General features: G+C 34.3%; 1 protein-coding gene and 2 pseudogenes across 2 annotated transcripts; 1 reads left to right on the top strand and 2 right to left on the bottom strand.

Annotated features, from left to right (window-relative positions):
* Positions 1-45,057: 45,057 nt before the first annotated feature.
* On the bottom strand, positions 45,058-45,364 carry LOC130847897 (10 kDa heat shock protein, mitochondrial-like; annotated as a pseudogene).
* A 5,311-nt stretch (positions 45,365-50,675) lies between these two features.
* Positions 50,676-52,013, bottom strand: LOC130850418 (phosphoglycerate mutase 1-like). 2 transcript variants are annotated; one of them, XM_057729955.1, is made up of 2 exons: positions 51,917-52,013; positions 50,676-51,851 (listed from the first exon to the last, which is right to left on the bottom strand). In XM_057729955.1, exons 1-2 carry the CDS (start codon positions 51,957-51,959, stop codon positions 51,226-51,228), a joined length of 669 nt encoding a protein of 222 aa, XP_057585938.1. In that variant the 5' UTR covers positions 51,960-52,013; the 3' UTR covers positions 50,676-51,225. The 2 variants fall into 2 exon arrangements, with proteins under 2 accessions (XP_057585938.1, XP_057585937.1); XM_057729954.1 differs by having other exon boundaries at positions 50,676-52,013.
* On the top strand, positions 51,989-104,980 carry LOC130848400 (40S ribosomal protein S26-like; annotated as a pseudogene).
* The last annotated feature ends 39,199 nt before the right edge of the window (positions 104,981-144,179 follow it).

Below are 144,179 nucleotides of genomic sequence, written 5' to 3'. Positions count from 1 at the left end.
TGATCCCCCAATATTTGCTTTCCTTCTATTTTCTCTGAAATTGCAATACATAAAGCAGACATCCAAAAGAAAGAAAAGGATATATTATGATACACAAACAGCTCATGCAGTTCAATATCAAAAAAACCTAAACAACCTAATCAAAAAATGGGTGGAAGACCTAAATAGACTTTCTCCAAAGAAGACATACGGACAGCCAAGAGGTGCATGAAAAGATGTTCAACAACACTAATTATTAGAGAAATGCAGATCAAAGCTACAATGAAGTATCACCTCACACTGGTCGGAATGGCCATCATCAAAAAATCTACAAACGGTAAATGTCACAGAGAATTTGGAAGAAAGGAAACCCTCTTGCACTGTTGGTGGGAATGTAAATTGATACAGCCACTATGGAGAACAGTATGGAGATGCCTTAAAAAACTAAAAATAGAACTACCATATGACCCAGCAATCCCACTACTGGGCATATACACAGAGAACACCAAAATTCGAAATGATACCTGTACCACAATGTTCATTTCACTATTTACAATAGCCAAGACAGTGAAGCAATCTAAATGTCCATCAACAGATGAATGGATAAAAAAGATGTGGTACATATATACAATGGACTATAACTCAGCCATAAAAAGGAATGAAATGGGGTCATTTGTAGAGATGTGGATGGACCTAGAGTCTGTCATACAGAGTGAAGTAAGTCAGAAAGAGAAAAACAAATATTAAATATTAACACATATATGTGGAATCCAGAAAAATGATACAGATGAACCTATTTGCAGCTCAGGAATAGAGACACAGATGTAGAGAACAAATGTGTGGACGTGGGCAGGGAAGAGAGGGTGGGATAAATTGGGAGACTGGGATTGACACATATACACTATCTTGTGTAAAACAGGTAGCTAGTGGGAACTTGCTGTATAGTGCAGGGAGCTCAGCTTGATGCTCCATGGTGATCTAGATGGGTGGGATGAGGATAGAGTGGGAGAGAGGTCCAAGAGGGAGGGGATATATTTATATATATAGTTGATTCACTTCGTTGTGCAGCAGAAACTAACATAACATTGTAAAGAAACTATACCCCAATTAAAAAAAAAAAAAGAATCAAGGAATACACCAGCACAGGCCAAATGAAAGAACTGACACTACCTTAAGCATTGCCCTAAGAAACATTCAGGAGGCCTCCAAAGACTAGGTATCAAGGAAAGATTTCCTTATGGATTCTTTTCTGGCCTCTCATATTATCCTATCCCAGATCTTTCTAGGTGAGGCCAGCAGCAAAGACAGCCCTCCAAATTAACAAGGTGCTTATTCTTTGGAGAAAGAACAGCCCTACAAGCAGTGCTTCCTCTTTCTTTTTCTTTTTCTCCATTTGGGAATGGTAAGACAAATAGTATTTCATTCCAAATGATGAATCTGCATCATCTTACCTGTTGGGTGTGCAAAGGAGATATATGGCAATGATTAGTGATATAATAACAAGCATGCTTCACCCCTGCTTTGTTACAAACCCATCAATAACATTTTTACAAATTTTTTTCTTGTAATGAGAACTTTAAAATTTACTTTCTTAGCAACTTTCAAAAAGGCAATACAGTATCATTACTTATAATCACCATGCTGTACATCACATCCCCATGACTTATTTATTTTATAACTGGAAATTTGTACCTTTTGACCCCTTCATTTCTTTCACTCACCCCCTACCTCTAGCAGTCACCAATCTGTTCTTTATATCTATAAACTCTTTTTGGTTTGTTTGTTTGTCTTTGTTTTAGATTTCAGGTATAAGTGAGATCATAACAATATTCGTATTTCTCTGTCTGGTTTCTTTCACTTAGTGTCGTGCCCTCAAGATCCATCCATGTTGTTGCAAATGGCAAAATTGCATTCTTTTTTATGGGTGAATAATATTCCATTCCATTTGTATAGAACATCTTCTTTATGCCTTCAGCCATTGATGGACACAGTTTCTTTCTATATCTTGGCTGTTATAAATAATGCTGTAATGAACATGGGGGGGTGCATTTTTCCAGTTATTATTTTTGTTTTATTCATATAAATACCCATGAGTGGAATTGCTGGGTCATATGGTAGTCCAATTTTTAATTTTTTGAGGAATCTTGATACTGTTTTCCATAGTTGCTGCATCAATTTACATTCCCATCAATAGTGCACAGTGTTCCCTTTTCTCCACATCCTCTCCAACACTCTTTATTTCTTGTCTTTTGATAATAGCCATTCTAACAGATATGATGTGACATCTCATTGTGGTTTTGATTTGCATTTCCCTGGTTATTAGTAAAGCTGAGAACATTTTCAGGTACCTGTTGGGCATCTTCTTTGTCTATCCAAGTCCTCTGCCCATTTTTAAAATCAGATTTTTTGTTGTTGTTGTTGTTATTGAGTTGTGTGAATTCTTTATATATTTTGGATATTAACCCCTTATCAGATATATTATATGCAAAAATTTTCTACCATTTCATAGGTTGCCTTTTTACTTTGTTGATGATTTCTCTTGCTAAGCAGAAACTTTTAAATTTGATGTAGTTCCACTTGTTGATTTTTGCTTTCTTTCCTTTGCCTGGAGATAACAATTCCTAAAAATCAGTGCCAAGACCAATGTCAATGTTAGGGAGCTTACCACGTATGTTTTTCCAGGAATTTTATACTTTCAGGTCTTACATTCAAGTCTTTAATCCATTTTGAGTGAATTTCTGTATATGGTATAAGGTAGAGGTCCAGTTTCATTCTTTTGCATGACTGTCCAGTTTTTCTAGCACCATTTATTGAAGATAATTACCTCTCTCCTTTTTTGTTAAAGTGGGAAAATGGTATTAGCTAATAATGGATACAAAGAGGGGAGGAGGAGTATGTTGCTCATTGCAGAAGAAAGGGATCTGTCTCTTGAGGGATGGGAAGAAAACAGCAGGAGATGGAAAGCAGGGATGCCACATTATCTCTACCTTGGAATAAGATAATCCTTCAAAGAACATGACTGAGCACATATCTCTATTCATGTATTTGGGGAAATGGATTGGTGAGAGAGTAAAGTACACATATGATAGAAAGAACCAGAAACTCAAATCACGAAGATGACTGAGCTGATGAGCTGACTATGCTATCAAGTCAATGGAATATTATCAGCCATAAAAAGAATGAAATCTTGCCATGTGTGACAACATGGATGGACTGAGTGGGTGTTATGCCAAGTGAAATAAGTCAGACAAAGGCAAATACCATATGATTTCACTTAAATGTGGAATCTAAAAACAAACAAATAAGAAAACTGAGGCTGAGAAAATTAAAGTAGAACACTGGGTTGGTTTCAAATATAGGGCTACTAGAGGCCAAAGTTTTGCTTTTTCCACTATTACCATTCCCTCTCTCATAAGAATACCTGAATTTTACTATATATATGATATTTTCCCATTTAATTACAATCCAAACATTATTTAGGTAAAATAACTGAAGTTTATTGTTTTCACTTTTTTCTTTAAGCATATTTTTCCAAGGAAAATGAGAGAATTTACCTGCATATAGTAGGAAAAATATTTTGTAAGAATTAATATGATTTTTTAAGAATAAGAAAGCCTAAAAAATAAATGTTATTCTGAGTCATAAATTTTCCAAATCAATTCTTTAATTTGCCACCAAGTAGTTGTATAACTTTGGGAAAGTCACTTAACTCTTTGGTCCAAAGCTTTCTTATCATCAGAAGGATAAGGACAAATAAAAAATATCACACTGTTTTTGTAGTTCTTAGTGTCTATCAATCTCTAATTTTTATCTTTTAGTGTCCTCTGCCCAATAACTATTAAAATTATCACATGATCACGTACATTTATGGAAGGTTAATTAAATTACAATGTCTTGTCTGTATTACGTCATCCTAAAATTTCTTCTGAACCTCCAACAGACAAGCAAAACATTATCTGTATATAGTATTTTAACTTTTTGATCATCTGGGACATATTTAGAAATCCCAAATAAATGACCTTTCAATTATATATATTTTTTCTTTACCTAGTCTTCATAAAAAGATGTGAGGTGTATAAGGAAAAAAGTCTTTACCCACAAACTGAACTTTATAAAAGGGAATTTTATTTTGTTCATTTGTCAGACCAGCAAGAGGAATTTAATTTTTTTTTTTTTTACTTTTTTTTTTAAGCTCTTTATTGGAATATTATTGCTTTACACTTTTGTACCAGCTTTTGAGGTACACCAAAATGAATCAGCTGTATTTATACATATATCCCCGTATCCCCTCCCTCCCATGACTCCTTCCCACCTTCCCTGTCCTGGCCTTCCAAGGCATCACCCATCATCCAGTTGATCTCCCTGTGTTATACAGTAACATCCCCCTAGCTATCTATTTTACAGTTGGTAGTGTATACATGTCTATGCTACTCTCTCACTTCATCCCAGCTTCCCCTTTGACCCCCACCCCCTCCCACCCTGTGTCCTCCAGTCCATTCTCTGCATCTGCACCCTTATTTTTGCCCTGTCACTGGGTTCATCAGTACCATTTTTTTTGTTTGTTTTTTTTTAGATTCCATATATATGAGTTAGCATACAGTATTTGTTTTTCTCTTTCTGGCTTACTTCACTCTGTATGACAGACTCTAGGTCTGTCCACCTCATTACATACAGCTCAATTTCATTCCTTTTTATAGCTAAGTAATATTCCATAGTATATATGTGCCACACCTTCTTTATCCATTCATCTGTTGATGGGCATTTAGGTTGCTTCCATTTCCTAAATCAATACATCAACCCTAAGTTGATGTTTGTTAGAAATAGATTTTTTAAATGTACATAATATAAAATTTTGAATTAAAGATGGTGTACTATGTCGAGGTTTGGCGGGGGCAGGGGTGAGGGGGAAGCTGAGACGAAGTGAGAGAGTAGCACAGACATATATATAGTACGAACTGTTTCAATAGATAGCCAGTGGGAAGTTGTCGCATAACAAAGGGAGTCCAACTCAAGGATGGAAGATGCCTTAGAGGACTGGGACTGGGAGGGTGGGGGGGACTCAAGGGAGGGTGGGGGTGGAGTTGAGGGAGGGAGGGAATATGGGGATAGTATATAAAAACAGATGATTGAACTTGGTGTACCCCCTAAAAAATAATAAATAAAAAAAAATAAAAATAAAAAATAAAAATAAAAAAAGATAGTGTACTATTTAGATTTTGCAAATTTACTAACAGTTAAAACCATTCAATAAACAAGATACAAAAAACCATACATCTTAAAAAAAGTGGAAGCATTTATTCAAAATTTTAACTGAGTATATGTAACTGGACTGAGATATATCCCAAGTTAACTATCCTTATAATCCTCATTAAAATGTTATTGCATTATTTTTTGCTTTTTAACCATATCATTCACACATACACAGGAAAGATGTTTTCACCTTTTAAAATCTGGAATATTACGAGGGTGAGTCAAAAATTATCCACACTCCAGTTTTATTAAAACTTCTGTTGGCCACACTATCTTATCAGCACTTTCTGTTCAAGGCTACTGTCTCCCCAGTCACTGTTGTGCAGGTGTGAATGTGTTACATCAGTTCATTTGTAACTGTGGTACAAGCAAATATGGATGCTCCACTTGTGATTTGCATGCAAGAAGAGCAGCATGCAGCGATTCGATTTTTGTGGTCTGGGTGTGCACGTCCACACACTTCTGCCCACACTGTCGACACTCACAAAAACTTCATTTTGAGGTGTTAAAGCATCCTCCCTATAGTCTTGATCTTGCTCCATTGGACCTCTACCTGTTTGGTCCCCTGAAAGCAGCCCCATGAGGATAAAGATTCACTTCTGATGAAGTAAAGACAGTGGTGCATTCATGGCTCACAGCTCAGCCTAAAATCTTTCTTAATGAGGGAATACAAAAGCTTGTTGACAGATGGACAAAGTGTATTGAAAAGCAACATGATGTATTTGTCTTTTGTAAAAGTTAATTAAAATAAGTTCTACAGCCAGAGTGCGGGTGATTTTTACTCACCCTCATACTATGATATGACAGCAACAAACTGTCATGCATTTTTTTTTTTTTCAATTTATTTTTTTTTTATTTTATTTTATTTTTTTGGGGGTACACCAGGTTCAATCAACTGTTTTTATACACATATCCCCATATTCCCTCCCTTCCTTGACGCCCCCCCCCTCGAGTCCCCCCCACCCTCCCTGCCCCAGTCCTCTAAGGCATCTTCCATCCTCGAGTTGGACTCCCTTTGTTATACAACAACTTCCCACTGACTGTTTTACAGTTGGTAGTATATATATGTCTGTGCTACTCTCTCGCTTCTTCTCAGTTTCCCCTTCACCCCCCGCCCCCTCCCATACCTCGAGTTCTCCAGTCCATTCTCTGTATCTGCTTCCCTGTTCTTGTCACTGAGTTCATCAGTACCATTTTTAGATTCCGTATATGTGAGTTAGCATACAATATTTGTCTTTCTCTTTCTGACTTACTTCACTCTGTATGACAGATTGTAGTTCTATCCACCTCATGACATATAGCTCCATCTCACCCCTTTTTATAGCTGCGTAATATTCCATTGTATATATATGCCACATCTTCTGTATCCATTCATTTGTTGATGGGCATTTAGGTTGCTTCCATGTCCTGGCTATTGTAAAGAGTGCTGCAATAAACATTATGGTACAAGTTTCTTTTGGGATTATGGTTTTCTTTGGGTATATGCCCAGGAGTGGGATTACTGGATCATAGGGTAGTTCTATTTGTAGTTTTTTAAGGAACCTCCAAATTGTTTTCCATAGTGGCTGTACCAACTTACAGTCCCACCAACAGTGCAGGAGAGTTCCCTTTACTCCACACCCTCTCCAACATTTGTTGTTTCCAGACTTTGTGATGATGGCCATTCTGATTGGTGTGAGGTGATACCTCATTGTGGCTTTGACTTGCATTTCTCTGATGATGAGTGATGTTGAGCATCTTTTCATGTGTTTGTTGGCCATCTGTATGTCTTCTTTGGAGAAATGTCTATTTAGGTCTTCTGCCCATTTGTGGATTGGGTTATTTGCTTTTTTGGTATGAAGCTTCATGAGCTGCTTGTATATTTTGGAGGTTAATCCTTTGTCCGTTGTTTCATAGGCAATTATTTTTTCCCATTCTGAGGGTTGCCTTTTAGTCTTGTTTATGGTTTCTTTTGCTGTGCAAAAGCTTTTAAGTTTCATGAGGTCCCATTTGTTTATTCTTGATTTTATTTCCATGATTCTAGGAGGTGGGTCAAAAAGGATGTTGCTTTGATGTATGTCAAAGAGTGTTCTGCCTATGTTTTCCTCTAGGAGTTTTATAGTGTCTGGCCTTACATGTAGGTCTTTAATCCATTTGGAGTTTATTTTTGTGCATGGTGTTAGGAAGTGTTCTAATTTCATTCTTTTACATGTTGCTGTCCAATTTTCCCAGCACCACTTATTGAAGAGGCTGTCTTTTTTCCATTGTATACTCGTGCCTCCTTTGTCAAAGATAAGGTGCCCATATGTGTTTGGGCTGACTTCTGAGTTCTCTATTCTGTTCCATTGATCTTCCTTTCTATTTTTGTGCCAGTACCATACTGGCTTGATCACTATGGCCTTGTAGTATAGTTTGAAGTCAGGAAGCCTGATTCCACCAACTGCATTTTTCCTTCTCAAGATTGCTTTGGCTATTCGGGGTCTTTTGCGTTTCCATACAAATCGTAAGATTTCTTGCTCTAGTTCTGTGAAAAATGCCATTGGTAATCTGATCGGGATTGCATTGAATCTGTAAATTGCTTTGGGTAGTACAGTCATTTTCACGATGTTGATTCTTCCAATCCAGGAACATGGTATGTCCCTCCATCTGTTTATGTCATCTTTGATTTCTTTCATCAATGTCTTAAAGTTTTCTGCATACAGATCTTTTGCCTCCTTAGGCAGGTTTATTCCTAGGTATTTTATTCTTTTGGTTGCAATGGTGAATGGGAGAGTTTCCTTCATTTCTCTTTCTGCTCTTCCATTGTTAGTGTATAGGAATGCAGGAGATTTCTGTGCATTAATTTTGTATCCTGCTACTTTACTAAACTCATCAATGAGTGCTAGCAGTTTTCTGGTAGAGTCTTTCGGGTTTTCTATATATAGTATCATGTCATCTGCAAAGAGTGATAATTTTACTTCTTCTTTTCCAATTTGGATTCCTTTAAATTCTTTTTCTTCTCTGATTGCTGTGGCTAACACTTCCAAAACTATGTTGAATAACAGTGGTGAGAGTGGACACCCTTGTCTTGTTCCTGTTCTTAGAGGGAATTCTTCCAGTTTTTCTCCATTGAGAACAATGTTGGCTTTTGGTTTTTCATATATGGCTTTTATGATGTTGAGGTAATTTCCTTCTATGCCCATTTTCTGGAGAGCTTTTATCATAAATGGATGTTGAACTTTGTCAAAAGCTTTTTCTGCATCTATTGAAATGATCATATGGTTTTTATCCTTCAATTTGTTGATATGATGTATCACGTTGATTGATTTGCGTATATTGAAGAATCCTTGCATCCCAGGGATAAACCCCACTTGATCGTGGTGTATGATTTTTTTAATGTGCTGTTGCAGTCTGTTAGCTAGTATTTTGTTGAGGATTTTTGCATCTATATTCATCAGTGATATTGGTCTGTAGTTTTCTTTTTTTGTGACATCTTTGCCTGGTTTTGGTATCAGGGTGATGGTAGCCTCATAGAATGAGTTTGGGAGTGCTCTGCCTTCTGCACTATTTTGGAAGAGTTTGAGAAGGATAGGTGTTAACTCTTCTCGAAATGTTTGATAGAATTCGCCTGTGAATCCATCTGGTCCTGGGCTTTTGTGTGTTGGGAGATTTTTAATCCCTGCCTCAATTTCTGTACTTGTGATTGGTCTGTTCATGGTTTCTATTTCTTCCTGGTTCAGTCTTGGAAGATTGCATTTTTCTAAGAATGTATCCATTTCTTCCAGGTTATCCAATTGATTGGCATAGAGTTGCTTGTAGTAGTCTCTCATGATGTTTTGTATTTCTGAGGTGTCCGTTGTGACTTCTCCTTTTTCATTTCTAATTCTGTTGATTTGCATCTTCTCCCTTTTTTTCTTGATGAGTCTGGCTAATGGTTTATCAATTTTGTTAATCTTCTCAAAGAACCAGCTTTTAGTTTTATTTATTTTTCTTATGGTTTCTTTCATTTCTTTTTCATTTATTTCTGCTCTGATCTTTACGATTTCTTTCCTTCTGCTCCCTTTGGGGTTTCTTTGTTCTTCTTTCTCTAGTTGTTTGAGGTGTAAGGTTAGGTTGTTTATTCGATCATTTTCTTGTTTCTTAAGGTAGGACTGTATTGCTATAAACTTCCCTCTTAGAACTGCTTTTGCTGCGTCCCATAGGTTTTGGGTTGTTGTGTTTTCATTGTCATTTGTTTCTAGATACTTTTTGATTTCCTCTTTGATTTCTGTAGTGATTCCTTGGTTGTTTAATAGTGAATTGTTTAGCCTCCATGTGTTTGTATTTTTTGCAGTTTTTTTCCTGTAATTGATATCTAGTCTCATGGCGTTGTGGTCTGAGAAGATGCTTGATATGATTTCAATTTTCTTGAATTTGCTGAGGTTTGATTTGTGACCCAAGATGTGATCTATCCTGGAAAATGTTCCGTGTGCACTTGAGAAGAAAGTGTAGTCTGTCGTTTTTGGATGGAATGTCCTATAATGTCATGCATTTTTGAAGGGTGTTTGTAAAAATAGCTATTGAAGTATGCACACACACGTGCACACACACACACAAATTGATTTGCTACGTGGAAGGAAATATTTTCTTGACCTTTTTGATACCTGACTCCACAGACATTTCTTTAAGCATATCTCATATATGATTATATCATAACCGTTTATTCATATGTACTTAAGTGAATCTTCCATTCATTGTCTGAGGTTCTGTTTTATGGGATTTTAGACTATAAAATTGCAATGATGAACAGCAAGGTGAACCGCAAATGAGATTATAACTATGAAAAAAGTCTTGTGAGTCAATTGGGCATGTTGCTTTCTTGCTCTTCACAATCATTTTAAAGCCTTTTTAGAGCTCTTTTGTCACTTGAAAATAAAAAAGGTTTTGCTTAGTAAAACAAAACTTTGAAAGAAAAAAACCCAGCAAAGTATCTTCTCACATTCTTTAGTTTCATGAAAATAACCTTTAAATCAGCATTTATTTTAAAATTTCATTTTGATTATCAAATAACAGAAATCTTGCGAACAGATCCATATTGGTTACATCCTTTAAAGGAGAATGAAACTTCCACTATTATAAATTTCTTAATTTTCCTTCATAGTGATCTTGATGAATATTCATTGGGTTATTTTTGCCAGGGAAGTATTCTTGACCAATAATATCTTACTTTATTATATAAATGCCCCACAAACTTCCATGCCTCAATATCTACATGCATTAAAATTGTGGGGGCTAGTCATTATATCAATGCTGTGTTACAAGGATTACATGAATACGTCATGGAAAGAACTAGAATGGTGGGCTCCTTAATAACAGTGAGAATAGTAGAGCCCTAAAAGATTAGTAAGCATGCAACAGTTCTTAACCATCAGAAGCAAGTGTTTAAAATTGTCATAATGAGTAGATGGATTGGAGTGGCAGTCAAGAAGATTTGCCACTGAAAGGTTTGGAGATTGTTCACAAAAAATGGCATCCTTAAGGTCAGCTAAAAATGGTATTACTCCATGTATGCAATAAAAGTAAATCATGGATGTAACTTCAAAATCAATTGACTGAAAGGGAGGCCGGATCCCCAGGACAGCAATGTCATAGCAAAACTATATGACAATGATTCTCTAAGACCTTCCCCAAATGGTTATACAGCCATTAATTAGTTAACCACATGGTATAGAGAGAGGAACACCTACAGATTTATTTTTGTTTTGTATTTAAAATACTTGTTTATTGTGGTAAAGTATACATCACATAAAACTTACTATTTTCACCATTTTTAGGTACTCAGGTTAGTGGCAATAAGTACATTCATCTTGTTGTGCAACCATCACCACCATCCATCTCAAGAACATTGTCATCTTCTCAAATTGAAACTCTGTACCCATTAAACAATAATTCCCCATTATCACTTCTTCCCATTCCCTGAAAACCATCATCCTACACTCTGTATCTATGACTGATTACTGTAGATACCTCATGTAAGTGGAATCATACTACATTTGTCTTTGTGACTGGCTTATTTAGCTTAGCATAATGTCTTCAAGATTCAACCATATTGTAGCACGTGTCAACATTTAACTCCCTTTTAAAGCTGAAAATTTTTTCAGTGTTTATGTATGCCAGAGAATTATATAAAGTTAGAAGACATACTCCTGTCATGATATTGGGCTCTGGTAGAGGTGGAGTATTTGTCCTCTTGACAAAAAGCAACTATGTGACAGAAACTAAGGTACCAGAAGTAATTCATCAGAACATGGAAGCAGTACTTTCAAATTTAGGCATGAATAGTCCAAAGGGCACAAGTAAGCTGCATAAAAAAGCATCCCAACTCTAATGTCATCAACCCTGTTACAACTCTGCTCAAATCTATGGTTTCATGAAATTGTTTATAGCCAGTTGAAGGAGGAGAAAGTTAATGTTGGTCCACATGTGAATAAATCTGGTAATTTGGGAAGGTCAAAAATGAATTCCTTTTTTAAACCGAAGAATAGTTGATTTACAGTATTGTGTTAATTTCTGGTGTACAACAAAGTGATTCAGTTATATACATATATTTTTTTTCAGATTATTTTCCATTAAGGTTATTACAAGGTGTTGAATATAGTTCCTTGTGCTATAGAGTAAATCCTTGGTGATTATCTATTATATTTAGTAGTGTGTACCTGTTAATCCCATATCCTTAATTTATCCCTTCCCCTCTGGTAACCATAAGTTTGTTTCCTATATCTGTGAGTCTGTTTCTGTTTTGTATACAGATTCATTTGTATTATTTTTTTAGATTCCACATATAAGTGATATCGTATTTGTCTTTTTCTGTGTGACCTACTTCACTTAGTATGATATTCTCTAATTACATACATGTTGCTGCAATTTGGCATTATTTCATTATTTTTATGGCTGAGTAACAGTCCACTGTGTATATATACCATATATATATTTTTATATATTTATATATATATAGACTGGAAGGTCAATGGAAAAGGAGTCTAGGGAAAGAGGCAGGCGGATACTCTATGGAAAATGATACAATATGTGTAGATTGTTAACATACATCTTGTATGTTAACACCAGCCGCAGAGGCACTAAACAGAGAACAAATAGGCTAATGAGTTGACAGTTATTAGATTATGTCATTGGCCACCCAATGCTGGCACAAAGTTAATATGAAGAAGTAGCTGTGGTGTTGTATGTGTCTAGGGTCATGTAGGTATTCATGACCCTAGAAACATACATATCAGCATAGACAGATTTAGGTACTGCCCCAGCCTAATGTTTAAACTCACAGCAGCATAGGTATATTAAGCCCTCTTGGAGACCAGCCAGCCACTTAGTTGCATACTAACTCTGTATGTCCTAGAAGAGGCAGCAATCTGTCTTGATAATACTCAATATATGTTTTAGGTATGGGTTTTATTACCTGTCTGCAGGACATCAGCCATTACTTTTACCTAGAGACTTATGGAATACTTGATCCACTGATATGACATTGCATTTAACCAAATGACCCCAATTTGTAAAGGAGGTATATTGGGAGACACATAACCATGAGATCTATTGATTATATTACTTCCTGTACTACCCAGAAACTTTCAACATAAAAGGATGATGGAATGACATTTTAAAGGAGTAGCAGAGGTAATAACTTGGAGATGTTATTATGTGAGTATAGAGTGCTATCCTTATGGACAAACTAAATTGATAACCAATATATGGTGTTGTGTTCCCAGAAGGTAGAATACATAGGTCCTGGGGCTAAGTGGTAGGTGTAGGAATAACCCTGTCTACCCTTACTCCCTGTGACTCTCTTGGAAAAGTTGTACTTCCTATCTCTAAAACGCTAGGTAATAAAGATGTAAATATTCAGTTTCCCAGAGAAGATAAGCTCTCACCAGAGGACCAGCTGCCACTTTGTCATTTTGTGCTCTTTATTGGCAAGAGACCAGCATGGCAGTGGTAATTGATCCTGATCGGCAGGATGAGGTAGGTCCACTGTTGTACACTGCTGACAAGACATGATTCCTTTGCACCCTGATGATTATTGGGGCATGTCTTTGTCTTCCCTTGATTAATTTTGATGGTAAATCAACAAATGTATCAGCTATGATCTGAAAAATGTGTGATGAGCAATGGTTCAAACCACTCAGGGATGTGGGTGTGGCTCACCATACAGGCGACCCACTTAGTCGAACTGAGGTGTTTGTTGAGTGTGAGGAATAACTTGCAATGGTTAACAGAGAAGCAACATGACAGGTTCTATCTGTGGCCCTACCAGCTGCAAAGGTAGTGGTTGTAGTTCAGTCTGTTTATCAATAGATGAATTAAGTTAGCCTAGGAAAAAACACAAGAAGCTGGATGGAGTTGTGCTCAGATAGGATAAAATTATCATAGAACGAAGTTGATCCAAGTGATGCCAGGAGTTGCCTTTGCAAGCTGCAGATATCCCTTCAGTAAAGAGGGTTGAGGCAACACTCTCAGCATTCCCCACCTGTTGAGAGTGTTGCCTGCTGACTACTCAATGAATTCCTTCCCAGATTTGTTCCTCAGCCAAAAGGAGATATAGTGCCCAAAATAATAACTTCTCCTCAGGGGCAGCCCACATCAGGAGACTTGTCCTTCCTTTTATAGCACAGAATCCAAACTACTTGTCTCAATCTGGATCTTCCTTGAAAGGCATCCCAGTTCAGAGCTTCTGCATGGGATCAGTTTAGGACTTGGTTGCCAGTGCTAGAGCAGTTTAACTTCTCCTACACTACTCTACTTCCCTCACTTTCTTAGGTGTTTCTTATTTACTTATTTGTTTTTGTCTTGTTTTTTTCTCTGCAAACACTCTCCAGTAAAATTCCTGCTTGTAAATCTCAGTCTCTGAGACTATTTCCTGGGGAATCTGTCTCAGGACATCTGCTACTAAATGACTCAACATTTATTGGAGAAGGTAGACAAGCAAAGATATCACCAAAATACAAAGTGGAAGAATACAGAGTAAGGAGCTCTAGAGAAGTGATCTGAGCATGTTACTAAAAGCCCAAAGCATCCCGAGAAGCAAGTACATTACCTCTTCTGCCTGGGAGTTTGGGGTGAGAGGTCATAAAAAGCTTTATTCTTTACAGTTGGTGTTACTACTCTAGCTCCTATATATAAAACTGATGTCAGTAGTTGGAGGTCCAAAAAATTCACTGTTGTGGGACTCCATACCTAGAGTCATACATAGACTGGTTGGTTCTTTGGGAGGAGGGCTGAATATACTTCTAATCCTCATTCCTCTCATACACATCACCACCAAGACCAAAGACCCAAATCTCCTCCACCTTTCACAATTCTAGGGATTGAAAACATTGGCAGGGTCAATCTTCTGGATTTCTTTGGAACTGGAATGAGGATGGAATACCATGTCCCTTATCTCTTGGTTTTGAAAAGGAGAACTCTCTTTACTTCAACACACATTTAAAACAGCAAATGTACATCTTTTTCCATTAGGCCTCACAGAGCCTGAACTCTAGATTTATATTCCCATTATAATGCTAAACACACCTCAGCATTTACATTTTAAAGTTATTTTTACAGTGCTGTTTTCTTATAGCTTAACTCTGGGGAAAAGATAAATGTGTGTGGTTTTGGAGATAATTTATTTGCATGTCAATCTTAAATAATGGATGGAAGAGAAGTTAGAAAACCCTGCCACACATCTTTAAGATTTCTTAGGTACCATTAACTCTGACCCTAAGGGCCAGGACATAATCCTTTGGGTTAGAAGCTGATGTGAAACAGAAGCAAAGAAATTAGGTTTGAGGAGGTCAAAGAAATTTGTGGAAGTGAAAAATAGATGTGCATTGTCCCATAATGTAACCACTAGCTCCATTGCTTACTTAATTTAAAAATGAGTAAAATTAATTAAATTTAAAAATTCAGACTCTTAGTCATACTAACCACCTCATAAATATTTAATAGCCACAGGTGGCCCATGGCTACTGTATTGGAAAGTATGAATTTAAAACATTTTCATTATCACAGAATATTCTATTGAACAACATGAAATAAGCTGTTTATGAAATAATTCCATAATTTAAGGTGGAAAGGTAATAAGCTATGTACTATCTTCAACAAATGAATAAAAATGAGAGGGATACTTATTTTTTTTCCAGAGAGGGCTGGTCTCTTTCAGAACAGGAATGTTTGGGAAAAAAATGTGCTTCATGGAAACAGTTAAGTTTGGGTGCTTAAGGCCATCAATCTTGGTAGACATCTGAGATGACAAATCAGAACTTGAAGTCATTGGTCCACTACTTTAAACAGCTGCAAATATATACACATCACACACGCACTTGTGTGTACACACACACACATACACCCCTTTGATTTATTTTTTTCCCTTTGGTATAGCAAGAATTGAGCATAAATGAATAACACAACTCAATTTTCCATTGATTTCAGTAAGTAACGCTTCATTTGGGCTATTGAGAGAGATACATTTCATAAGATTATTGGATATAATGACTAACTAGCTAAGGCATGTAGTTTTTCGAAGTCCTTTGGATTACATTCTTAGTGTAGTATAGTTTTAATTACTAATTCAAATGGAACATAATTGTTTTCTAAACTAAAAGTATTGGATAATACTCATAAGTAAATGCAATTTATGTTTTGTAGTACTACGAGGTTGTATTTTCAACATGTATCTCAAAACAATATCTGTCATTAACTAATAAACTGATTTCAGGGGAAAATTGATTGTTAAGATGTTTTCAGATAACACATTTTTATTTTAAGTGTATGACAAAATTTTGATATTGAGAATATAGCATGAAATCTGAGCATTTTTTACCCTATTGAGCATTTATTAAAAATAATCCTAGAATTATCTTTTATTGTGTCTCCCTTCTCCCAAAACTCTCCAGAATATATGTAAGTAAAAAAAAAAAAAAAAACAGGCAGGAAAAATTATCTTCACTAAATATGTTTTGGAATAAATGCCTGTCTTACAATGGGGCTCCTTCTCCGGAAAAGTCCCTAAAATGAAGAAGCAAGCCCTCTGTGGCCATTTCTATATGACAGAGAATGATTCTGACATGAACAGCTGACACAGAGTGGACAGATAAAATTCTTCTGAGAAGAGACAACGTTTTCACTACATTATTCTTACCACCTATGCAATGAAGGACTTTGCTTTCTTAGACTATCTTTGAGAATAAACTTTCTGGAACTTAAAAGGGCCACACTTTTTGCACTCTTCTTGGGGCTGCCTCTTGCATACATGGTTAAGCCATAAAAAGACTTCTTGGTTTGTGTCACTATTAAGAAGATCTTATTCATCAATGGCCAGGCAATGGATCCTTTGAATTGAAAAATCTTCTAAATTGAAACATTTTTAGAAATTTTATCTTAAAAAGTTGTGTTATTGGCATCTTTGGGAATGTAAATCTGAAAAGAGAACACAAGGAAATATAGCACTAGCCTTAGGGACTTAAGAAGAAGAAAGAACAGAAATTAAACATAAAAAAATTAAAAACCAAATCTAATATAAATTTCCCTTCTGTTTCCTCTTATATACCCCCTGATGTAAATTCCCATTATCCTTCCTCTCATACACCCCTTGTACCCAACTCCCTGTTCCTGAACCAGCAGAAGATCTTTTGGATCTTTGGGCCCCTGGTCTAATCTCCTTCTCAAAACCCAAGACCATCTCCTCAGCCAATTCTCTTAAATCCTAAGTGTCCTCCACTTCCCCAGAAAATCCCTTAAACATCAAGCTACTTATTTTAACTCTCTTTCTTTACAAGACTTACAGAGGACACTCCAGCTTGACCTCCAAACCAGGAGTATATATAGGTTACTTGTATAAATATTAAATGTCAGAAAATGAACTTAGCAGAGGCACCTGGGACAGATGATTAGCTTTTTCTTGCAGTTCTTTATAACTCCTTCTCCTTTTTAGGGTTTGATAAACATGCCCTGCCAATTTCAGGCATTCCTAGACAATGTCATTTGTGCCTACCACAAAGAATTCACGTTCTTTGGACAGTAGCAAATCTTTTAAATTATAAAGCTCTTTTAAATCCACTTTCAAAAGATCCTACCAAACTTAAAGAGAAATTAAAAATATTAGTGGCCATTCATAAACCCATTCATAGGGACTTTGAATGCTAAGGAATGTTCTTTCCACTCAAGATCATACTGTAGTTATCAGAGAAGCAGATAACCTCCTGGAAAACACAAACCCCATCCCCCTCCTTTTCCACAGATGGCTAGAACCTGTCCCAGGATCTGCTACAAATGACCAAGAAATGGCTAAACTAGAGGCTAATAATCAAGGTTTGATAGGAATAATTTTATAAGTTTCTCCACATAAAGTTAATTGGTCTAAAGTTGAATAATGCACTCAGAAAGCAGGAAAACATGCAAAGATCTTTGTTGAACACTTTATACAGATGTTTCAAAGGTATATTGCATTAAATCCAGAACCTCCAGAACATGAGAATCTTTTAATTTTTGCCTTTGTAGAAAATTTTCTCCCTGATATAAAATGGCAAATTCAAAATAATGTGGTTAGACGGGCTAATCAATCCCTAAACATTATAATGGGAAAGTCTATCCTATTCTTTGAAGATGGCTTACGGAAATGCAAGCAAAAAAGGAGTTAGAATTAGCAATTCCTAATTTACAACCTGACTCATTAGAAAAACAGAAGCATAACTCTGAAAGCAACTCAAAATCCACTCAGAATCTTTCCTATTTCCCTTCAGACGTTTGCAGATATTGTTTAAAAAAAAATCAGGACACTTCAAGAAAAATAAGGAAAAATTTAAATAGTAATTATGCTAGACTTCTGCTAATAGACAAATATACTCCAAAACTTTTCAGAGAAAATTTGCATACTTTCCCTTGAAGATGTAAATCTTACCTTGTTTTTAAAATGTAAACTGCTGAGGAGAAAATTAAAACTCTGCCTAGACTAGAAAATAAAGAGTAAAGAACTATTTGGAAGCTGGGCAAATAAAAAACCTTAAGTATCTTTCTCACAATTACCCATATCATGATTAAAATTTTAAAATAAAATTATAAGGTCTCTATGTCTGTCTGTATTTCTATGTGTGTCTATATATGCATTTTGTAGATGTGCAGCATTTTCTACCTCTGGGTAGTATTACTAAAGTTAATTCTTAAAAGAGCTCTATTTAACTGGGTTAAAAACAAATAAGCACTTATAAATTAAGGACTGAATCTTTTTTAATTTAAATTTTATTCATTTTTTAAGCTCTTTATTGGAATATAACTGCTTTACACTCTTGTACCAGCTTAAGGGGTACACCAAAGTGAATCAGCTGTATTTATACACATATCCCCATATCCCCTCCCTCCCATGACTTCCTCCCACCTTCCCTGTCCTGGCCCTCCAAGGCATCACCCATAAATGAGTTGATCTCCCTTTGTTATACAGCAACTTCCACTGGCTATTTTACTGTTGGTAGCATATATATGTCTATGCTACTCTCTCACTTCATCCCAGCTTCCCCTTCGCCCCCCATCCCCCCAACCCCATGTCCTCCAGCCCATTCTCTGCATCTGCATCCTTATTCTTGTCCTGTCACTGGGTTCATCAGTACCATTTTTGTTTTTTTTAAATTCAAAATATATGAGTTAGCATACAGTATTTGTTTTTCTCTTTCTGGCTTATTTCACTCTGTATGACAGACTCTAGGTATATCCACCTCATTACATATAGCTCCATTTCATTCCTTTTTATAGCTGAGTAATATTCCATAGTATATATGTGCCACATCTTCTTTATCCATTCATTTGTTGATGGGCATTTAGGTTGCTTCCATGTCCTGGCTACTGTAAATAGTGCTGCAATGAACATTACAGTATATGTGGTACAAGGATTGAGTATACTTTACAGGCTCACATGATCTGGGAAAATATTTGGTATTAAAGCTAGTTTAAGTTTGTTGACAATTAAAATAGACATGTATTTAGAATTATCAACATTGAATATAACATACAACTTTTATTCTACCTAGGTTTACTAAAAGTCAAAAATCTCATGTTATCTCTTTTTTATAAACAAATAAATTTACTTATTTATTTACTTACTTATTGGCTGCATTTGGTCTCCATTGCTGGGCACAGACTTTCTGTAGCTGCAGCAAATGGGGGTTACTCTTTGTTGTGCACAGGCTTCTCATTGTGGTGGCTTCTCTTGTTGCAGAGCACAGGCTCTAGGCATGTGGGCTTCAGTAGCTGTGGCACGTGGGCTCAATAGTTGTGGCTCACAGGCTCTAGAGTTCAGGCTCAGTAGTTGTGGCACACAGGCTTAGTTGCTCCGTGGCATGTGGGATCTTCTGGCACAAGGGATCGAGCCAGTGTCCCCTGCATTGGCAGGCAGATTCTTAACCACTGTGCAACCAGAGAAATCCTCATGTTATCTCTTTTACAAAATGTGTCAATGAGAAAAATAACTTATTATGACTTTGTCTAATATCTAATGAAGTTTTTATAGGTAATCTAAACATAATCATTTGTTAAGAACATATTATTTAAATATGTGAAAATGGGATAAGAGTTTTGGGGGAAACTTTTTTTTTGTAATGATTGTTTTATGATATATCTACTAAAAACAGTTTCCTAAATCTTTGGTAACTTCCATTCTTAGAATTTTGTGAGATTAAATTAAATGATGGGAGCTTGTTGAATGTCTAAATCATTCTGGATAAGACTAAATACTGAACTGTTTATTGCTAAATAAGTCTAAGTTTACCTACTTTTTAATCTATAAAATACAGAGGAACCAAAGATATTTTGGTCTATAGGTAACCATGGTTGTACCACACCAAGAAAGTGTGCTTCAAGGAAATATGTTTCTAGAAGTTATGAAGTGTATTTATAAATTTGCCAGTCTAAAGAATGCTGATATAACAGCAGTTCACAATTGCCTGCTTCATAGTTTTTGCTGAAAAGCAAAGATTGCCAGTAGTTTCTTTAATAAGTTGAAAGAAGGGCTGAGAATACAAAATGAATCAATAAGAAAGTGTCAGAACACTAAGAGTGATAAGCATAAATTAACTCTGCTCAAACTATGTGCATTGGTGCTGAGAGAATCCAGGCAAAACAGCAGGAATCCCTTTGGAAGGTGAGAAGCAATGCAACTCCTATGAGGTCTTTGTCCTGCTGTGGAATGATCCAAGATGTCTGAAAACCACTGCTCTTAAACCACAGTAAATAGAGCAATAAAAGGGTTTGTGCAGCCAAATGAAAAGACAAATACAAGAACAACTACCCTTTTATCTTATCCTATACACACACAGTGATAATTTTCAAGGCCAGGCTATAATCACTTTTAAATAGGCTCATGTTTTGTTGCCTTGTCTTTTAAGATTTGTGGCCAAGCAGCATTTTTATGTCTTAAAAACAAAAGCAAAAACTTATCCCATTTCTTATAACTACTTGCAAAGCTGAAAATTCTAGTGGTGGCTTCCCAGATATTTATATCTCTGATATTAGTTTAGAAGTTGTTCCATCTTTCAAATCTTTATTCTGCCTAGTCAATTTAGAGCAACACTCTGCAGCAAAAATGTAGAAATTGTATTGGCTCTGCCCATTCTATCATTCCTGGTCTAGCAGAGCAATGTCAGGATGAACCTATGCACATGAGTGAATCTCACACTGTAATTTCCAAAAAGATGTGGTATATTTTAACTGTCTTATTAGAAGGAGTAGAGGACATAGACATTTAATGTAGAGCATAGACAGGTATGCTATGTACTAAATCTGTAATTATTCTGTAACAACTGCCTTACATCATTTCTTTTCTAGGTAAATTTTGTAAGTTTTTGAAATTTAGAAAATAATATTTGCACTAATAAAGTTGAACTTGTCAGCAAAAAAGGAGTTTTCTTTTTAAATACAAAATTTTCCCTTACCAAGACTGATTTTTTAAAAAGCTAAGTGTTAATGTGTTTTGTTTGTTTTTTTGTTTGTTTGTTTTACTATAACACTCCTGGAAATAATAAGGATGAAAGAAAATAACTGTAAACAAAAAGTAGGATGTATGTTTTTAGTAATGGAAATACTGTTTTTGTAAGGGAAAGAAAAGTGTTCTAAAGTAGAATGATTGTTCCAGAATAAGAAAGGAAAAAGATAAAACAAAACCTAAATGGATAAAGAAAGTTATAGGTTTGTGGAAAAGAAATCTTGAAGAAAATTTTATGTGTGATCAAGTTGGATAAGGCTGTATTAATTCATTATAAGAGTTTTTAAGTTAAGCTTTAATATCAATAGTGTACTTATGTAAAACTGGTACTAAAATTTTCTTTCATTTGTCAAAAAGATAAAGTTTACTTGGACTATTGGTCTGCTCCTGGAAAGAGGTCGTGAAAGGGGTTTCCTTACCTTTTAAGTAATCTGCTTGAAAGCAAAGATTTTGTGCTTGACCAGCTGTGCTTCATACTATATACACAGTCTTTAATTACTTAACTAAACCTAGTCCTCTCAATGTTAAAAGAGCTAGAATTTGCTCAGAACTATGTAGCCTTCTCTATTATCCTGTGAAATCTTTAATTGTTACCTTGGTTAAACAGATAACTATGTATTGTTCACAGTGACCTATGATCTTATTTGGTCAGTGTTTCAAAACTTTTTGATATTTTTGACAGACTTCCCCCAAGTCAAATTTTAAACAACGTTATTTTGACCTCAAATTAACTTTGGAATTTTCCAGAGAACCCGTGAACATCTCAAAAGATTGTTCTTTCTCCTTATAAAAAGAGATAGTTTACACTAACTAGGCTTATTTGATATGTTAAATAATGTGAGCAGCATTGTAAAATATGTAATCTGAAACTTCCTAGTTTATATTTGTGTGACTACATTATTAATAAATATAACAGAAATTGTATGAAATTCCTAGAAATCTAATTTGTCTTGGCATGTTATCACTTTTAATTCTAGTTATTATCTTGAAGTGTTATGTGTCACAGAATTAACCAAATTTCTTTGTCAGTTGCAACTCCCAACAGATCTTTGACCATGGACATTTTAAATTTTTTTATAATTTAAGTTATTGTTTTACTCTGATGCTTTTACAAAAGTGTTCCTGCAAAGTGTTTAAACTTCAGAGACATTCATGGAAAAGACTCTAACAAGTATTTTAGAATACAGGTTTCTGATAACTTTTCAGATCATACCATTTGAATTAGGTAAGAATTTAAAGAACTCTAATGAAGAAGTTGATGGTTTCATAAAACTTCTAATACAAGATCAAAATCAACAAGAATTAATTACACAGGACTAAATGAACTGAGGAGGATGATTATTATTTTTTATCACTTTTTTATTTGAAACATTGCTAAAGTTATTTAAAAACTTAGTTTTGATTTTCCAGACTTAAGAAAACTTTTTCTCTTAAGCTATCAGTGACTTAAAGCAATTTAATAAAATCTATCTTTGTAAACAAAGATGAAACATTTACTTTTTATCTTTGCCTGACCCCTCCAAAATTCAGAAACTCTCAGTGAATATTCTTATTTTCATTAGAATGATATACTTGTTTTCATGAGTTCAGTGAGTCTGTTCTCCTTGTAATGGACACAGTTGGAAACACGGGTCATCTTACCAAGGCTTTGGCTGGAATGTCATTCTTGAGAAAGATATGTATAGACTCAGATATGACCAGACAAGAATTAAGATTGAGTTTATGGAAATAATATTTAAAACCCCTTGGAAAAACAGCCTAGTACCTTGTTTACAGGGGTCCTGGCAGCCTTAAGAGATGAGTAAGAAAGGTCACTTCCTGGCAGGTACAGGAATCTCAGGATATTTTAAGAAACTTAGAAAGAGAAAAATTTACCCAACTATATAGGTATTGAAAATGAAGTCTGTTGAGAAGTCCTTGGCTCAGTTTCTTAGCCTCAAGAGGCTTTTAAAAGTCCAATTTATCATTCTTTATGAAAAGTTCCAGCAAAGAGATTAGAAGATTCTACATGGTCAGTCACTGTGCTTGCTGCTCTTTTGTTTATTGAAACTAGATTTTATTTGCAAACAAATTAGTCTTACTATTGTTATCTTTCTAGAAATGGGGGTGGTTATAGAGAGAAAATTAATTTCAGTAATATACACTTATGGATATCAGATTCTAGTGCTGTTAATTATTTTTGAAGTTTTTTTTTTTTTCTATTTGTAAACTGGACTAGATTCTGAATTCTTTTAGTTTTCTCAAATATTTAGTTACAACTCTCCAACTAACATTTCCAATTTTTCTCCCACCCTTCTGACTAAAAGTGCCTTTTTCTAAAGCAATGCAGACTACAGTTGGACAACTTGATATAAACTTCAGAAAAATTGCCACTATAGCTCATAAATAGACAATCTAGAAAATCTTCATGGCTGTTGCTTTGTGAGCCACTCAGCGAGACCACCAGAGACAAACTGCAAACCAGGAAAATCTGTCAAATTACCACTATCTGTTCTCACTCTATCTGTAGAATGCTTTAAATCTGATATCTGGAAATATCTTGGACTGGCCACCCTCAGAACTCAGAAGCTGGATTATAATTTGCTCTAATCACTAACCATTATTTTTGTTTTATTGTCACAGAAATGCCTTATTAAAGACCTGATTTCTTTACAATATAGTCTTAACTTTGGGAGCCCTACTGCATCACCACCTCCTAAAGCGAGATACAACTCTTTGACTGAATTGACCTATATTCAAGATTAAGATTAGTGCAGTGAAATATTGGAGTGATATACCAGCTTATCTTTCAACATATGAAACTTCCAGGGAAGTGTCAGAGGAGGGAGTGGATGGGGTTCAGGGCAGGCCACCCCCAAATATGCCACATTTGCATATTGATTATTTTGAATTAAAGTTACTTAGAAACAGTTGGTTCAAGAATGCTGTGTCTCTCCTTTGTCATGCTGAAAGCAGGAAATAAATCTCCCATGTAAAGATACCCTTCCTAAACCAGGAGGATAGGAGGCATCCTTAACACTAGAGAGAGGGAATTCAAGGCCAAGAATGCTGCATAAACAAACTTTGTTAATTCTTAATCCATTTGCTACCCCCAAGCAAAAACCTCTTTGTTTTATCAAATATTTACAAATAATTGCTTCTTTGTCTTAAAGGCATAAAAGCTGCCTACTTTGGTCACTTCTTTGAACCTTATATCTTTGGGGTTCCTGTATATAAGAAATTTGTTTTCTCCTGTTGATCTATCTTATATTAACTTAATTATTCACCAGCCAAAAAGAACCTAAAAGGGGAGAGGAAAAATTTTCCTTTCCTACAACATACATACCAGAGCAAGTCAGTTTTGTAGTACCATATATGCAATATTCCAAACTGTAGAAGAGTATGAATCTGTGTTTTAGGCTTTAAATATACTCCCTTCTGTTTTTAAAGCTTTTTGTCTCTATATTTCCATGTTAGCAGACCACATCATACCAGAATATATTGTCACTGAGACCATCAGAGTCATCCTTAGCTGTCAGACAATACAGATCCACTGACTAAGACACTCTATATTAAGCTGCTAGGATATTCTGATTTTAAGTTTTGAAGTCCTTGTGCTACATTATTACAAATTTGGCAGCTTTATCAGAATCAGGTTCAAAAATAGGAAGCATGTCTGATCTCATTTAACAATATTTCTGACATTGAAATATGATGAACTGACAGTACAGGAAACAGAAATCATATTTTGGCATTGAATAAAAACAACAGTTGAGGAAAAGTCACTCTGGTTGCATGTAACATTTTTAGTTTTTATTAATTCTTTGAGTATTTTGAATGGTACATAATCTTATGAGATAAAAGTAATGAAAATTCTAAGAAAAGTTTGAATTTATTTCAAATTGTAGGGACTAAATAGTGTAATGAAATGAAAAGAAAGTGACTAATTATTCCAGAATTACATTTTCAGTGCTGTATTTAATACTCCTTAAAATAGCAGGCAGACATCTGATTGAGAAGAAAAGAAATTTTTCCTTGTAAACTTCAGCATTTGATGTCCAGTGAAAAGACAAAGTAGGTTAACATCTCAGTCTTCTTTAAATGACTAATGACAATGTCAGATCTATTTTAGAAGGAGATATCATTGTTGCTAAAGTATCTTGAGGCTCATGAGCCCTTTTATTGGAAATAAAGAAAGCAGTGATCAAGGTCACCATTTACTGTGAACACCAAACAACATAATGACATGGACTATTGGAAACTTCAAACATTTTATCAAGCAGGAAAAATTAAATTACTGAGAACAAGAATACCGTGAAGTAACAAAAACCAAGAAGAATAATTTTAAAATGCTACAATATCATATTTTGAACATCAAAATCTTTACCCTTTTGGCCAAGCAGATGTGTGGGAATAGTAAATTAATTACGAATACACTGTGCATTAGTCACTTTTAGAACTGGTTAGTGTTTGATACTGGAAGTGTACATTTTTCCTGGTTAGACTCCTAAAATGTGCACAAAGTAGCCTGCTATCCACATTATTTGTTCATTGGACAATGAAGTCTCAGGCTATTGACGATAATCTAATACACTGAAGAGGGAAAATAACAAATAGAAATTTAAGGGAAAGAAAATATATTATATTAATGAGCATAAACACCAGATATGGTAAAATGAGAGAATCTTTGCAAAGAATTAATAGAAAAAGGGAAGGACAAACCTTCTTATTATATTGGTTTTTTTTGAGATATAGATAATTTTCACATTAAAATATATTTGATATTATTCTACTTTTAGACCTATGCTTACAAACAATCAACTGTTTTAGGGATTAACAATTTTGAGAAGTTTGTTTAAAAATGCTTTACTGAAATTTAATTAGCTATTTATTTTACATATATTTTGTTTAAGATATTGATAAATAATAAATCCAGAAATATTAACAAATTAAATAAGAAGTTTCTCCTTCCATTTCTATATATTAATTTTAGTATTTTCATCTCATTTAATTATTTGGCATTCATTTTATGCAGAGATACTATTTGAATTTATATAATAAATAAATTACTATAGGTTAAGGTTTTCTACTCCTTTAGTTTTACTGTATCTCAGCTTATAATTTCTTTATAGAGGAATACTATATTCTGTCTTTCATTTCTTTTCATTTTTCACACTATTCCTTTAAAAACATTTTTTATAATATCAAAATGTAGGGTGTACTTTTTTGAAATCTAATTTGATATTTAGCTTACATTCATCTGTTATGTTTTATTTAATCTATTTTAATCTTTATTTCTTATTTATAGCTTTAGATAAATCCACAATGAATATAAGCACATACTTCATAATCCTTCAACAATCTAACTTTTTTATCCAGTATTTAAATTACCCCTTTAAGATTTTTATCATTAAAAAAAATCCTTCAGAAAGATGCATCTAGTTTTAAACTGTAAAAATTGAGGTCTCAAATATTTTTAAATGGATGGATTTGACCAGTAAGGCACATAAAAATCTAACACATACACATAGATGAAAACAATTTTTTCATGTTATTGTTGTCTCTATTTCTTTGCAACATAACAAACCTTTAAAAACTATGCATTAATTATATTTTAGTATTTTCAATATTATATGTCCTTGAGATTTTCCTCATCAAAATTGTACATGTATCAACAATTATTTATCCCATAATGCAAATTATTTTAATTGACAAACATGATAAATAATCATATATCTTTTTTAAAAATGTTATCATTAATTTCTATGCAGTGGGGACCCTTGAGTTTCTCTTGGTTAGAATAAGCTAGGCTAGCTATGCTAACAAACATAAATACAGTTTAACAAAGTAAATGGTTATTTTTCTCTGTTATAAATTCTTCTCAGGATCCAGCAGTTCTCTAGGGCAATTTCTCCAATCAAAGATTCAGCAATCCAAATTAAGAAACTCCATCATTTCCTCCTTGGTTATCCTTCACAATATCTTTGGTAGGAGAAGGAAAAACCTGGATAATTGAGCTTTTTACTTCCTCAGCTCACAGTGATGTACATTTCTGCTCACATTTTATTGGTCAGTATTTCCCATAATTTTGTACAACTTATAGTAGGGCTGCAAATATAGCTTTTTTGTATTTTCATCTATCCTTAAAAACTTTATTTTTCTATGAAAATGTGCAGTCTAATAACACTAATGTAATTATAGAAATTGCTAGATTTATATCTACAAGTTCATTTGTTTCCTTTTTTTTGTTTGCTTCTGCTTTGCTTCTTTTTTTTTTTTTTTCAATTATTGGAATATTTTTTGAAAGTATACCTCCTTTATTGGCTTTATAGCTGAAACTTTTAAAATTATTTTTCAGTAGTTTATCTACAAATTAACAATCTTAGAATTCAACGTTTTAGGCTCATTTAGCATCCCCACTCCCACCCCATTTCATCCTTTATGCTTTAGACATAATGTAAATAAACTCAATAAGAAGGTTTTGTTTTACACAATCATAGGTGTAATAACGAAATCAAGAGAAAATTTCCCAGATTTTTTTTTAGAGCTGATACTTATTCATGAATATCAAAATTTCTCATTGATATAATTACCTTTCAACATGAAAAACTGTCTTTAGTATTTCTTGTATTGCAGGGCTTCTGGCCACAAATCCTCTTATTTTTGTTTACCTAAAAATATATTTATTTATTTGTCCATTCTTGACTTTTTTTTTCTTTTTCTTTTTTTTTTTTTGCTGGATATAAAATTTTGAATTTACAGGCTTTTTTTCTCTTAATATTTTAAATATGTTTATTTTCTAGCTTTTACTGTTACCAATAAGAAATTAATGGTCATTAGGATTGTGGTTCCTCAGTATATAAGGTTATTTTCCTTGACTAATTTATTTTTGATTTCCAGTATTTTGACTATGATGGGCCTAGGCATGGTTTTCTCTACATTTACCTTTCTTAGGATATGCTGAGCTTCTTCACTATAGATTTATGTCTTTCACAAAATTGTGCCAATTTGGGATCATCATTTCTGACATTCTCTGTTTTCTTCTTTCTCTCTATAGAGCTCCAATACACACATGTTGGATTTTACTGATATTGTCCCAAAGATTGCTATGGCTCTTCATTTTTTTTCAGTATTCTATAGTCTCTATTTTCACATAGGATAATTTATATTGAACTATTTTCAAGTTTGCTGATTCTTCTCACTGTCAACTTCATTCTGCTATTAGGTATATCTAATAATGTTTAAATTTCAGGCATTATGTTCTAGAATTCCTTTCTTGTTCATTTTTTAAAGTGTCATTTCTGTGCTGATATTTCCTATCCTCTTCTTCACTGCAAGCACATTTTCCTTCATCTCATTGAGCATAGTTATAACAGCTGCTTTTAAATGTCTTTCTCTGATAATTCCAACATATCAGGATTGATTTTCATTGATTTTACTTTCTCTTAAGAATTGGCTACATTTACCTAGTTCTTCATATGTCAAGTAATTTTGGATTGTATACAAAATGGTATGTTGTGTAAACTTTAGAGCCTACTCAGTTTCTCCCATGAGTGTTGATATTATGGTTTTATCTGGCTATTAACTTGGTTGTATAGAACTGAAAATTCTGTCTTGATGACAAGACAGGAACTCATATCTCAGTTAAGTCTCTTTTCTTCCCCTTAGCTGGATTGTTTTTAGTTTGCCCATGTATAATGGCACTGGGGTCAGTCAGAGATTTATACAGCATTTATATATAAAAGTTTGGATCCTCTCTTTGACTCTCCATTTTCTACTATTTTCACCCTACATACTAGTAGCCATAGTTGTCCTAATACCTGTCCTCTTGCCTTTAAATCCCCAAAGATCATTAGTCATCAAAGCTGTAACCAGCCAATAAAGGATGACTGTAGCATGCCCACAGACAGAGCAAAAAAAAAAAAAAAGGAGGGAGTGGTGCTGGTGGTGGAGTATGCCACATGCTGGTCATCCAAGTTTCTCCTTCCTTCTAGAATCTGCTTAGTTTTGTTCACATTTCGGAGCCTTTGGGTAGTTTGTTGTATGTTGTACAGAGTTTATAGTTGTTATCTGCAACAGTGTTGGTCTCTTAGGAACTTATCAGCCATGCTGAAAGTGGAAACCAGTGTATACTTCTTTGTGCATAGAAAGGAAGATAAACTGAATATTAGTGTATATTGGTGACACTGTCTTCCAAAACTTGGTTCAGTTTACACCAAAATCTTTTAGTAGAAAAATTGCAGAATAAGTTCCTGTTTAAGATAAATTGCATGATAAAGTAGTTTTTTCCACTTAACTAACATTTGGTGAAGTGCAGAGAAATAGATATTAAATAAACCCTTGTTACATTAGTACTCCATAAAGACTGAATAAAGCACAATAACTTTTATCTAAAAACTGACAGATATTTCTTGAATTTCCTAATTGAATTCACTAAGTATAAGTATCTAAAATATTAGATCAATACCACATTTTAATGTGGCAATTAGTGTACTAAAATATGAGATAACTTTACTATATAATTGCTTGAGAGCTCATTTTTGACATCTTTTACTACAAATTTAGAAGTGAAAGGATATGAATAGATTCTTTCTGGTAGTAAGCCAGAAGCTCAAAGCAAGCATGCTGGAATTCCATTGTTGGAATGGAATAGTAAGAATGATTTCCTGAAGACATGATAATTCTCAGAGACAAGGGATTTTATTCAGTCAAATATAGCTGATTAAATGGATACCCACAATTATATTCTAGTTTTCAAACATGTAAAGAATTTGTTTTGTGAAAATTAATGAAGTTGTTCATGAAGTAATATTCCATGTGGTGATATTAAAAGGAGTAATAATTTGTTATTAAAAATGAATTGCACATGGTTTAATGTAACAAATACCTTCAAAGTTTCCTCCATTTGTTTCTTCTGACTATATGTACTAACAACTGAATAGAATACCTTTAATCTGGAATACAATTCACTAAAAAGAACTAAAGTAAATAAAATTGGAAAACAAAATAGAATATGTTTGTAATATATAATTAATTGTTGAATCTAAGTTAGGTTTTAAAGGACGTTAAACATGTTTATAGGGCAAGGAACACTTTATTACAAAGATCAAATTTGCATTTAAGAAATCAACTTATGCTTTCTTATATTTTATATACACTTTCTTTCTCCCCCCAAGGTTTCCCAAGGCCATGTATATTGATTATTACTTTGAAGTATAATTTTATTGTAGCTATAAACTATTCACAAAAGAGAGTTTTATAGTAAATAGTTACAACCTAAGAACTAAAAGTAGCCATGAAGAGAGAGCTGTACAGTTCAGAGTTTAACATCTACTAATACTTTTTTTCTGAAAGTGGCTTAATATATCTGATAGTCTTTATGTGCTTGCTACTTGGTCTCAATTTATATCTTTAGTTCTTGGGATACTAAGTCAGTCAGTCATCCTAAGAAATTTATCCTAACAAATTTGTGAAACCCACCAAAGACAACTAGAACAGTGTATAACTAACACTTATACATATTATATACACATATACACAGTGGCAGAAAAATTCTAATGTGGTTCTCAACGATCCCTACCTTCTTGTATTCCACAACAGGAGCAATGGCAGCCCAGGTCACAACAAATAATTGCTTATAATGCTCATATCCTAACAGTCTTCAAAAACTTAGCATTCCTATTTATCTTTTCTTTATCATTGTGATTAGCAGAATAATGTCCAAGTCCTAATCTTCAGAACCTTTGATATGTTATCATATTGCAAATAGGAGTTTGCAGATGTGATTAAGTTAAGGGCTTAATCTGGGTAGGGCCAATGTCACCCCAAATGTTCTTATATGCGGAAGGCTGGGGCAGGTCAAAGTTAGTAGTAGACTACAATGTGATGGGTATAAGAAGTTAGAATTATATGAAGAAGGGACCATGATTCAAGGAATGCAGGCAGCCTCTAGAAGTTGAAAAGACCAGAACATAATTCTTCCTTGAAACCTGAAGAAGTAATGCAGCCTTACAACACCTTGATTTTAGAGTTTTAACCTGCAGAATTCTAGAAGAACCATTTTGTATTCCCTTACACACTAAGTTTGAAGTAATTTGTTACCACAACAATAGGAAACTAATATAAGCAGTAACTACTCTGGCTAAATATGTATATGTAACCTATGAACTAGAAATTCTACTCCCATTTATATATCCACCAGACCATTTACCAAATAACATGTGTTAGAATTTTTATAATGGTAATATGTAAATATTAAAACTATAGATAAATTGTAAGTCCATCAAGAAATCACACATTAACTCAGGGATATCCATGAAATGCAATGTTATAAATCAAAGAGAAAAATATACCGTTGATATACCCAACAACATGGATGATTCTTACAAACAAAATTTTAAGAGGAAGATGTCAGGTCAAAACACATGAATAATGTATGATTTTGTTTATTAAAAAATAACTTTAGAAACAGAAAAATAATCTATAATGTTAGAGGTAAGGATGGTGGTTTCCTCAGTGAGTTGTTAGTGACTGGGAAAGATCATAGGGAATGCCTTGGGTGTTGAGAATATTCCATTTTATAATTTTGGTGGTGGTAACATATGTTGGTTTACTCTATGCAAATTTAACAAGCTGCAAACATATGATTCATGTAATTTTCTGTATAAGTTACACTTCAATAGGAAGTTTACTTTAAAAAAAAGTAAGAGTACTTATACAAAACAGCACTCTCTAATCCCTAATTAAAAGAGTGGAAGAAGAAAGCAATTAAACAAGATTGTCTCAGTCTGGGTGCAGCATTATGTAGCAGGCTGTTCCATAGCTATAGGCTAGCCTATGTATCTCGGTGCTTGGTTCAGTTCAACTATAAACTAGGTGGAGGACACAGTGCAATCACAGGAAGAAATGTAGATAGGAAAATTTCCCTTAAAAAGGAACTACAGGATGTCTGATTGGAAATGTTATTATCATGTTTCACTACCTGAAACTTATCATAATATATTAGGGCAATCAAACTTGATGATCTGAGCTTTTGAAAGGAACTTTTTAAAGCCTTCACAAGCCTAATTAAGGTGAGTTGGAAGCAATAACTTTAATGTTGATCATTAAGCATGACAGTAGATGGTAAACAAGAGATGCTGAGAAGCCCAGAAGTCCCTGCTGTTATTTCAAAAGCAGTCTGTTCAAAATAAAGTCATTGGGACTAAGGTTCTTCTGACAGGACAAGGTGATCTGAGAGGTAGGTAATACTGCCTGTCAGAATAAATTGTTTTTTCCCCCAGTGTATCTTAATTATTAATTAGGGCTCAACAGTTAATGTCTATGATACAATTTCATAGATCTCAGTAATCATGATGTATAAAGTTTACTAGAGTAAAATAGAATTTATTGGAAAAACAAAGAAAGCGATCAATGTCAAATAATATGATTAAATCCATTCATCAAAAAATCATTGAATTATGTCGTATTTACCAAAAAAATTTTTTAAATTAGTTGAACTGCAGTTATTATGGCCTAAGGTGATAAACTAAAAGCTTGATATCTTTAAAAAACTGAATACAAAATTAAATTTTTTCATGCTGTTTTATTTAAAGAAATTTGAAACTTTTAAAATGACTGGAAAGTGTAATTGCTATTGTTTACTTTCAATACATTTCTTATGAGAAAAACTGGAAGGAGTTGAATAGGCTTTGTTTTGTTTTGTTTTGTTCTCAAATAATATTTTAAAACCAAAGTCCTTTTTGTATTAGGTTTTTAAGATAGAATTAAAGTTTGGAAATTGTACTTTTTGACTGACAGTTGTTATATAGCTACCAAATTACAATAACTTATTTTGGAGATAAGTTTGACTCTGTGAACTCTTTGGAAAGGAAGATTCCATAGGAAAAAGAGCCAAGTTGTGGACTGGAATTCCATTAAACTAATTGTTTTAGGACCTTTGTACACTTTTTTAACAGTAGATTGTGCATATATATATATATATATATATATGTGATATGTTCATTCAGTCAACAAATATACATTGACATTATATTACATTCATTTGTAAATCCTAATTAATTTTCATTAATTTATTCATTTGAAAAGGAATATTTTGAGTATCATTTAGACCATGGCAAGATAACTGATATTGGATCAGTCCTTCACCATAAACAGTTGTAAAACTGATAAAAATATAAAAGGCAATTATTTTCAAATGTTTTCAGGTATTAAGCAAAAGACAGTGAAGAGCTATACTCCTTGACAGAAGGGAAACATATAATGTGAGTTCTACATTTTCCTTGGCTTCCTTCCTGTGGTCATACTCTTGACTGTAACACATGAAAGTGGGGAGCAAGTGGAGCAAGGTAGTCTGAGTAGGGAAAGTAGAAATCAGAATTCTGTTCTGCTTATGTAAAAGAAAGAGCTAATCAGAAGGGAGGACTGTGCATAGGCAAAGTGAATTTTCATAAAACCTAGCAGAGAGTAGCTGCTGTGGCACTGAGAGCAGAACAGAGATACTACACAGTAAGCAGGACTGGGAAATGTTGGTATTCTGGCTCAATCAGGGTGGGCATCCTGGGGAATTCAGTCACTTAGTTGAGAATTCAAAACAAACAGTAAGAACTATTACTCTATACTAAATAATGTACTCTGGGACTAAGGTAAAATTGAAAATATATCAGCTGTAACAAATAATAAATCAAGTCCAAAAGGATCAAGATGATTTGCCATAAATTTAGCTGTTTGCCAGAATGAAATTCAAAACTATTGAATGTAATTACAAATCTCTTCAGTGTATCATGCAAATGTGCAGCATAAAACAAGTATAAGTCATGTGAAGAAGCAGAAAAATGTGAAATAAAAATGAGGGCTTTTTTTTTGCAAATTTAATTGATGCAGAAAGTACAATGACTTAGGTGCTGGAATTAGTGGTCAAGAACTTTAAAATTGGTATTTTAAATATGTTCAAAATTCTTAAGGAAAAGATGGATATAATGATTGAACAGATATAGAATTACAGGAAAGAAAATGAAAAATATAAATAAATGAGAAACATGTAAATTCAAGAAGTGAGCACAATATCTGAAAAGGAATCTATTTGGTTAGATTTAATAGAAGAATGTAAACTGAAGAAAAAAGTAAGTGTAGAACATCATATACTAACTTTTGTAAACATGATAGCTGAACATTTCCTAAATTGAATAATAACATCAGTGCATTTTTATGAAGCTCAGTGAAATCCAAATAGGATACAAATAAAATCATACTTTATAAAATATGGATGAAGAGAAAAGCTTAAAAGTAGAAGGAAAAAAGTCACATAGAGAGAAACATGCAAATGATAACTGAACTCTACTCAGAAATGACAGAGACCAGAACACATAGCATTTTTTTATATTACTATCTTTGATAATATTTATTTAAATTCTTATTTTAAGAACTTTTATTGACATACAATAAACTGCATATAAAGCGTACAATTTGATGTTTCTTTCTAATTAGTAACGTATATATGGCAATCCCAATTTCCCAGTTTATCCCACCTCAAGTCCTACCCGCCCGTGTTCCCCACTTGGAGTCCACATGTTTGTTCTCTACATCTGTGTCTCTATTTCCACCTTGCAAACAGGTTGATTTGTCCCATTTTTCTATATTCCACATATATGTGTTAATATATGATATTTGGGGCTTCCTAGGTGGCGCAGTGGTTAAGAATCCACCTGCCAATGCAGGGGACATGGGTTTGATCCCTGCTCCAAGAAGATCCCACATGCTGCAGAGCAACTAAGCCTGTGCACCAAAACTATTGAGCACTTGTGCCACAACTACTGAAGCCCACATGCCTAGAGCCCATGCTCCACAACAAGAGAAGCCACAGCAATGAGGAGCCTGCATACCACAATGAATAGCCCTGCTCACTGTAACTTGAGAAAGCCCATGTGCAGCAATGAAAGCATAACACAGCCAATAAATAAATAAATTAAATAAATAAAAAAATAAATTTATAAAAAATATGATATCTGTTTTTCTTTTTCTGACTCACTTCACTCTGTATGAGACTCTAGGTCCATCTATGTCTCTGCAAATGTCCCAATTTTGTTCCTTTTTATGGCTAAGTAATACTCCATTGTATATATGTACCACATCCTCTTTATCCATTTTTCTGTTGATGCACATTTAGGTTGCTTCCATGACCTGGCTATTGTAAATAGTGCTTAAATGAACATTGGGGTGCATGTGTCTTTTTGAATTATGGTGTTCTCTGGGTATATGTCCAGTAGTGGGATTGCTGGGTCATATAGTAACTCTATTTTTAGTTTTATAAGGAACATCCATACTGTTCTCCATAGTGGCTATATCAATTGACATTCCCAGCAACAGTGCAAGAGTGTTCCCTTTTCCCCACACCCTCTTCAGTATTTACTGTTTGTAGATTTTCTGATGATGCCTATTCTAATCAGTGTGAGGTGATAACTTATGGTAGTTTTAATTTGCATTTTTCTAATAGTTAATGATGTTGAGCAGCTTTTCATGTGCCTCTTGGCCATCCATATGTCTTCTTTGGAGAAATGCCTATTTAGGTCTTCTGCCCATTGTTTGATTGGGTTGTTTGTTTTTTAGATATTGAGCTGGATGTATTTTTTATATATTTTGGAGATTAATCCTTTGTCTGTTGATTCATTTGCAAATGTTTTCTCCTACTCTGAGGGTTGTCTTTTCATCTTGCTTATAGTTTCCTTTGCTGTGCAGAAGCTTGGAAGTTTCATTAGGTCCCACTTATTTATTTTTGTTTTTATTTCCATTACTCTAAAAGGTGGATCAAAAAAGATCTTGCTGTGATTTATGTCAAAGAGTGTTCTTCCTATGTTTTCCTCTAAGAGTTTTATAGTGCCTGGCTTTACATTTAAGTCTTTAATTCATTTTAAGGCTTTTTTTGTGTATGGTGTTAGGGAGTATTCTAATTTCATTCTTATACATGTAGCTGTCCAGTTTTCCCAGCACCACTTATTGAAGAGGCTGTCTTTTCTCCATTGTGTATCCTTGCCTCCTTTGTCATAGATTAGTTGACCGTAGTTTATCTCTGGGCTTTTTATACTGTTCCATTGGTCTATATTTCTGTTTTTGTGACAGTACTATATTGTCTTGATTACTGTAGCTTTGTAGTATAGTCTGAAGTCAGGGAGTCTGATTCTTCCAGCTCCATTTTTTCCCCTCAAGATTGCTTTGGCTATTCAGAGTCTTTTGTGTCTCCATACAAATTTTAGGATCTTTTGTTCTAGTTCTGTAAAAAATGCCATTAGTAATTTGATAGGGATTCCATTAAATCTGTAGATTGCTTTGGGTAGTATAGTCATTTTCACGATGTTGATTCTTCCAATCCAAAAACATGATATATCTCTCCATCTGTTTGTGTCACCTTTGTTTTCTTTCATTAGTGGAAGGCATGGCATTTTTAAAGTGACAATATGAAAACAAAAATGATAAAAATCACTGTCAATCTAGAAAGCAATATCCAGCAAGACTATTCTTTTAAGAGCAGGAAAAAGAAGCATATTTTTTTCTGATAATTCAGAAATGAATTTGTTTCCACTAAATCTGTACTTAAAATCTCAAATGAAATCTTAAACCTGAAGGAAAATATAATGTTCTTACAATTTACCAGTATACATGAAGTAGAGAAATATTAATATTAAGCATATGATATTAAGTTAAAGATGCCCATTGTATTCCAGGATTAATCTGTGTGAACAATAGGGTATGGTGGAAATGATGTATGTCACCTCCAAGAATGGATTATGAAACTCTGCAGATTATATCTTTTTGGATATCCTCCTCCTACAACTTCTAGCTTCTGCAAGAGACCAATTACCACACTTGGGCTGCTTTTGGAAAGACCCCAAAAGAGACATAGGCTTCTGACTGACAGAAATTGCTGGCCAGTGAGAAACTAAAGTCTGCTAACTTTTATAAATGAACTTGTAAAAAGATTCTTCAATCCATTTGAGCCTTGAGATGATTGCAGTCCCATTTGACAGCTTGATTGCAATCTCATGAAAGACCTTGAGAAACAACTGCCCAGTTAAGCTGCTCTTGGATTCCTGATCCTCAGAAACTCTTGAGAGATAATGAATGCTGTTTTTAAGTTGCTAAGTTTAAAAGGAATTTGCTACACAGTGATAGTAGCTATTATATGACAATACATTTTCAACATAGATAAAATAGATAATTTCCTTGAAAGCTACAAATGACCAAAGGCCGCTCAACAGAACTAAACTGCATAATTCTGTCTATTAAAGAATTTAAAACATCAAAAGTGACACTAAAACGTACTGCATTTTAAACTGAGTGAAAAAAATTTCAGCACTGAAACCCAGAAAGACCCTGTGGGACTCCTGGGCACAGAAGCCTTCTGTGTCCCCCATTCCTTGTTTTTTGTAGGGAACAGACTCCACACTCCATCACCTTCCCTGAGTTCCAAAGGGCAGATTTGAACAACTGCTAATAAGGGAAAGGAGGGGACCAGAGACAGGGGAGGAGCAACCAAGAAACCATCTGAGGCAAGATTAAAGGAACCAGAGAAGCTCATCAAGATTAAGAGACCACCTGAGGTGAGATTAAAGGAGTGGAGAACCTGCACCCACTCTAATCTTATTAGCAATCCCACCCTTGAACCATTGCTATAAAAATTCCTCACCAATTTCTCCCTGGTTGGGACACATAGTTTCCGAGGGCAGGAGCCCACTGTGTTCCACGTTGCCTGGCAAACCAATAAAGCTATTCTTTTCTACTTCACCCAAAACTCTGTCTCCAAGTTTCAGCACCAGAGCACAGAGGCCGAGATTTTGGCATCAGCATGAGACATCCAAATTTATGGGTTACTATTAAAGCAATGTTAAAAGGGAATTTCATAGCTTACCCTTACGTTAGAAAGAAGAAAGGTCTTAAATCAATGACTAATGCTTCCATCCTAAAAAATGAAAAAAAAAAAAAGCGCAAATTAAACCTAAAATAAAGAGAAGAAAGGAAAAAAATAAAGACTAGAGATTATCAAATAGAAAACAAAAAACAAAAAAAAAAACCAGTGAAATTAGAAATTGTTACCTTAAGATCAATAAAATTGATAAAGATCTTGCCTGACCAGGAAAAAAAGGATAATTTTAAACATCGGGGATGACATCACTAAAGATTCTATAGACTTTAAAATGAACAATTTGTTAGTATCAAATTATTTTCTATGGGTTTATAAATTTTTCAAATTATCTAATTCAACAGAATACACTTGTTGAATTACTGTTACTTCCTTAATAACTGTGGCTAGTCACTTAGATTATTTCAGTAACATTTCTTATATGAAAAACAGTCCAATGATTCTTCATTTTTACTGATCTTTGTATGTTAGAAAAAATGTAAAGAATTTGTTTTCAATCAATTAATAAAATATAAAAAATTCACTATCAAGAAACTAATTAATCATGATAATTACAAGAACAAAATGTGCATTTTTTTATATCACTGGACCAGTCTAAGAAAAAACTGGTTCATTCAATTCAGTATCTGTAGAGCTTATCATATTGCTGATATGATATATAGGAGATCAATAATTTGTGCTGCATGAATAAAGATTTCTAGTGAGCAGGTTTAAATATTGCTAATAGTCAATTTTTATAGGGAACATTTCTAACTTATTCAAAGGAAAATATTTCTTGTGACGGTGCTCTAGAGTTTTAGAGAACAATGTTAAATTTCAGCTAAAAATATAGAACAAAAACTATGTGTACACTAAAATTATATGAGACCACTGTCATATTTTATAAGAATAGCAGTGCCATTAGCTTTATGAAATCACATTTGTTTGGGACATGCATTCTTCCTTCTAAGCACTCTTGAGTACCCCCAAGCAACTTTATGACCAAATATATAAATAGTGTTTTTATTTCTCTTTCCTTGACATGGCAACATGCTTTTAAATATTGATATTTCAGTGCCGACTGGAAAGGTGTACTCTCCAAATGGAATCTGGAGGACATACCTGGACACTTCTGTTTTGTAGAACAGCTAGCTTGACTCCTATAGGCTGAAATCAATGGCTTTTTGTGATCTTAACAAATAGATGGTAATTTGTTAACTCTAGTCCTTTATTTTTGAATAGACCCTTTGACATCAAGGCATAACTGGCACTTTCATCTTTCTATGAGCTACATTCTTTTCCTTCCAATCATTAGACATCTTTCCTTAGAGTACTACTACTAACCTCACCAGCACTTTGTATATTAGTAGTTTGTATTTTGCAGTTGGGGAATAGTATTTAATCTGCAACTGTGACAATAACACATTTATGTCAAAGGTGATGACTCCTAATTACTTGCTGTTATATGTCAAGAGGGGTATTTCAAAAGTTTTAACAACAATTTTGTTTTATTTTTTAGTCATACAAAAATAAAATATTAATTCTTATGTTGGTTAAACATATTGGAAATTCAACACTGAATGGTTTATACTAAAACAAAAATAAATATTTTTGTGACTTGAGTGTTAGGTAAATTTGTGAAGTAACAATATAAAAAACTGAGGAATATAAGCAGGACATCAGTAATCATGCTTAATTAGTTATTAAAGGCCTATCAAATTAAAAACACTTATATAATGTTGTAAATTATCACAATACCATACATGTTGGGGATAAATTTTTGCCAAGTTTCAGAGTTATGAGGCAGAATCAAGGGAATATTTTGGTCCCTATCATAAGAGACTTGGGAGACTAAGGAAATGATTTAAGCAGAAAAGTGGCATTTATTGAATTTATATTTTAAAAATGATCTCTCTGGCTTTTCAAAGGAGAATGGATTATAGGAATGCAAGAGTGAAAAATCAGTTCCTTAGTTTTCCTAGTAGTCCACCAATAAGATATTGGTAGATTTGACCTGTGACGGTGGTCCTTAATGTGTTATCCAGAAGCTTTGGGGGAGTTGGTTTGCTAGATCAAAACTTTTTTTCAAAATAATAGCAAGATAGGATTTACTTTTACTCACTTTCATTATCTCACGAGTGTGCAGTAGAGTTTACCAGAGGCTGCATAACATGATAGTCTAAGAGACTGAATGCAGAAGCAGAAACAAGAATGCAGTTGTCTGTTAAGTCAGGCCAAAGAGATTTGTTAAAGTTTAAAACAATGCCTTTCTCCCCACTTAATTTTTGTTTTGGTAAGAGCAGTTATTTTTTCATAAATTATACTAACAACCAATGGGTTTACTACTGCTGTATATAAATTAATATTTTTAATTCTCACTTTTGCAGTTCAATATAATAAATGTCAATTGATATAACCAAATAAACAAAAGCTTTTTGAGATCCTTAATAATTTTTAAGAATGTATAGAGATCTTGTGACCTGAATATTTGAGAATCAGTGTACTAGACTCTGCCAGTTAGAGCACAGCTCTCATAATTTTAACCTGTTAGTTCATATAGACTTTATTTCTTGAGCTCCCTCAGCCTCTACATACAATCACTCTATAATTCCTGTTGGTTCTAGGTCTAAACTTCCTCTCATAACTATGTAATTTTCATTGTTCCCACTCTCATAGAATGACAGGTCATATACTTTGTTTGGACACTCTCAAATTCCATTTCCTTCCTCCTCTAAGGGAACATTGGAAGGCTAAATTCTAAATCCCTCAATACGGTGGAGATTAATTTGCCCAACCAAATCCATTTTCCCTCTTATCACAGGAATATATGTCAATTGTAAATGAGAATAATCACCTTTGGCAGCTAAGTCTTGTAAGTGGCAGAACAGTCTACTATACTGACCAGAGACCAATGACTCATCAGGGACTGTAACATGCAAAGGAAATAAACTTCTATATTCTTTAGCATTGCATTTCTGGGTTTTATTCTTTCATCAGTTCTACTTTTATTTTACTACAATAAATGTGCTTGAGGAGTAAAGTTTCTTCAAATAAATACTTAAAGTGAATCTCAAAATATAAATAGAAGTAACAAAAGTGTGCAAACATGCTGAAACTAAAAGGGCTTTTCAAAATTATTTTAATGTGAAGAAGAAAAGTGAATGGAACCAAGTCTAATATTAAAAGGATATATTAAAGATTGTATTAGCTGATTCAGTTGGAATGGAACTCTTATTTAAGATTGTCTGAATTAAAAAAAAAAGCTGGAGATACTAGTTAAGCACATGGGTCCTTTTGTCAAAAAAATTCTCTAACAACCTGACTTCTTAGCTGTCTCACTCTGCCTTTTTTCCTCTGTATCATTCACCAACATCTACATAATATATATTTTTTCTTATTTGTGTATTGTCTTTCCAGCACTGCAACACAAACTCCATGAGGACAGAGAATTTGTCTTTTGTTAACTGCTAATTACTAGTGATTAACTTAGTAAGTGTCATGTAGAAATGCTCAATAAGTATTTTATTACATGAATAAATATTATAATTTCTCATAGCATAGTGTACCTTTCTTTTTGTGTCACTGCCACACTTCTATTTGTCATTTTTGCACATGTTAGTGTGATTTTCTTTTTTTTGTTTTAAATTTATTTTTATTTATTTATTGGCTGCTTTGGGTCTTTGTTGCTGTGTGTGGGCTTTCTCTAGTTGTGGAGAATGGGGGCTACTCTTCATTTTGGTGCATGAGCTTTTCATTGCAGTAGCTTCTCTTGTTGAGGAGCACAGGCTCTAGGCATGTGGGCTTCAGTAGGTGTGGCACATGGGCTCAGTAGTTGTGGCTTGTGGGCTCTTAGAGCACAGGCTCAATTGTTGTGGTGCATGGGCTTAGTTGCTCTGTGGCATGTGGGATCTTCCCCGACCAGGGATCAAATCTGTGTCCCCTGCATTGGCAGGCAGATTCCTAACCACTGTGCCACCAGGGAAGTCCTAGTGTGATTATCTTAATAAGGCATAATACACTCTAATATATGGGGAAGCTCCAAGGGGGGCATGAATCATGCTTATTTTGTTCAAATATCTATATCTAACATCTACCTATATTACATTATACAGTAACTGGTATATATGAGAAGCTCCACTCAGATTTGTTGAGTTAATGAAAGAACTCTCTGGACAATTTGAGGTGGGAATAAGTGGATGCTTTCCTTCTTACAGATTCTAGAGGAGTGTGACTTGGTTGATATTAAATTTAAAGGCATCTCTTTAATAAAATAAAGCCTCTGGGGTAGAGAGAAGGTGAAAATATATAAATATATTTTTTGTTTGTTTATTTAATTTTTCCTTCTAAAATATGAGTTACTGAGTAGATCAATTATGCACTGACTTTGAATGGTGTAAATTGAGACATAGACAGTTGTTTACTGTCAAGTATATTCAGTGACTGATTTTTAACTGACATAATTTAACATTAATCATTAACTGATCTATAATGAGAAAAATTGAAAATCCTTGAGATTGTTATTTTTGCAATCTTGGTAGATTAAAAAATTGTTATGTAGTTTCTTGAGATTATAAGAACATTAGAGACTTTCTCCTCTGCTTTCTTATTAAAAAGTACTTAAAATTTGTTCAGAGCAGCAAAGTTTTTGGTTGAAATTTACAGATAGCAGGAGAGATCTCCAAAGACAGAAAAACAACAAATAATTTTATATATTTATTTATTTTGATATGCAGGGAAAAGTTGCTTCCAAAATATTCTGACTTTTATGGTTGATGTTATCTGGAAATTTCTACATCATTATGTAAAACTATTAACATTAACATTAATAGATAACATTTAAAAATATTTAATATATTTAGTTTGAAAGCACATAAAATTCATTATTACTGGGATTCCTAAATAGTTGATTAAGGACAAGTTATTTATAAAGTCATTAAAGTAATACTTTGATAAAAAATGTTATTTAATGTAACTTATTATATATGTATTTGTGAGATAATAATTAAGATACTGAAGACTATGTAAAGATTCTAGCATCTCAAATTCAATATGTTCAAAGCAATTCCCAGTTCCCAAATTTTGTGCCTACAATGCTCCAATATTAAAGTAAAGCCCCATACCCTTACATTCTCAGTAAATTGTACCCCCATCTGTCCAGTTCAAGTTAGAATCCTGGGATTCATTCTTTTTTCCTTGTCTCTCTTTGTTGCTCTCTCTCACTCTCTCAATGTACTCATCTATCAAACTTAATTATTAATATTTCTTCACATTGAGGACATATACTATTTATTCATCTTTTAATTAATTCATTAAACCAATCCTTTAACAAATGTTTATGACTGTAGTCTTGTTGATTGCCACCATGCTAGGCCCTTAGTGAAATAGTGGTGAAGGATAAAGTCCAGTACTTCTGGACTCTCACATCCCAGAAAAGAATAAAATCAGCAGTGACAAAAATAAGTTACATAATGACACATAATAAAATGAGCAGTGAAAAAAGTTGTTATGTTAAATCTTATCTCAACAACAGATTTGCATCTGAATTTATAATTTTAAAAATTCTTTTCAATTCTCTACACTGAGAAAGTGCACATTTTATAATATATGCATTTTACTTTGATGATAAGTATAATACATAATTATACACATCTCAAATAATTAAATATACATAACTAGGAAATTGAAAGTAGTCAGAAAAAATTAAGTATAACTTAGAAAATTACTGTTACCTTCCCACAAAAAGCCTTCTACTGATTTGAGATTTTGTTATTTGTGATACATTGACACTAATAAAGCCACAAAGAAACATAAACTCATAATTCACAAGAAAACTGCCTACTTAGAAAGAGGAAGAGAGACAGCTCTCTGAAGTGCTCTGATCTTATTACATGAGATAGTTTCATTAGGCATTTCCATAGCGGCTCTAAAACAGCACAATTAAAGCAAAGCAAATCTTAATTCATTTTATGAAAAAGTATATTTCCTGGGAGGCATTCAATTTAAGTCCACTGGAATAAAGAAAAACTTAGAGCTAAAATCTTTTATTTTATTTGTATTTACTTATTTTTTATTGAAGTATAGTTGATTTACAAAGTTGTGTTAGTTTCTGGCATATAGCAGTGATTCAGATACATATATATGTGTATACATATACAATTTTTTTCCAATTATCAGTGGTGAAAAATATACAACTTGTTTCTGAACCAAAACTACAATTTCTGCTGTTCAAAAGGGTTCACTGTTAATAAGGCCCTGGTGGAAACTATGAGGTTTTATTTTCTTAAAAATTAAAAAAAAAAAAAAATATATATATATATATATATATATATTCTTTTTCATATTCTTTTCCATTATGGTTTATCATAGGATACTGAATACAGTTCTCTGTGATATTCAGTGGGACCTTGTTGTTTATCCATTCTATATATAATAGTTGGCACCTGCTAACCCCAAACTCCCAATCCAACCCCCCCACCCCCCTCCCCCTTGGCAACCACAAGTCTGTTCTCTGCCTGTGAATCTGTTTCTGTTTTGTAGGTAAATTCATTTGTGTCATATTTTAGATTCCACATATAAGTGATATATGGTATTTGTCTGTCTCTTTCTGACTTACTTCACTTAGTATGATAATCTCTAGGATCATCCATGTTGCTGCAAGTGACATTATTTCATTCTTTTTTTATGGCTAATATTCCATTGCATGTATGTACCACATCTTTATCCATTCATCTGTCAATGGACCTTTAGGTTGCTTCCATGTCCTGGCTATTGTAAACAGTGCTGCAATGAACATTGCGGTGCATGTGTCTTTTCAAACTAGGCTTTTCTCAGGATATATGCCCAGAAGTGGGATTGCTGGATCATACAGTAGTTCTGTTTTTAGTGTTTTTTTGATATCATTTATTATAAAAGAGAAACATGGAAATTATTTACATGATGAAAGATTTCAGAACTTCGGTGGAATGGGCATCTTCATGTGATGCCATTTCAGTAGCAACATATTTCAGTCAACATGTTTTCCAGGAATGTCACTATGTCTAAATAAGAAATGATCCTTGTCATCTAGAACTACTTTGGTGCCTCCATATCCTGGGAGAAGAACTTTATCCCAACTTTCACCCTAACTGGTTGAATCTCTCCACAATTTCCTTTACAGTCGAATCTGACAGCTACTACCATTGCTTGCAATACTTTTCCTTGTGATTTTCTGAAAGCATAATGCCCCCTTTGGTTACAGTTTTGGCTACACTTCTTTCAACTAACGCTCAGTCAAAGAGGAGAAGAAACTTTCTAAATGCCTGTCGGGCCATGACTCTGGCTGTTGTGTTTCGTACTCCCTATTTTTAGTTTTTTAAGGAACAGCCATACTGCAAGTTGGCTGTACCAACTTACATTTCCACCAACAGTGTAGGGGGGTTTCCTTTTCTCCACACCCTCTCTAGCATTTACTGTTTGTAAACATTTTGATAATGGCCATTCTGACCAATGTGAGGTGATATCTCTTTGTAGTTTTGATTTGAATTTCTCTAATAATTAGCTATGTTAAGCAAAATATTTTTATGTTTCATATGAATGTATAATTATTTCTATCACAAATTTATGCAATATGTATGTTTCATCCTTTTTCCCATTGCAAAGAAAAATATTCTGAATTATATATTTTCTGTAAAACAAGCAAGAAAACTTTATATTGAATAAAATGTGGTATCTCTCAATGTCATCTGAGTTTGAAATCAAAATATTATAAGTGTAACTGAAATGTAAATGGATCCTGTTTCCTGCTGCTTGTAATACATACCTGAAAGCAATGTTGTGTTGGTTTCCTCCCTGGGGAACAAGTTGGGAGACCAAGAGTTGCCTCCAAGTGGATTATTGAGAATATTTTAGGAATAACATTCTTCAGTGAGTGAGGGAAGCAGGATTTGGCAGAAGTAAAAGTTAAGCTATGATGCAGTTACAACAAAATCTTCTATCCAGCTCTATAAGAATCCTTGAAGGTGGAATGACTGTTCCAAGATGTCTTAAATGTAGACAAGAGAGACAGGCCTTTATACTCCCATGTTGACCAATCATTGAATGTAGGCTGTTTTCAGGAAGGAGAATAATACTTGGTGAGTTGCCTCTCTTCAGCTGAGGACATTGCTTAGAAGAAGGACTCTTTAGCAAACCATCAACAGCTGATACTCTCAGCATTAAGGGGAATGAAAATTTGTACCTACAGGGGTTCTGGGTAGCACACCACAGTATCCACTTCAAGAGAAATCAGTAAGATATAAAAGGAACACTTCAATGTTTACTGATTTCAACCTATGCCATTAAATTTATCTAACCACATTCATTAAGAACAAATGTTAAAAAAATTTTATTCAACATGATAAACATTTGAGCTTGATTTTAAAAAAAATGGTGTATATTAATTATTGTGAAATCTTCCTCTTGAGTCACGCTTTCGCAGTTTTTTTTTTTTTTAAGATGTTTGGTTACAGTGCAAACTCATTTAAAGAATTATATTGAGGATGACTGCAGCCTCTTTACACATTTTTAAATTGCTAAATTTAAACTCAATAGTAGTTCCTTAACATACTGTCAAATGCCCTGACATCTACTATATGAGCACACCCAAGTCTTGGAGCTAAGCAGTTTGCCAAGACCATGAGAAGGGCCAGTGGGCCCATCACTAAAGTGAGGGAACTAGGATAGTTACTCATATCAGCGAAGAGTAGGGAAAACCAAATGAGGGAATCCTAGCATTATCCTTATAGAACACTGAAGGTTTCTACTACTATAGATTAAAGGAAAAAAAATCAATTGCTTAAATTCAGGTTAGTAAGGGGCCTGAGATATAAGACCAGCCCAAATAGGGAGGGTATTTCGATGTGACAAAAGACTCTATCACCAACCCAAGTTAAGAATTGTCTAGGAAACTGGTGAAAATAGGCTTGAAGTGACTACTGGTAATTTTATTTTGCCTCTCATTGACTTTCATTGATTTCTTATCTCTCAGCAGAGGCTCAAGACAAACATATAGGTGGGGTGTGGTGACTGCTGTATGTGAGGGGATTATAAAATCATCTTAATTTTTAGGTCACATATGTGACAATGCCCTTCTACTAGATTTGGACTTTTAGAGATACTACCCTATGTCCTCCCACATATCTGAAACAAAAGACATTTAGGAGAGAAAATAACCAAACAGAAAAATCATCTCATAATCTGCATGAAGGTTAGTATAGTGTGGATAAGGAAGAAACTAGGAAATCATTGCTAATATTAACAATACTGAAATATTTTGTAAGAGGCAGATTTTGAGTCATGACGTGAAGCAAAATATATTGTTTTCATCAAGGCATATCTCTTATAGCATGGGCCAAAAAACTGAGAAACCTAAATGTGGTTAATTATGTTTAAATGCCAGAATAAATGTCACTCATTCAAAGCAAAGTCAAGCATGCATCAATGACCTAATATTAACCAAAATTTTCAGCTTATTGCTTTTTGTAGCACTAATGACTGATTTCTGTATAATTAAATGAAATCATTATAAATGTTTTAGGTTTAATGTATAACTTTTGGCACAGTTGTTATAAATAATATTTTAATTTTTGATACACTTCAATTGAAATACTTGTAAAATATATGTCCATTTGTTTGTCTTGTAGACAACGCAATGAGATTTCCTCACAGAGATTACATGTGTATTTTCAGGATAATTTGTATGCATTAATTTAGTACCATATGTTCATCCTCAAAGGAAAATCATATAGAGGCAGGTCTTTATTTTTAGTGGGCTTATGTTTTTTGTTTTGTTTTATTTGTTCCTCAGCCCATATGATTTAATATGATTCTGACTTGAATTGTCATGGAACTAAAGTGTGTCCAATGAAAGCAGTCTGTCTCTTTGGCTACAGTTCTCAGTCTGAGGTTGGGCATTTGACCCAATCTAATGATGAGGTTCATATCAAGAGTTCTATTAGTATTAACATGAGAAGGCCCCCTGTTATTACTGGGAATGTTTAACTGGGAGTACATAAACCTGGCACATCTGCCCAAGGAAAGCCATGTTGGAAGCTTCCTGGAAATGTTTGACTAGCTGAGCCTAAAATCTCTTCTTTTAAAATTCCCATTTGCTGAGCTAACACATTCCTTCTTGATTTGGTTGGGTTGTTTGCACTTGAAAAATTCAACAAAATGAGTCTGTTAATCCTGTAATATACTAAGGGCAATAGAGAGAAAACAAGAAACATGTGATTTTTTAACAGTTTATATATGACATGGAATCCAGTTGTACACAGAGGAGATAGTGATGGATCCCAGTAATCATATACAATCTCACACAGATAATTGAATATTGATTTTACTTTGATTAATCTCTTTTTTCATAGCTCATAGGGCCTGTACAACCAATATGATAGTCATACATTTTGTATTTTCTTTGGAGTCTCAAAGTCCTACAGGTTTTTAATTTTATGGTGAAATTAGTTTATATTTAAAATTATTAGCAAAATATGTGTATATATATATATATATATATATTGCTGTGTGCTTAGAACTAAGTGGTAATTAACACTGAAAGTATGTTTGAAACCATACTATATTTAATAATATATACTGTAAAAGCAGTAAGGTATTAAAAATTCTGAATATTTTAGCATTTAGACTTTTAACATTAAACATATACATTTCACTCTGCATATGTTATATATACTCAAATAGAAAAAATGGTCAAATGTGTCTACTTTATTCAAAGGGATGTGTAACAAGGTAAATAAAAGTGTTTTCTATTACTGTTTCCATTTAACACAGGAAAATAGTTTTCATCTTTGAATTCTAAAAAAAATCTTCAGGGAAAAATATATTTCTTTTTCTAGGAAACTTTATTGTTTGGTGTACACCCTGAAAACTTATTTCAGATAGTGTTCTTATATACATGAACATGTCTTCATTTAACTTTTATAGAGCTATTATATTTTGGCTGCCTACTGAAATGCACATTTTAAATTATTTTCCTCATGATTACTGTTGAACTGTCTTCTAATACTGCATTCAGTTTTGTTATAATAGATAGATGGATATATCTCACTTTTATTATTGTCTCTCTGTAGATTAACTATAATCATCCCCCTTTGAAGATATACAGGATTTTGTCTTTTCCTAATTGTACAAAATTATCAAGAAAATATATAGGGGTCTAGTTTTTTGCTGCATTTCTGAGCCAGCCTCATATTATCTTGAGCATTGACTTCACACCCTTCTCTCGTCTCTTTTTTCTATTAGGCAAATATTGAACTCCTGAGTTCTTTTCTGATTTATAATTTATTTTTCATAAATTCCATATCCATGTGACTATGTGATATGCTCTCAAAATATGCAGACTTATCTTCAAGCTCACTAATGTGTTCCTTAACTGTCTCTATTATATATTCACCCTATCTGTTCAGTTATGTTCCCATAATCATTTTTTATTTTTATGGTATTTTAATGAATCCAGTATACTTTTGAATCACTCTGTTGATATTAGCTTTACTTGCTATAACTTCCTGTTCGACTTACCTAAACTCTATTTCCTGAAAATTTTTTGTTTTCACTCTTTTATGATTCTGGTTTTCTTCCAATATCTGGTAATTCTTAGTTATATGTTTACTTTGTAATTCAGTTTTCCTGGTTAATTTTTCTATTGAACCTGCACAGCCAGTCTGAGGTTGTGCAGGATCCATGCAACTGCTAGCTGCCTGCTATTTAAATGGGGGAGAGTCATGACATGTAGCTGGATGGGATACTTCCATCTATGTATGCTTACTGCCAGTAGCTCAGCAATTTTGGCCCTCTAACCCAAGGTGCTATGTCATCTGTTCCAGTTGGAAGAAAACTTGCCTCTCATCCCTTTCCTGCTGCCTGTCTCAAGGAGAGTATGGAAGGATAAGCATAAATCATCAAAAAAACAAACAAACAAACAAAAACAAAGGCTAGAAACCACTCCCTGGATTTTCAATCTGGAGATTCATAGTGACTACTTCCACTAATTAGTGTGGTGGCAGGGAAGTCCGATTGGAGTAGTTTATACAGATAATAATATTACTGAGGACATCAAGTAAGCAAGTGTACATGGTGTTTTCAAGAGGTTGACTGAATGAGAAAAGAGTGACTTAAGTATAGAACTAGAGATTATAGGGGATATTGTTTGTTCTTTATCCAGTATCCATTCTCACTTTCTTATAACAAAGCCCTGATTTTGCTCAAGGCAGTCATGGTATGAAAATTTTTTTTTTTTTTTTTTTTATTGCACATCACTCCTTTATTATACTGATCTGGAAAAAAACTTAGTACAGTTATGCTCAAATGAGTACTGGGCCTAAATGGTGGGCCAAGCAACTGGAACATGATTCAGAAATCAGGCACAGTGAAAGACACACTTGGACGTGATCAAGAGGCATTCCGCTGCCGTAAAACACTAATGTAGGGGAGGGATTCTAACGCACACACAGCAGGATGAACTCCTACACCTCAGAAGTCAAGGAGCTCATCCCATGATGGTGTAAGGAATGGCTCATTTTCTGATGACCACATGTGGGAATATTTCAACCGCCACTAGAAACCCCAGAAGGGTTTTTTTTTAATTGATATATATATAAATTTTTTTTTGCAAAAGTAAATGTAACACATAAACATTCAGGATTGATCCCAATCTTTTGGAGTCAGGGAGGAAATGTTTGATTGAATCACCATGCAGGTTACATTCATCTTCCATTGGAATGACTAGAGCCCCCAGTCACCTGAACAGAACAGTGCCCAGCTGGCCTCTGGGAACACAAACAGCCTCTCTTGCTTCTCCTCACTGGTCACGCCTTAGCATGATTCCCTCCATCCCCTACTCAAGCAGGTCCTTAGTGATAAACCCCCCAGTTACTACCTGTCAGCGCTCTTGGATAAGTCTTCCCTTGGCTTGGACTGAGGACCATGCCCCAGAGGTGCCATTCTGACTAGACTGTATGAAGGGAGTGGGTGCAAGAGATAAATGGGTAAAATGAAATTGGGAGCCGCTGGTTCCCATCTGCAGCTACAACTTAAAGAAGCCTACAGATGTCAGTGTGACATGTGCAGGGGAGAGGTGCAAAGGAATGGGATGGACTTGGCGGGAAGGGTAATCCTTGGGAAAGTAATCTGCTGCTTGCCCTCACTTCTTCGCCTTGCCCTGGGCAGCCACAGCCTCCATGGCTTTACGCACGGTCTCTTCATCCCCCAGGAACTGCATGGGCTTGATGGGCTTCAAGTTCTTGTCCAATTCATAGACAATGGGAATGCCAGTTGGCAGGTTCAGCTCCATGATAGCCTCTTCGGAAAGACCCTCCAGATGCTTCACGATGCCCCGAAGGCTGTTGCCATGGGCTGCAATCAGTACTCGTTTCCCCTCCTTGATCTGGGGAACTATTTCTTCATTCCAAAAGGGCAGAGCTCTGGCAATAGTGTCTTTCAGACTCTCACAGGAGGGCAGCTGATCTTCAGTGAGGTCTGCATACCTACGATCCTTACTGATGTTGCTGTAGAAGGGATGGTCAGGCTCCATTGGAGGTGGTGGGACATCATAGGAGCGCCTCCAGATCTTTACCTGGGCCTCACCATGCTTGGCAGCAGTTTCTGCCTTATTGAGGCCAGTCAGGCCCCCATAGTGTCGCTCATTAAGGCGCCAAGTCCTCACCACTGGCAGCCACATTTGGTCAATGGAATCCAGCACTGTCCAGAGGGTCCGAATTGCTCTCTTCTGCACTGAGGTGAAGCAGATGTCAAACTCATAGCCAGCATCTCGCAGCGCCTGCCCGCCGCGCTTCGCCTCCACGTGCCCGGCCGGACTCAGGTCGGCGTCGTACCAGCCGCTGAAGCGGTTCTCCAGGTTCCACGCGCTCTCGCCATGCCGAATCAGCACCAGCTTGTAGGCGGCCATGGCGGCGGCTCGGGATGCGGCGCAGACTGCGAAAAATTTTAAGAATAACCTCACGCCCTCAAACTTGTATGATTCCTTTTCCTCTCAATGAGGATAGAACCTGTGAATATGAGAGACACCCCTCCCTTGATTGTGATTATGTTATATGGAGTAGTCAACCTTAAAATAGAGATTATTCAGATGGGCCTAAAGTAATCATCTGAGCCACGTAATAGCAGAGGATAATCTCTAGCTGGTAGCAGTAAAATTAGTCAGAGATCCCAAGTGTGATAAGGACTTGATGGTCTATTGCTGGTTTTAGATAGAGGGAGCCTTGTGAGAAGGAAAGTGTGCTGTCCTGTGGAGCTGAGAGACATTACTAGTGGAAAGAGAAAGAAATTGGGGACCATAATTACGATTGTGAGGAACTGTATTCTGCCAAAAACCTGAATGAGCTTAGAAGCAATTCTTCATAGAATCTTGAAATATGAGCCCAGCCTGGCTGATACACTAAAAACTCTATCCTTCCCAGAGTATTTACTGAGAGGTGGTCAGGGGAAAATATTCTGAATATTCTTGCTATGTACATAAATGTCTTCATCAGAGTTCTGGAGATGTTCCTTATTACCTAATGTAGGTTTAATCACGTTCCTCTTGTATTTTTATCCTTTTTTTTTCTTTTTTTGCTGCATCATATATGGCATGTGGGATGCGGGATCTTAGTTTCCAGCCCAGGAATTGAACCCGTGCCCCTTGCAGTGGAAGTGAGACGTCTTAACCACTGGACTGCCAGGGAAGTCCCATTGTCTTTTCATCTTTGGTGCAAAAAGGGAGAAACCAATTGTATGGGAGCCATCTTGAGACAATGAGGCAACAAACATGAGGATAAGATCCAACATAATAGAGATGATGGAATTTTAAAAGTTCTTAGAAACTGTGCAGCTAATAGCTGAATGAGATGAATGAAACACAATGTTAATCATAGAATGACTACCTCCAGTCTCCCAAACGTGTGAGAAAAATCTACCATTCTGTGTTTAAGCTACTAGAAGTTATGTCCATGACTAACATCAAACATGATCATCCCTAATAGAAGAGTAAAAGGACATTTTAAATTGTATATTGGTTGTTTTTTCTTTATTTTGGGGGGCCAATAGATGGAGGGGTATAAGCACCTTTAATGGCTAACATTGGAAAAATTTATATGATTGTATGTCAAGAGAATGGGGATGGAAAAGTTAACTTAAAAAGGAATATGTGAGAGAATATCATAAGGTTAAATAAAAAACAGAGGACAGAAGGTCCATAGCCATCCTACTGGTATGAAGTGCTATCTTATTGTTGTTTTGATTTTCATTTCCCTCAGGGCTAATGATGTTGAACACCTTTACATGTCTATATTTTCTTTAGGGAAATGTCTACTCAGAGACTTGTCTTACTTTTTATTTGGTTTACCTTTTTTTTTAACTGACTTATAAGAGTTATTTGTACATTTTGAATAAAATTTCTTATTAAATATATAAAATGCAATATTTCCCCCCTATTCTGCAGATTGTGTTTTTACTTTCTTGATGGTAACATTTTCAATACAAATATTTTTAATTTTGATGAAGTCCAATTGACTCATTTTTTAAAAAATTGTCATTTCTGCTTTGGGTGTTATATCAAAGAAAACATCAAAGATTCGCTTCTATGTTTTTTTTTTTCCTAAGAGATTTTATAGTTTCAGCTTTTACATTTAGATTTATGATCCATTTTGAGTTACTTTTTGTGTAGTATAAGCAGAGTACAACTTCATTCTTTTGCATGTGGATATCTATTTGTTCTTTGGGGTATTTACATGTAGTTTTGAGTTATCAATACAGACCACATGACAGTAAATCCCTAAGAGGAGTGAGAAATTCATATTTATTTAACAAATTCCCCAAATGGCTTGTATGCACACTGGAGTTTAAGAATGACTTAATTAGAAGTGTTCATGAGTAAAAAGCAAGTGAAATGGAAGTGAGGATATGAGGGAGGTGGGAAGATAGACATTTGAGGTGAGAATGAGTTGTCAAATTTCCATGTCTTAACATATTAACTTTTTATTCATCTACCATTAATAGTGATGTTTTAGCAACTTCATGACAAGATCCATTAGCAATGACATTGGACAAGATTCAAGATGTGGCCAGAGAAGAGGTTGCCTAAAGTTAAAAATAAGTCACTGGAATTGAGATGTAATGGGAAACTGTTTTGATTTTTCCATTAACATGGGCATTACATGAAAGTGATAGAAAATGAAATTGTGAAGAAAGGCAATCAGGTACCAAAACCTTAGTAAATGTAGTTAGGGGATGAGGTGGTCAAATAACCAGTACTTCTTATACTTTCCTGAGTTTTGGACCTATTGAAGAATAAGGAAAAAGAGTATGTTCAATATAATTCAACTGTTACTTTATTACTAGTAAAGAGAATATTGTAGAATCTGGCCTATCTCTGCAGGAAACCAGAAACATGAAATAGATTTACCTGGTCTATTTTAGTCTTCTTGGGCTGCTATAATAAAATATCATAGACTGGGTGGCTTAAACCACAGAAACTTGTCTCTCACAATTTTGGAGGCTGGGAAGTCTGAAATCAAGGTGCTGGCAGTTTCTATGTCTAGGGAGGGCTCACATCCTGGCTTGTGGACAGCCACCTTCTCTCGGTGTGCCCATGGCCTTTCCTCTCCCTCTTCTTCTTCCTCTTATAAGGGCACTAATTCCATCATGAATATTCTACACTCATTGCCTAATTTCAACCTATTTACTTTCCAAATGCTATTACCTCCTAATAGCATCACAACAGGGCCTAGAGCTTCAACATATGAATTTTAGGGGGACATAAGCGTATAGCCCATAACACAGTCCCTGGCAGTAATGGGGCACTACAGGTTTCCTGTGTGGTGACTTTACTGCTAAGTTAACTATATAGAGAGCTACGCGTACTTAGTTGCTCTTCCAAATTCATCTTTCTGACACGTAATGAAGGGTGCAAAATGAGGCAAAAAATGGACCATTAGAGATTCTTCCTCATAGAAAAAATAATCAGGAGTGAAAAGAATCACACCAGCTCATACTCCAGGGAGTTTAGATATCTTAAATCATTGGCTTTAATCATTAATCTTATGTGAATCAAGGTTGTGGGTAAACTTTTGGGTAAAATATTAACAGCCTATTTAAGACATTTTCTGTAGGAATTTAAGGCTATATCCTCAATACCAACTACTATGTCTTTGTATATCCACCAAAGATGGCTTAAGGCCAATATATTTTACTCAAAATAATATTCAGAACACTATCACATTTAAATCAACTTCAAAAGTAACTTTCTATCTGTAGTAAGTAGACCATCAGTTGGCTCTCCAAAGATGTTTATGTAGTCCTATAAATTTGTGAATATGCATTCATTTCTTTTGGTTCTGGTAACAAAATACTACAAGCTTGATGGTTTAAAACAATATAAATTTATTCTGTCACAGTTTTGGAGGCTAAACATCCAAAATCGTGGTATAAGCACAGCCACGCTACCTTGGAGACTCTGGATAGAATCCTTCCTTTTCTTTTCCTAGGTCTGGTTGGCATTTCTTGATTGCAGCTTCATCACTCCAATCTCTGCCATTTTTATTATATGTTGTTCCCTGTATACACCTGTGTCCAAATTTCCCTCTTCATATAAGAACACCAGTCATATTGGATTAGGGAACACTCTAATGATCTCAATATAATTACATCTGCAAAGACCCTATTTCCAAATAAGGTCACATTAGAAGATACCAGTGGTTAGGACTTGAACATATCTTTTGGAGGAACAAAATTCAATTCATGATCCATGTCAAAGGGGAATTAAAGTTGCAAATGGAATTAAGGTTGCTAACCAGCCATCCTTAAAATAGGGAGATAATCCTGGATTATCCAATTGGGTCCAATGTAATCAACTAGGGATTAAAAGTAGAAGAGTGAGGCAGAATGGAGTCAGAGTTGGAGAAGGAGATGTGATAACTGAAGCAGAGAACCTGGGCGACAGCAGCATAGGAAGGACTCAGGCCAATTTTGCTGGCTTCCCAGATAGAGGAATGGGGCCAGAGCCAACAAAATGAGGGAGGCCTCTAGAGGCTGGAAAAGGCAAAGAAACAGCTTCTCCCCTAGAGTCTCCAAAAGGAATTTATTCCTTCCAGCACCTTGGATTTAGCCCATTTCAGATTTCTGATCCATAGAACCTACAGATAATAATTTAATGTTATCTTAAGGCAAAAAATCTGTGGTAATTTGTTACAGCAACAATAGGAAAATAACAATTTGCTGTGAGAGTTTTAATAAATTGTTTAACAACTTCCTTCCCCAAATTTATAATTCATGAATTTGGCATAGTACCATAAGCTAAAAGCTAATATGCATGAAGAAAATAACAAAGTACCTAGAATCCTGCAATTCAAAGAGTGGTCCACAAACCATCCATGTGAATATCACTTGGATGTTGTTAGATGCAGAATTCCAGGCCTCACTTGACAGCTGCTGAATCAGAATCTACATATTAACAGAATCCCTAGGTGATTCACAAACACATTAAAATTTGAGAAGCACTGCCTTAGTGCATGGCATTCAGAGTTAGAGGTCCTTTGTTTCTTTTTGACTCTCTAAGACACTCTGTAATTAGTCTTCATGTAAATTTCATTTTTTAGTACATCTCCTCTTCAAGATGTCTTCAATGTTTATATACAATTTCTTGGCTCCTATTAATGTGATCAACCTCAGCTGATTTCTGTCATACTGAATCTGAAGCTGGCAAATTACTTTAAACCTTGCTTTTCAATTTCTTTTATTTAAAAAGGTATTTATTGAAACCCTTTTAGAAACAACTTCTAAATGCTCTACCTAAATCATTTGTCTTTTTAAAATAACTTTTATTCTCTAAAATGTTCAATTCAAAATAATTCATCCTATGTTTTATGATATTACTAAATTTTATCTTCTTAAATATCATAATGTTTAGTTTTTCTAATTATAAAAGTATTGTATGTTGACCACAACAAATTTGGCAAATGAAAAAATGTATGAGGCAGGAAATAAAAATTATGAATTTTCCTAGGCATATTTCATTTACATGTAATGTTTTAAACTAATATTCTAGCTTGGTATTACAAACTGCAAATTTTCCATATCACAAGCACCAAAATCAAAGAAACCTGGAAGATATTTTGTTAAAACATCTAATATAAAATATTAGTAAAACAAATAATAGCAGAGATTAATATTCTCCATCTGTCTTTTATACTTAGGCTGGTAAGTAATATTTCTCAGTTTTAGCAAAGCTTAAGTTTTTATTTCATAAGATGAAATCATTATTAACTATGCTTTTCTACAAAAATTTTTCACACAGAAGACTTTTATCATATGATGATATGTGAAACTGGTGTCATAGAAATAAATACACTACATGTTTACACACACTCACAAACACACTTAACACACAATCTTATATGCTTTTATAGACAAAATAAAGATGTCAATAATTATCACTGAATTAATAAATTGAAGGTTATTTTTGTCTTCTTTATATATTTTTTTATATTTTTCAAGCTGAACATAAATTACTACTATGGCCAGAAATGAAAAGTTAAATTATCTTGTTTTAATTCATCTTTATTTATGTGGAAAGGCAAAACTTATAAATAGATATAAATATTATTCAAAAAGAGTTTTTTTCCTTTATACTTGCAGCAATTTTTTATTATAGAAAATAACATAAAAGAAACGTTCCTGTCTTTTTAATCCAGTTGCATTTATTGTAATGTTTCACTGAAGTAAAATTCAAATGTGTATGAAAAACAAAAATCAAACAGAATAATTAACTATAGGTTCATTATGTAATGGGATATGACTATATTTGTACTTAAAACAGCAAGAAAAGAATACATGGACTTCTGTTTTTTAAGTGGAGTCATATAAAGCTGATTTCATTGAAATAAAAAATTAAATGTTAATGTTTCTACTGCAAAATATCTTCAAAGTATGTTTCTGAAATATATTATTCTTAACTTTATTATTATTAGAATCCTACAAATTTCCTTCTCAGATTTTCAAGATACATATTTTCATTTTTATATGAAAAAACATAGATTGATCTATCTATCATCTATCTATCTACCTATCCACCTATTTCTGTACACATTTATACAATATTTATAGAGGTAATTAAGTGCTGAACCAGGAGTGAGAGATCAGGAGAGTCAGAGGTCCAAATTCACTGAACTGCTAAGCTCTGTTGAGGAAGGCAAATCTCTTTCTGAATTTCAGCTGACTTATTTGAAAAAGAAAATGAAATTAGGATACTCTCTACATCAGTCAAATGAAGATATTACTACTATACTTACCATGCATTGTGAAAATTGCAACTAAATAATAAAGTATTTAGCACAATGCTTGACACATAGAAATTGTCCCAATCTTATCTAACATCACTTCCAATTCTAAAATTCAGCAACCAAGTTCCTCTTCATTTTTTCTGTCTGTGTTTATTGAGAATAAAATACAACATTTCTATGAATTATTCATTTGTGCTCTCTCCCTTGCCATTTCAGGTCACTGAAGGTACAGTACTTAATCCATCTGTTAACCATTTTAACCTGAGGGGTTGTTGAAAATAAATCCTCTTTAGAAGGCTTTCTAAAGTCCACTGATGATTTCAAAATAGCTTGAAAATCAATCAGATTAACTAAAAACGTTTTCTACTCAGGCACCTATTAGAAAACTGATGTCTGTATAATGCTTCTTTGACATTGTGAACCTCTATCATCTCAACTCTACAAAATGCATACTGAAAATTAATACTTGAAGGCAGATTTTTCCCAAACTGTGTTTTTTCCTGAAAATTCTCATTTCTAATTAGTGTTAGGTTAATATGAGCAGTAACTTTTTCTTTGAAAATTATTAGGTCATCTTTTGAGGGTATCTCTCTCTCCCTCTCTCTCTGTATCCACATGCACACACACACACAATATTTTTAGACAAAAAAGAAAAAAACTTCAAAGTAAGGAAAAAATTATGTCAGTCCTTTTCCTTTATCTTAACTATAGTAGTGCATAATAACTGGAAATTTAACATATGGGTAAAATTATGCCACATTGGGTACAATTAGACTTGTCTTAGATCAATCTGAAAGTAATTAGCTCATTAACATTGACAAGCCATTCAACTTCTCTGGACTGGAGCTTCTTCATTGAACAATCAATGATTAGGATCTTATTACCTTTATAATACTATAAAATATATTTCTGAAATATGTGACTTTGTATAATCAATTAGGTAGACTTTTTATAAAGCAGGTATTGTGTTTCACTCCTATATTAAGCAATACCTAAAAACCCATCATCAAAAGTAGTTTTCCAATAAATATTAATATAAAAATGACTCAATTTTCTTATATTAGTTTGATGTAATATTGAGTAGAAATTTTCAAAATCAAGTGATGCAACAATATATAGGCATGTCTCATTTTATTGTGCTTTGTTTTATTGTACTTTGCAAACATTGCATTTTTTTGCAAATTGAATGTTGGTGGTAACCCTGAATAAAGCAAGCCTGTCAGGCCCATTTTTCCCAATAATATTTGTGTCTCTGTGCCACATTCTGGTAATTCACACATACTTCAACCTTTTTCATCACTATTATATTTGTTATGATGATCTGTGATCAGTGATCTTTGATGTCACTATTGTGATTGTTTGGGGGCATCATGTAAGATGGCAAACAATTGATAAATGTTGTGTGTTTTCTGTATTGCTCCACTGGCCTGCCTTTCCCCAACTCTCTCCATCTCCTTGGGCCTCCCTTATTCCCTAAGACACAAGAATATTAAAATTAGGCCAGTTAATAACCCTACAATGGCCCCTAAGTGTACAAGTTGAAAGAAGAGTTGAACATCTCTCACTTTAAATCAAAAGCTAGAAATTAAGCTTAGTGAGGAAGGCATGTTGAAAGCTGAGAAAAGCCAAAAGCTGGGCCTCTTGTGCCAGATAGCCAAGTTGTAAATGCAAAGGGAAAGTTCTTGATGGAAATTAAAAGTGCTACTCCATTGAACACATGAATGATTAAAGAAAATTGAGACAGGCTTATTGCTGATATGGAGAAAGTTTTAGTGGTCTGGATAAAATATCAAACCATCCACAATATTCCCTTAATCCAAAGCCTAGTCCAGAGAAAGGCCCTAACTCCTTTCAATTCTGTGAAGGCTGAGTGAGGTGAGGACGCTGTCAAAGAAAAGTTGGAAGCTATCAGAGGTTGGCTCATGAGATTTAAGGAAAGAAAATGTCTCCATAGTAAAAAAGTGCAAGGTGAAGCAGCAAATACTGATGTAGAAACTGCAGCAAGTTATCCAGAAGATCTATCTGAGATAATTAATGAAGGTGGTTACATTAAACAATAGAATTTCAATGTAGATGAAACCGCCTTATATTGGAAAAAGACAACATCTAGAATTTTCATAGCTAGAGAGGAGAAGTCAGCGCCTAGCCTCAAAACTTAAAGACAGGCTGACTTTCTTGCTAGAGCCTAATGCAGCTTGTGACTTTAAGTTGAGGCCAATGCTCATTTACCATTCTGAAAACGCTAGGGCCCTCAGGAATTATGCTAAATCCACTCAGCCTGTGCTCTCTCAATGGAAGAACAAAGCCTGGATGACAGCCCATCTGTTTACCACTTGCTTTACTGAATATTTGAAGTCCACTGTTGAGGCCTATTACTCAGAAAACAAGTTTTCTTTCAAAGTATTATGGTTCCTTGACAATGATTCTGATCACTCAAGAGCTCTGATAGAGATATACAATGAGATTAATGTTGTTTTCATGTCTGCTGACACATCATCCATTTTGCAGTCCATGCAGCAAGGAGTCATTTCTCCTTTCAAATCTTACTATTTCAGAAGAACATTTCATAAGGCTACAGCTGCCATAGATAGTGATTTCTCTGATGGATTTGGGGAAAGTAAATTGAAAACCTTCTGAAAAGGATTCACCGTGCTAGATGCCATTAAGAACATTTGTGGCTCATGAGAAGAGGTCAACATTAACAGAAGTTGGGAAGAAGTTGATTCTGACCTTCTTGGATGACACTTTGAGGGGTTCAAGACTTCAGTGGAGGGAAGAACTGCAGATGTGATGGAAATAGCAAGACACATAGAATTAGAAGTGGAGCCTGAAGACATGACTGAATTGCTGCAATCCCATGATAACACTTCAACAAATGAGAAGCTGCTTCTTATGGATGAGCAATGTGAATTTTTTTCTTGCAATGGAATTTATTCCTGGTGAAGATAATGTGAATATGGTTGAAATGACAACAAATTGCTTAAAATATTATGTAAACTCAGTCAATAAAGCAGTAGCAGGGTTTGAAAAGATTGACACCAATTTGGAAAGAATTTCTACTGTGGGTAAAATGCTATCAAAGAGCATTACAAAAAAAAAAAAAAGAGCATTACATGCTACAAATAAATAGCTCACAAAAGGAAGGGTCAGTCGATGCAGCAAAGTTCACTGTTGACTTGCCATAGCCACCCAAACCTTCAGCAACCACCACCCTGATCAGTCAGTGGCCATTAACATCCAGGTAAAACTCTCCACCAGCAAAAAGATTAGGTCTCACTGAAGGCTTAGATGATGGTTAGCATTTTTAGCAATAAAGTATTTTTTAATTAAGATATATACTTTGTTTTTATAGATATAATGCTATGGCACATGTAATAGACTTCAGTATACTGTAAACATATCTTTCATATACATTGGGAAACCAAAAAAATTGTATGACTGGCTTTATTGTGATATTTTGTTTATTGCAGTGGTCTGCAATGAAACTTGCAATATCTCTGATATAGGCCTATATTCCTTATAATGCACAAAGTGCATGTAACCAAACTCTACAGTAAGATATTTTTAAAATTAAGATTTTCAAAATTTAATACAGTTAGCCTCCCATGAGCTTATTCTCATCATGGAGGGATATGTGCTCTGATGTAAGCCAAGAGAGAACTGAGTTGCCAGAACAAAATAAACCCTTAAATTGTCCACAGTATCTATCAATATCCATTCCAAATAACTTGTTTATACTTAGACTCCCAATAAACATCCATTTGGTTAAAGCAAAAAATAAAATTTTAATCTCCAGAGTCAAGTACCACAGACATTCCATATGTCATTTTCTGAAGGTTCTGGGCATTGCATAATTTGCAAAACATATAAGGGGACCAAATTTGCTAGACAATTTGAAGCTAATAGAATCTCTTGTTACCAGTGGCAGTGGTGAGAGTACAGCTGACTTCATTTCAAGAGGTACTATCCTGCTCTGAAGTAGTCCTTATAATAGAAAATTGAGAACATCCCTGAGATGGTTTCAAAATAAGAATTTTAGAGAAAACTATCACCTGGTCCATTCCAGCATAAAAGAATATTCCAATAACATAAATGTCAAATGCCAACTCTCATAAAATATGTCCCAAATCCTAATTGGTATTAAGTAACATCATTTCTAACACATAAGTTATATCTTATGTTTATGTGTAACACTTTGCATATATTGTGTATACTTAATATTACAATTGCCCTATGATGCTAACATTAAAATAGTCTTTTTATTTCCTTCAAGAAAAAAAAATGAACCTCAGTCTGAAAGTTGAATTGTCTGATCAAGATTTAAGTACTGCTGTTAAATTACATTGTCAGCCTTGTAATAAATTCTGATTAAGAATTTACACCTTTGTGAACAGATTAGCAGCCCTAATTGATTTTGATCTGTTAACTTCAATTTGCAGCTTTAAAAAGGTGTAACCTCACCCAGATTTATGGTTTGAAGCTCCTGTGTTTGAATTAATGAATTTTACATTTCATCTCATATTAAGAAGAATTTTGGTAAAGTACATATATTTCTGAGTGGAAACTTGCCTTAACTCTTGGGCATTGAATATATTTTCATAAATGTCCCCATTTATGAATCTCCAAACATTTGAAGCAATGATTTTACATCTCATTATCTGTCAACCATCAATTTCTACTTTCATGTAATTATGAGGAGAACTTATCCTGTGTTTTTATCTTCACATCATCCTCTTATATAATTCAACATTCATTCCTAATACTGTATCTTGAAGCACTCTAATTAAAAAATTAAAAATGACAAAATAGCTTTCTTAAAAAATGCCAGTGAAGCACTTAATAGCAAACCATTAAATCTGTATACTCTTTGAAAAATTCCAGCTACACAGAAATAAATATATGACTCTTAGGAACCAGGATATAAATTATTATTATTTAACTAGAAACCACTTTTTAACTGTGTGACTTTAGAGAACTTCAGAATCCTTACCTGTATAATTTTACAAAACACAGTTATTTGAAAAAATCTCACGTGATGTGACAGATTTAAACTGCAAGATGTAGTACAAATATTTATGTTTATATAATTATTACATGCAAGGTGATTTTTTAGTCTGAAAGAATATTTGGAGCTTATAAAATTTACTATAGCAAAGAATGTGCCTAATATTGCAATTAGGCAATCATTGTTAAAACTGAAATCACTAATCTAAGTATCTTGACATATTTTTAGCATTTGTCTTTCAGGAAATTATTCTCTTTTTTCCTTTAAAGAATTAGCTTGTCTTTTGGTAAGTAAGGGGGCGTGGTTTTCTGTCCCCAGAGATTACAACATGCTACAGAAAGTCCATCAAAATTCAGCTCAGGTGTCTGCAATCCAGTATAGGCTTCTCATCTTTAGTCATGATGTCATGCTTCAAAGGACAGTACGATAAGAGCATACTTACTCTATGACAGCTAACAGCACTGCTTAGAAAATCTTAGCTCTAAAAAAACATTAAAACCTTAACTTAAAGATGTGATCAAGTTAAGCTCTGTTCATACCCACCTGAAACATAAAAAGCAGAGTCTGAGGTTATTCAGCTGTGAAGTAACAATGCTGTTGTGCAGTGATCACTGAGCTGTCTTCTTGTTTTCCCATGAAATGCATTTTGCCAAATCTAATGGATTTGATAACAAAGAGGTGATATCTTGGACAAAGTGTTCACATATGAAATTAATGATAACATTTGGGGTTGTTCATGGTGAAGATGACAATAATTAACTATATTTTATAAACCTAAGATTAATAAAGTCATCATAAGAAGTGTTAATACAAAATACAAATCTCCTAAAATTAATTTTATAAGTATTCATGAATATGGAGTTTTGATCCATATACAAATATAGTTTATAGAGATTAGATAATGTTATGAATTTTACTCTTCATATAAATGAATGATTTCCCAAAATAATCTTTCCATAAATCCAAAATGCAGCTTAATCTATAAAAACACTGCAATGTATAAATCTGTATTTTCATTAATTTTGCATACTATATTTACTCATGTTTATGGAAAAAGTGGTGTTCTAGTTTTTTGCTGTGTGCTTTAAGAGCCTGGTAAACTCAAATGCTGACAGTCTTATTTACATTCAAAACAACATTTGTAGAAATAGTAAAATTAAATGAAATTTTACTCTAAGTATTCAGACACCCAAGTTGTTTAGTTAAATCAAAGAGTTTTGGAGTCACAATCAATCATAAAAGGGACTTAGTCAACCACATTTTTCATGGATGAGTATACTAGCAACAGAACAGTTTGGGGATCCACAAAGGACCACCCTACTTGTTACTGATATATCAATATCTGAAGACCATAACTCTGAATGCCAGTATCCTACACAAATACGAATTTTACTACAAAGTTGTCTTGAAACCTGCCTAAACCTAAGATAATAGATTTAATATAGATAAATTCTTGAAAGGTTAATTATTATTAGGAAGATATTTTATTACTATAAATTTATGTTTACTCATACATTAATGTATGATAGCCATTCCCTTAGCCTAGAATGGGAGATTTATTTTTGTGATAGAAAAAGGAAACTCTCAATATTAATCTAGATTATTCTACTTAAATATTTGCTTTGTTATATGTGAAGCAATTACCGAGAAATACTTATTTCTATGCAACATGCAATTGATGTCATACACTTCTTATGCAATTGTATGTAACATATTCAATTCCACATTAATTTTTGTTTTAATTTGCCTTTCAATAATCACAATGCATAAAAAACAAACAAATATAAGAATATGTTTATAGTTCAAAGAAAAAAATCATGACTCATGAGCTTAAAATACAATTTTAACTTGTTAAACCATTCATAGTTATTATAAAATAAATGTAAAACCAAGCCTTAGAAAAGCTGTATTCATAAAAATGAAAGTTCTGTTCTGAATGTAAATTTAAATATATAGGTGGGAATTCATATCTTCATATTCTAGACTTCACTTGCTCATTTTGACCCCAAATATTAATCTGCCATAATGTATACTTCGGCTTGCTTTTTATCATTGGTTGGATCAAATAAGGAAAAAAGTATGCTGAATCCCAGTTACCGCTGTCATGTAGTCTTGCCACTTGTGAGTATCTATACTGAGAGCTTCAGTTTACTGAGCAGAATGTAGCTGAATACAATGTGATCCTTTCCTTTGTTATAAAATATTCAAATTATTTTAAATTACAGACACTGAGATTAAAAAAAGGCCTATTTTCTAAACACACGTGAATTAGATGAGAAGATAATATTAAATAACTTTAATACTCAAGATCATTTTAATAGTTTAAAACTTTTGAATCAAACTCTCTAAATAAAATTTAACACATTTAAAGTTCTATAATCATTATTTTACTGAATTTTGGTACAGCATAGTTGATATTGGCATTTTTGCAGTTCTATCTATCTATCGTTTATCTAGTTAAAGATGAATGAATATGTCCTCCTATCAAAAGTAGCTACCTTTTTGAATGTTACATTGTAAGAAACAGAATTTTTCTGGAGTAATTTGTTTCATCTCTGGAATATTAGGTTGAGTCTAGGGTAGCAAATTTTAGGAATGAACACCAACTATAAAACATTCTGTGATGAGAGAGGAATCCAATTGTTAATTTTTTTATTGTTCATATATGTTGATAAAATGAACTATTTACAATAGTTCAGTTATCTTGAAAATATATTTGTTTTATATCACTTCAGAGAGGAAAAAGGGAACAATTTTTGAATAAAATGCATGAATGATCTGACAGACAAGGAGGTTTTGATACATATGCCGCAGGACTTGCCTAACAACTCATGCTGTCCAACTTTGAGCAGATGGCTCCTAGTGATAATGGCATTCCACTTATAGATATGAATGCTGAGAGGTTGAGTGACAGTGTGTTCAGTGATGATGAAGAAGGGATTCATGCAATTGAAAGTATTTTGTGCTAATGTGATTTTATGATCATGGGGAAGTTTATTATACAGTTTTAATATTTAATATCCATTATCATGTAAAATACAGGTTGTATATAAATAAAATATTTTATATGATTCTAAACAGCAATTACAAAGACCATGAGAGGATTTGGGGATTGGGAAATGAGATAATTAAACAAATAATTATCTTTGAGAGTTATAAAGCATATGATAAAAGAAACACCTGTGAATAAACTACACAGTTTATGAAGTAGAACTTTATCAATTGCTATAGATTGAATGTTTCCCCCCAAAATTTGCATGTTGAAGTTTAATCCCCAATGTGATAGTATTTGGAGGTGGGGCCTTTGGAAGATGACTAGGATATGAGGATGGAACCCTCATGAATGGGATTAGTGCCTTTAAAAAGTAAGGACCCCAGAGGACCCCGTCTGTGATGTGAGGTTATAGTAAGAAAACAGTTACCAGACACCTTGATCTTGGACCTCCCAGACTCCAGAACTGTAAGAAACTGTAAGAAATAAATTTCTGTTTTTATAAGCTGCCTAGTCCACAGTATTCTGTTGTAGCAGTCTGAGTGACCTGAGGCACCAATATAGATGAAGCATACACTCCTTCCCTACTAGAAATAAACTTGATCTTAATTGCAGTACTTTATTATTCTTCCAAGTTGCACTTTGTACCACTCTTAGATCAGTCAGGAAAGTCCCTTGCCCTGAGCATTACACTTAGAAAGTTCTGCATTATCATAATTATATAAATAATATGTTCTTTAAGAGTGAATATCTTTTTCTCTTGGGATCCAGTGATGTCACAATATGACCCATAACTCTAAACATCCTCTCCTGTAACTAGCCCTGTTCAAGTCCCTGGAGGATATTCCTCCACCTCTCTTGCCTTAAATCCTTAGGGGGGAGAAATGTACCAGTTACATAGAACTGGTCATGGGCTTCCAGTTACATAGAACACAGACATTACTTCTGAGGGTGAGGATGGCTTGAATGACTGAAACACTGGTAAGGGTAAACACAATTTAATTAATGTGTCTAATAGCATAACTAGCATATGTTCTTCTAGAAGGAACTGTCATTTTCCAGAGTGCTGAACATTATTTTTTTTCTCTTTAAGTCAACTGGTTCAGTGGTATGTAGGAATTAGTGTTGAATTCACAACACTTGCATGTTTTGCAATATTAAGCAATTCATGTCAGTCACTTTTGTTAGATGAATGGATGCATAGACAAATAGAAAGATACATAGGTAGATAGAGAGAAAGATATACACATATACACAGAGAGATACATGTAGAAGCAACGTGAATATATGATGTTAATTGCATACATTACTGAGAGGATCTAAATATTGTTTTAAGAGATAATGTTTTATGCAAGTCATCATTGTCTCCTCAAATACTTTCTCTAGCTCAATAGCTCTTTTTTGTGCTTCTGGAATCATAGTAATTGTATATTGCATTTCTATTCTATTCTCCACTTCTAATCTCTGTTTCCTATTTTCCATTTCATATTTTTGAGCTGAATTTTGCATAATTTCTTTAGCTATATTTTCTGGTTTAGTAATTCCTCAGGTTGCCTAATATGCTATGAACATATCTATTAAATTGTTAACATAGGTAATTATTTTTTAAATCTAAAAGTGCTTATTGGTACTTTTAAAACCTGCTTTCTTCCTTTTGATGATGCTTTATTTTCTATTTTTAATTTTTAAAATAACATATTGACATATTTTACATCTGTATCTGACAAATCCAAGAGTTGATTTCATTGGGGACCCTTATTTTTCCGTTTCTTTACTGACTTTTACTTATGATGTGCTCTTTCCTCATTTGCTGCTAACTTTTTAAAAGGTAATATATTAATTGAATTTTACCTGTAGAATTCTGAAGATATAATTGGGTAATGCTTTTTTCTTTTGGATTTATTGAGATATAATTGACCTATAGCACTGTATAGGTTTAAGTTGTATAGCATAATGACTTGATTTGCATGTATTGTGAAATGATTGCCAAAATATGTTAACATCTATCATCTCCTGTAGGTATAAAAAAAAGAAAAAATGTTTTTCCCTTGTGATGAGAATTTTAAGATCTACTCTCTTACCAAAGTTCAAATAAACCATACAATAGTTTTAACTTCAGTCCTCATGTTGTACATTACATCCCCAGTGTGTATTTATGTTATAACTGGAAGTTTGCACATTTTGACGACCTTCAACTCCTCCAACGATCTCTCACATCTGACCACCAATCTGATCTCTTTTCTTTTTCCCATGAATTTGGGGTTGTTTGTTTGCCTGTTTTAAGTTTGTTTTATACAACATTTGTCTTTCTCTGATTATTTCACTTAGCATAATGCCCTTAAGTTTCACCTGTGTTGTCACAAATGGTGGGTAATGCTTTTCATTACAGAAATTTTGAGCTTGGTTCTATTAAATCTGAGGTGGAGCTATCAACCTAGTGCATCTAAAAGCTTTATAAGCTTGGTCTCTACATCTAGGTTATAGCAGGCTTGTTCTCAGTTGTAAATTATCAAAAGAGACTTATTTCCTTCCTGAATCTTCAGCGTGTTAGGGTGTTTTCTTATTTTTCATAAGGTGGTAGAATGTTGTAGTGTCGTATAAAAATAATCTATGTTTACTACTAGACAAACTGTTGTTTTGCCAGGTTGATCAGCATACTTGGAACAAAAAGTTTCATTTTAACAGTGGTCACTGCTGTTAATAATGAGTTACAGTCACCCTGCATGACAAACCCATTAATAGAAGCACATTATCAGCTTTGAGGGTTTTTAAATTTTATTTTAATGTAAGAAAATTTACAGAATTGTCAAAAATACTCAGGGGGTTTGTACAAATTAAATTTTGGGAAATAACATTTTTATATTATTATATATCTATATAATATATATTATATATTATAGCCAAAAATTCATATTTTCCATTTTTAATTTTTAAGGCCTAATTAAATTATATACTTCCTACTTCTTTGCCATATATCCATACTCTTCCTATTCAATGCTGCTAAAAATATTAGGCATCTAGAAAATGAATCCATCATTTGCAATTTATTGAAGGTGATGGCAGGAGCAATATTAAACCAAACTGGAATAAGATAAATGCCACAATAAAAAAAAATATGTTAGTAAATAGTACATAATGGGAGATTTTATTTTTTAAGTAAGAAGAGGCTGGCATTTGGAATGGCATTTAGAGCACATATAAGAATTTTAAAAACTTTGAGAAGTTTGACAGACGAGATGGATGTAGAGGGGGAACACAGTTTTACAGGAATATACCAGAAAAGGTGGTTTGCAGCTTGATGGAAGAATGGTTTTGGTGATTAATCCCAGTATTCTCATGAATTCACCTTGGTTTTTAACATATATATTTACTTGTCCCTTCTCTGTTACTAGTGAGAAGAGAAATAGGAAGAAAGAAAATGTAGGATTTCTCAAGAAGTGGCATAAATTTTTTTTTAAATCAAGAAAACATCATATTTTACTTATGACTGCAAGATATGTGTAAAATAATGACCAAGTTATTAGGTTCCAGAATAAATAAATGCTGGTTCACTATGCATTTATATAACTGTGTACCTATTGTATTTGCTAAAAATCTCCTAATTTTGAATGAAAATTGTGATATGATAATCTGAACTTTCCTTCTGTTTTAGTGTTTCATAGAAGTCACGATTTCTGATTTTTCTTTTTCCACTAGCAGAGAAGTTAAGTACATACGGCTAAATGATTAGTGATACCTATACATAGAACATACTATATTTACTACTGTTGATTTCTGAGACTCTAGATTGTTTCATTACAAATAGCTCATGTTCAATTATTATTTGCTTGGTCTGGATAATCTTTCTATTCTTATTGATTTCTTTATTATATCTCATTATCAGTATAGTCATTGAATTTGTCTATGGGTGTCTGTCCAGTATCAGTAGTTCTAGGCAAATTCTTTCTATAATTTTCAATAAAGTAGGCATTTCTTGAAAGATAAAATTGTAATAGTATCGATATAGGAGGCAATATCACTTACTGATTACTGGGAATGAACTTTGGAGTTTAAGAAATTTGATTCTAACTCAAGATACATCACTCATAGGCTCTTGGGCTTATTCCTTCCGAACTCCAAGCACTGGTTTCCATCTTTGTAAGAAGTTAATAATACTACCTCATGAAGAAGTTGTGAAGACTCCATAAATATTAATTGAAAAATACTTAGTACAGTGCTTAGCCAAAAAGGAGCTGTTCACTATGTAGCCACTATTATTACTTTTTAAGGTATTCATTATTTGATATACCTGTTTTGCAACATGTTCAAGGCAATGAAGTTATCCCAATACCAAGGACCACTTTGTAACTAATATCATAACATAAAATTAGAGAGCACCATTGCAGCATGGTAAAAAGAGATTTTCAGTGCTTGTCATGGTATCATTGAATATGCTGATTTAAGTAACTGTGCACTGGTTTCAGGGGTTCCTGTTATCATCTAAGTATGTGCGAGGGATTGAAGACAAGTGACAGCAAAGCTGAGTGCTACTGTCACTGTGAATTCAGAAGACCTTCCCAGAAGTAAAAGTAACTTATGACTTTTTTCCATGTACTTCAGTTGTCTAGTCTCTTTCAGATTGGCAATATCAGCTCCACATCTGGACAGCTCACATATAACCAGTGATGTGCACGGCCTCCTGAGGAGCTGTCATTCTCTCTGAACCTCTTTCCAAGTTCCCTGACTCAGTGCTTGTTGGCTTTGTAGAGGCATCTTTGAATTTGCTTTTGCAAACACAAAAGTAAAACCCTATGGGGAGTCATGCTGCACTTTGCTTGGTGAGAAGTGGGAAGTAAGCAGGGTACTTTTTGTATCCCAAAATAAACAGCAGGGTCTTAAACATAGCTACTGAACCATGCTACTCTGAGTTTTTACTGCCAGAGAGATAAAGCCAGGCACCTATGTATCCACTGTATGGGTAGTACCCTGGCCTGAATAGGCCTTTTGCTTTACAGAATTGAAGATGAATTAAAGTGGACCATGCTCATTCTTTCATTGACCAATGAGAATGAGATGCCTGTGGTTTATTATATATAGCATGTGGTAAAATAAATTTTCATTGTTTAGGTACTAAGCATGACAGTATTCAATTTCAAGATTTAATTTCAGAACTTTTGCGACTACCTTGTTATTAATAATTAGAAAATGAAGATATATTATTGTCCATTGATGAATAGTAAACATGAATAACACTCAAACAGAAATAATACTGTTTGTTTGCTGATTTACATTTTGCATTGGAGAAAGATACTTTAAATATTTTTAAATCATAAATTATTAAACTTCTCCTAAACCATTCTGAACTTTAACTTTAAGGATCCCAAATACTTTTCAGCGGGTTCACTAAGCAGTTTACACATTTTGGGCAGGGTAATTGCTGTAGGGGATCTCTTGTATATTATATTAATAAGATATTTAGTATCATTGCATCACTTACCTCTGCTCACTAGATTCCAGTAGTCATCTGACCACATGCCTGAGTTGAGAAAACCAAAATTGTCTCCAGATACTGCCAAATTATCTCCTGTTGAGAATCACTGTCCTAAGATATTATCTACATTTTTGACTCTTATTCTACCATGAATTGCAGTGGAGTTTCTCAGAGGCTACATGATTTGTGATGTCACAAGAGATTTTTCTGTTCACTGGAAGATGTTTTAATTTTCCTTTCTTTTTAAAAAACTTTTAATGTAGTAGAAACATATAAAAATTTATCATTTTAACAATTTAAAGTGTACAATTCCTTGGCATTAATTACTTCCACAATGTTGTACAACCATCACCACTGTGTCCAAAATTTTTTATCACCTCAAATAAGAAGTCTATAAAAATTAGTAATTCCCATTCCTCCTTCCCTTCAGCCACTGGTAACCTCTAATCTATCTTCTGCCTCTATCTAAATATTGTTTAAAAGGAATCGAGCATATGCATCCTTTGAGTCTGGTTTATTTCACTTAGCATAAAATATTCAAGTTTCTTCCATATTTAGCATGTATCAACTTCATTCCTTTTTATGGCTGAAAAATATTCTATTTTATGTATTAATAACATTTTGTTTATTCATTCATCTGTTTAGGAACACAAGTTATTTTCACCCTTTGACTTTTATGGGTAATTCTGTAATGAACACTGGTGTACAGTATCTTTCTGAGTCCCTGTTTTCAATTTCTTTGAGTACAGGAAGTCCCCTACATATAAACAAGTCCTGTTCTGTGAGCACATTTGTTAAATCCAATTTGTTCATAAGTCCAATAAAGTTAGCCTAGGTACCAAACTAACACAATCAGGTATATAGTACTGTACTGTGATAGGTTTATAATACTTTTCACATAAATAATACATAAAAAACAAACAAGGGCTTCCCTGGTGGCACAGTGGTTAAGAATCCACCTGCCAATGCAGGGGACATAGGTTCAAGCCCTGGTCCGGGGAGATCCCACATGCCATGGAGCAACTAAGCCCGTGTGCCACAACTACTGAGCCTGCACTCTAGAGCCTGTGAGCCACAACAACTGAGCCCACATGCCACAACTACTGAAGCCCACTTCCCTACAGCCCGAGCTCTAGAAGAGACACCACTGCAATGGGAATCCAGAGCACTACAACAAGGAGTAGCCCTCGCTCACCACAATTAGAGAAAGCCCGTATACAGCAATGAAGACCCAATGCAGCCAAAAATAAAATAAATTAAATAAATAAATAAATTTTAAAAAAGTTTGACTTTAAAAGAACAAACACACAAAAAAAACATTTTTAATCTTACAGTGTAGTACCTTGAAAAATACAGTAGTATGGTACAAGAGCTTGCATATAGGGGCTGGCATTGAATGAACAGGCAAGAAGATTTACTGACTGAAGGAGGGAGAGGAGGTGGGAGATGGTAGAGCTGAAGGATTGTCAGCAATAGGAGACAGAGGGCAAGCTGCAATTTCACTCATGCCTGACACTGATGGAATGCACATTTGCATCTTTGAAAGTTTGCAACTTGAAGGTTCGTATGTAGGGACCTTACTGTACATATCTAGGAGTGGTATTGCTAGATACTATGGAGTTTTATATTTAATTTTTTAAGTTCTTTATTGGAATATAATTGCTTTACACTGTTGTGCCAGCTTTTGCTGTACAACAAAGTGAATCAGCTGTATTTATACATATATCCCCATATACCCTCCCTCCCATGATCTCCTCCCACCCTCCCTATCCCACCCCTCTAAGTCCTCACCCATCAACGAGTTGATCTCCCTGTGTTATGCAGCAGCTTCCCACTGCTATTTTACATTTGGTACTGTATATATGTCAATGCTACTCTCTCACTTCATGCCAGCTTCCCTTTTGCCTCCCTCCTCTGTGTCCTCAAGTCCATTCTCTATATCTGCATCTTTATTCATTTTTTTAGATTCCATATATATAAAGTAGCATACTGCATTTGTTTTTCTCTTTCTGGCTTATTTTTCTCTGTATGACAGACTCTAGGTCCATCCACCTCACTACAAATATCTCAACTTCATTCCTTTTTATGGCTGAGTAATATTCCATTGTATATATGTGCCACATCTTCTTTATCCATTCATCTGTTGATGGGCATTTAGGTTGCTTCCATGTCCTGGCTATTGTAAATAGTGCTGCAATAAACATTGTGGTACATGTTTCTTTTTGGATTATGGTTTTCTCTGGGTATATGCCCAGGAGTGGGATTGCTGGGTCATATGGTAGCTCTATTTTTAGTTTTTTAAGGACTCTCCATACTGTTTTCCATAGTAACTGTACCAATTTACATACCCACCAACAGTGCAGGAGGGTTCCCTTTACTCTGCTCCCTCTCCAGCATTTATCGTTTCTAGATTTTTTGATGATGGCCATTCTGAATAGTGTGAGGTGATAACCTCATTGTGGCTTTGACTTGCATTTCTCTGATGATTAGTGATGTTGAGCATCTTTTCATGTGTTTGTTAGCCATCTGCATGTCTTCTTTAGAGATATATCTATTCAGGTCTTCTGCCCATTTTTGGATTGGGTTATTTTCTTTTTTGGTATTAAACTGCATGAGCTGCTTGTATATTTTGGAGATTAATCCTTTGTCAGTTGCTTTGTTGGCAAATATTTTCTCCCATTCTGAGGGTTGTCGTCTTGTTTATGGTCTCTTTTGCTGTGCAAAAGCTTTTAAGTTTCATTACATCCCATTTGTTTATTTTTTTATTTTATTTCCGTTATTCTAGGAGATGGGTCAAAAACGATCTTGCTTTGATTTATGTCATAGAGTGCTCTGCCTATGTTTTCCTCTAAGAGTTTTATAGTGTCTGGCCTTACATGTAGGTCTTTAATCCATTTTGAGTTTATTTTTGTGTATGGTGTTAGGAAGTGTTCTTATTTCATTCTTTTGCATGTAGCTGTCTGATTTTCCCAGCACCACTTATTGAAGAGGCTATCTTTTTTCCATTGTATTTTCTTGCCTCCGTTGTCAAAGATAAGCTGCCCATATGTGCATGGGTTTATCTCTGGGCTCTCTATTCTGTTCCATTGATCTATATGTCTGTTTTTTGTGTCAGTACCATACTGTCTTGATCACTATGGCCTTGTAGTATAGTTTGAAGTCAGGGAGCATGATTCCTCCAGCTCCGTCTTTCCTTTTCAAGATTGCTTTGGCTATTCAGGGTCTTCTGCATTTCCATACAATTTGTAAAATTTCTTGTTCTAGTTCTGTGAAAAATGCCATTGGTAATTTGATAGGGATTGCATTGAATCTGTAAATTGCTTTAGGTAGTATAGTCATTTTCACAATGTTGATTCTTCCAATCCAAGAACATGGTATTTCCCTCCATCTGTTTGTATTGTCTTTGATTTCTTTCATCACTGTCTTATAATTTCATGCATACAGGTTATTTTCCTCCTTTGGTAGGTTTATTCCTAGGTATTTTATTCTTTTTGTTGCAATGGTGAATGGGAGGGTTTCCTTAATTTGTCTTTCTGATCTTTCATTGTTAGTGTATAAGGATACAAGAGATTTCTGTGCATTAATTTTGTAGCCTGCTACTTTATTAATTCATCGATCAGTGCTAGCAGTTTTTGTATTAACATTGGAGGATTAAAACCATATGATAATCTCAGTAGTTGCAGAAAAAGCTTTTGACAAAATTCAACATCCATTTATGATAAAAACTCTCCAGAAAATGGACATAGAAGGAAATTACCTCAACATAGTAAAAGCTGTATATGACAAACCAACAGCCAACATCATTCTAAATGGTGAAAAACTGAAAACATTCCAAGAACAGGAAAAAGACAAGGGTGCCCACTCTCACCACTATTATTCAACATTGTTTGGAAGTGTTAGCCACAGCAATCAGAGAAGAAAACAAAATAAAAGGAATCCAAATTAGACAAGAAGAGATAAATTTGTCACTCTTTGCAGATAACATGATATTATACATAGGAAAGCCTATATTTAACTTTTTGATGTATTGCCAAATTGTTTTCCACAGTAACTGCACCATAGTAACTATCACATGAACAAGAGCTCCAGTTTCACCATGTCCTCCCTAACACTTATTTTCCATATTTTGGACTATTGCCAACCTAGTAGATGTGAAGTGAAAGTGGTATATAATTATGGTTTTGAATTGCATTTACTCATTAAGTAGTGATGTTGAACAGCTTTTCATGTGTTTGTTTGCCACTATCTTCTTTTCTGAAATTTCTATTCATATTCTCTATCATTTTGGGGGTTTGTCTTTTTGTGGTTGAGTATTAGGAGTTTTAACTATCTATATATATTCTGGATATTTAGCCCTTCTCAGAAATATGATTTGCAAATATATTTTGTCTGCTGTAGATAGTGTTTTCACTTTCTGGCGACATCCTTTAATGTACTTTTTTTTTTAGTTCAATAAATTCTAATTTATCATTTTTTTCTGTCATTTCTTGTATTTTGGTGTCATATTTAAAAATCCATTGTCAAATCAGGGTTATGAAGACTCACCTTTATGTTTTATTCTAAGAGTTTTATGGCTTTAGCTCTTATATATAGGTCTTTGATGCATTTTGAACTAATTTTTGTACCCAGAGTGAGGTAGGGCTCCAGCTTCATTTTTTTGCATGTGAAAATTCAGTGTACCAGCACCAGTTGTTGAAGACTGTTTTTATTCCCCATTTAATGGACTTGGCCCCCCCACTAAAAATCAATTTTCTACATACGTATAGGTTTATTTCTTGACTCTTAATTATATTCCAATGATCTATATATACAATATATTCCTATGCCAGTATTACACTGTTTTGATTACTGTAGCATTTTAGTAACTTCAAAAATCAGAGACTGAGAGTCTTCTGAATGTGTTCTTTTGTGAAGTTGTTTTGGCAGTTCAGGACTCCCATTCCCAGTTTCATGAGATTTTATTTTTTAATCTTGAAAGAGTGTTAGATTTCTTTAAAAAAACTTTTCTGCATCAATTAAGATGATCATATTTTTTCTTTCTTTTTTTCTACATGCCCCCCCATTAATGTGTTATAATCCATTGATTGATTTTCTTATGTTAAATCAAATTTTCATTCCTGTGACAAATCCCACTTGGTCATATGCTGTTGGATTCAGTTTGCTAGTATTTTGTTAATAATTTTTGCATCAATATTTATAAAGAATATTGTTCTGAAATTTTTTCTTGTGATTCTTTATCTGGCTTTGGTATCTGTGTAATGTTTTACTCATAGAATGAGTTAGGAAGTGTTCCTTTCTATTCTATTTTTTGCATATATTAGAGAAGAATTAGTGTTAACTTATAAATATTTGGTGGACTTCACCACTGACGCCATATGAACTTTTCTTTGGTGGAAAGTTTTTGATTACCTATTCAATCTTTATTTTCATAGGTATGTTGAGATTTTCTCTTTATTCTTAAGTCAGTTTAGGTAATGTGTGTTTATTTCATCTAGATCATGTAACATATTGGAGTATAATTGTTTATATATTTTCTTATAATGCTTTTTCTTTTTGTAAAATTGGTGGTACTATCCCCACCTTCACTTTTGGTTTCAGTTATGTGTTTCTCCTCTCCTTTTTCCTTTATCATTATAGTGAAATGGTTTTCAATTTTGTTGATCATTTAAAAGAACTACCTTTTGGTTTTTTGATTCTCTCTATTGCTTTTCTATACTCTATTATTTCTCTATCCTCTATTGTTTATATCTCCACTCTAATATTTAGTAGTTCCTCTCTTGTACCAATCTTAGGTTTAGTTTGCTGTTCTGTGTCTGGTTACTCAAGGTGTAAAATTAGGTCATTAATTGAGATTGTTTCTCTTTTTTAATGTAAGCTTTTTGAAGTATAAATTTCTCTCTGATCACTGCCTTTGTATCATCCCATAGGTTTTGGTATATGGTTTTTCATTTTTATTTCTCTATAAATATTCTCTAATTTCCATTGTGATTTCTTTTTCGGCATTTGGGTTGTTCAGAAGTGGGCTCTTTCAACATATTTGTGAATTTTCCAGTTTCCTTTCTGTTATTAATGTGAAGATTCATTCCATTGTCTTCAGAAAAGATAGTTTCCATGATTTCAAATATTTCAAATGTATTGAGACTTGTTTAGGGGCCTAATGTGATCTATCTTGTAAAATGTTCCATGTGTCCTTTGAAGTGTGTTTTTTGCCTTTTGTTATGTCTTGTAATTTTTTTTCTTAATTGCTAGACGTGATGTATCAGGTAAAAGGATCCACTGTAAACAGGCCTTTAATAATGAGGTAGTAAGGTGTTGGGGAATAGGAAGTATTCTATAATTCTATGATTAGGTCTCCACCCTTTTGTGTCCCTATGCCTTGAATTGTGAATTTAATAAGTGTTTCTCAGTGCTCCCCCACCCCAACCCCTTGGGTGAGACTTGATGGTTAGAGACAGCTGGATTTGGATATTTTCCTTCCCTAGGGCAGTTAGGCTCTGATGACACTCTAGCAGGTGAGGATCTGGTTAACTAGTTACCCCAAGTTAAGGCCTTGTTAAGGAAAGAGTGCTCTGATGTATTTTGTAATGGTTCATTTTCCCTTCCCTGGCTGGATACCCAAGGGGATTTTTCTCAATATTTATTGTAGGCAACTGGTTAGGCTTCTGGAGGTAAATCCCATAATATTGTGTGTACTTCTCTCTGGCTGGATCCCTCTGGAGTTTCTAACTCTCAGAAGTTGTCCACACTGAGCCTTCAGCACTTTACCACTTACTGTTCAGGTTGTCTTATCCCAGCACTGTTTCCTAAGGCAGTTTCTGCCCCTGAATCTCTGCTCTGGCAAGCCAAGACACCCTGTAACACTTCTGTATCTCTAATATTGGGGCAACAGTTTGCCCTGTGTTCTTACTTCTCTTGTGTATCCAAGAAGAGTTATTGATTTTTCAGTCTGTTAAGCTTTTTACTTGTTAGGACAGAGTGGCGACTTCTAAGCCTCCTACCTGTGTAAATGGCTTTGCTTGTTTTTTGATATTTTTGGGGGGGAGATGAAAACTGGAAGTTGTCTGCATTTTGCTCTTTCCTTCATTTTTAAAGCTGCTTTTGCAGAATATAGATTTCTGTGTTGTTAGTCCCTTCCCCCACCATTCACCCAGTACTTAAAGATGTTTTCCTTATGTATTCTAGCTCTTCTTCATTTTCCTGATAATTCTGTGCTTATTCTTATCATGATTCTCTTGTAAGTAGCAAATCATCCCCATTTCAACTCCCATTTGCTTTTAACTCCTTTGTATTATTATGGTTTTCATCAGGATAAGTGATGGGTCTCTATATGATTTTTTTTTATATTTATTGAGCAGGGGATTTGATGGCATAGTCAAATTTGGTCATACCTGTTTTGATTTCCATTTTGATGTTCATTTCTCTCTCTCTGTGTATATAAATACATGCACATATATACACATATACATATTTCTCCTTCATTTTATCCTTTCTATTCTTCAGGAAGTCCAATTATACTCCAATTATGCCTCAGACCACTTGATACTGTCTCACAAGTAATTAAGACTTGTTCATGCTTTTAAATTTTTGTTTCTTTTAGTGTTTCTGTTTGGATAATTATGTTTTAAGTATGCTTATTCTTTTTTCTGTTATGTTTTGCTAGTTGTATCTAATGCCTTTAAAAAATTCAGATATCAGATTCTTTAATTACAGGATTTTCATTTAGTTCTTTCTCATAGTTTTCCAATATTTTCTAGAAATTTTCACCCCTTGAAACATTATTGCCAGCTTCTCTAGATTCATTAAATATTTATCATGGTAATTTTAAATAACTTGTCAATGTATTACAATATCTTGACTATTTTTGGGTCAATTCATATTGACTGATTTTTTTTCTTTATACTATGTCATTTGTTTACACATACCTTCTTAAAATTTTGGATTGTATTCTCATATACTGCTTTCTCAGTGTAGTCTTTTCCACTGATTAATATCTGGCACTCAAATGTATGTTTGTTTATTTATTTGTCTTTTAATGATAACAAATTTGCTCTATGCCACGAGGATAATTTTTTCTTATTTGTTTATTGCTGAAAACATGGTTCATAGAACTGTACTAGACACAAAGAAGACACCAATAAGCCTTTGTTCGGTAAATGAATTTATTAATTCTTGAATAATTGTTAAAATAGTTTGGACTCATTTCCCATGAACATGTACCTCAGTCAATTTTAATTTCCTATCTTCAAAGAAAGTCAAAGCTATAGAAACTTCTGTAGGTAAAGCTCCTTCCATGCTTAGTGAGACAACCTTAACTTAGAAAATTTAGGAAGAAATATTAACATGAATAATTGTCAACATCTTCTAAACATTGTCTATGCCAAATAACTGAGGAGTCTTCAGTGAACATCTTCATCATTAAAATTACGTAAAGGAGTGAATGAGTAACAAATAGATCATTAAAGATTCTCATGGGGAGACAAGATGAAGTAATTCTTATGTCTTTGTACTTCAAGGTCCTTAGAGACCAAAGAGTGTGAATATAAACTATATAAGTGTTTGATAAATATTACTAATGATTATAAGTGAAGTTCGTATATGTACATGTATATTTTAAAATGTTTAGCAAAAACATAAAATAAAAATTATTTTAAAGAAGCTATTATGAAGGAAAATATAGGTAGGATCAAGAGGAAATGGGAAACTGAGAGAAGACATTTCTCCTTTTTTTAACAGTCAAAAAATTAATGTGGTGTTTAATATTTGGAGGGGTAGGGCATTACTTGTTTCCTTTGTTGGAAAAGAAAAAATTATCAACAATGAATAACAAGTGAGAGTAGATATATTTTTATTTGTTAATGTGAAAATTCATTTCAAACAGATGAAAAACAATGATTCATTTGCAAATTATCTAAAATTATAGAGCCTTCCTAAAATAAAATTAGATTTTCTAAATTGAGAGTTATGGACATCTAATTAATTACTAATCTTCTTTACCCAACTTTGTAGTCTGTATATCCACTTCTCATTTTGGGTTTTGATGTCTTCTAAAGCTTTGACTTTGTCATCAGATTTCATTATCCCACTTCAGTAGTACTGAGTAATTTTTCTCAGTTGCTATAGTGTGAGGATACCATTTCTTCCCTTTTTCATGAACTCCAACTGCACAGCAAACTTTACCATTAAATGAATAATTTTTTCTAAGTGACTGCTAATGTATTGAAGTTTTGGCATATTTATTGAACTATGAAAATATTTCAAAATTTATATTAAACATCCAACTGAAAATAATATAAACACCTTCAATTTATCTAATTCTTACTTCAAAGTGAATTTTTATAGAGGAATCTATTATATATTTTGGTACATATCATTTAAGTGATTTAATTTCCTTTAGAGAGATACCTGTTTGTAAACAGTATACAAGAGTATCCTTCTTTCTTATTTTTAAAATATAGATATCATTCTTTTTTTACAGTTTACTACCTAAAAGAGCTTTATGAATACATGTGTTTCATTAATATACCTCATGCATGTTTACACACACATGCACACCCCCAGCACTTATATATATATATTTTATATATCCATGCTATATATATATATATTTTATATATCCATGCTATATATATATATATATGCATATATACACATGTATATATACACACAGTCAACATTTAAAAGTGTATAATACAAAAGAGTCATTCAACTCAAAAATGTTGAAATTTTAAAATAACAAATTAATAAGTGGAAACAACCTAGCCTGTGAATGCGTTATCCCATCTAATTGGGACAGGAAATATTTCCATGTATCATCTATAAAAGAGTTATAAAATGTTATAATGAAAAAAATCTGTGATTTATTGTATTTTGTGTTTTTTCCAGTAAATTCAATATACTCTATTCACTATAAAGTCAATATTACTTAAACTGAAGGTGGAAACTTGTACTATTCTGTGAACTGTTTGTTACCAGTTCATTGTGAGGTCAATACATAAACTGAGAGTAAACATTTAGAAATTTTTGTAGTCATATAATGTATATGATTTATGACATAGCAATTCAAATTTCTAAATATATGCTCCAGAGATGTATACAAGAAGTTTCCTAGCAGCAATATTGTTCTAGCTCCAAACTGAAATCAGTTTAAGTGTGCATTAGCCAGTGAATGAATAAATAAATGTTGGTAAATTCATATCATTGAATTTTATCCCACAGTGAAAATGAATGAGGTGAAGTAAAGCAATACAATTAATATGCATGAAATTCAGGAACACAATTGTGAATGAAAGAGCAAAGGAATGAAAATATCAACAGTGTGATTCCAATCATAGAAAGTTTGAAAACAGAAAACTGGTCATTTTGATTAATGGGTATGTATTTTTTTAAATTTATAAAGAAAAATATGAAGAGGCTAAGTAAAATTTTCAAGAGAGGGTTACCTTTGAGATAAGAGAGGATCATGGGATCATGAGGACTCTTGTGGCTTTAGAAATACTGCTAATTTCCTACCTGGTAAGTTCTTTTGTAGGTAGATACTTTCTAAAAAAATACTTGAAACAAAAAATCAGTTAGTGAGTTGTAGCTGGTAACTTAGATCCCTGCTTCCTAAAGTGTATTCAGTGTGCAAATATATATATATATATATATTCAGGTTTTATATATATATATAAATCCTGGTCTTCTTAAAATTATTCTGAGTTAATAGGTCCTAGGTGGGATCTAATATTCTGAATATTTAATAAATTCCCAAGTGAAGACCATGTTTTCAGTTTTCAGTCTACATCTTGAGTACAAATAACCTAGATCTCATTAAAAGAGAGAAAGAGAGAGTCACTCATTAAAAGTGAGAGAGTGAAAAATAAAGATGTATTAAAGAAAGTGACATGAGCAAAACATTTCACATTAAAGTAACTGTCAGAAATACTTCATGACATTGAAAGTGAAAAGGATAATAACATGGGTAGCCAATCCAAATTCAGAAAGGAGGAAAACAATCTACTAAGTCATTGAAAAGATGATCACTCCAGGTTGAAAATTATATGATAAAAAGGCAAGCATTGTTCAAACCAATCTTTATATGTATTTTTAAAGAAATAGAAACAATATAATGTTTTAGATAACAGTGCATCAAATTTTAGTTACATTTTTTCACTTCCCTTTGAAATTATAACAGATATTAAAAGATGTTTTGAAAAACTTTTATGGATTATGGAGCAATCATAATTTTTCACATGGATTAATTAGATCATTTTCTGTAGTTTTAACTTTCACAGTCATTTTTACAGTCCCACACAAATGTACAAAACAACTGCATATAGATTAATACTGAAGGTTATCCTTAGCACCAAACTTCTACTTATTTCTATTTCTGTAAATTTCATTATATATATTTTATTTTGGTTTGTTTTTTAAATTAATTTTTAATTGGAGTATAGTTGCTTTACAATGTTGTGTTAGTTTCTGCTGTGCAACAAAGTGAATGAGTTATACATATACATATATACACTCGTTTTAAAATTTCCTTCTCATTTAGGTCACCACAGAGCACTGAGTAGAGTTCCCTGTGCTATATAGTAGGTTCTCATCAGTTACCTATTTTATACATAGTAGTGTATCTATGTCAGTCCCAATCTCCTGATTCATCCCATCACACCCTTCCCACCTTGGTAACCATAAGTTTTTTCTCTACATTTATTAATCTATTTCTGCTTTGCAAATAAGTTCATTTGTATCATTTTCTAGACTCCATATATAAGCAATATTATTCAACATTTGTTTTTCTCTTTCTGACTTATTTAATCTGCATGACAATCTCTAGGTCCATCCACGTCTTTGCAAAGAGCACTATTTCATTCCTTTTTATGGTTCAATAATATTCCATTGTATATATGTACCATATCTTCTTTATCCATTCCTCTGTCGATGGACATTTAGATTGCTTCCATATCCTGGCTATTGTAAATAGTGTCACAATGAACATTGGGTGCTTGCATCCTTTCAAATTCTGGTTTTCCCTGGATATATGCCCAGGAGTGGAATTGTCATATGGTAGCTCTATTTTTCACTTTTTAACGAACCTCCATACTGTTCTCCATAACAGCTGTACCAATTTTACATTCCCATCAACAGTGTAGGAGGGTTCCCTTTTCTCCACACCCTCTCCAGCATTTGCTCTTTGTAGATTTTTGATGATGGTCATTCTGACCAGTGTGAGGTGATAACTCATTATGGTTTCGATTTGCATTTCCCTAATAATTAGTAATATTGAGCATCTTTTCATGTGTTTGTTGGCCATCTGTGCATCTTCTTTGGAGAAATGTCTATTTAGGTCTTCTGCCCATTATTTGAATGGGTTGTTTGCTTTTTTGATATTGAGCTGCATGTGTTATTTGTATATTTTGGAAATTAGTCCCTTGTCAGTTGTTTCTTTTATACTTTCATGTAGGAGTTTCATAGTGTCCAGCCTTAGATTTAGGTCTTTAATACATTTTCAGTTTATTTTTGTGGATGGGTTTAGGGAGTGTTCTAATTTCATTGTTTTACATGTAGCTTTCCAGTTTTCTGAGCACCACTTATTGAAGAGTCTATCTTTTCTCCATTGTATATTCTCACCTCCTTTGTCAGATATTAAGTGGTCATAGGTGCATGGGTTTTTCTCTGGACTTTCTATCCTGTTTCATTGATCTATATTTCTGTTTTTGTGCTAGTACTATACTGTTTTGATTACTGTAGCTTTGTAGTATAGTCTGCAGTTATGGACCTTGATTCCTCCAGCTCTGTTCTTCTTTCTCAAGATTGCTTTGGCTATTAAGGGTCTTTTGTGTTTCCACAGAAAATGTAAAATTTTTTGTTCTAATTTAGTAGAAACTGTCCTTGGTAATTTGATAGGGATTGCACTGAAACTGTAGATTGCTTTTGGTAGGATAGTCATTTTCAAAATATTGATTATTCCAATCCAAGAATATGGTATGGCTCTCCATCTGTTTGTGTCATCTTTGATTCTTTCATCAGTATCTTATAGTTTTCTGAGTACAGGTCTTTTGCCTCCTTAGGTAGGTTTTTTCCTAGGTATTTTATTATTTTTGTTGAAATGGTAAATGTGACTGTTTCCTTAATCTCTCTTTCTGATCTTTTGTTGATAGTGTATAGGAATGTAAGAGATTTATGTGTATTAATTTTGTATCTTGCCACATTACCAAATTCATTGATGAACTCTAGTAGTTTTCTGGGAGCACTTTTAGGATAGCATTTTCTATGTATAGGATCATGTCATCTGCCAACAGTGACAGTTTTACCTCTTCTTTTCCAATTTGGATTCCTTTTATTTCTTTTTCTTCTGTGACTGCTGTGACTAGGACTTCCAAAACTATGTTGAACAGTAGTGGTGAGAATGGACATTCTTGTCTTATTCCTGATCTTGGAGGAAATGCTTGTGCCTTTTCACCATTGAGTATGATGTTAGCTGTGGGTTTGTCATACACGGCCTTTATCATGTTGAGGTAGTTTCAATCTAAGCCCATTTTACAGAGAGTTTTTATCATATATGGGTGTTGAATTTTGTCAAAAGCTTTTTCTGCATCTATTGAGATGATCATATGTTTTTTATTCTTCAATTTGTTAATGTGGTGTATCACATTATTTGATTTATGTATATTGAAGAATCCTTGAATCCCTGATATAAATCTTACTTGGTCAGGGTGTATGATCCTTCTAATGTGTTGTTGTATTTGGTTTACTAGTATTTTGTTAAGGATTTTTGCATCTATATTAATCAGTGATATTGGCCTATAATTTTCTTTTTATGTGATATCTTTGTGTGGTTTTGGTATTCAGGGTGATTGTGGCATTGTAGAATAAACTAGGGAGTTTTTCTTCCTCTGCAATTTTTTGGAAGAGTTTCAGAAGGGTAGGTGTTAACTCTTTTCTAAATGTTTGATAGAATGCTCCTGTGAAGCTTTCTGTCCCTGGCCATTTGTTGTTGGAAGATTTTTAATCACAGTTCCAATTTCAGTACTTGTGATTGGTCTATTCATATTTTTTATTTCTTCCCAGTTGAGTATTTGAAGGTTGTATCTTCCTAAAAATTTGTCCATTTCTTCTAGGTTGTCCATTTTATTGGCATATGGTTGTTTGTAGTAATCTCTTATGACCCTTTATATTTCTGTGGTGTCTATTGTAACATCTCATTTTTCATTTCTAATTTTATTGATTTGGATCCCCTCCCTTTTTTTCTTTCTTTTTTTAAAAATTTTATGTATACATTTATTTGCTGTTTTGGGTCTTCACTGCTGTGTGTGGGCTTTCTCTAGTCATGGCAAGTGGGAGCTACTCTTCATTGAATTATGTGGACTTCTCATTGAAGTGCTTCCCTTGTTGTGGAGCATGGGCTCTAGGTGGATGGGCTTCAGTAGTTGTGGCACATGGGTACAGTAATTGTGGCTTGCATGCTCTAGTGCACTGGGTCAGTAGCTGTGGCACATGGACTTAGTTGTTCCATGACATATGTGATCTTCCTGGACCAGGGATTGTACCCGTGTCCCCTGAATTGGCAGGCAGATTCTTAACCACTATCCCACCAGGGAAGTCCTCCATTTTTTCTAATGAGTTTGGGTAAAAGTTTATCAATTTTATTTATCTTCTCATAGAACCAGCTTTTAGTGTCATTGATCTTTGCTATTGTTTTCTTCATCTCTATTTCATTTATTTCTTTTTTTTTAAGAACTTTTATTGAGATACAGTTAACAGAAAATATATTTAGAGTGTACACTTTGGTATCCCAATCTCCCAATACATTCTCCCCCAACCCTCCCTGCTATCCCCACTTGGTTTCCCTATGTTTGTTCTCTACATCTGTGTTTCTATTTCTGCCCTGCTAACCAGTTGAAGTGTACCATTTTTCTATTGTCCGCATATATGTGTTAATTTACAATATTTGTTTTCCTCTTTCTGACTCACTTCACTCTGTATGACAGTCTCTAGGTCCATCCATGTCTCTACAAATGTCCCAGTTTCATTGCTTTTTACAGCTGAGTAATATTCCATTGTATATATGTACCACATCTTTTTTATCCATTCATCTGTTGATGGACATTTAGGTTGCTTCCATGTCCTGGCTATTGTAAATGAACATTGGAGTGCACGTGTCTTTTTGAATTATGGTGTTCTCTGGGTATATGCCCAGCAGTGGGATTGCTGGGTCATATGGTAACTCTATTTTTAGTTTTTCAAGGAACCTCTGTACTGTTCTCCATAATGGCTGTATCAATTGACTTTCCCACCAGCAATGCAGGAGCATTCCATTTTCTCCACACCCTCTCCAGCATTTACTGTTTGTAGATTTTCTGATGATGCCCATTCTAACCAGTGAGAGGTGATGCCTCATTGTCATTTTGATTTGCATTTCTCTAATAATTAGTGATGTTGAGCAGCTTTTCATGTGCCTCTTGGCCATCTGTATGTTTTCTTTGGAGAAATGTCTATTTAGCTCTTCTGCCCATTTTTGGATTGGGTTGTTTGTTTTTTTGATATTGAACTGGATGTATCATTTATATATTTTGGAGATTAATCCTTTGTCTGTTGATTCATTTGCAAATATTTTCTCCCACCCTGAGGATTGTCTTTTCATCTTGCTTATAGTTTCCTTTGCTCTGAAGAAGCTTTGAAGTTTCATTTGGTCCCACTGATTTATTTTTGTTTTTATTTCCATTACTCTAGGGGGTAGATCAAAAAAGATCTTGCTGTTATTTACGTTGAAGAGTGTTCTTCATATATTTTCCTCTAGGAGTTTTATAGTGTCTGGCCTTACATTTAGGTCTTTAATCCATTTGGAGTTTATCTTTGTGTATGGTGTTAGGAAGTGTTCTATTTTCATTCTTTTACATGTAGCTGTCCAGTTATCCCAGCACCACTTATTGAAGAGGCTGCCTTTTCTCCATTGCATATCCTTGCCTCCTTTGTCATAGATTAGTTGACCATAGTTTATCTCTGGGCTTTCTATCCTGTTCCATTGATCTATATTTCTGTTTTTGTGCCAGTACCATACTGTCTTAATTACTGTAGCCTTGTAGTATAGCCTGAAGTCAGGAAGCCTGATTCCACTGACTCCATCTTTCCTTCTCAAGATTGCTTTGGCTACTCGGGGTCTTTTGCGTTTCCATACAAATCATAAAACTTCTTGTTCTAGTTCTGTGAAAAATGCCATTGGTAATTTGATTGGGATTGCATTGAATCTGTAACTTGCTTTGGGTAGGATAGTCATTTTCACAATATTGATTCTTCCAATGCAAGAACATGGTATGTCCCTCCATCTGTTCGTGTCATCTTTGAAACTTTCATTAGTGTCTTATAATTTTCTGAGTACAGGTCTTTTGCCTCCTTGGTTATGTTTATTCCTAGGTATTTTATTCTTTTTGTTGCAGTGGTGAATGGGATTGTTTCCTTAATTTCTCTTTCTGATCTTTCATTGTTAGTGTATAGAAATGCAAGAGATTTCTAAGTGTTAATTTTGTATCTTGCAACTTTACCAAATTCATTGATTAGCTCGAGTAGTTTTTTGGTGGCATCTTTAGGATTTTCTAGGTATAATATCATGTCTTCTGCAAACAGTGACAGTGTTAATTCTTCTTTTCCAATTTGGATTCCTTTTATTTCTTTTTCTTCTCTGATTTCTGTGGCAAGAACTTCCAAAACTATGCTGAATAGTCTGGATATCCTTGTCTTGTTCCTGATCTTAGAGGGAATGTTTCAGTTTTTCACCATTGAGAATGATGTTTCCTGTGGGTTTGTCGTATATGGCCTTTTTTATGTTGAGGTAGGTTCCCTCTATGCCCACCTTCTGGAGAGTTTTTTTTTATCATAAATGGGTGTTGAATTTTGTCAAAAGTTTTTTTGCATCTATTGAGAGGATCATGTGGTTTTTATCCTTCAATTTGTTCATATGGTATATCATATTGATTGATTTGCATATATTAAAGTATCCTTGCATGCCAGGGATAAACCCCACTTGATCATGGTGTATGGTCCTTTTAATATGTTGTTGGATTCTGTTAGCTAGTATTTTGTTGAGGATTTTTGCATCTAAATTCATCAGTGATATTGGTCTGTAGTTTTCTTTTTTTATAGTATCTTTGTCTGGTTTTGGTATCAAGGTGATGGTGGCCTCTTAAAGTGAGTTTGGGAGTGTTCCTTCCTCTGCAATTTTTTGGAAGAGTTTGAGAAGGATGGGTGTTAGCTCTTTTCTAAATGTTTGATGAAATTCACCTGTGAATCCTTCTGGTCCTGGACTTTTGTTTATTGGGAGATTTTTAATCACAGTTTCAATTTCATTACTTGTGATAGGTCTGTTCATATTTTCCATTTCTTCCTAATTCAGACTTGGAAGCTTATACCTTTCTAAGAATTTGTCTGTTTCATCTAGGTTGTCCATTTTATTGGAGTATAGTTGCTTGCAGTAGTTTCTTATGGTTCTCTTTATTTCTGCAGTGTCTGCTGTAACTTCTGTTTCATTTCTAATTTTAATGATTTGATTTATTGATTTGGGTTTATCCTCTTTCTTTATCTTGATGAGTCTTGCTAGAGGTTTATCAATTTTATTTATCTTCTTAAAGAACCAGCTTTTAGTTTTATTAATTTTTGTTATTGTTTTCTTTGTTTCTATTTCATTTATTTCTGCTCTGATCTTTATGATTTCTCTCTGTCTACTAACTTTGGCTTTTGTTTGCTCTTCTTTCTCTAGTTTCTCTAGGTGTAAGGTTAGATTTTTTTATTTGGGATTTTTCTTGTTTCTTGAGGTAGGATTGTATTACAATAATCTTCCCTGTTAGAACTGCCATTGCTGAATCCCATAGGTTGTGGATCATTGTGTTTTCATTGTCACTTTTCTCTAGGTATTTTTTGATTTCCTCTTTGATCTCTTCAGTGATCTCTTGGTTATTTAGTAGCATATTGTTTAGCCTCCATGTGCTTGTGTTTTTTATAGTTTTTTTTTTCCTGTAATTGATTTCTAATCTCATAGTGTTGTGGTCAGAAAAGATGCTGGATATGATTTCAATTTTCTTGAGTTTACCAAGGCTTGATTTATGACCCCAAATGTGATCTATCCTGGAGAATGTTCCATGTGCACTTGAAAAGAATGTGTAATCTGCTGTTTTTAGGTGTAACGTCCTATAGGCATCTATTAAATCCTGCTGATTTATTGTGTCATTTAAAGCTTGTGTTTCCTTATTAATTTTCTGTGTGCATGATATGTCCATTAGTGTAAGTGAGGTGTTAAAGTCCCCCACTATGATTGTGTTACTTTCGATTTCCTCTTTCACATTTGTTAGCATTTGCCTTATGTACTGAGGTGCTCCTATATTGGGTGCATATATATTTATAATTGTTGTCTCTTCTTCTTGGGTTAATCCCTTGATCTTTATGTAGTGTCATTTCTTGTCTCTTGCAACATTTTATATTTTAAAGTCTATTTTAACTGGTATGAGTATTGCTACTCCAGCTTTCTTTTGATTTCTATTTGCATGCAATATCTTTTTCCATCCCATCACTTTCTGTCTGTATGTGTCCCTAGATCTGAAATGGGTCTCCTGTGGACAGCAAATATATGGGTCTTGTTTTTGTATCCATTCAGCCAGTCTGTGTCTTTTGGTTTGTGTATTTAGTGCATTTACATTCAAGGTAATTATTGATATGTATGTTCCTATTACAATTTTCTTAATTGTTCTGTTTTTGTTTCTGCAAGTCCTTTTCTTCTCTTATGTTTCCTGCTTAGAAAAGTTCCTTTAGGATTTGTTTTATGGCTGGTTTGTTGGTGCTGAATTCTCTTAGCTGTTGCTTGTCTGTAAAGCTTTTGATTTCTCCATCGAATCTGAATGAGATCCTTGCTGGATAGAGTATTATTGGTTGTAGTTTCTTCCCTTTCATCACTTTAAACATGTTGTGCCAATTCTTTCTGGCTTGCAGAGTTTCTGCTGAGAAATCAGCTGTTAACCTGATGGGAGTTCCCTTGTATGTTATTTGTTGTTTTTCCCTTGTTGCTTTTAATAACTTTTCTCTGTCTTTAATTTTTGTCAATTTGACTACTATATGTCTTGGCGTGTTTCTCCTTGGGTTTATCCTGCCTGGGACTCTCTGTGCTTCCTGGACTTGGGTAGCTATTTCCTTTCCCATGTTAGGGAAGTTTTCAACTATACTCTCTTCCAATATTTTTTCAGGTCCTTTCTCTCTCTCTTTTCCTTCTGGGACCCCTATAATGCAAATGTTGGTGTGTTTAATATTGTTCCTGATGTCTCTTAGGCTGTCTTCAGTTCTTTTCATTCTTTTTTCTTTATTCCTTTCCACATCAGTGATTATCACCATTCTATCTTCTAGGTCACCTATTTGCCTTTCTGCCTCCATTAATCTGCTATTTGTTCCTTCTAGTGTATTTTTCATTTCAGTTATTGTGTTGCATATCTCTGTTTGTTTCCTCTTTAATTCTTCTAGGTCTTTGGTAAACTTTTCTTGCAACTTTTCATTCTTTGCATCCAGTCTTTTTTCAAAGTCCTGGATCATATTCACTATCATTATTCTGAATTCTTTTTCTGTAAGGGTGCCTATCTCCTCTTCATTTAGTTGTTTTTCTGGGGTTTTATCTTTCCCTTCATCTTGTACAAAGTCTTTTGCCTTTTCATTTTTGCTATCTTTCTCTGGCAGTGGTTTTCATCTCCACAAGTCGAAATACTGCTAATATTGCTTGATACTGCTTTCTGCCCTCTTGTGGAGCAAGCTATCTAGGAGGTTCATTGGTGCTTCCTGATGGGGGGGACTGATGGTGGGTAGGGCTGGGTGGGAGGAGGTCAGTAAGCCTTTAATCTGCTTGTCTGCCAATGGGTGGGGCTGTGTTCCCACCTTGTAGGTTGTTTGGCCTGAGGCTGCCCAGGACTGGAGCTTTCAGGCTCTTTGATGTGGCTAATGGCAGACTCTGAGAGGGCTCATGCCAATAAGCACTTCCCAGAACCCCTACTCCCAGTGCCCCTCTCTCCTCTGTGAGCCACAGTTGCCCCCCACCTCTGCAGTCAACCTTCCAACACCAGCAGGTAGGCCTGGTTCAGTCTCCTATTTGGTTACTACTCCTTCCCCCTGGGTCCTGGTGAGCACACTTTTTTGTGTACCCTCCAAGAATGGAGTCTCTGTTTCCCCCAGTCCCGTGGAGGTCCTGCAATCAAATCCCACTGACTTTCAAAGTCTGATTCTCTGGGTATTCTTCCTCCTGTTGCTGGACTCCTAGTTTGGGAAGCCTGCTGTGGGGCTCAGAACCCTAACTTTTGTGGGTGGACTTCTGTGGTATAACTGTTCTCCAGTTTGTGAGTCACCCACCCAGCATTTATGGGATTTGATTTTAATACAATTGCACCCCTTCTACCATATCATTGCAGATTCTCCTTTGTCTCTGGATGTGGGGAGTCTTTTTTGGTGAGTTCCAGTGTCTTTCTGTCAATGGTTGTTCAGCGTTTAGTTTTAATTCTGGTGCTCTTGCAAGAGGAAGCAAGTGCATGTCTTCCTACTCTGCCTTCTTGATCCTCTCTCCTATTTCATTTATTTCTTCTCTGATCTTTATGATTTCTTTCCTTCTACTAACTTTGGCTTTTGTTTGTTCTTTTTTCTTTAGTTACTTTAGCTGTAAGGATATGTTATTTATTTGAGATTTTTCTTTTTTTCTTGAGGTAGGATAATATTGCTATAAACTTCCCTCTTAAAGCTGCTTTTGCTTCATCCCATAGGTATTGAATTGTCATGCTTTCATTGCTACTTGTCTTTAGGTATTTTTTGGTTTCCTCTTTGATTTCTTCAGTGATCCTTTGATTATTTGGTAACATATTGTTTAGTCTCCATGCATTTGTGATTTTTATAGTTTTTTTTTGTAATTGTTTTCTTATCTCATAGCATTGTAGTCAGAAAAGATGCTTGCTGTGACTCAATTTTCTTAAATTTACCAAGGCTTGATTTTTGACCCAAGATGTGATCTGTCCTGGAGAATGTTCTGTGTGCACTTGATAAGAAAGTGTATTCTGTTGCTTTTGAATGGAATGTCCTATAAATATCAATTAACTCTGTTTGGTCTAATTGGTGTCATTTAAGGCTTGTGTTTCCTTATTAATTTTCTGTCTGGATGATCTATTCATTTGTGTTAGTGGTGTGTTAAAATCCCCCATTATCATTGTTACTGTTGATTTCCCCTTTTATGGTGTTAGCATTTGCCTTATATATTGAGGTGCACCTATGTTGGTTGTGTATATATTCACAATTGTTACATCTGCTTCTTGGATGGGTCCTTTGATCATTATATAGTGTCTTGCTTTGTCTCTTGTGACAGTTTTTATTCTGAAGTCTACTTTATCTGATATTAGTATTGCTATTCCAGCTTTCTTTTGATTTCTATTTTCTATCCCCTCACTTTCAGGCTATATGTGTCCCTAAGTCTGAAGTGGATCACCTGTAGACAGCATATATATGGGTCTTGTTTTGTATCCATTCAGCCTTCTGTGTCTTTTGGTTGGAGTATTTAATCCATTTACATTGAAGATAATTATCGATATGTATGTTCCTATTGCCATTTTCTTAATTGTTTGGGTTTGCTTTTGTAGGTCTCTCTCTCTCTTTTTTCTTTTTCCTTGTATTTCCAGCCTACTGAAGTTCCCTTAACATTTGTTGTAAATTTGGTTTGGTGGTGTTGGAATTCTCCTAGCTTTTACTTGTCTGTAAAGATTTTGATTTCTCCAGCAAATCTGAATGAGATCCTTGCTGTGTAGGGTAATCTTGGCTGTAGGTTTTTCCCTTTCATCACTTTAAATACATCATGCCACTCCCTTCTGGCCTGAAGAGTTTCTGCTGAAAAATCAGCTGATAACCTTAAGGGAATTCCCTTGTATGTTATTTGTTGCTTTTCCCTTGCTGCTTTTAATATTTTTTTCTTTTATTTAACTTTTGTTAGTTTAACTAATATGTGTTTAAGCATGTTTCTTCTTGGATTTATCCTGTATGGGACTCTGTGCTTCTTGGACTTGGGTGGCTATTTCCTTTTCCATGTTAGGGAAGTTTTTGACTATAACCTTTTGAATGTTTTCTCAGATCCTTTCTCTTTCTCTTCTTCTGGGACCCCCAGAATTCAAATGTTGATGAGTTTAATATTGTCTCAGAGGTTTCTGTGACTGTCCTTAATTCCTTTCATTTTTTAATTTTATTTTGTTCTACAACACTTATTTCCTTTCTTCTAACTCCCAGCTCACTTATCTGTTCTTATTCCTCAGTTATTCTGCTTTTGATTCCTTCTATAGTCTTTTTTTGTTTCAGTTATTGCATGGTTCATCAGTGTTAGTTTGTTCTTTAATTCTTCTAGGTCCTTGTTAAACTTTTCTTGTAACTTCTCAATCCAAGCCTCCATTCTGTTTCTGAGATCATGGATCAAGTTTACTATCATTACTCTGAGTTCTTTTTCAGGTAGATTGCCTATTTCCTCTTCATCTATTGAATTTCAGATTTTTACCTTGCTCTTTCAACTGTAACATATTTTCTGTCATCTCATTTTTGCTGATGGGTGAGGCTCTGTTCCTGTGTTGCTGATTGTGTGGCCTGAGGCATCCAGCACTGGGACTTGCAGGCAGTTGGGTGAAGCAGGGTCTTAGTGCTGAGATGGGTACCTCTGGAAGAGCTCACAGGGATTACTATTTCCTGGGCCAGGAATTCTGTGGTAGCCCAGGGGCCTGGACTTGGTATTGACACCACAGTGACTCAGACTTTACTCCTAGCCAGAGAACCAACGCCCTGCAAGCTGCATGGTACATTAAATGAATAAATAAATAAATAAGATAGAAAGAAAAGAAAACAGACAGACAAAAGTCAAGACAACTAATAAAAACAAAATCAAGAAAAACAAAAGACCAAAAAAACAAAGAAAGCAAAAACCAAGAAAACAAGCAAACAAAAAAGCCCAAAAACCAAAACAAATAATGAAAACAAAATTTACAAAACAGAAAAGAAAAAAAAAAACAAAAGTAAAAAACAAACAGAACAAAGTACAAACACAGAAAATTGCCAATAGAGAAGATAAAAACAAAACAAAAACCCAACAAACACAATAAAAATTCAAAAAGAAATGAAACAAAACGAAAAAATGCAATAGAGGAAAGAAAACAAGAACAAAGAACAAAACAACAAAAAAGAAAAGTAGAAAAATAAAAAAATATATTAAAAATTTAAAATAAAAATAAAACAATGAAAGAAAACAACACACAAACATAAATTTCCCTGGGGCCTCCACTATCGTTGGCCTTGCCCCCATGGAGAGCCACAGCAAACACCCCCCTCCCCAGGAAGCCCTCAAAGACATCTAGGTAGGTGTCTGGACTTGCTGTGCCAATCCCACCTCTGTGTGTGTTTCTTCCACCAGTGTCTATTCTTGAAGCTTCCCCTGAGAACAAGTGCCCACAGGGATGACAGGGGTGCAGACATGGATGGGTTTGGCTGCCAGGAGCGGCACAGCTAGAGGAGGCTCTGGCAGGGGTAGTGTGCAGGTTGTCAGGACCCACTCTGCCCACAGAGACTATGTGTGTTTGTTGGGGGGAGAGGCTCTCAGGCCCACCACAGCTAGCACAGCAGGAGGGAGCCTTGCCAGGGTGGCACTCAGGCCCAGTGGGGCCAGTGCAAGTGGGGGAGTCTTTGGCTTGAGGGGCACTATTGCCCACAGAGGCTGAGGCTGGCAGTTGGAGAAGGGTTTTGCCATGTCGGCCTAACCACTTTTTTTTCTTTTTACTGTTTATCTATTATTTTTTTGGGTGTACACCAAGTTCAATCATCTGTTTTTATACACATATCCCCATATTCCCTCCCTTCCTCGACTCCCCTCCACCCTCCCCATCCCAGTCCTCTAAGGCATCATCCATCCTCAAGTTGAACTCCCTTTGTTATACAGCAACTTCCCACTGGCTATCTATTTTACACTCGGTAATACATATATGTCTATGCTATTCTCTCACTTCATCTCAGCTTCCCCTTCACTCCCCAACCCCACAGACCTCGAGTTCTCCAGTCCATTCCCTGCATCTGCGTCCTTGTTCTTGTCTTGTCACTGAGTTCATCAGTACCATTTTTAGATTCCATATATATGAGTTAGCATACAATATTTGTTTTTCTCTTTCTGGCTTACTTCACTCTGTATGAAAGACACTAGCTCTATCCACCTCATGACATATAGCTCCATCTCATCCCTTTTTATAGCTGAGTAATATTCCATTGTATATATATGCCACATCTTCTTTATCCATTCATTTGTTGATGGGCATTTTGGTTGCTTCCATGTCCTGGCTATTGTACATAGTGCTGCAATAAACATTATGGTACAATTTTCTTTTGGGATTATGGTTTTCTTTGGGTATATGCTCAGGAGTGGGATTACTGGATCATATGGTAGTTCTATTTGTAGTTTTTTAAGGAACTTCCAAACTGTTTCCCATAGTGGCTGTACCAACTTACATTCCCACCAACAGTGCAGGAGAGTTCCCTTTTCTCCACACCCTCTCCAACATTTGTGGTTTCCAGATTTTGTGGTGATGGTCTTTCTGATTGGTGTGGGGTGATACCTCATTGTGGCTTTGACTTGCATTTCTCTGTTGATGAGTGATGTTGAGCATCTTTTCATGTGTTTGTTGGCCATCTGTATGTCTTCTTTGGAGAAATGTCTATTGAGGTCTTCTGCCCATTTGTGGATTGGGTTATTTGCTTTTTTGGTATTAAGCTGCATGAGCTGCTTATATATTTCGGAGGTTAATCCTTTGTTCGTTGTTTCATAGGCAATTATTTTTTCCCATTCTGAGGGTTGCCTTTTAGTCTTGTTTATGGTTTCTTTTGCTGTGCAAAAGCTTTTAAGTTTCATGAGGTCCCATTCGTTTATTCTTGATTTTATTTCCATGATTCTAGGAGGTGGGTCCAAAAGGGTCTTGCTTTGATGGATGTCATAGAGTGTTCTGCCTATGTTTTCCTCTAGGAGTTTTATAGTGTCTGGCCTTACATGTAGGTTTTAATCCATTTTGAGTTTATTTTTGTGTATGGAAGTGTTCTAATTTCATTCTTTTATGTGTAGCTGTCCAATTTTCCCAGCACCACTTATTGAAGAGGCTGTCTTTCTTCCATTGTATATTCGTGCCTCCTTTGTCAAAGATAAGGTGCCCATATGTGTTTGGGCTTACTTCTGAGTTCTCTATTTTATTCCATTGATCTTCCTTTCTGCTTTTGTGCCAGTACCATACTGTCTTGATTTCTATGGCCTTGTAGTATAGTTTAAGTCAGGAAGCCTGATTCCACCAACTCCATTTTTCCTTCTCAAGATTGCTTTGGCTATTCAGGGTCTTTTGCGTTTCCATACAAATCATAAGATTTCTTGCTCTAGTTTTGTGAACAATGCCATTGGTAATTTGATCGGGATTGCATTGAATCTGTAAATTGCTTTGGGTAGTACAGTCATTTTCACGATGTTGATTCTTCCAATCCAGGAACATGGTATGTCCCTCCATGTGTTTGTGTCATCTTTGATTTCTTTCATCAGTGTCTTAAAGTTTTCTGCATATAGATCTTTTGCCTCCTTAGGCAGGTTTATTCCTAGGTATTTTATTCTTTTGGTTGCAATGGTGAATGGGAGAGTTTCCTTCATTTCTCTTTCTGCTCTTCCATTGTTAGTGTATAGGAATGCAAGAGATTTCTGTGCATTAATTTTGTATCCTGCTACTTTACTAAACTCATCAATGAGTGCTAGCAGTTTTCTGGTAGAGTCTTTAGGGTTTTCTATATATAATATCATGTCATCTGCAAAGAGTAACCATTTTACTTCTTCTTTTCCAATTTGGATTCCTTTGATTTCTTTTTCTTCTCTGATTGCTTCGGCCCCACCTCTTTTATGTCTCTCAACAATGGTGCCTTGCTTCTATGATGTCCCAGGCTTCCTCTGAAAACATTTCCAGCTATGGAACTCCTCATTGCCATTCCCTCAAGCTATATCCTCACCCATGACAGCTGACCTCTCCTTGGGTCCACTCTCCAAAAGCCACTTTCCAGCACCCGGACCTCCTCCACATCAGGAGACACACAACTCAAGCTGGGGTGCACAGGGGTGTAGCAGAAACCATGCACAGAGGCCTTATTCCATCCTGCCTTCCACAGACTAGCCAATGTGTTCCCCTGATCCCCCAAATGTCCCTCTCTGTCCCAGCTGATTCCCTCATTGTGAGGGGGCTTTCCTGAGTGTGGGAACCTCTCTCTCCTACAGCTCTCCCCCAGCTGTTCTGGTCCTGTTCCACTTTCTCTTTTCTTCTTTTTTTCTTTCTTTTATCCTACCTGGTTGTGTGGGGATTTTTCTTGTCCTTTAGGTGTCTGAGATCCTCCATTAGTGTTCACTAGGTGCTCTGTGAGAATTGTTCCATTTGTAGATGTATTCTTTTTAAAAAAATTATTTATTTATTGGCTGCATTGGGTCTTCATTGCTGCCTGCAGGCTTTCTCTAGTTGCAGCAAGCAGGGGCTACTCTTCATTGTGGTGTGAGGGTTTCTCATTGTGGTGGCTTCTCTTGTTGCAGAGCATGGGCTCTAGGCACACAGGCTTCAGTAGTTGTGGCATGCAGGCCCAATAATTGTGGCTTGCGGGCTCTAAAGCACAGGCTTGGTATTTATGGTGCATGTGCTTAATTGCTCCATGGTATGTGGGATCCTCCTATACCAGGGATTGAACCCATGTCCCCTGCATTGGCAGGCAGGTTCTTAATCACTGCACCACCAGGGAAGTCCCTGTAGATGTATTCTTGCTATACTTGTGAGAAGAAGTGAACTCCACATCCCCCTATTCCACCATCTTGACTCCTCCCCTCTATGATGTATATTTTAATGTATTATGACAGCATCACATGTTTAGACATATAGCTTTATTTTCAAACTTCAAATAATGCATTGAACATCTTTCTAGGTGGCTGATTTTGTTTATTTTTATTTCAGCTCATTTATTTTGTTCTATTCATTGATTCTCCTGTGATGTTAATTCTAAGAGAGTTTATACAGTTTTCTAGTATAATTTATATAGCTTAAGTAATGTTCACAGATGTTTAATTAGTTTCTGCAGAATCACTTACTTATTAAAAATATTAGAGAGTTGCTTACAAATCCCTTAGAACATTCAAATAATAAAGAGAATTTGAAATTTTCTGAAAATTTGTAAAATCCAAACAGAAATCTCAGTTGCAAAAAATGAACATATGTTTAAAGCATATTGCACTTATCTAACTGTGTGCATTTGTTAACCTAAATTGTTTTAAGAGAAGATGGTGCATTTTGTAAAAAATATGGCTAGAAATTCTTGTATGGACACTTCAGACAAAAATAAAACATAACCCAAGGCTTAAATAATCAAATATGCATTGTCATAAGACTAAAAATTGCCCTAACATTCCATACAATTTTAGCTTTCCTGTTGGGAACCACCAGTCAATGTTTCATATCAAGAAAAAAAAGAAAAAACATTAATTTCTATCTCAGATAATTCTTTCACTCCTTATTTCCGCTGGTAAGCATGTTCTTTGAAAAAATATATAACAGCTGTATTCAGATAGAATTCTCATACCATACAACTCACCCATTTATAGTTTACCATAAAATTTTTTTTCAGAATTGCAACCATCACCTCAATAAATTTTAGAACATGTTCATCGCTCCATACAAAGACACATATCCATTAGCGGTCACTTCCCACTTACCACCAACTGCCCAAGCCATAGCATTCACTAATCTACTTTCTATTTCTATGAATTTTCTTGTTCTAGACATTAAAAGGAGTTCTATTTCATTCTTTTTTATGGTTGAGTGAAGTAAGTCAGACGGAGAAAGACAAATATCATATAATACCACATATGTGGAATCTAAAAAAACGATACAAATGAACTTATTTACAAGGCAGAAATAGAATCACAGATGTAGAAAAATAAACTTATGGTTACAAGGTGGGGGGAGGGTGCTGGGAGGGATAAATTGGGAGACTGGGATTGACAAATACGCACTGGTATATATAAAATAGATAATTAATAAGGACCCATTGTATAGCTCAGGGAACTCTTGTCAATACTCTCTAATGACCTATATGGGAAAAGAATCTAAAAAAGAGTAGATATACGTATATGTATAACTGATACTTTGCTGTACAGCAGAAACTAACACAACATTGTAAATCAATGATACTCTAATAAAAGTTAAAAAATAAAAGCAAATGATAATAAATATATTACTTTATTTGTGAGGAGTAAAGATGCAAAAAGAAGATAAAAGGAGATGAAAATATGAAAGGAATTAGACAATATGTGGTGCTTTGTGGGTGGCTTATTTCACTTAGAAAGATGTTTCCAAGTTTCATCAATGTTGTAGTATATATCGGTACTTTATTCCTTTATATTGATGAATAATATTCCATTTTAGGGATATACCACATATTGATTGTCAGCACATTAGTTGATAGATATTTAGGTGGCTTCCACCTTGGAGCTATTATGAATAATATCATAAACATTCACGTAGAATTTATTGTGTGAATTTATGTCTTTGTTACTCTTGTGTATATATGTAGAATGAAATTGCTGGGACATGTAGTAACTATATTTTTATACTCTGAAGAAAATGTCAGACTATTTTCCAAGGGAGATTCATCATTTTATGTACAACAGTATATGATGGTTATGATTTTTCCACATTCTCACAAATGTTTGTAAATAGATTTTTTAAAATTAAAAAAAAAATTATAGCCATCCTAGTGGGTGCAAATCAGGACCTCATTGTGTTCATGACTTACCTTCCATTATTGGCTAACAATGTTGACCATCTTTTAATATGCTTATTGATCATTTGCATTTTTTTTTGAAGAAATGTTTATTCAGTTATTTTGCTCAATTTTTATTTGGGATATTTATATTTTTATTATTGAATTTTAAATGTTTTTCTATATTATAAACATAATTTTATTAGATATATAATTTATAAATATTTTATTTCATTCTGTGGGTTGGCTTTAAACTTTTTTGATGGTATCTTTTTGAATTGCATTGTTTTTCTTTTGTCACTTGTGCTTTTCATTTCATATTTAAGAAACCATTGAGCTAAACCTAGGTCACAAAAATTTATCCATATTTTCTTCTAAGAGTTTCTAAGTTTGAGCTCTTACATTTAGGACTATGATACATTTTCATTTAAATTTTGTATATGGTATGAGAAAGGCATCTGGTTTCTTTGATTTAATTAATTATTTAATGTGGGTATTGATGTAATGTAGATATCCAGTTTTGGCATGATTTGTTGAAAGGGCTATTAATCTTCTTCCTCCCATTTAATTGTCTTACCACCCTTGTCAAAAGTCAATTGACCATAGATATGATGTTTATTTCTGGATTATCAATTCTATTGTGTTAATCTATATGTTTGTATTTAAACTAGTGTCATGATGTATTTATTGTAGCTGGAAGTAATTTTTGAAATTGGGACTGGAGGTTTCCTAACTTTGTCCTTTTTTACAAAATTCTTTGACTAATCAGAATCCCTTTAATTATCATATTAATTTTAGTATTAGCTTGTCAAATATGCAAAGAAGCCAAGTGGTATTTTCATAGTGATTGGATTAAATCTGCAGTTCAATTTGTGGGATATTGTCTTAATATTATGACCTTTCTGATCTATGAACATAGGTGTCTTCTCCATTTATTTTGATATTTAATTTCTTACAACAGTGTTTTGTAAATTTTACAGTATAAGTTTTACAATCATTTGTTAAATATTTTATTCTTTTTGATGCCATAGTAAATTGAATAGTTTTCTAAATTTAATTTTCAGATTTTCATTGCTAAATGTGAAATAAAATTCAATTTTGCCTATTGATATTGTGTCTTACTGTCCTACTGTCATACAGAACTAGTCTATTAATTCTAATAGTTTATGAGGCTTCATTCAGTTTTTTTATATATGAACTCATATTATCTGCAAAAAGAGAGTTTCACCTCTTCCTTTCCAATCTGGATGCTTATTATTATTATTTTTTTCTTGTCTCATTTGTCTGGTCAGTATCTCCAGTAAAATGTTGCATGGAATGGGTAGAACATAAAATTTTGTATTATTTCAACTCATAAGGGGAAAGTATTCTGTCTTTGACCACGAAGTTTGATATTAGCTGTGAACTTTCTTAGATGCCTTTTATCTTTTGAGATTTCCTTCTATTCCTAGCTTGTTGAGTGGTTTTTTTCATGAAAGGGTTTTGGACATGTCAAGTGCTTTTTTTGCATCTATTTAGATGACCATAGGGTTTTCTTTTTTATTCTATTTATTTAGTGTATTATATTAATTGATATTCAGATTTTAAACCAAGCTTGCATTCTCAGGATAAATCCTACCTGTCCTTGATATATAACTCTTTTAATATATTGCTGGATTTGGTTTGCTAGTATGTTGTGAAGAGTTTTTGTATCAATATTCATAAGCTATATTGTTCTTTAGTTTTATTTTTTGTGTGATATCTTTGTCTAGTTTTGGTATTAGGATAATACTGACTCCATAGAATGAGTAAGAAAATATTCCATTTTCTTTATCTTTTTTATGAGTTTGTGAAAAAAAATGGCATTCATTTTTTAAATGTTTGGTAGAGTTCAAATTGGTGGGGGCTGGGGGGGTAGAGGAGTGCAGCAGCTGTTTCCCTCTCCAAAGGGTAAGTAGTAGTGATGGTTATTGGTTACCACAGTGACAAAAGCTGCTGGTTTCCTCTGTGAAGCAGGCTGCTGGGGTCTGTGCAGATACACACTACAAGGTTCTCCACTGTGAACGTTGCGGGGAGTCTGCAGCTCTCATGGGGACTGTTGAGGTCCTCAACAACAAAGCCTTCCAGAGTCCTCTGAAGAGTAGACCACTGGAGATCTTGAGGGCACCCACTATGTGCCTGATACGGATAGCCCCTGCCCTTCTTCTGTGTACTCGGCTGTCTCTAGACCTGTCTCTGCTAAGATGATCTCCTCTGTGATCTTTGTGTGCTTATCCCCCCCCCCCTTATTTTTTTGGCTGCACTGTGTTGCTGTAGTTTCTTAATTACACTCTTAATTAGACTCTTGACCCTGCTATTTCCTTCATGGATAGCTGTCTGAATGGTTTTTGTCAGGGGACTAAGTCTGTTATCTCCTACTTACCATCTTGCTAACATCACTCCTCTGAACATATTTTAAATGGCCCCTTTGAAGTCATTGTTTAATCTGACATCTTGGCCTTTTCACAGGCCAGTTTCTGTTTCCTGCTTTTTTCCCCATGTGTGTGGATTATGCTTTCCTGTTTCTTTGTGTGCCTTATAACTTTTTTGCCTAAAACTACATGTTTTAGACAATAAAATATAGCAACTTTGAATAATTATTTTCCCTGGATTTTTTGTTATTGTTGTTATATATTGTTGAATGAGTTGGCTGAACTATTTCAGTGATGTCTACTTCATAGCATTAAGACTCTGACATTAATTCTCAGAAGGCATATCCCTGGCATGTGTACAATCACATTGGGATGACAGTGATTTTTGTTCAGCTCTCTTTGATCCATTGCACTTTTTCTTTTCTCTCTGTTAAGTTGTTTGCCTGTCTTGGTATCACACCCAGCTGAAATGCTCCATTAACTTCTGGATGATTACTCTCTTGTTTTTGACTGTTCCATGAGGTACAAAATATTCTATCATCTGATTCAGGTAAATTCAGGCCCCTCTGTAGGGGTAGTTTTCTAAGGGCAGTCTTTAAGGTTTGTTCTCACCCCATGAGGACTCCTCTTAGCTGTTTATTTTCCTGGTTCTCTCTGTTAAATTAGGTGGCTTATGGTTTGGTTTGTTGTTCTTATGCTGCTACCAGCCTCATCTTCATTGCATACCACCCAAATCTCTACACTGAGTTGAAGAATGCCATAGTCTTATACTTTCTCACACTCAATTCCAAACAAAGTCAGTTATTTGGGAAGAGTTTGGAGCACTCTGTTTTTATGACCCACCTCTGCTACTGGTCAAAATCCAAGACACTTCTTTGGAACAGCAGGCAGATAATTAGCACAGGTTTTTGCAACTATCAAATTAATAGGACAAAAAAAGGTAACAAAAAAAGTAAAATTTTCACATCATTAAAAACAAAATTAAAAATTCAGAGGATAGTAGACTTACACAATATTTCATGTAAATATATGTGCAAATGTGTGTGTATACATATATGTATATATTAATTTGGGGTCAGAAATAAACTGGATTTTTTCATTCAAAACATAATACATGGGTTATTTATGAATATGCTTAACACAAGGAAATAAACTGTTTTTAATCCTAAAAAAAAATAATAGGAGTTGAGGACAACTGTTTGCATTTGATCAGTAATAATGTCCCATTGTTCATGAAACATGAATTATATTGGGGGGATGGAAACAGGAGATAAAAAGTGTACAAATATTTATTTTATAATATTTTAAATTCTGTAATATTTTATGTGGAGATGTACTATGAAGGAAAATAAAATGTGGTTGTCAGTTTGTGATTGGCCTCGAGTAGCGATAGCTTTGTTTTCGACAACAGATAAGGGAAAGATTTCCTGAGAAGATGTTTGAGCAAAGATGTACATAAACCATGTGAAGAGGTGAGGGAACATGCTCTCTGGAAAAGAAGAAGCAGAGGCAAAAATCCTGAACAGGAAAACTGATGAAAGAGTTTAGATTGTTCTAAGAACAGAAAAACATTCATTGTCATTTGAAAAGAATGAGCTCTCATTCCTCTTCACTTCCAAGGTGACTAAGAAAAGAAGGAACAATGGTTGTGCCAAAAAGGGCTGCGGCCATGTACAGCCTATTCGCTGCACCAAGTGTGCCTGATATATGTCCTAGGATAAGGTCATTAAGAAGTTGGTTATTTGTAGAGGCCACAGCTGTCAGGGACATTTCCAGGGTGTTTTGGCTGCCTATGTGCTTCCCAAGCTGTATGTGAAACTACATTACTGTGTAAGTTGTGCATTCACAGCAAGGTAGTCAGGAATTGTTCTAGGGAAGCTGGAAGGACTGGACACCTCCACCCTGATTTAGACCTGCAGGTGCTGCCCCATGACCTCTGCCAAAGACCATGTAAGGAACTAAGTCATTGAAGACTGGAGAAATACTATTCTCTGAAAAGACAATAAAATGGAAATTATATTTTAAAAAAAGGAAAATGAAAAGAGAGAGTGAGGAGTGGTTGTTTAGAGAGCTAAAAGGGATGCTAAGAGTCTGGGTGTCATGTTAAATGTCATGAAGAAGCCATTGGCAGGTTATAAGCAGGAGGATGATGCTATCTGATTTATAAAGGTGATGGCATAGGCATATTTATATTGTTAAATATCTCTTTGAATTTTGAGAGTGATATAACATTGATAAAGTGTAAGGCAAGTAAAAAAAACAACACTTGCATTGCTAAATGTAAATTGATGCAGCCACTATGGAAAACAGTTTTAAAAAATTAAAACTACAACAACTATATGAACCAGCAATTCTGATTCTGAGTATTTTTCTGAAAAAACAAAAAGGCTAGCTAAAAATGCTAGATACACCCTTATGTTCATTGCAGCATGATTTATAATAGCCAAGATATGGAAGCAACCTAAGTGTCCATTGATAGATGAATGGACAAAGATTTGGCATATATATATATACACAGACACACACACAATGGGATATTACTCAGCCATAATAAAGAATGTAATTTTGCCATTTGTGACAACATGGATGGACCTAGAGGATATTCTGCTAAGTGAAATATGTCAGAGAGAGAAAGACAAATATCATATATCACTTATATGTGGAATCTAAAACAAATAGATAAATAAAGGAATAAACATAACAAAATGTTACAGACTCACAGATACAAACAGTTGTTTGCCAGAGAGAGAGAAGTGTGTGTGTGTATGTGTGGGGGGATGAGTGAAATAGGTGGGGAGATTAAGGTGTACAAACTTCTAATTACAAAATAAGTGAGTAATGGGGATTAAATGTAAAGCATGGGGAATATAGGCAATTATATTCTAATGTCTTCATATGGTGACAGATGGTAACGACTTATCATGGTGATCATTTTGTAATCTATAGAAATACTGAATCACTATGTTGTGCACCTGGAACTAATATGTTTAGGTCAATTATACTTCAATTAAATTAATTCATAGACAGTGGGAGGAAATATATCAAATTGCTAATGGTGGTTATCTCTGGGGAGTGGGGATTATGAGTGATTAATATTTTTTACTTTAGGCTTTTATGTATTTCTTGTCATCTGCGATAAACATGTAATGTTCATAAAATTAGAAAGAAAAGAAAAAATGCCATTAAAAATGGAGAAAAAAAAAACGTGCAAAGATCATTGTCAGGAAAATGTAGTAATCCTAGCTAGCAAACTTTTGAAGAAATCATTATTAGAATTGGGTAAGGCCTTATTGGCATTCTATCAGCTTTGCTGCTAGAGGCTTTCTTATTTTCTACTTTTTACCTACATTTCTCCTTTGTTGTTATTTTTGAGCATTCTTAATTTCTGCCACTTGGCTGTTGTCTCAGTCTTTATTTTGCAATTACTCTTTATATGATTCATAATACACAAAATGATGACTGACTTTTTTCCCCAACATCTTTTTCACTCCTCTACATCCCACCACTGTGCTAATTTCCTACCATAAAAATCTCCCCAATTTCTTATATTGAAAGACATATGGTGATGTCTTGAATATAAACAGTGATGAATTTAAATTACCACCCACTTTAAAGTAGACTATTCTCCTTTTATTTTTAATTCTACATATATTGTACTTCAGAAACTTTATGAACAATCAGGCCCAGAAAATTTCAGAGGTCATAGTATAAAAACACAAACAGATAAACTAAATACACAACTGTAGGGCCTAACATTTAAAATATATATATATATATGATAATTCTATTTTTAGTTTTCTGAGAAACCTCTGCACTGTTTTCCATAGTGGCTTCACCAACTTACATTTCCACCAACAAAGTACGAGGGTTCCCTTTTCTCCACACCCTCTCCAGCATCTGTTATTTGCAGGCTTTTTAATGATGGCCATTTTGACTAGTGTGAGCTGGTACCTCATTGTGGTTTTTATTTGCATGTCTTTAATAGTTAGTGATGCAGAGCATCTTTTCATGTACCTACTGGCCATCTGTATATCTTCCTTGGAGAAATGTCTATTAAGATCTTTTGCCCATTTTTTGATTGGGTTATTTGTTTTTTTGTTGTTGAGTTGTATGAGCTGGTTTTATAGTTTGGAGATTAAGCCCTTGTCTATTGCATCATTTGCAAATTTTCTCGCATTCCATAGGTTGTCTTTACTTTTTTAAACTTTTCTTTCTTTCTTTTTCTTTCTTTCTTTCTTTCTTTCTTTCTTTCTTTCTTTCTTTCTTTCTTTCTTTCTTTTTCTTTCTTTTATTTTTTTTTATGGTTTCCTTTGCTGTGCAAAACTTTATAAGTTTAATTAGGTCCCATTTGTTTATTTTTGTTTTATTTCTATCACCTTGGGAGACTGACCTAAGAAAACATTGGTACAATTTATGTCAGAGAATGTTTTGCCTATACTATCTTCTAGAAGTTTTATGATGTCACTTCTTATGTTTGTCTTTAAGCCATTTTGAGTTTATTTTTGTGCATGGCATGAGGGTGTGTTCTGACTTCATTGATGTACATGTAGTTGTCCAACTTTCTCATCAGTACTTGTTGAAGAGACTGTCTTTTTCCCATTTGATACTCTTGCCTCCTTTGTTGAAGATTAATTGGCCATAGGTGGGTGGGTTTATTTCTTTGCTTTCTATCCTGTTCCATTGATCAGTATGTCTGTTTTGTACCAATACCACACTGTTTTGATTACCATAGCTTTGTCATATTGCCTGACGTCTGTAAGAATTATGTCTTCTGCTTTGTTTTTCTTCCTCAGGATTGCTAAGGCAATTCTGGGTCTTTTATGGTTTGATACAAATTTTTGGACTATTTGTTCTAGTTCTGTGAAAAATGATATTTTGGTATCATTTTGACAGGGATCACATTAAATCTGTAGATATTTTTGGGTAGTATTGCCATTTTAACAATACTAATTCTTCTAACCCAAGAGCATTTTATCCAGCAATCTCACACCTGGGCATATACCCGAACAAAACTATAGTTCAAAAAGATACATGCACCCCTATGTTCACAGCAACACTATTTACATTAGCCAAAACATAGAAACAACCTAAAAGTCCATCAACAAATGAATGGATAAAGAAAATATGGTACATATATACAATAGAACACTACTTAACCATAAAAAAGAACATTTGCAGCAACATGGATGCAATTTGTAGCAACATGGATGCAATTAGAGGTTATCATACTAGGTGAAGTAAGTCAGAAAGAGAAAGACGAATACCATATGATATCACTTACATGTGGAATCTAAAATATGGCCAAATGAACCTATCTACAAAACAGAAACACACTCATAGACATAGAGAACTCGCTTTTGGTTGCCAAGGGGGAGGAAGGTGAAGTAGGGTAGGACTGGGAGTTTGGGATTATACTATTATATATAAGATGGATAAACAACAAACTCCTGCTGTATAGCACAGAGAACTATATTAAATATCCTGTGATGAACCATAATGAAAAGGAATATATAAAAAATGAATGTCTCTATGTGTAGAACTGAGTCACTTTGCTATAGAGCAGAGGTCAGCACAACATTGTAAATTAACAATACTTCAAAAAATAAATAAAGAAAATTAAAGAAAATAAAAAGTTAACACCCCCCCCCCGAAAAAAAAGAAGCAGTTAGCTCACAGACTCCTATGGGGGCCCTGAGTCACTGGTGAGGAAGTGGTGGGGTGTGATCCAGGTGTTAGGAGCTTCTAGATTGACTAAATCATCCTTATAGTTGGCAGGGCCTCCAGATAAAAACAATAAAAAATAAATAAGGAATAAAACATACTGCTAACATGAAAGTTTAAAGTCAGTATCATCCTGTGGTTGAGTTTCAATACTATTTAATAAATAAATTTGTTCCAGTAACCAATATTAAAATATTGAAATCAGTTAATGTATACCATATGTGAAATAAGTGTATTTATTTTTTACCTTATCAGCTTACCCATTAAAGATGTTGTAAGACAAAATGTAAAATCCACAGAGTAGAATTAGAATTTCAAAAGCATAACCTTCTATTAAATGTGACAGCTTGCCCTTCCTTAATATCTATCTCTTACTAAAATCAACATATTAAGGTCATAAAATAAAATTTTAGAAGATAAGCTACATTAGTTAAAAATGTCTGTTGAGCCAAATATTCCCTGGAGAGAAGAGGTTTGGAAAATTTTGAAAATACGTTAACTCACTCAAGCTGTGGGCAATAAAGGACTGCTGCATAGAAATATATTTGCCTGAATATGCTAGCATATGCTTGAGAAATGTCTAATTTACCCTCAGGAAAGAACTGAGTTTTTGGTGTCTCAGGTTAACTATGTGTTTTTTGCAATGTGAAGTTAGCAATTTTTAGAAATATGAAAAATAATTATAATTACTCCATTTTACAAATGTTCAGAGAAGTTAAGGGATTTACCCAGAGAAACAATGTTAATAAAAGTCCATTCTCTTGATCATAATCTCTACAGCATGTTATTTCTAATATGATTGCTTAATCTTAGCAAATTATATATTAAATGAAATGAAAATGCAGACCATTGCTTATGGACTTTTGGGGATATGGATTTTTTTCCCATAAAACTGTATATAGTTTATAGACACATACACAAAATGTGTCTTGAAATTTTAGGGAATTTTTGGACTTCCTAAAATACACAAAAGGGTCCCTAATTTCTCTGGATAGAATTTGAGTGAGGCTAACAGACCTAATAACTAAATTGCAGAGACTCTCAGGCTATTCTTTGGCTTTAACTCACCAAGTTACATGAGGGATGACATAATAAATATGTTATTGAACTGAACAGCTAACATTTATTTATGTTTGCATAGTGCCCAATATTGATGGTGCAGTGCATGCATAAGTTAACTCATTCTATGTTCTCAACAATCTGTAAAGTAAGTTTTCTATAACCCACATTTTCCAGGGGAGGAAACTGAGTCTCAGTGAATTGAAGTATCTCAACTGTGTTACACAGCTAGGAAAGTAAGTGCTGAGTTTGAAGCCAGTTAGTCTGATGCTGGAGTTCCTGCTTTGAATCATTATCTTGATAGGAATAATATTGGGCATACTTTCACTTCTTGTGAAGATAATTACTCTCAATTTTTTAGTATCCCTTCATAAAATTATTTTATCATCAATACTTAGAAAGGTTGATAGAAAAATGTTAAGTATATAAAATCTAAATTATGGGCTATGGGTATGCTTTGTAGACACAAGATCCTTATAACTGGTCCAAATTATCTGATGAACCATTTTTGTTTTTTCTTGTTTATCATTATTTTATAGAGCCAATACTTTTTCCTTTACAAAAATGGGTTTGCATGGTTTCAGGAGAATATCTAGGTCTAAGATGGAGACTTCAGATGTTATAACAACATTAGGGAGAACTTAAGAAATGAAAATAATGTATTGTTTTTCCAGTCACCAGAAATGCAGAAAGTAAGGGAAATAGGGAGGCACTTACCTCATTATTTGAAAAGGTGACCTCATACATCCTTGGGTACCTTCTGCTTCCCTAGAAACTACTGCTCTCTACCTCCCTGCCATATTGGTATTCTGAAATTATACATTATATTATAAGGCAGAAGCTACAGGCTACATATCCAGCACCCAAATTATTCTTTTTCTACATGGTTAGTGTTAATGTGAGGCATCAATGTTATTACATAACCTTATATCCAGAATTTAATGGTTCACATGTGATAAATGAGACATATGTTTTGATCTTTCAATAATAACACTTGTAAACCCTATCCAACCTCGTGGCAGGGGTGAATGTTACAGTGGCCCTATTATTTTGTGACTGGTTTGGCCATAGTTGTTTGCACAGTGTTGAAATATGTTTGAACACTTGTATTGGACTGCTCATTGTCATTTTTTTTTTGTAAACTATCCCTCCCATTAATTTTTTCCAATTTTTTATTGTGGTTTTATATATATATATATATATATTTAAAAATCTATAAAATAAAATTTATCACCTTAGCTATTTTATTTTATTTTTTCCTCCTGGTCTTTCTTTTAATTAAATTTTATTTTACTTTATATTGGGGTATAGTTGATTAGCAATATTTTGTTAGTTTCAGGTGTAAAGCAAAGTGGTTCAGTTACAAATATACATGTATCCATTCTTTTTCAAATTATTTTTCCACTTAGGTTGCTATATAATATTGAACAGACTTCCCTGTGCTATACAGCGGGTCCTTGTTGGTTATCCATTTTAAAAATGGTAGTGTGTACATGTCAATCCCAAATTCCCTAACTATCCTTCCCCTCCATGCTTCCCCTCTGGTAACCATAAGTTCCTTCTTGAAGTCTGTGAGTCTGTTTCTGTTTTGTAAATGTGTTCATTTGTATCATTTTTTTTTTTTAGATTCTGCATATAAGTAATCTCATATGATATTTGTCTTTCTCTGACTTACTTCACTCAGTATGACAATCTCTAGATCCAACCATGTTGCTGCAAATGGCATTACTTCATTCTTTTTATGGCTGAGTAATATTCCATTGTATATATGTACTTCACCTTCTTTATCCATTAGTCTGTCAATGGACATTTAGGTTTCTTCCATGTCTTGGCTATTGTAAACACTGCTGCAATGAATATTGGGTGCATGTATCCTTTCAGACCATGTTTTTCTCCAAATATATGCCCAGAAGTGGAATTGCAGGCGCATATGGTGGCTCTAATTATATTTTTTTAAGGACCCTCCATACTGTTCTCCATAGTGGCTATACCAATTTACATTCCCACGAACAGTGTAGGAGTGTTTCCTTTTCTCCACACACTCTCCAGCATTCCTTGAATATTTCTGAACCAGTTGGTTGAATCCATCGATATCGATTCTGCAGATACAGAGGACCAACTCTATTCCACGTAGATCTGTGAATCACACACACACAAATGGACATAATGACAACAACAAAATAGAAAATCTTTCAAATTTAATATTAAATCTTTAATTTAGGAATTGTTCTCATTGTTTACCATAATATCTACTCATAAATTCTTTATGACTGAAAAGTGAATATGAATATGTTAATAATACAGAGTAATTCTCATAGAATTGGTACCCTTATCATTAGTTCAACTTATCTGATGAATCTTCTTAAACGTGAGAACAAACAACCTGGTTATTCTAGCAACATTGTATGCAAAAAATAGGAATGTGCACACTTGTAGATCTTTTAGTAGCTGCAATATTACAACAAATAAATGGATTTCTTTAGAAAATATAATTATTTCTTTCTTAACATCTAGTTAAAGAGTTCAAACACTGCCAGATGCAGGGCACATTTTTTTTTATTTGATCTGTACCATGTTGTTTATATGTTGTCTTAAATCAGCATATTACAAGTAAGTTTTCTGATATGCTGCTAATGTTATGCTTTGGCAAAACTGTGCTCTCAATCCTACATCTGCTTAAGAGAAAATGAGTGGTTACTGATAACACTAGGAGGAATATAATCTTAGGACTGCGTTGAGCTGAGAGAAGAGTATTTGTGTGAGCTGAGTCACCAGGTATTGGAATAGTCAGTTAAAGCAACAAGCCAAAAATGAAGTTAAGCCTTTAATCACTTAACTGCAATGGTATAAGCCAGAAGATAAAACCGGAAAAATCATCAACTCCCTCTGTTCCATTTTCCCCCATAGAACAGTGTACTGGTAGAAGGTCAGGTCAATCAGCACAGATGTGGGGGTCCTCTCATTGTGAAGCAAGCCCAAAAGAAAAAGTTCTGGCAGTTTTATGGCCCCTGGCATTGGAGAAAAGATAGAGAATGAAGGGCCAGGAGTGACAAAATACTGGGTACTGAGTCAAAATGGTAAAAGGTGTCTTCAATGTTTTTCCTCCTCTCTCTCCCCCTTAGGAGGTTTCAGCAGAAGCACCCGAAGAAGACCTCTGGCTAAGGCCTCAGATTAAGAGACCTAGGAATGAAGGTGCTTGGATTAGGAGTGTAAATACTGGAAAGAGTGTGACTGACTAGTTGTGTCCTTGACCACAACTCCTCTCAGAGACTGAAATGCACTGGCTGTGCACCAAATCTGATATGTGGAGGGCAGATTTTTCCCATGAGGCCTGCCAAAGAATGCCTTTGTCAGACCTATAGTTGAGCCTGAAAAATCAGACTTAGGTTTTTAACCAGGAGCTGGATTCCTCTAAGACACTGGGCTGTAAATCCTTCTGTGAAGATGTGAATCATCCAAATTAGGATCTAGCACAGCTCCTGGCACTTAATAGTTATAGAGTGGATATTTCTTGACAAAATTAGTATTTTTTTTAATTTTAATAAAATTTTTAAGAATGTGTTTCCATGTGCAACTTAAAGAACGTTAACCCAGCAGTGTGCTACTCACAAAATATAGCACAGGAGTAAAAATCAAGAGTTCAGTTTTAATTTTCTCATTTGAGAATGCTGTTATTCTCTTTAACAACTTAGTTTACTTAAATTATATTTATAGTTTATAAAAGCTACAATTTTTTTTTTAGCCCTGTGGTTAACAGTTCTTAGTCTCTCATTCTTTTTCATTATTGCTGGGTCATAAGGAAAATCAGTATATTGCGATGCTCAGGAAGCTGTTTTAATGTTCACAAGTACAATATGATCTTAATGCAATGCAAAAGTAGGGAGACCTATTATTAGGAAATATTATACAGAAAAATCAGAATAACAAAATCTCATAAGCAATTTAGTACTTGCCTAACATAATATGAACTTAAAAAATATATTCCATATATTTCCTTTATTTAAATTTTCATCTTTATTTTGTTAATCCATTGACTTGTAGACATTGTCCATTGTAGTAGTTTGTGTTCATTACTTTAACATTCAGAGTTTATTTTTCATGAGTCACCATTCCGACAGATGACTGATGGCACACACCAAGTGTTTACTTTTCTCCATACCCTTACCAACACTTGCCATCTCTTGTCTTTTTTGTAATAGCAACTCTAAAAGGACTACTAAAGATTATTATGCAGAGGTGCTAAGGAATGCTCCAGTGAATTTCTTGGTGTCTACACATAGTCATCCTTGATCCCATTGAGCAGCGACAGCCAGATTTCCCCTTGATAAGCAGAATATACCACATTAGTCAGTGTAGCATTTACCTTTGTTGTCTATTTGCTCAGCAGCATCAAGAGACCAAAATAACCAGGAGTTGTTTCAGCTTTCATATTTATAATATCGTGGCTGTGTCTCCTGGTGGAAGCTTTCCTTTCTTGGGCTCTATGATCTCCACACACATGAACTCAGAGTCATGAGGAAGGGAAGTGAGAATTTCTTCACTGTTTATTACATGCAATCATGAAATGTATCTCTTACAACTTTACATAAGTCCTGAACTCTTTATTACTGGTTATGGGGACAAAGCCTAAAATATTGGCTGCTTGTTTAAGATACATACTACCTTCTGTGGACATGCTCCCCCACCTCACAAAATGACATTTCCCATGATTTATTCTTTGGTAACTCTTTCAACCATTTTATGGAGCCAACTAATTCTAGGTGATAGAACAAATGGTATTACCAGTAATTTCATGGGATTTACTCTATAGTGTAGGATGTCTGAATTATTCCAATGTACAGAAGTGATACTGTGTCAGATGTCATACAGTGGATATTCTATAAGATCTTAACTAATGGTGCTGGACAGAGAAAGCAAACCTATAACTGGAATATGTATCTCTCCTTGTAGGGAGAAATTGTCTCCCTCCCCCTAATAAAAAGTATACACTTTAGTAAACCTGTAACCTGCTAGCAGATCTTCCAGGGAATTATGCTATCTTAGGGCTCAAGGCTAGCCTTTGGTATTGGCATGCATTCTTCTCAGTAGTGACAGTAGCTAGACTAGCCTTGGTGAGAGAAATTTCATATTCTTGAATCTGTCCTTAGCCTTATTCTCTGGCAACATGAGCACTTTGTACATGAGTCTGTTATGCACACACAGGGATGGCTGAAAAAACTCTTCTGATTAAAATCTGAAGAACTGTCTTCAGCAGTTTATTATGTCCCCCATTAGAGTGATACCTGCTAGTGGGCATTTATGAGAGATATAAATATTTTTACACACTGGTCCATTCTGAGAGATCCACCCATGTGTGTTCCCATCGTCACTAGTATTCCACTCTTGTCCTTACTGAGTTTCATCAACCAGTTATCCATGGCCTACGAATCTGTAGATTTCAACCTCAGTCCTCAGTTGTCTTTTTCACACACAGTGGACATCCATATCAACACCAGGCTCTGACTACTAAGAAAATTTACCCTCACTGGAAATAATAGACAGAGCCCTGTGGGGTAAAGATTCAGTAATTATAGTGAAACTCTTTGTTTAAATAATTACTTAAGCAAGGAATAAAATGTATGAGAAGTCTAGCATTCAATATTAAAAAAATTGTAAAACAGCAAAAGAAATACAAATAAAAAGGAAATGAAAAGTAAAGTGTGATTATTGGAAATATATGCAAATGATGCATTATGTATAAAATGAAAGTGAATCAATGAAAAAACTATAGATGTGATGAGAGAACTCCTTAATTAGGCATGGTAAAAAATAAATACTCATGGGCACAAAGGATACCCAGACAAAAACAGTCACACAGAAAACAAAACTCTTTTATACACCAACAATTTATTATGCTGCTTTAATGCATGATTTTTGGAGTTGGAAAGCCTGGGTCCATTCTCAGCCCTGCTGCTTTATATTTGTTATTTCATTGTAAAAGAGGAGATGGGACTACCCTGGCAGTCCAGTGGTTAAGACTCCATGCTTCCACTGCAAGGGACATGCATTCGATCCCTGGTTGGGGAATAAGATCTCACATGCCATGTGGGTGTGGCAAAGAAATTAATTAATTAAAATAAATAAATAAATAAATAAATAAATAAATAAATAAAAGAGGAAACTAAAATTAGTACGTCTCCAAATACTTATGATAAACAATCACAATCATTTTAACATTACATATATTAAGTACTTATTTACTGTAAATGTATTGAGACCAATAAAGATAACATAAAGAAACAAAGATTTAAAATATATCCCAAGTTATTCATGTTAATATTGTAATATATCAATAATCTTTAAATTTGAGTGTGCTTAATACAATTCCACTCAAAATCCTCTAGTTTTTTTCCCTTAAGTTCCCTAAAAGATTAGCAAATGGCTTATTTATATCTTGGCAAAATAAAGTTATATTTCTATCAAGCACAATTAAGTAAATTAACCCAAATATAAATAATATTAATATTTAAAAACCTTATATACATATGCATATGACATCAATACTCTGTAAGATATCAGATACTGTAAGGTATCACTAGAAAACATACAGTTGACCCTAAACAACACAGGGTTTAGCGTTGCCCACCCCTGCACAATGGAAACTCCACATATAACTTTATAGTTAGCTTTCCATATCTGTGGTTCCACATCCCTGGATTCAACTGCAGATCATGTAGTACCGTAGTATGTATCTAGTGGAAAAAATCTACATGTAAGTGGACCCACACAATTTAAACCCCTGTTGTTCAACAATCAACTGCATATGTAAAATTAATTTTTATAAAGTGTGAATAGTTTTACTACACAAAATGAAAATATTTTTCTTATATTAAAAAATTAAAATTCCTTAAATAAAATAAAAAGACAAAAGTAACCTGGAAAAAATATTTGAATCCTGTAAATCTCCTAAACTAATATAGTAATTAATATGAAAACAGCATTTCACAACAGTAAAAAGATTGACAAAAAAAATAAGGCAACACAGGAAGGAAAACAGACAACTCAAGAGAGAAGAAATATGTCTAAAGTAAAAACATATGCATATTTGTTGAGAATGTTTGCAATGCTGACAATCATTAATAGGCACAAAATACAAGTAAATATAAATGAAAAAATAGTATTTATTGCTGATGAATTGGTGAAGATTTAGCATGTTAAACTTCTAATCTTTAAAAATATACATATTCATAGGTTAGACATAAATTGGCATGTTTCCAAAGGGTATCTTGTCATTATGAATCAGTCTTTAAAATGTGTTACAAAGCAATTCCATATCTAGAAATTTACTATATGGAAATTATAAAGGATATTAACACAGATTAGCTAATAGAATACTCAGTGCATAGTTTTAAAACATTGCAAGATAGGATTCACCAATGACTGTAGTGTTCTAGATAAGGAAAATCTTCTACAGGAAAGTATATAAAAATACAGACATATTCAATACACATTCATGTATATCCTTTGTATTTACTATGAAGTTCAAATCCTTTACTCTGTGTATGTACATAATCTGATAAAAATATATGCATATATATGCAAAGGTATATATAAGAATATATATGTATAAAGATATATATGAATCTATGCAAAGATATATATAAGTATATAAGTATATATATACAAAATTTTGTAAGAAGAAAAATATATTCATAATATCTAAGATATCAATTTGTAAAATTAAACTAAACTTTTCTTACGGGATCTTTAATTCTATAAGAAAAATAACAAGAAAACATTTAAATTGTTCCTGTGTGAAAAGAAATTTAAAATTAGGAAAAAAGCTAGATCCCTAGAGAGTCCAGAACATAAAATCAGATGGAACTTAGGTATTGATAAAGAAATAAAAATATATACATCAAATGCATATTGGGGTGCAATTGATTTACACTTCATGAATTTTTGAAATTTTCTTCAGTTAATCTGAAATACTTTAGTTGAGGAAACAGCAGAATATATGATATTACCAAAGAAATCTGCTAGTTGTGCCAAAAACTATCATTGGAACAAGTTCATTGGATAAGATGCCTATATTCTTTAATAAGAAACAAAAACAAATGCAAACGTTTTTACTTAACAATTTGAAACAAACAAACAAACAAAAAACAACCTAAAGCATCTTGTATGTATTCAAAGATTTATTGGGTTGGCCAAAAAGTTTGTTCGGTTAATGAATACATTGTTCAATAAAGTTCTTAGTGAAAATGAAAAATACATCTTCTATTTATTTTTTAAAAATAATTAATTTTATTGGCTGTGTTGGGTCTTTTTTGCTGTGCATGGGCTTTCTTTTTAGTTGCGGTGAGATGGAGCTACTCTTCATTGTGGTGCGCAGGCTCCTCATTGCCATGGCTTCTCTTGTTGTGGAGCATGGACTCTAGGCATGTGAGCTTCAGTCATTGCAGCACATGGGCTCAATAGTTGTGGCTCATGGGCTCTAAAGCTCAGGCTCAATACTTGTGGTGCACAGGCTTAGTTGCTCCGTGGCATGTGGGATCTTCCTGGAGCAGGGATTGAACCGGTGTCCCCTGCATTGGCAGGTGGATTCTCGACCACTGCACCACCTAGGAAGCCCTACATCTTTTATTTTTACTTGAAACTGAATGAAATTTTTGGCCAACTCAATACTTATACACAACTTAAAGTATCTCCTTTAGGTCACCATTTACATAGTGAACAATTGGAAACAGCATGAGATAATCTTTTAATTTAGATAATTATAAACAGGATAGCATACTAATAGAATTCATTGCAAATAATGCTATTGATCCAGGGAAATATTGAATTGATCTAGGGAAATGTTGCTATTGTGATGTTATGTGAAAAAGCAGTCTATTATACAAACTATGGGATATTTTAAAAATACATCCTATGTCTGTATGTGTTTTAGTATACTTAAAAATCTATCAAATTTTGTTATTCTCTACTGTGAGAATACAAATGATGCTTATTTTTCAATGAGATGTTATAATCATTTTATAGATTTAATCTTTTACCATTGTATAAAGTAATTTATGATGAGATAACTGAAGGGTGGACAAAGAGATTTACTTACACTAATCAATATAATGGCCAATGCAAGGGATGCTCACATGATGACTATAGAATTTACATAGCATATACATGAAAATTCAGATTATTACTATAAAGGCATTATGTATGCATTAGGAAAAGATCTATGTAACAGAAAAGTGTGTGTCAAATGATCATTGTCTTAACTATATGAAGGGCACTGAGAACAGACAGGTGACTTTACCTAAGAATTGCTTCTAGCTTATATAGTGGAGTAAATTTTCCCAATAAACAGACTGGGCTCAGAAACAATATGGATTATACTGAACTGTAGAGCTGTAAAATAGAAAAGATTCTTTGTATCTATCAAAAAAGACTCCACATTTTTTAAAATAAGAAATTTGAAACTATGAATATATAACAACCTGTCCATAAACTGAGTTTTACTTCACAAAAGGAGATTAATTGAAAAAAGCAGTGTCTTTGTAACTGATGGACTTTGTGGATAAATGAAGCCTAGAAATACCAGTAACAGGTAAGAGCATACAATTAGTGAGCACTCGTTGAGCACCAATCACAATATGCAATATTGTACCTGGAGTAATTTATTCTTCACAATTACTCTGAATTAGGTGCTATTTTAATCTTTATTATAAAATTGAGGGTAAAGAAACACAGGGAAGTTGTCACTTGCTCATATTTTCACAAGTAGTAAATAGTAGATCCAGATTTTAATCTAGAGCTCCTGCTTCTAAAGTAATATTTTTTCTATATAAGGTAAGATTATTTTAGTAAATGAAAATGTATGAGCATTTTGTTTATATCATGTCTATTAAAATAGGTGCAACACATCTTTTTATAATCCATAATTGTGGAATTTTGATTTGATTTGAAAAGCTTCTCATGTAATAATTTAAAAGGTCTCAGAATGTTTCTGTGTAAAATTCTAACATTAAAATTTACAGCACGTCATTTTTCCTTTGTCCGTTTTTTCTAAATCAAAGTTAAATAAGAGTGAACTTTAAGCTCTATCTTCTGGTTAAACAAAGCCAAATGCCATCTCTGAAACAAGGACACTGCCAAAAATATTTTAAGGTCTTTTTCATTCATATATTTTAGAGCTCCCACTAAAATATAAAGAAAAGGAATCCCCTTAAAATCATTCTCTTGCACAAAACAACTTTAAGAGAAGAAATACTGACTGGTCAGAGAAGACATCAGAATGTGCCTCTCAGTACATTAAAACAAAACAAAACAAAACAAAACTCCACACAATATATTCTCTAAGTTCAGAATAAGTTCAGATAAATGAATGCCTGTCATTGAAAGAGCTTCCTAGTGTCAAGCCTGGCTGTTTGGGGGACTGTTCCGGGGGATCAAGCTGTGCTGCACATTGGGAGTGCTGCCAAATGAATGACATTTCCAGAGAACATAGGCAGAATTTTAAGGAGTTGCCTTGTCCTTCCTAAACAGTTGGGTTAAAGGGTATTTAGAAAGAAAAAGACACAGTCAACCTGCTGGGGATACTAGAGAGAAAAGCCCACAAATTCTTTAAATTTAACTGAGCTGAAAATAAGTTGTATGGCAAGAAGTAATAAATTACCAAGGTGTATATGTTTTGACTTTTCGTCTTATGTTTTCATTCGAAAGGAATCTAAATATTTCCTATGTTGTAATAATTTATATTTTAGAAAAGCACATGAATAAATATTTTATATGACAAAAAGAGTTGATTGGATTTAGTCTTATTCTCACCAAAAATATATGGAAATGCAGTGGAGACAAATATAATTTTAATTCTAAAAATAAAACAATATCAGAAGAAACACGTGATACTGCTTTAGAGCTTTCATAGCTGAATTGAAAGCTGAGATTTCACAATGGTGAGGGCAGGAGAAATTATCTTAAGCATAATCAAGGCAGAATTCCAATTAAACTCCTTGCCTAAAATTGAAAGCCTCTAAGGAATTGATTTACTGAGTGCCAGAAGGGTAGAATAGAGAAAAGCATTATTAGAAGTCATAAAGGTTTATAATTATCTAGAGTTGAAGAAAGATATGAGTCTTCATATGGAGGATACATGCAGAATCTAAAGCAAGATATTTTAAAAAATATTTTAAGAATTAAAAAAATAAAATTCCTATTATCAAAGACAGAAATAGTCATGTATTATCAAAGACACAGAGATAACAGTAACTAGAGATAATAAATGGGTTATGTACAAAGCATACTAATTACATTGTTAGCACAATTCTCATTAAAAAATTGAAGAAAATATTTGTTGAACTACAATTCTATACCCAGATCAGTTATCATACATGAATGAGGGTAATCTAGAGATATCTTAAATTAAAGAGTGGGTATCACTTATGTTCTCACCAAATGAATTATGAAAGTATATAAATTTGGGAGGAAAGGTTGAGCTGCATGTAGCAAGTTTAGCAAAAATACTGGTAAAGTTTTGGTAAATATAATTAATCACTGACTGAATAAAAATAAAGTCTTATTTAAAGTTGAAAATATAATGGACTTTAAATTCCAGATAATAGCTGGAAGGAAGGAAATTGTGTTTGAAGCATTCTAAAATTCCTGTGAATTTTTTTCAAAGGGAGATAAGCAACATTGATTACATTAGAACTTTGTGAAATCAAGTATACATGTTAAGATTAATAAGTTGCTGTTAAACAGGTATTATAGAAATGTGCATCTTTCAAAAACTGTATAACAAATAGTTGATCAATAAGAGTCAAGAAAAAAAGGAATGAAAAATAGAAAATATGCAATAAATAAAAAAATTTAAAATAGGGTGTTGGAAATGTGACAATAAAATAAATAAATAAAACCCCCAAACCAGCCAAAACACAAACAAAACAACAAAAAATCATCTAGAGATATCAAATTAAAATATGTAAAACTTTTTGGAGAAAAATAGGACATTTTCTTGAAAGAAATACAAATGGACCTAAAATACACGGAAAGTCATATGTTTTCAAGGTCATCAATATTATGATGATGGCAATATCATAATAATCCAAATAATTTCATAAAGAAATTGACAACATATTTCCCAAAATTTATAGGTGTGAGTAAATGGTCAAGAATAGCTACAGTGATTCCCAAAAAGGAGAAGTAGGAACACAATTAAGGATTGAACTCAATTTTTTTTTCAAAAAGATGTACATAGAATAGAGCAAAATGTTTCTCAAATTGAATGGTAGTTTAATCTTTGAATTAGATGATATTAAAATATTTGTTTTCCTCTAAATATTTCATAATTTAAAATAAAAATATGTTGAGATTGTCTTTTTGATTGTTTTAATTCTTTTATAGATAATTATTGGAAAGCTAATTTAAAGATTTCAAAAGCATCATATTCTCAACAATAGTTTATGTTTTCTTCCCTCTCAGAGAATCTTGAAGAGAAAGCAATATGTTATCAAATCAGAAATTGAAGGCCTATTCCATGCACATAAATTAAAAAAAAAAACATACTTTGGGGGGATTACTATTAAAATATTGGATATTTCACTGAAAATATTAAAGGGAAATGTGTCTATGTTATCCAAATCTTTCAGAAGCCAAGCCCTAAATCTGTGTGCATTTTTGCATAACTTTTATTCTTAGCATCGTACCTATGTCTGTATTCCTCAGTCTTAGAATGTTACTGTTGACTAATAATCAACTAATTCTTTTCTTAATTTCTTGGAATTTGGCTTTCTGGTACAGATATTTTCTTGGCTCAGGATCTTAGGTACCAATTTTCCTCAGAGCCTTGGTTAGAGCTCTGTGTTCAAGCCTCTACTCTTCAGAACCCATTCCTTTATGAATCACCAACTAAATTCTGTTTGGGCCAACCCTTCCTTCATCTCTCAGGGTGTGTCACACACATCCAAACATAGGATGTGGTCTCTACTTTGAGATGAAAAGCTAATTATGATGGTGCAATAGTGTTCAGGTCATTTGGGAATTCTCATTTGGAATGGTCCTCAGAACTCTGGCATAGTCTCTTGATTATATGAAGTGATGGCAAAACTTTTAAAATTTGTTCTTCAAATATCTATAATCTTGAGCATATTAGAATCCAGACCTTCCTTTGAGAATATGTTTAGATTTAGGAAACAAACAGGCAAAATATATTCTGACCTATAACTGATAAAATAATACAAACAATGCTCTCCTTAATGGGGATTGGACCATATGAAACTTTTAGAAAGAAACAGAGCATAAACTGATGTTGTAATCATTGTACTGTTATGCACACAGTTTTAAGACCTCAAAATTTTTGATTGGTCATGTAACTATGCAATATGATTAAGTATTTTGAAAAATTAAACAAACAGTCTTAGAAATGTAAAATTCATTAATTCTTGCAATAACCTAATATTTGTTGGGAGTTTACTATTTGTCAGATTCTTGTTTTTTATTCTTAAACAGATTATGAATTTACTGTTAACTTTAATTCTCTCATCTTTCAAAGAAACAAGCAGTAATGTCTCTTGAGCATTTAGAAAATGCAAAATACAAAAGTTTCCATTAACAAACATACAAAAAGTTATATAGAGTACTTATATTTGCAAATACATGCAGAAACAAAATGACTTTTTAAATCCTTGAAGTAATTTTCACTACCAAGCCTCTGAATTTAGAATCAACTTTTAATGGAGATACAACTCAACATAATAATTCTCATTTTGAAAACAACTTGTCAATTATTTTGCTATTCCTGTGGTACACTGTGTTTATGTCAACTAAGTTGCATTAAAGACTTATGTATATGAGCAATCATTTTGTCATTCATAAGTTGTCCCTTTGGAACTACATTATTGACGAATTAACTGTAATTGGGTTTTGCAGTTTAAGCAAAGGCCAGCGTAAGAGTGTGTATGCTGATAGTTAGGGATTCAGAACATATCTTGCTGTAGGATCAGAGCTAAGCAAGAGACAAGGGCTTTGATTTCAAACATGGATATGTACCGCATCCCACATCTTGGGGTGCCTTTCACATCATATTCTAGATATAGAACATATTATATGGTAAGGATGGAGGGAAGTCTCCAAATTGATTATATCATTCAGGAAAAATAAACAGTGCGCACACACATACACAAAATTCTTTATATCTCCTTGAGAACTCAATCATCAACTCTTGTTCCTCTATTGTTGATTTTGTGGATCTATATGCTCCTCATAATTTCCTTAGTTGACGGTCCTGTAATCCAACTTTCTATGAAGTTTGGATTCCCATCCCTTCCAGCAAATACATTTAAAACCCATTATATAGCTGAAGTGTAAAACTGGTGGTGATAAAGATGGATAATATAACTTTTCTAAAATAGTTGAATTCTGATGCCCAAACCTTATTACCACTACCCTCATCTCCTTCCCCACTTTCCATTTTGGGTTAGGAATCAGGCAGTTTGCTTCATTATCTTACATCCTTGCTTGCAAAGCAATGGGAGTAGCAACTTTCTGTTTTCTGAACTTCTGGAGACAGAATCAATAGCAGTGGAGGAGATGAAAAACTTGGAGGAAAGCTGATGGGACTGGTAGTAGCAAATAGGAAGAAGAAGAGCCTTGAATTGATTCATGTGGGGGCAATGGATGCATATTTGGTTTTTTAAAATAATTGTAGATAAAAAAACAAACTATGTCAGGTGTTCATCCAGGCTGAAAAAATTTTAGTAAAATTTACAATAAACTATTATCATTAGGTGAAAGCTTGTAATAAACTTATTGTTGCGACTCTATCCACAGTAACTAGTTTCCTAGATTTTACATGTTTTTCAAATGACTCCCTTTGATTCAAAATGGGAAGGAAATGATCCTTAACATGTTTCACACATAATTATTGCCTTTTACTCTCCCAGAGTACGGATGTAGCATGCAGTGATGGCTAACACATTTAAGTGTCCGGAAAAAATGACTTTGTCTTAAAAGTAATGTTGTAATTGATTCTCCAACACCATTTCTTTAATGCATCACTTGAAGGCTCTTGCTTAAGTTAAATCTTACTTGAGGTACACAGAATACATTTGTAAATAACTTACCCTACTTCTTGTCAGGAGGCAGACTTCTAGCCCCATCTAGGAGCCCCAGAAGCATTCTCATTGCAGGGTTCCAATTTATAGCTCTTACTGTTAATCAGCTCCATGACTTCACCAGACATGTATAGACATCACTTCTAGACATCACCATCCTGTGTGTGTCACGATCTTCCTTTTTAAATCAGAATTTTCAGCTGAAAATGGAAACAAATGTTTTCAACATAGTGGCTAACATTGCATATACAATTAGATAAAAAAGAAGATCTAGTTCCCAGCTATACCAATCATATGCCAAAAACTACATCCATGAATTATTATGATGTAAGGAAAGTTTATTAGTGGGTGTGAATGTGTAAGTTTATGTAAATATGTGTTTGTGTGTATGTGCATATCTTCAAATAAAATATGTGTGCATATGTGCATATCTTCAAATAAAAATATGAACACACAAAAAGGAGTAGCATCAGAGAGGAAAGTGATGAAATATGTTAGCTATTCCATTTGTTCATACACACATACACACACATGTGTATATAGAAGGAGGTATTTTAATAATCATACCAAGACAGCAGGCATAAACCAGTACAGTCTCTGGAAAAACACAATGTATGTGTGTACACACACACATATCACAGTTTGCACATACTAATGTGGATTTGTGCTAAGCTTTTCTATTTTCAGCTGGTTCTTTTGAGATCAACAATATGTATATGGTGGGTTTGGCATCTAGTTATTCCACAGAAAGCTCATAAAGTGTAACTCATATAACTTGCCAGCACTAAGCTCATGTTGTATAAACTTGGTAGTTAGACTGCCTAATTCAGTATTCCTCAAGTAGTAATAGTTCAATAAAGCCAGGTATTTGAAAGTATTTGTAAATGAGTAATATTACATAGTTGTCTGGGATTCTATTAAGTATGGTTTGCTGTATGCCTCAAATAAATTTCTGCCTGGAAAAAAAATAAATTGGACACTAAACTAAAACACACTTACTAAATAGAATCAACTCTTTTTTCAATGCAGTATTTTCTTTTAAGCCACTTTGCTTTTCATAATGTTAGTTTTCAAGGACTAAACTGACATTAAATATTTTCAAGTTCAAAAGAGTAAGAGGATCTGTTTGAACTTGTCTTTCTAGGAAGGACTAAGTGAAATAGATTGGACTTGAACAGCTGGTCCTAAAAGATAAAGATCATTGGGGTCATTCAGAAGAAGGAGAGAGGGCATTTGTGATCAATATTACCAGTTGTTAAAAACTTGTTCAGTCTTCCTGTTTACCTTCTTTGAGTAAGTGATGGAAGATAAGAGATGCAACAGCAAAGTAATTCTATAAATACAGAGATATATATTACTTTACCTAGAGGTTTAAGTTGTGACCAGTTCCACTGTGAGTCTCAAATACTTTTTCAGCTCAAAATCATCTTCATGTATATGTGTATATGGCCAATTCTATTGCTGAATCCAAGAATACAGATTTTTCACCTGTATCTTATACACAAATGCACACACATATATTACACATATAGACTTCTGTGTGCATATCTATATTACACATAGGTGTATATGTATACTGTACATACATGAACAGATATATACATACATATATATACACACATATGCAAGGGATACTCAGGCAAATAGAAAGCACAATTGCTCTCATCTTACTCTTACTTTGAAGTACTCAGGAAATAATTTGACAAGTAGAATTTGCATTCAGGCATTTAAATGAAGAATGACTCAGGTCTAGTGTTTGTTTAAATCTGATAAAGCACTCTTACTTGAAATTAATTACAGTTGTATTACATCTGTTTGACCTCTAAAATGCCCTCAACTATATTGTATCCGAGGCTATAATAAGAATAGGCTGTCAATTATTTGTAGATGGATGGATGGTGGATGAGAGGTTGAGTTAGTGTATGATTGATGCATATAAGAATCACTCTTTTTCCACCATCTCATGAAGAATTTATCAATACACTCTGATTTGTGTGAGTACCAGTACACTTTGTAAACAGTCCTCTTTTGAGGTCTCTGCAGCTAGTTGTCTTCTTTATCTTGAGGTTTTTCCTAGCCTGGCACAGTGGTACACATGGAGTAGGATAGCAATAACTTGTCTATTCAATTTGTGCCACTTCCAAATTTGAGAGGTTATGACCTGGTGATTTGCATCAATTTGATAGGATGTCTGAGCCAACTCTGTAAAACTAGTGCTTTTTCAGTATTTTTTCCCCAGTTTATTTCATCTTTATTTTGCAAATGATCCTGATTTGCTTCAGCATTCCTTCTTCCCCTTTTTGGGAAGTGTACATCTGCTTCTGACATCTGTCTTCTATCTCCCTTTGTAAATTATGAAGTGATGTCAGCTCCTTTTATCAACAAATTACCCTTAGAACCATTTAGAGGCTATAATGATTCTTTGATTTTCTTTGATTCTTTTTGAATTTGCAAAATGACTTGATGCTTGTATTAGCTTTGTTTGTCCTTTCTTTTTCCATATTTAATATTTATAGTTGACAGGCCCAGATGGTGTACTTTGTTATGTCCTGAAAGGTTGCTATTTTTTTATTCCTTAATTACAGTAATGTCAGTCTGTAATATCCCCAGCCTCCATCTCTAGTTGACATTGTAGATTTCACATTTGTTGTATTATTTATTGAACTGACTATGTTTGACACTATGAAATATACAATAATCTTTTACTAACCTTGCTGCTTTTTCATGTTTGTCTATATTGACCATTTGTCTTTGCTGTTTGATTTATTGTATTTTTTAAAGTTTTGCAGATATTTTAGATATTGATATATCCTCATAGACGAGACTGAGGAATGTGAAAAAGAAAACAATTTGAGATTCACGGTATCAGCAGGCATTGTAGAAAAATATACAAACCAATATTTCTCCATTTTTTGTGTTTCTGGAAGTGCCCTTCTTATAATTTGATAGAGAAAAAGTATGTAGCTTTATTTTATATTTTATAGAAATATCTTTAAAGATTCATTTCATAAAATGTGTGTCAATAGAACAAATTCATATTTTTAAAATACCATTGATTTTTCTCTTAAACTTATTTAGTTTTCTTTTTTAGACTTGATCCAGATAACCTTTATGATCAGATAATCAGTGACAGATTCTCACAACTCATTTTCATCAGAAGCATCCATAAAATGTATAAGAATGTCACATGTCAATCTCTTATGGTCTTGCTTTTGAGTTACATACTACACTTCCATAATATTTTTTTGTACTCCAATTCTGTTTAAATTTTATTAATGCTAATTTAGAGATTATAAAGTAAAATATTTTCTTCTAATTAATTTTAATTTATCATATCAAGAACTACTTAGAAAACATCCTTTGTTTTTCATTTAAGTAGATTTTTTTAAATCATATTTAAGCATTCTCTCAAAAATTCCCCAAGAGATAGACCTAGAAATAGAAACCTCCTATTCTTATAACAGTCCTGCTCCGGGCAACAAAATCAGTGTTTTTCCCTTGGATTCAACATCAAATAAGATTACATAGATTTCTCAACTACTACACCTGACAGTATCAGCCACCTTTTAAAAAGACATTTGTAGCATCACTAGAGACTGCTTTTCTTGTAACTCAGTGAAAGCCCTGTACACAGATCAGAGGGTGTTATGCGACCTTTTGTCTTTCATGTCTATTTTATCACTGTTTTTCTAATTTCAACTTAGAACAAAAGATATCCAGCATTCTAAAATATTACATTACAGGATGGCTGGGATGATGAAATATTTCCAAATTGGCATTTAATTGTATTACTTAATTGGGAACATGTGAAGACAAAATACATTTTTTTGTGCTTAAACAAACAACATGTATTATTGAACATCTCATATGCTAGGCAAAAAATTACAAGCAGCTGCCTTATGACCATATTCTAAAGTATATGTTTGTATATGTACACATACATGTGCTGTTGCCTACATCATATTCACAGGCACACACATCCATACATTTAAGATATTTCACATGAAAGAAAGGACTTGGAATTAATCATAAAGTTTGCTCTAACAAGACCAGAAGAGCTTTTGTTTGTTTGTTTTCATAATAACATCTGGCTACCTTTAAGCAGCTTTGACCTTCTGTTTGACTCCCTAGCTTCCCTTTATCCTGTCAGATTCTGTGGGAAAATAAACCTTTTACCCTTGGTATTATTGCTTAATTTATTAGCATGTAATACTTGAAAAAAATTTAATGTTACTAATAGAATATGCACATAGAAATTGCTCACTTTCAGGTATTTTCTGCTCATTTCATGCCCCCTTTTCCAGGTTTCACAGGTCTTCCTGTTTTGGGTCCCATTGACTGAAGTTGCAGTAAAACAACCAGGCAGGTTGGACAGGATCTCACCAGGTCTGAGCACCAGTTCCATCTGTTAAATAATCCTGTTTGTACTTTACTGTCTTTCTACCACACAAACAGAAAACTTTCTTTGGTAATCAAATGATAGTTTTCACAATCATATTCTCATTCATTTTAAACTACTTTAGTCTTTATGTCAGGGGTCCCCAAACCTCCCCCCCCAACTCCACCACACAGCAGAAGGTGAGAGGCTAGCGAAGCTTCATCTGCCGCTCCCCATTGCTCACATTACCGCCTGAAGGATCCCCCCTCCCCCCTCCCCCTCCCCCCCGCCAGGATCCCTCTCCCCCTCCCCCTCCCATCTGTGGAAAAGTTGTTTTCCACGAAACCAGTTCCTGATACCAAAAAGGTTGGGGACCACTTCTCTGTGTCTTAGGATTTGTGTGCTTCTCTTGCACAAGACAAAGTGAGTATTCCAGAAGTGGTTTTGAAGCATTTTTTTATTTGGTCGATTGACTGTTTTCCCCAAATACGGACCCAAAAGGGGCTTGCACTAAGCACATTCATTCTTAAGATACTTGTGAGTCTTGACACTCAAGAAGGCCTGAGCACTAGTGTGCTGTGCAGAAAAGTGAATTCAGAAAAGCAAACTCTCTCACACATTCTCCAACACCAACCTCAATGTCACTCACCCTTTATTATCATATATCTGGGTTGCTAACAGTTTCTTTTTTGTTTGTTTTTTAATTTTTTTTTTATTTTTTACAATAAGTGCATATATTTAGAGTGTACACTTTGGTATCCCAATCTCCTAATTCATTCACCCCCCCACACACACTTACCCCACTTGGTGTCCATATGTTTGCTCTCTACATATGTGTCTCTATTTCTGCCTTGCAAAACAGTTGATCTATACCATTTTTCTAGCTTCTGCATATATGTATTAATACACAATATTTGTTTTTCTCTTTCTGACTCACTTCACTCTGTATGACAGTCTCTAGGTCCATCCATGTCTCTAAAAATGTCCCAGTTTCATTGCTTTTTACACCTAAGTAATATTCCATTGTATGTATATACCACATCTTCTTTACCCATTCATCTGTTGATGGACATTTAGGTTGCTTCCATGTCCTGGCTATTATAAATAGTGCTTAAATGAACATTGGAGTGCATGTGTCTTTTTGAATTATGCTGTTCTCTGGGTATATGCCCAGCAGTGGGATTACTGGGTTATATGGTAACTCTATTTTTAGTTTTGCAAGGAACCGCCATACTGTTCTCCATAGTGGCTGTATCAATTGACATTCCCACCAGCAATGCAAGAGCATTCCATTTTCTCCACACCCTCTCCAGCATTTACTGTCTGTGGATTTTCTGATGATGCCCATTCTAACCAGTGTGAGGTGATACCTCATTGCCATTTTGATTTGCATTTCTCTAATAATTAGTGATTTTGAGCAGCTTTTCATGTGCCTCTTGGCCATCCATATGTCTTCTTTGGAGAAATGTCTATTTAGGTCTTCTCCCCATTTTTTGACCGGGTTATTTGTTTTTTTGGTATTGAGCTGGATGTATTTTTTATATATTTTGGAGATTAATCCTTTGTCTGTTGATTCATTTGCAAATATTTTCTCCCATCCTGGGGGTTGTCTTTTCATCTTGCTTATAGTTTCCTTTGCTGTGCAGAAGTTTTGAAGTTTCATTAGGTCCCACTGATTTATTTTTGTTTTTATTTCCATTATACTAGGAGGTGGATCAAAAAAGATCTTGCTGTTATTTACATCGAAGAGTGTTCTTCATATGTTTTCCTAGGAGTTTTATAGTGTCTGGCCTTACATATAGGTCTTTAATCCATTTTGAGCTTATTTTTGTTTATGGTGTTAGGGAGTGCTCTAATTTCATTCCTTTACATGTGGCTGTCCAGTTTTCCCAGCACCACTTATTGAAGAGGCTGCCTTTTCTCCATTGTATATCCTTGCCTCCTTTGTCATAGATTAGTTGACCGTAGTTTATCTCTGGGCTTTCTATCCTGTTCCATTGATCTATATTTCTGTTTTTGTGCCAGTACCATACTGTCTTGATCACTGTAGCCTTGTAGTATAGCCTGAAGTCGGGAAGCCTGATTCCCCCAACTCCATCTTTCCTTCTCAAGATTGCTCTGGCTATTCGAGTTCTTTTGCATTTCCATTCAAATCGTAAAATTTTTTCTTCTAGTTCTGTGAAAAATGCCATTGGCAATTTGATCGGGATTGCATTGAATCTGTAAGTTGCTTTGGGTAGGATAGTCATTTTCACAATGTTGATGCTTCCAATCCAAGAACATGGAATGTCCCTCCATCTGTTTCTGTCATCTTTGATTTCTTTCATTAGTGTCTTGCAGTTTTCTGAGTAGAGGTATTTTACCTCCTTGGTTACGTTTATTCCTAGGTATTTTATTCTTTTTGTTGCAATGGTGAATGGGATTGTTTCCTTAATTTCTCTTTCTGATCTTTCATTGTTAGTGTATAGAAATGCAAAAGATTTCTGTGTGTTAATTTTGTATCCTGCAACTTTTCCAAATTCATTGATTAGCTCGAGTAGTTTTCTGGTGGCATCTTTAGGATTTTCTAGGTATAATACCATGTCACCTGCAAACAATGACAGTTTTTCTTCTTTTCCAATTTGGATTCCTTTTATTTCTTTTTCTTCTCTAATTGCTGTGACAAAGACATCCAAAACTATGTTGAATAGTAGTGGTGAGAGTGAAGATCCTTGTCTTGTTCCTGATCTTAGAGGGAATGTTTCAGTTTTTCACCATTGAGAATGATGTTTGCTGTGGGTTTGTCATATATGGGTTTATTATGTTGAGGTAGGTTCCCTCTATGCCCACATTCTGGAGACTTTTTATCATAAATGGGTGTTGAATTTTGTCAAAAGCTTTTTCTGCATCTATTGAGAGGATCATGTGGTTTTTATCCTTCAATTTGTTAATATGGCGCATCACATTGATTGATTTGCATATATTGAAGAATCCTTGCATGCCAGGGATAAACCCCACTTGATTGTGGTGTATGATCCTTTTAATGTGTTGTTGGATTCTGTTGGCTAGTATTTTGTTGAGGATTTTTGCATCTAAATTCATCAGTGATATTGGTCTGTAATTTTCTTTTTTTGTAGTATCTTTGTCTGGTTTTGGTATCAGGGTGATGATGGCTTCATAAAATGAGTTTGCGAGTGTTCCTTCCTCTGCAATGTTTTGGAAGAGTTTGAGAAGGATGGGTGTTAGTTCGTCTCTAAATGTTTGATAAAATTCACCTGTGAATCCATCTGGTCCTGGACTTTTGTTTGTTGGGAGATTTTTAATCACAGTTTCAATTTCATGACTTGTGATTGGTCTGTTCATATTTTCTATGTCTTCCTGATTCAGTCTTGGAAGGTTATACCTTTCTAAGAATCTGTCCATTTCATCCAGGTTGTCCACTTTATTGGCATGTAGTTGCTTGTAGTAATCTCTTACGGTGCTTCTTATTTCTGCAGTGTCCATTGTAACTTCTCCTGCTTTCTTTCTACTTTTATTGATTTGAGTTCTCTCCCTCTCTTTCTTGATGAGTCTTTCTAGAGGTTTATCAGTTTTATTTATCTTCTCAAAGAACCAGCTTTTAGTTTTATTGATTTTTGCTATTGTTTTCTTTGTCTCTATTTCATTTATTTCTGCTCTGATCATTATGATTTCTCTCTATCTACTAACTTTCTCTCTGTCTATAACTCTCTGTCTACAAAACTTTGGGTTTTGTTTGCTCTTCCTTTTCTAATTTCTTTAGGTGTAAGGTTAGATTGTTTATTTGGGATTTTTCTTGTTTCTTGAGGTAGGATTGTATCGCTATAAACTTCCCTCTTAGAACTGCCTTTGCTGCATCCCATAGGTTTTGGATTGTTGTGTTTTCATTGTCATTTGTCTGTAGGTATTTTTTGATTTCCTCTTTGATTTCTGCAGTGATCTGTTGGTTATTCAGTAGCATATTGTTTAGCCTCCATGTGTTTGTGTTTTTTACAGTTTTGTTCCTGTAATTGATTTCTAATCTCATAGCATTGTGGTCAGAAAAGATGCTTGATATGATTTCAATTTTCTTGAATTTACCAAGGCTTGATTTATGACCCCAAATGTGATCTATCCTGGAGAATATTCCATGTGCCCTTGAGAAGAATGTTTAATCTGCTCTTTTTGGATGTAAAGTCCTATAGGTATCTATTAAATCCAGCTGATTTATTGTGTCATTTAAAGCTTGTGCTTCTTTATTAATTTTCTGTGTGGATGATCTGTCCATTGGTGTCAGTGGGGTGTTAAAGTCCCCCACTATGATTGTGTTACTGTCAATTTCCTCTTTCATAGTTGTTAGCATTTGCCTTATGTGTTGAGGTGCTCCTATATTGGGTGCATATATATTTATAATTGTTATCTCTTCTTCTTGGGTTGATCCCTTGATCTTTATGTAGTGTCCTTTCTTGTCTCTTGCAACATTTTTTATTTTAAAGTCTATTTTATTTGGTATGAGTCTTGCTACTCCAGCTTTCTTTTGATTTCCATTTGCATGCAGTATCTTTTTCCATCCCCTCACTTTCTGTCTGTATGTGTCCCTAGGTCTGAAGTGGGTCTCTTGGAGAGAGTCTTGCTTTTCTATCCATTCAGCCAGTCTGTGTCTTTTGGTTGCTGCATTTAGTTAATTTACATTCAAGGTAATTATCGATATGTATGTTCCTATTACCATTTTCTTAATTGTTTTGTTTTTGTTTCTGAAGGTCCTTTTCTTCTCTTGTGTTTCCTGCTTAGAGAAGTTCCTTTAGGATTTGTTGTAGGGCTGGTTTGGTGGTGCTAATTTCTCTTAGCTGTTGCTTGTCTGTAAAGCTTTTGATTTTTCTGTCTAATCTGAATGAGATCCTTGCTGGGTAGAGTATTCTTGGTTGTAGGTTCTTCCCTGTCATCACTTTAAATATTTCATGCCACTTCTTCTGGTTCACAGAGTTTCTGCTGAGAAATCAGCTGTTAACCTTATGGGAGTTGCCTTGCATGTTATTTGTCATTTTTCCCTTGTTGCTTTTAATAATGTTTTTTTGTCTTTAATTTTTGTCAGTTTGGCTACTATATGTCTTGGCATGTTTCTCCTTGGGTTTATCCTGCCTGGGACTCTCTGCGCTTCCTGGACTTGGGTAGCTATTTCCTTTCCCTTATTAGGTAAGTTTTCAACTATAATCTCTTCCAGTATTTTCTCAGGTCCTTTCTCTCTCTCTTCTCCTTCTGGGACCCCTATAATGTGAATGTTGTTGTGTTTAACATTGTCCCAGAGGTCTCTTGTGGGAAGACATTCAGGAGTCTTTCTGAATCCTTGAAAATGTTAAAGTACGTGGGCCGAGTGACTGGATGCAGAATGTCCTGCTTGAGCAGTGGAGGAGCTAAGGGTGTGGGGCGTGGAGACTATGGGGGCATAGGCAGAAAATTGACCCTCTCTGGGGGCGTAGCCCGTTTCTCACTGCATTGCTCATAATCAACCTGTTTGGCCCTGGAGGATGGCTGGTTAGCCAGAGATGGGTAAGATTCCTCAGGGGAGGAACAACCTAAGACAGGCACAGTCACAGAGGGGCCAACAGGGGTGGGGCACAGACCCTTAATCCTTCTGAGAGAGGTCTCCTGCCCCCAGGGCTGCTTTGCTCTCCACGCCCAGCTCAAATAAATGTTAGCCAAGAACTCAATAAAAGCAACGTGGGATGAATGAGCAAGGCTCTTGATCCTAGAGGTCTTGAGTCCCCCGGTCCCATCTTTCTCTTCAGTCTGTGTCTGTGTTTTCTTGAGTCTGTGTCTGTGTTTTCTTCAAGCTTGCAGCACCCGTCACTCATCTCGAGTCACCGAGCTGTTCTCAGCAGTCTCTTAGGCTGTCTTCCATTCTTTCCATTCTTTTTTCTTTATTCTTTTCTGCATCAGTGATTTTCACCATGCTGTCTTCCAGCTCACTTATTCGCCCTTCTGCCTCAGTTAATCTGCTATTGGTTCCTTCTAGTGTATTTTTCATTTCACTTATTGTGTTGCATATCTCTGTTTGTTTGTTCTTTAATTCTTCTAGGTCTTTGGTAAACTTTTCTTGCAACTTTTCATTCTTTGCATCCAATCTTTTTTCAAAGTCTTGGATCATCTTCACCATCATTATTCTGAATTCTTTTTCTGGAAGAGTGACTATCTCCTCTTCATTTAGTTGTTTTTCTGGTGTTTTATTTTGTCCCTTCATCTGGTACAAAGTGTTTTACATTTTCATTTTCTCTGTCTTTCTGTGTCTGTGATTTTCAGTCCCACAAGATGAAATAGTGCTGATACTGCTTGATTCTGCTGTCTGCCCTCTTCTGGAGGAAGCTCTCTAGGAGGCTTGTGGGTGCTTCCTGATGGGAGGGACTGAGGGTGGGTAGGGCTGGGTGGGTGGAGCTCAGTAAAACTTTAATCCAATTTGGTGGGTGGAGCTCAGTGACACTTTAATCTGCTTGTTTGCCAATGGGTGGGGCTGTGTTCCCACCCTGGTGGTCATTTGGCCTGAGGTGACCCAGCACTGGAGTTTACATGCTCCTTGGTGGAGCTAATGGTGGGCTCTGGAAGGGCTCATGCCAATGAGCACTTCTCAGAACCCCTGCTGCCAGTGCCCCTGTCTCCTCAGTGAGCCACAGCTGCCCCCCACCTCTGCAGGTAACCCTCCAATACCAGCAGGTAGGTGTGGTTCAGTCTCCAATGGGATCACTGCTCCTTCCCCCTGGGTCCTGGTGAGCACACTTTTTTGTGTGCCCTCCAAGAGTGGAGTCTCTATTTCCCCCAGTCCTGTGGAGGTCCTGCAATCAAATCCCACTGGCATTCAAAGTCTGATTCTCTGGGGATTCCTCCTCTCATTGCTGGACTCCCAGTTTAGGAAGCCTGATGTGGGGCTCAGCACCCTCAGGACTTCTGTGGTATAACTCTTTTCCAGCTTGTGAGCCACCCACCCAGCATTTATGGGTTTTGATTTTAATGCGATTGCACCCCTCCTCCCATCTCACTGTGACTTCTCCTTTGTCTCTGGATGTGAGGTGTTTTTTTTTTGGTGAGTTCCAGTGTCTTTCTGTCGATGGTTGTTCAGCAGTTAGCTGTAATTCTGGTGCTCTTGCAAGAGGGAGTGAGCGCACATCCTCCTACTCCACCATGTTGATTCTTCCTACGCATATGAGTGGCTTATTACCAAGGATATTAAAGTATAGAAACCAACAGCCAGATGAAGTGATTCAGAAGGTGAGGTTGAGAACAAAGAAACTTCAGTCCTCTTGGAGTTTGGGGCCTAGGCACAGTGGCACTCAGAGTCCTTCTGCTTCACCAACCTGGAAGCTCTCTGAAGCTCCTCCTTTTGAATCATAATGGAGACTTCACTACACAGGCATCATTGATTAAATCCTCAGGCATTGGTGATGAATTCAATTTCCAAAACCTTTCTCCTCCTCCTGGGTAATCAGGGGGTGGGGCCGAAAGTTCCAACCCTCTAATCAAGTTGGTTCTGCTAACTGTTCCTTAAGCCTGGCCTTTGTAGGTATTTTATTTTATAGTTCCTTGTTAGGTCTCTGAGGATTAAAAAATGAATCAGCCCTAGTCCAAATTTCTGAAACTCTCAGTGAAGAGAATGAAATAGATGTAAAAACAGGCATTTGTGAGATACTACAAAATAGTGAAAGATACAAACTCAGCATACTTACTTACCAAAGAAGACTACCAAACCCAGGTAACTGCAATGTGAAGTAAGCAGGATCGGCTTTCATCTTACTAAAATGTCATGAGCTTCCAGGTGAAAGGTGTCCTGCTGAGCCTGACTCATTTTCTATGGCTCACTGAATCACTGAGCATAATAACCTCATTGATGTTTTAAGCTACTACATCGAGATAGTAAGATACATAAGAATCTGAAAAGCAATTAATGAAATTTTGTGAGCATTAGAAAATGTGAGTGAAAAAATTGTCATTCTCTTCTGTATCTGACAGGAAATGTTTGACCTGTTAAAGCAGCATACCATGTCTTTTTCATCTTCATAGCCTCTACCACTTATTTTTATTTCACTTCTCCTTTATATTTCCCAAAACATCCTTTCTATTTTTTTTTTGATGTTCAGCAACCAATAATGTGTTCATGTTTCATTGTTGAAATTTATTTATTTTATTTTATTATTTTTTTTTACCTTCTTTCCCTTACAATCTTCTTGCTTTCCAAATCAACCAGCTGCCTCATCTGGGCACTTATGGTGTTTCATTCTCACTTCTAGTTATCACATAACTTTGTAACTATGCATTTACTCTAAAATGTGTACTACTCTGTACTCTAGTATACTTCTCCTGAATTCTGAAACTTACCGGAATAGGTGATCTATGAGTTAAATAGGCGGTTAGGAAAAATGCTTAATGGAGAAAGTAAAGAAGGCCAGATGAAGTACAATGAAGTAAGATTAGATCATCAAGGCACAGTTCTCTACAAAGTATCCATTATTCCTCACAATTTTAGTCTTGACATAAAATCAAGTACTTTTTCTTATACCCATAATGTCTGGTACTTTCCTGACTTACTGTGGTGTTATAACCTTTATTCATCTTAAAATATCTTTTTGTCATGACTGTATTGTTTTTTAAAGACCATTAATATTTTTACTGCTTTACCACCATTTGCATGTGTACTACTCTAAGGTCAGTATAAGTTTTCATGTCACATAAGAATTCTCAACACGGTGCAACTGCTCCCAATCCTTTGAAAAGCACTCTTGGGGAAAATGTGGTCACATTATTATCTTAATGATGATTTTTCTAAGGACAAATCAGTACATGTCTTTTTTTTTCATTTCATTTTTCCATTTTTTCCCAATGTTGCCTTATATTTTTGTACAGGCTTTCAGGTAGTCTAATGTTCATAAGTTTGAGAACCCATGTATTTGGAAAATATAGCTTTGCATAAAATGTCTATATTCTTTATGTATAATGATGCTAGATAAAATCATTTGCCATGTACAGTGGGAAAAATCCTTTATCTGAAGCAAACTTAACTGTATTGGGCTGGAGGAGAAGTAAGAATGAAGAGGATGTATAAATGAAGAATGAAGTGTTAAAACTTACTGGGAACTAACTATGCACTAGGCACAGGTGTTCCAGGGCTTTACTATTTTAGATCATTTAATCCAACAAGAACTCTACTTGGATGTATTAATGTATGGACCACACCTGGCACATATCAGGTATTAGATAAGTGTGAGATTCCTTGATCTCTCTTGGATTGAAAGATTATTTTGGCTTTCTTATATATCAGAGAAAAAAACAGATCTCAATGTATTTTCATGCTATTTAAAATTATTTACATTGAAATATTTTTCACTTCTTGTTTTCTGTAATTTTTTAGATTTAAAATTATTTTTCACTCTTACTCCTCCCCTATGCTCAACTGATGCATAATATTAAAAATCATAATATTTATGCATTAATTTAGAAGAGATGGCCTCCTTTCACTTTGAACTTTCCACTAATGATTGGTAGTGTGATTTTAGGAGGGCTATTCAATTCATAAGTCATTTATCAGGCTTGGGAAACCATACTAATTCTGTAGCTCTTCCAGTATAACAGTAACGTCTACTCTATTTTCACTGAGTTAACTTCATTAAAGTAAACTCTACTTGCCTGAAGTCAGGAAAATTTTTACTTGAATTTCAATACTTTTTCATCTTCTCTACCTCTGAGTTTTTAATTGACTATAGAAATTAAATATAATATACAGAGAAATTAAACTGCAAGCTCAGCACCCTTGTTCATAAGAACTTCAATTTTAATACCATATTTGATCAGTTTAACAGGAGTTAAATCAAAGGTCACTAATTTTTAAATGTTTTTATTCCTTAATATTGACATATCCTTTACATACTTTTATTCTGTAAACTTACTAATAATTTTAGAGGAATGCTGAGTACACCAAAAGTGATTAAGATAATTTTTTAAGGAAAGGAAAAAGTTATAGAATATGTAGAAAATTTAGTCTATAATAAATTTTCCAACACTGTCATTTCTACATTTTTATAGAAACCTAATAAAATACCAACCTTAAATTTGTAAATACATCCTAGCAAATGCTTCTATTATATTAAAATGTTATAATTATCTCCTTTCCTTTTGATAGATAAAATATTTTTCTATATTTGCTTATTATTTGCTAACTTTTAAAGCAAAATACATCTCCTGGATGCTCAGGTAGAAGCATTTATTGTAATACTACTTAAATATGTACACATAAAAGTAGAAATAAATTTTTAATGCTTATACCATGTATTCAACAACCAAACCAATGCAGTTTTGAACTTAAAAATGAGCAACACTATAAAAGCAATAAGGTATATTTTGAAACTATTTTATTAATGTACTGTTTTGCTGAAATGAATTGCTACTCAAAATATGGATACAGTAGTGACCTCGGTTGCATGCGTTCATTTAACCTGGTCAGGCTAATGCTGCTGTGTGTAGGGTGCTGGCTTCATTATTGCTCATTATTTTCTGTTCAGACTATGAAAGAAACTCAGTTTCTCCAAGGCTCCAAGACAATATTTGGCCTTCACCTGACAGGGATCCATTTGTCTGGTAAAAAGTGAATAATTTTTCTCATTACTTCATGATAATATAAGTAGTACTCCTTAGATAGGGATTAGAAACAAAAAGAAAACACTTAAAAAGTGATTAGAAAAACACATATACAAACACACACACATACACACAGAAGCACAGAAATGAAAACCCACTGTACATTTGATGGTAGTCAGTGAGATGTTCAAAGATACATATAGTGATACATGTGAGAAACATATACTTATTAATTTTTATAAAATTAAGAATAAATATTCAAGAATTTCTGGACTCCAGGGCAACTTTTGTACTTCCAGATACCCATGAACCTAGAGAAACATGCATATCATCATCTTGCTAATTGTAATATTTGTTAACCATGGTGAATCTTGAGTTTACTTGTAATTTTGAGTAAGACAGAAAAAGAAGAAGAAACCATTGGAAACTCATGATTATTGAATGAAATTGTGATGAGATAAAATATACTCTGAATTTATGTCACAAATAATGTTCCTCAGGGTGTTAGAAATTTGGGAGGATACATAAAAGTCTGAGTCTGAAAACTAGCATTAACTAGAAAATCAATTTTTGAAATAAATTGTCATAATGGAAATGTTTAAAAATACAGCACTGATGTATGTCAAAGAGTGTTCTGCCTATGTTTTCCTCTAGGAGTTTGATAGTGTCTGGCCTTATATGTAGGTCTTTAATCCATTTGGAGTTTATTTTTGTGTATGGTGTTAGGAAGTGTTCTAATTTCATTCTTTTACATGTTGCTGTCCAATTTTCCCAGCACCACTTATTGAAGAGGCTGTCTTTTTTCCATTGTATACTCGTGCCTCCTTTGTCAAAGATAAGGTGCCCATATGTGTTTGGGCTTACTTCTGAGTTCTCTATTCTGTTCCATTGATCTTCCTTTCTATTTTTGTGCCAGTACCATACTGTCTTGATCACTATGGCCTTGTAGTATAGTTTGAAGTCAGGAAGCCTGATTCCACCAACTGCATTTTTCCTTCTCAAGATTGCTTTGGCTATTCGGGGTCTTTTGCGTTTCCATACATCAAAGCAACATCCTTTTTGACCCACCTCTTAGAATCATGGAAATAAAATCAAGAATAAACGAATGGGACCTCATGAAACTTAAAAGCTTTTGCACAGCAAAGGAAACCATAAACAAGACTAAAAGGCAACCTTCAGAATGGGAAAAAATAATTGCCTATGAAACAACGGACAAAGGATTAACCTCCAAAATATACAAGCAGCTCATGCAGCTTCATACCAAAAAAGCAAATAACCCAATCCACAAATGGGCAGAAGACCTAAATAGACATTTCTCCAAAGAAGACATACAGATGGCCAACAAACACATGAAAAGATGCTCAACATCACTCATCATCAGAGAAATGCAAGTCAAAGCCACAATGAGGTATCACCTCACACCAATCAGAATGGCCATCATCACAAAGTCTGGAAACAACAAATGTTGGAGAGGGTGTGGAGAAAAGGGAACTCTCCTGCACTGTTGGTGGGACTGTAAGTTGGTACAGCCACTATGGAAAACAATTTGGAGGTTCCTTAAAAAACTACAAATAGAACTACCATATGATCCAGTAATCCCACTCCTGGGCATATACCCAAAGAAAACCATAATCCCAAAAGAAACTTGTACCATAATGTTTATTGCAGCACTCTTTACAATAGCCAGGACATGGAAGCAACCTAAATGCCCATCAACAAATGAATGGATACAGAAGATGTGGCATATATATACAATGGAATATTACTCAGCTATAAAAAGGGATGAGATGGAGCTATATGTAATGAGGTGGATAGAACTACAATCTGTCATACAGAGTGAAGTAAGTCAGAAAGAGAAAGACAAATATTGCATGCTAACTCACATATACGGAATCTAAAAATGGTACTGATGAACTCAGTGACAAGAACAGGGAAGCAGATACAGGGAATGGACTGGAGAACTCGAGGTATGGGAGGGGGCGGGGGGTGAAGGGGAAACTGAGAAGAAGCGGGAGAGTAGTACAGACATATATATACTACCAACTGTAAAATAGTCAGTGGGAAGTTGTTGTATAACAAAGGGAGTCCAACTCGAGGATGGAAGATGCCTTAGAGGACTGGGGCAGGGAGGGTGGGGGGGAATCGAGGTGGGGGCGTCAAGGAAGGGAGGGAATATGGGGATATGTGTATAAAAACAGTTGATAAAAAAAAAAAATACAGCACTGAGAAAAAATATGCAGTAAACTCTGTGTGTGTTTTGAGCATCTCTGATTTATATTGAATTTACTTTCACGTCTCTGTCATCCTTAGTTTGTTGACTACATATCCTGAATTTTCTGACACAGCCCCAGTTTCAAAAAAATGTGTTCTCAAACAACATGTCCCAGTTGTATTTCTTGCTGTAGGATGTTTCAAATATCTTTTATCACAACATCTTTTAGCAAAAAAAATAAATAAATTTTCTTCCAAGAAAGCATTTTAAATTTGTATTCATTCTAAAAAAAAAAAAAAAAAAAAAAAAACTATGGCAAATCTCTCTAAATCCTCAGGAAAAATCTAACCCAACAGTTAAAAGATTATCTCAACCTTAATGCAGAATCTTTTCTGAGATTCAAGCAATTCACCAAGGCCTTGGGTTCTAGTCAGAGGACAGAAATGTAAGATGAGAACAAATGGCTGAGAAAAAGAAAGCATGTCTGCCAAAAATGTCATCGAGTAAATCAATGATCCTCTAAATCACCCAGTGTGCAAAATGTTTTAATTACTAACACTACTAACAATAGTTCTTAACAATAAAACTTAAATCAATCAAATTTATGACTGAAAGTAAATTATGTGTAGCTATATTGGCAGGTTTTATATAATCAATTACAAATTTTAAATATACATGAATTTATAACTATATATATGTATACACACATTGGTAGTTATCTTTGTTATGGAGATTATATTAAATGAATAAATACATATTTTAAAATAAAATTTTATATCATTGATATCCATTTTAACAAATATATCCATAAAAAGGGCTAATAATAATGAAGAATTTTCTTTAAAACAAATATGTAAAAGAATGTATTGAATTAAATTTAAAGTTTTCATTTGAAGAAAAAATTTTCTCTTATAATGTATCTTATTTCTTGAGTCCCTAAAGGAATATGAGGAATTTGCTTCTGAGGACTGGCACTGAGAATAGTATTCAAAGTATCAGTCGACTATCAGGACTTTGGGCACTAAAAAATCAAGGGTACCTCTGTAAAAATTAATGTGTGCTGAATAGTTGGTACAGGTTAATATCAACTCTGCGTAGCATCGGACACATAGCAAATGACACATACATTGCTGGAGTAAAACAAGTGAGCCATGAAAACAGAGGAAATAGCAAGGTTATGCTAAGTAGGTCTCAAATTGGAAGAGAGAATAGAATTCATTATCTGTTTATTTCCCATGGCTATTGCTGGCCAAGAATTGATTAGACTATTACAAAGAATGAAAAGTTACAGCACAGGCCACACGGGGTGGTGGTCAAGTACAAGGACTCTGTGAACTTACACAAGTTACTTAACCTGTTTCCTCATATGCAAAATAGAGAAAATAAGTTTTCACCTAAGGACATGTTTGGAAGATTTAATTAACGAATAGACCTTAAAAAATATTCAAAACAATGCCTGGCACTTAATACATGCTAGATAGTATTATTTCTTGTGACAAGGAATCATAATTCTATGAACTGTGCCTGATAACATTCCATTAATTAGAAGTCTTGAATTTAGAAATGAAATAAACCTTTAAATGAGGTCTTTTTCTTAAAGAGTGTTTAATTCAAGCTAACCTTGAGTTTAGCATAGCTCACAGTAAACTTACCTTGTAAATATAACTATATTTATTTTGCATAATAATTCTAAAGTTAGGTGTGCTAACTTAGGGTCTTAAATTATAAAACAACAATCTTTACCATAGGTATTCTCACTGCCCACTTGTATCATAAAGATAACGTATTCTACCTTCATAACTCTTCTGAAATGTGAGACCAGGGAGTAAGTTTTAAGGTGAAAGTATAAACCTGGCATTTCTGCTCTATTCCATATTTACTATAAAATGCTACTAAAGACAAAGGATTTAGGGCTTTTCCTCTGAGGCTATTTATTCTTTATATAAAATTGCATGATCTGCTATGGATAATTATTATATCAATTCTATATGTATTACAAATTTTATGCTGTGAAAGTGTGTATTTCAAAAATGAAATACATACACATATCAGGCTTTCACTGACCTTGACTTCATTTTTTTTTTTTTTTTGGAAGAAAATAATC

The sequence above is a fragment of the Hippopotamus amphibius genome, chromosome 3 (genome assembly GCF_030028045.1).
Source record: "Hippopotamus amphibius kiboko isolate mHipAmp2 chromosome 3, mHipAmp2.hap2, whole genome shotgun sequence".
Lineage (NCBI taxonomy): Eukaryota > Metazoa > Chordata > Mammalia > Artiodactyla > Hippopotamidae > Hippopotamus > Hippopotamus amphibius.
This window is presented reverse-complemented; position numbering and strand designations above follow the sequence as displayed.

What these genes read in the sequence shown, in the direction of transcription:
- LOC130850418 (XM_057729954.1), bottom strand. Translation starts at nt 51,990, where the DNA reads ATGGCCGCCTACAAGCTGGTGCTGATTCGGCATGGCGAGAGCGCGTGG.